This window comes from Mesoplodon bidens (genome assembly GCF_964165515.1).
Source record: "Mesoplodon bidens genome assembly, contig: HAP1_SCAFFOLD_378, whole genome shotgun sequence".
NCBI lineage: Eukaryota > Metazoa > Chordata > Mammalia > Artiodactyla > Ziphiidae > Mesoplodon > Mesoplodon bidens.
This window is the reverse complement of record NW_027672497.1, coordinates 53,638-197,816: the sequence shown is the minus strand read 5'-3', so window position 1 is coordinate 197,816 and position 144,179 is coordinate 53,638. Positions and strand designations below refer to the sequence as shown.

At 46.8% G+C, this 144,179-nt stretch overlaps 1 protein-coding gene across 1 annotated transcript; it reads left to right on the top strand.

Moving 5' to 3' along the window:
• Positions 1–33,030: 33,030 nt before the first annotated feature.
• LOC308610112 (forkhead-associated domain-containing protein 1-like) lies at positions 33,031–135,355 on the top strand (the record flags this gene model as incomplete). The annotated part of the gene is given in 19 exon segments (XM_081259364.1): positions 33,031–34,050; positions 53,761–53,967; positions 70,057–70,327; positions 79,482–79,591; positions 82,684–82,920; positions 95,088–95,211; positions 98,873–99,003; positions 101,241–101,330; positions 102,357–102,461; positions 106,208–106,315; positions 109,064–109,147; positions 110,178–110,315; positions 110,319–110,330; positions 111,185–111,380; positions 122,653–122,732; positions 125,694–125,789; positions 126,214–126,434; positions 126,972–127,134; positions 135,239–135,355. Coding segments are annotated over 19 exon segments (2,583 nt in total). The 5' UTR covers positions 33,031–33,957.
• Between the last annotated feature and the right edge of the window lie 8,824 nt (positions 135,356–144,179).

The following is a 144,179-nucleotide window of genomic DNA, read 5'->3' as shown; positions in this document are numbered from 1 at the left end:
TACACCCACCCCCACCCCCGGCCGGTGATGGACACAGGGTCATCTACGGGGAACTCTTTAACAGCACAGTGATCATTATGGAATTATTTGTGTGTTAGAAACAATGTGACTAGCAAAGCAGTTGAACTGTTTCTTTGGCTAGAGCAAAAGTGAGGAGTGATGTTAGGCTGGGGTGATTGGAGGAAAAGCCCCAAGTGGATGCTAGATTGAGCAGGGGGGCAGGAGCAACACAGGCGGAGCTGGGGTGTGAGCAGTTCAGCCCTGCCCGCCACCCCCCCACCCCCCACCCCCCATGAAGGGGGTTGGAGTCTTGTCTTTGAAATGTCCTTAGATGCTTGTTGCCTGGGAAGGAAGGCGTGGAGACGTGCCAGGTGGGTGACTGGTGTCACTGAGGGCCTTCTTCCTAGACAGGAACTAGGAGCAGCCCCTCGATGGCAGTGAAATGCTTTTCCCCCCACGGGTGTGGAAAGAGGACAGACGGACTTGTAGCAATCTGGTTGAGTTCTTTGAAATTGCCCTTGACCCTTGTGTGTGCACCAGGAAGCCTTTCCTTTCCCTTTGCCAGGCTCCTCTTGCCTTGGTCTCCCCAGCTTCCCAGCCTCCCACCATTCTTTCCCTACCCTTTTTCTTCACCCTCACCCCTGCTGACCCAAGTGAACATTGGTGCTATGTCTGTGTAGATGGCAGTTGGGGGCTATTTGGTCTCTTGATGACATCAGCCTTTTTTGTTGACTAGCAGCTGTTTCCATAGTCATTTGTAGCTCCGCTCTGATTGGTTGGATCTTACTGTGAGGTCACTCACCCCCCCTTTAAAAGTAAGCCACCTTGGAGAGTTAAGCAGTTAGGGAGTGATCTCACATGCCTATAGACGGATGGTGTAGATGCCTCACCTTGACCCTTGAAGGATGGATTGTGAGTGGGCTACGCGCCTCATTTTGTGCTTTCTTTGCTGGTTGTGTTCAGCTGTCCTTCCTTTGGGACGTCTTTCTGAGGGTTTTGTGCTTGCGGCGTGTGAGGCCCCTGGTCTCCAAAGGGGGGTGGTCTGTTGGTAGCAGATTGCCTTGGGCGTGGGGGTCCTGCCTGCTCCTGGTGACCTTTGTTCCCTCCTTTCCGGGTTGTCTCCCCTCCCCTAGGGGAGTGTTATGATGGAAGCAAACCTGACCCCTTCGAAGCCCCAGAAGACAGTGATCTTCCTGAGGACATGGACACGGAGCCCCCCAGAGAGTCCCCCGCCGACCAGGCGGCCCCGGACGCGTCACGCAGCCCCACCCTCCGGCTGAACAGAAAGCGCAAGGTGTCTGGCAATAGGAACCACACTGAGACCACTGTGCTCCCGGAGGACTCTCTGCTGAAAGCCAAGCGGAGACGGGTCTCCAAAGGTGAGCTCGGTTTGGCTTCGGGCCCGCAGGGCACCCTACGGAAGTCCTGGAGCGGAGCAGTGGAAAGTTCCAGTCCCACCCTGGATCCCTGGGGGGAGCCACTCACACCTCCCCACCCCCCACCCCCATCCCACCCCCCACCCCCCCAAAGCCAGTTGCCGGGGCTGGAGCCCAAAGGTGGCCAAAGGCAAATAGGCCCCCTCCCGAGACTTGGTGACAAGTTCCAGCCAACACAGTGACCACACCCCTCCCCTCCCCCACCCCTGTTAGTGATGTGTAAGACAGTTTGTTCGGCCCACCCCCCCGCCCTGGGGGGCTTCTTCTTTAATTTGTAGTTATTTGTCCATTAGCTGACTGGCCTGAGAGGGAAATGACAAACAGTTCCTCTAACCACTTAGAAGAGCCACATTATAGTGAGCTGACCAACCTGAGGTGTGCATTGAATTAACAGGGCTCCATCCCAGAAAGCAGCGCCGCTTGCTGCACCTTAGAGAACGTCGGGAGCAGAGAGCAAACCTGGCCGGCAGGGCAGGAAGGAAGTGACCCAGGCGGTTCAGCCTGCGGTCACCCCCCAGGGCAATAGCATCTCCGAAGAGAAACCTGGCAGGAAAAGGGCAGAGGCCAAAAGCAACAGCAGCTGGTTGGAGGAGTCCCTTAAATGCAGTGACAATGAACAAGGTACGCACGGGGCGGGGGGCGCTCCTGGAGGTTGGATCACCCGCCCTCTGTGGGAAACGGCCCTGGAGGGGACCTGAGCGCCATCCAAGTTGACAAGAGTAGCGTGTGGCGAGCGGGGAGTTTTCTTCCTGAGGTCCTTTCAGCCTGCACACTTCCTTATGGAATGGACAGTGAGGTGGGAGCTTGACTTCCTGGGCTGCTCCTCATCACCCAGCCCGGCTGGGCAGGAAGGGAAGTCTTGGGTGACCCCGGGCGCTTGTCAGTGCCCTCATTCCAGCCTCAGGCTGTCCGCAGTCGCCCTGTCCCGAGCACCCAGGCCCCCCACGGGTGGGGACGGGAGCGCACGAAGGGCTGGCTTCTGCCCTCTCTTGCGGCCCTTTGAAGCGACTTGCCATTTGGCGTTTCGTGGGTTAGCCTATTTGCCGGTTGAATGTGGGATAATTAAAATATTAGTGCTTTGAAAACATAATTGGTATATCTTTAAAAACTGAAGCTGCTCCAACGATCAGTGCTAACAATGGGCTTTTCTCTCCTCACCGGCTACAACTGTGTAACGCCCGCTGCTTCTCCCCCTGACAGATGTGCTGTGCATGGACGAAGAAATGGATCGGCAGCCTTCGCCCCTGCCGCAGAAATACACCGACAACAGCGAGAAACCATCCGCGAAGCAACCGTGCAAAACCAAGCCTTTGATCCCTCAGGAGCCCAGGCGGGGCTTGCCGCTGCCAGGGGACTCCTAGGTGGACAATGCGGATGGCAAGGTACCTCTTGGCCCTGGTTCTCCCCCGCCCCCCGGGCCCATGCAGGCACATCCCGCCTGCCTACTTCTCTGCTTCTGGGGACAAAGCTTTCCTTTTCCTGAACCCCTCCCCCCAAAACGTCCCTGCCCCTTCCTAGGGGACGTGTCTCCTGGGTGGCGGTGAAGTTTCCAGCGAGTAAAAATGCAACCCCTTCCTCGCGCCCCGCCTCCCCCAGACAGAGAGGAGGAAAAGTGCTTTCCTCCACTCAGGTTTGTAACTCAGGGAGGAGGCGAACCAGGCGGGTGGTGGAAGGACAGCCTGAAATGTGTGCGCTGCCTGGTTTCGTGATAGGTGACCGTCCGGAGATTTTGAAAGCGGCCTGAGCCCAGTTCCGACTATGATCTTTCGCCGGCCAAGCAGGACCAGAAGCCCTTGGACTGTTTGCAGCAATTGTTACCAGCTTCCCAGGCCTCGCAGCTGACATGCTCAAGCTCCCCTCCAGAGACCACCCAGTCCCGCCCGATGCCACCGGAAGCGCGGAGACTTATTGTCAATAAGAACGCGGGCGAGACCCTCCTACAGCAGGCCTCCCGGCTTGGCTACGAGGTGAGCATCCTTGTGGGTGCCCTGGATCAGGATCCGCTGGCTTCTGCTCCTTGGGTGGGGGACACACTGGCTGTGGATGGGGGGCGTGTCTCAGAGCCCAGCCCCCTCCACGTGGCGGGCTGGGCTGGGTGTTCCAGCAGGGTGTTTGCGTTGGCTCCCGCTCACACTGCAGGCTCTTTGGTGGCTTGTTCAGTCGTGGTGTGAAAAGAAAGGCAGGCCTCTCTGATGTTCCGTTCCCGTTCAGGCAGGTAGGCTGCTTCGGCCAGTCTGGCTCACTTATCTCTGATATAAAATCTGACCTAACCCAGGGCTTGGCGACCAGGGGAATTTTAATGAGCCCTTTTGGAATCTGAATAGCAAGAAAGAGAGTAGGAGAGTAGTTATTAGCTCTACTAACTTGTGCTGTTTGGGGCAGAGTGATGCCCCTGTGGGGTAGCGGGTGGGTAGTGTCTGTGCAGAGTAGGGATGGGAGTGGGGCAGACCTGAGCAGTCTCTTTCTGAGAGGGCACGGGAGCCGAGGGCTGATGGGCGGGGAGCAGGGGTTGAACCTTGCACAAAACTCCCTGTCCACACTGCTGTATCCCAACCCAGCACGGCTGATGACAGTGATGGCCTCTATTGCTAGAGCAACATAGAAAGATAGCTGATATCTGCCTAAGCCCGTGTGATCTGTAGTAACTCCTTTCACCCTGTTAACATCTTCACTTGGTAGTAACGCGTACTAGCCCACTCTCGGATGAGGAAACTGAGCCTCAGAGGGGTTAGCTGATACCCGTACAGGTAGCAATCCAGCAGTGCTCCACAGCCCACCACGCTCCTCAGCAAGACTGGCTCACACTGGAATTGCCCTTTTGACAGTTCAAAACCTCTGTAAGACAGATGACTCTCTCTGCCCTGTGCAGTTCCCCCACCATACTTGTCAGTAGCAATTGTGATGTAATAGCCCACAGGGCAAAGGCATTTTTCTGTGCTGGCATCAGCCCTCTGGGAGTTGAATGGTGACAGTAAAACGCGGTTCAGCAGGCGAGCGTGGAGGTGTGGCTGAGCACTGGGGTGGCAGGACCCAGGCTGGCCCGGAGCCCTGGCGCCCACACCCTCAGCCAGCTCTGTGCCCCTGTCCCCCGTCTCCCGTCGTGTCCCCCCACCCCGGTCCATAGTGCCGTGAGCCCTTGGAAGTGTGCCTGCCTTGGCCCTAAGGCATGACTGTGGGTGGGAAGTTGGAAGCACTAGGGCTATGCTTAGTTTGGGGTGTTTTGTTGTTGTTGTTGTGGGTTGAATGTGCTGTTGTTTATATCTACACGTCTCTTGGAGACCTCTCCATTAGCTAGAGAGCACTTTCTGGTAGTTAGCGCAGTTACTTGCAGGTGAAGTCCAAGGAGCACCCAGTTGGTTTCCCAAGAGCTGAGAGCGGGCGCCTAGGAGGACAGAGCAGATGTTGCACATAGTGTTGAGCTAGAGACCCCCGTGGTTGAGAAAATAGTCTCCTTGCTTCCAGCAAACGCTGGAGTTGGGGGGGAGACTCCCAACCCCAACTTTTGGGTTAGGGTTGAGAAAGTAGACTCCCGCTTCCAGCAAATGCTGGAGATGGGGGGGCGGGGTGCTGCTGCACCCGCCGTGGAGGGCGGGGCTCCGAGCCCCACCTGTGAACTTGGCATCATTTCCAGCAGTCTCCCTTTGGGACCAGAGACGTCAAAAGACCCTCGTTGGTCCTCTAAGACAGTTTCCATTTTGGTTTGGTGGCTCTGAGGCCTGGACCAAGGGGCACTTGATCCATCCTTTTTTAGGCTACCTGGCCTTTGATTGCACAGGAAGCCTTGGGAATGTTTACGGTCGGATTTGTTTTTTTCTTCAAATGTAAATTTCAATATGTAGATTCCACAGATCACCAGTGTTGTTGCTGAACATTGTGACAAGTAGACGAACGCTTTCAACTTTGAATCCAACTTTCTGGGATTTCTCTGGGCAGAATTTTAAATGTTGGGATGAAGGCCCAGTTGGGAGATGTGGCAGCTTCAACCTTTTCAAATTGAAGGACAGTTTGCTTAAGCAGATAAGGGTGTGGTTTGGGAGGGTTTTCCTGAAGTTTTGTCTTCAGCATTCTTGGTTATTTTCTTCTGCTTAGCCAAAGATACCATGTGCAGTATAAAGGCTGTCTGAGCTTTATGTCATGATAATCTGGTTCTGGAAGTTTAGAAACACACTCTGGCTTCAGATCCGCGTTAAATAGATCACTTGTGTGGCCAAAGACCTCAAACCTTTCCCTCCTGGGAAAAAGGCTTCTATTTCTTAGGCTGAAACGCCAGTGTGCAACCACATGCTTGTGCCTTTAGCGGTGATAGTTAAATTTTCTATGAATTGAATAAGTCATGTTTTTAAAAAAGTTAATGAGGCATTTAATTAACTCACAACGTCGGGCTTATGGCCTTTATGGTTACATTTTGCGGGTAATGGCATTCGGTTTATAGCCGCTGAACAGAGAGCTGTCCAACAAAAGCAGTTTGACTTTGCTCTGGAATGGCTGGGCTGCCCTTCAGACACTCCCGTTTATTTCTAGCGGAGAAAATAAACCAAGGAATGTGTTGCATCGACAGACTCGCCCCGCCTCTTCACCTTTCAGTTAGAGAAAGTGCTGGTGGCGACGGTTGCCATCCATTTAGAGGCCATCACCCTCTTAGCTAGGAGAGTGTAGTTAGCCCACTTGACCCCCAACAGAGAAGGCCTGTGGGATGCTCGTCACAGCTGGATTGCATCCCTCTAACTGGGGCCCTCTTGGGCCTTTTGAATCTTCCCAGCTGACCAGGTACCAAAGACCTGAGTTATAGGTCTAGTACTTCATGTTGAACTTGGGGTTTAATATCTCTGGGCCTCAGTTTCCAAGTGTTGAATGAGGATAGTACTACCTTCCTTTCCTGCTATCTCCTGGGTTCCTGTGGGTGACAGAAGATGTCCTCATCTGGGGAAATGAGAAGCACTGTGTAAATAGTGGTATCAACGTGGTTGAGTTAGGACAGCCCGTGGCAAAAAGTCTGACCTGGCCGTGGGGCTACTGCTGCCTTTGCTGCCATCTTCCAGGAGAAGAGAGTTGACTTACCCATCAGCTTGGACGGCCTTTCATTTCTAGGTACCCTTGAATCTGCCCTAGTAGTGATGAAGGTTTCCAGGTGAAGGCCATGATTGTCACAGCAAATAAACCCTGGGTTGAGTAAATTGATGTGTGCACAGCAGTTGGTGGCGTTCAGACCTGATCCCAGAGCCACGTGACAGGGCCTCTCCCTGGCTGGGGCACACAACTCATTAGCTTGCAGCCGTCCACTCAAGTCTGGCTAGTGAGGGCCTGCTAAAAGAGCAGCAGCTTCATGCGGTATCCTGGATACCAGGGCTCGGGGCAGGTGGCCTGGGAGCCCAGAGGATTGTGGGCTTTCTGGCAGGTTGGGATGTAAACGGAGAAACGCATTCGTGGGCGTGCCTTTTCTCTTCCTCCTCTTGTTTTGGAAGGGAGCTGCTGCAGTGACCTGAAGTAACAGGGCACCGATGGCCAGGTTTACCAGCATGCCCCATTGGGTTCACGTGGTAAGGAAATGGAACATTCTAGTTCGCTCCCAAGTGAGTGGTCACCTTTGATTGGCGTATCCTCCAAAGGGCATAAAAGGTTTTACAGAACCCATCTCGCACTTATGGGCGGCTAGAATGACCCCCGTTTTAGGTTTAACAGATGAGTTACCTGAGAGATGTCACAAGGAGGCCTGTTCTGACCCCATCCCATCCCCCCTTACCCTGCAGACCATGTGTTGGGCCACATGCATGTTCTGCCTACTCCCAGCTCTCAGAACCTGACGGCTCTCTGCTGGGCACGACTTACCCAGTATAAACAGTGTAACGTGTTTTCTGGTGGCATATGCTTTCGATGTGTCTGAAAACTTTCTTAAGGTAATAAAACATTGAATAAGTTCCTGCTCTGCTTACTGGGAGTGGTTCATATTAATATTTTAACAAGACAAAAAATAAGGTTAGTAACAGTGATGCTAATGCACAGTGTTGACACAGAACATCTCCGGGGTGGGGGGTGGGGCGGTGAACGTTTTATTTGATTCTTGAAATGTGGAGGTTGCAGCCTGTGGTGTATCAGGTTCCTGTCATTAACTTGAGTAAATATGAAAATTTTAGACTGATTCTGCCCCGAGAGGGTGGAGTGAGGCAAAATAGAGGGTGGGGTTATTGGAGGCATTTTGTGTCATTCCTCGAGGATGGAGGGAGAGAGCTTCTCTTTAACTCTTCTTAACATACAGACAAGAGCATCTGAGGCCCAGGTTCTGATTGGGGATCTTAACAGGGGGCGCGAGGATGTAGCTGACCTGGGTGTCCCTGCTTCTCTAAGCTGGGGAATGTTCTCTGGCTGATTTAAGCTCTCTTTTTTTTTTGGGGGGTTTTTTTGTTTGTTTGTTTGTTTGTTTTTGTTTTGTTTTGTTTTTTTGCCTTTTTTTTTTTTGCACCCTTTAGGTGCAAGGTTAGGTTGTTTATTCGAGATGTTTCCTGTTTCTTAAGGTGGGATTGTATTGCTATAAACTTCCCTCTTAGAACTGCTTTTGCTGCATCCCATAGGTTTTGGGTCATCGTGTCTCCATTGTCATTTGTTTCTAGGTATTTTTTAATTTCCTCTTTGATTTCTTCGGTTATCACTTCGTTATTAAGTAGTGTATTGTTTAGCCTCCATGTGTTTGTATTTTTTACAGCTCTTTTCCTGTAATTGATATCTAGTCTCATAGCATTGTGGTCAGAAAAGATACTTGATACAATTTCAATTTTCTTAAATTTACCAAGGCTTGATTTGTGACCGAAGATATGATCTATCCTGGAGAATGTTCCATGAGCACTTGAGAAAAATGTGTATTCTGTTGTTTTTGGATGGAATGTCCTATAAATATCAATTAAGTCCATCTTGTTTAATGTATCATTTAAAGCTTGTGTTTCCTTATTTATTTTCATTTTGGATGATCTGTCCATTTGTGAAAGTGGGGTGTTAAAGTCCCCTACTATGATTGTGTTACTGTCGATTTCTCCTTTTATGGCTGTTAGTATTTGCCTTATGTATTGAGGTGCTCCTATGTTGGGTGCCTAAATATTTACAATTGTTATATCTTCTTCTTGGATCGATCCCTTGATCATTATGTAGTGTCCTTCTTTGTCTCTTCTAGTAGTCTTTATTTTAAAGTCTATTTTGTCTGATATGAGACTTGCTACTCCAGCTTTCTTTTGGTTTCCATTTGCATGGAATATCTGTTTCCATCCCCTTACTTTCAGTCTGTATGTGTCTCTAGGTCTGAAGTGGGTCTCTTGTAGACAGCATATATATGGGTCTTGTTTTTGTATCCATTCAGCCAATCTGTGTCTTTTGGTGGGAGCATTTAGTCCATTTACATTTAAGGTAATTATCGATATGTATGTTCCTATTCCCATTTCCTTAATTGTTTTGGGTTCGTTATTGTAGGTCTTTTCCTTCTGTTGTGTTTCTTGCCTAGAGAAGTTCCTTTAGCATTTGTTGTAAAGCTGGTTTGGTGGTGGTGAACTCTCTCAGCTTTTGCTTGTCTGTAAACGTTTTAATTTCTCCATCAAATCTGAATGAGATCCTTGCTGGGTAGAGTAATCTTGGTTGCAGGTTTTTCTCCTTCATCACTTTAATTATGTCCTGCCACTCCCTTCTGGCTTGTAGGGTTTCTGCTGAGAGATCAGCTGTTATCCTGACGGGGATTCCCTTGTGTGTTATTTGTTGTTTTTGCCTTGCTGCTTTTAATATGATTTCTTTGTGTTTAATTTTTGACAGTTTGATTAATATGTGTCTTGGCGTATTTCTCCTTGGATTTATTCTGTATGGGACTGTCTGTGCCTCCTGGACTTGATTAACTATTTCCTTTCCCATATTAGGGAAGTTTTCAACTATAATCTCTTCAAATATTTTCTCAGTCCCTTTCTTTTTCTCTTCTTCTTCTGGAACCCCTATAATTCGAATGTTGGTGCGTTTAATGTTGTCCCAGAGGTCTCTGAGACTGTCCTCTGTTCTTTTCATTCTTTTTTCTTTATTTTGCTCTGCAGCAGTTATTTCCACTATTTTATCTTCCACCTCACTTATCCGTTCTTCTGCCTCAGTTATTCTGCTATTGATCCCATCTAGAGTATTTTTTATTTCATGTATTGTGTTTTTAATCGATGCTTGATTCATCTTTAGTTCTTCTAGGTCCTTGTTAACTGTTTCTTGCATTTTGTCTATTCTATTTCCAAGATTTTGGATCTGGGAAATAGAATCTTGGATCATCTTTACCATCATTATTCTGAATTCTTTTTCAGGTAGACTGCCTATTACCTTTTCATTTGTTAGGTCTGGTGGGTTTTTATCTTGCTCCTTCTCCTGCTGTGTGTTTTTCTGTCTTCTCATTTTGCTTATGTTACTGTGTTTGGGGTCTCCTTTTTGCAGGCTGCAGGTTCGTAGTTCCCGTTGTTTTTGGTGTCTGTCCCCAGTGGCTAAGGTTGGTTTAGTGGGTTGTGTAGGCTTCCTGGTGGAGGGGACTAGTGCCTGTGTTCTGGTGGATGAGGCTGGATCTTGTCTTTCTGGTGGGCAGGTCCACGTCTGGTGGTGTGTTTTGGGGTGTCTGCGGACTTTTTATGATTTTAGGCCACCTCTCTGCTAATGGGTGGCGTTGTGTTCCTGTCTTGCTAGCTGTTTGGCATAGGGTGTCCAGCACTGTAGCTTGCTGGTCGTTGAGTGAAGCTGGGTGCTGGTGTTGAGATGGAGATCTCTGGAAGATTTTCGCCGTTTGATATTATGTGGAGCTGGGAGGTCTCTTGTGGACCAGTGTCCTGAAGTTGGCTCTCCCACCTCAGAGGCCCAGCACTGACTCCTGGCTCCTCAATTTGGGATGATGTGTTGTCTATTCATGTATTCCACAGATGCAGGGTACATCAAGTTGATTGTGGAGCTTTAATCCGCTGCTTCTGAGGCTGCTGGGAGAGGTTTCCCTTTCTCTTCTTTGTTCTCACAGCTCCTGGGTCTCAGCTTTGGATTTGGCCCCGCCTCTGCGTGTAGGTCGCCGGAGGGCGTCTGTTCTTCGCTTAGACAGGACAGGGTTAAAGGAGCAGCCTCTTTGGGGACTCTGGCTCACTCAGGCCGGGCGGGAGAGAGGGGCACAGAGTGCGGGGCGAGCCTGCAGCGGCAGAGTTCGGCGTGACGTTGCACCAGCCCGAGGCGCGCCGTGCGTTCTCCTAGGGAAGCCGTCTCTGGATCCCGGGACCCCGGCAGTGGCGGGCTGCACAGGCTCCCGGAAGGGCGGCGTGGACAGTGTCCTGCGCTCGCACACAGGCTTCTTGGTGGCGGCAGCAGCAGCCCCAGCGTCCCACGCCCGTCACTGGGCTCCGCGCTTTCAGTCGTGACTCGCGCCCGTCTGTGGAGCCCCTTTAAGCAGCGCTCTTAATCCCCTCTCCTCGCGCACCAGGAAACCAAGAGGGAAGAAAAAGTCTCTTGCCTCTTCGGCAGCTCCAGAGTTTTCCCGGACTCCCTGCCGGCTAGCTGTGGCACATTAGCCCCCTTCAGGCTGAGTTCTCGCCGCCAGCCCCAGTCCTCTCTCTGCGCTCTGACCGAAGCCCGAGCCTCAGCTTCCAGCGCCGCCTGCCCTGGCGGGCGAGCAGACAAGCCTCTCGGGCTGGTGAGTGCCGCTCGGCACCGATCCTCTGTGCGGGAATCTCTCCGCTTTGCCCTACCCAGGTATGTGGGGAGTTTCTTGCCTTTTGGGAGGTCTGGGGTCTTCTGCCAGCATTCAGTAGGTGTTCTGTAGGAGTTGTTCCACGTGTAGCTGTATTTCTGGTGTATCCGTGGGGAGGAAGGTGATCTCCGCGTCTTACTCTTCCGCCATCTTCCTCCGGGTCCAAAAGATAGGTTTTTTAAACGTGGTATTGAGATAAGTGGATAGCATTACATCTCCAGCATCTAGTCTAGTAGGTGTTCAATAATTCTGTGATGAATGACTGAAGAAACATATGGTAAGTCCAGAGCCCAGACTTCTGGTTCCACTGGTGCTGCCTTGTGTGACCTTGGACAGAGAATTACATTTCCACTGAGTCTCAGATACCACGTAGGAAGAGGGTCTCCAACAAGATGGTCACTAAGTGTTCATCCACTTTAGACTTCTAATCCCTCAGGCAGGGAGGGCCCGTGCCTTCCTCCTGGGTACTTGGGCGGTGCCGCCAGTTGTTTTGTTTTTAATCTCAGAGGTTTTCAGGTAGTGCCAACAAATGCTAGGGCTAAGAGAGGCTCATGGCAAGCATTAAAAGCCACTTTATTTTTTAAGGAGGCTTACTATGGTTATTTGTAGTCGTTCAGATCAGGTCCCCTATTCAGTCTGGTGGCCTTTCCATGCAGTCAGTTGGGCTTCCAGCAGCCAGCTGGCTGGTTGGGGTCTTAGGGAGATGCAGCTGCAAACACTATCTGCATTGTCTCTGGAAAGGGTCTGAAGTGATGCCCACCCACCAGGTTCCAGAGCTAGGAGAAGGTTGGGCCAAATTTTGTGAGGGTATGGTTTCTGCTGCACAGAAAAGAGATTCCTTTAATAAAAAGGAGGGAGGCTATTTTCCACTTAACCTTCATTCGTTCATTCAACAAACATGCCCACTATGCACCACTCGTTGCCAGGTGCCATGCTAGGCACAAGGAGGGAGATAGTGAGCAAAAGCCGCATGGTGCCCATTTTTCTGGAGCTTGTCTTCTCAACATCAGCGGTACTGATTTTTTGAGCCAGGTAACTCTTTGTTTGGGAGACTGCCCTATGCATCGTGGGGTGTTTAGCAGCATCCTTGTCCTCCACCCACTAGACGCCAGCAGCAATTATGACAACCACAAATGTGTCCAGGCATTGCTAAATGTCCTGGAGGGGGTAGGGTGGCCAGAGTCACCCCCGGTTGAGAACCACTGGCCTAAAGGGAAGACAGACGAGACGGTGGCCAAAGAACGGCACAAGTGATGCATCATTTCAAAGGCAGTCGTGCGCTGAAGGGGTAGGAGCACAGTCATAAAGAAAGCAGTTCACAGAGTCAGACTGGATTTAAAACCAACTCTCTTGGCATGGACATATATACACACACATGCTACCAAAGGTAAAATAGATAGCTAGTGGGAAGCAGCTGCATCGCACAGGGAGAGCAGGTCGTTGCTGTGTGTCTACCTAGAGGGGTGAGATAGGGAGGGTGGGAGGGAGACGCAAGAGGCAGGGGATATGGGGATATATGGATACGTATAGCTGATTCACTTTTTTTTTTTTTTTTTTTGCAGTATGCGGGCCTCTCACTGTTGTGGCCTCTCCCGCTGCAGAGCACAGGCTCTGGACGCGCAGGCTCAGCAGCCATGGCTCACGGGCCCAGCCGCTCCGCAGCATGTGGGATCCTCCCGGACCGGGGCACGAACCCGTGTCCCCTGCATCGGCAGGCGGACTCTCAACCACTGCGCCACCAGGGAAGCCCTGATTCACTTTTTGATACAGCAGAAACTAACACACCATTGTAAAGCAATTATACTCCAATAAAGATGTTAAAAAAATTAACTCTCTCAAATTATTCTTTAGTAACTTTCCAGTTCTTCCATTATTGTTCGGGTTATTCTTCTGGATGTAGAAAATCATAATGGAATGCCAAGAGACTTTTTTCTTTTTTTTTATTTCAGCCTCAAAATGGCCTTTCCAGCCCAGGGTCCATCATGGCCACTGAGAAGTTATGGAAAACAGATGTGGCTGAGGCTTTAGATCTTAATGAAAAGCTGGTAGGTATACCCAGCATCAGTCCCCTCCTGTCCAAACCTGCGTGCCCTGCAGATAGTTTACACATCAACCTCACATACATGTTTAGTTGTTACAGTAGCTCCACGAGACCCATCTCCTATCCCAGCATGGGCTGGAAATTGCAGAGCCCAATTCCTTGGAAGACTGGGTAGTAAGAATGAATGTTTATATCTGTTGTCATTCCCCGCCCCCCACCAGTTCTCAAAATGGCATAGTGTAAATGGATGCGGGGGAAAATGAAAGTCATACTAAAAGCCCCAAATGCACTCATTTGCAAAGCATGTGTTTCTTCTCTGCAACTGCAGAAAATGAATGAAACAGAATTAGATGTTTGCCTCCTCAAAGTGGCCACCAGCGGTCTTGGGCCAGGCCTCTTACCTGTGAAACGCTTTCTCGTAGTACTTGGATATGAGCAAAACCCTCGAGACTATGATGAACATCAAAGGTATGTCAGGTCACGTGTCCATGAAACACCTCTCCCCAAAAGAGAGGGAGAGAGTGCACCAGCTTCGACAAAGAGACCTGTACCTGGTGTTTGATAAGATCACCCTACTCAAGAACCAGCTGCAGAGAAAAGAAGAGCTTTTGAGACGATACGAGAAGGACATTGAACAGCTCAAGTATGGCCCATGTCTCCGGCAAAAGGCCAAGGCCTCCATTCTCCCGGCTAAACCTCGGTGCAGCTGCAGACCCATAGGGACCAGGACAAGAGGACAGAGGCCTGGGTGTGGAGGGGGGAGGCGGGATGGTGACTCAGGGCCTGATGGACCCAAGTCTCTGGGCAAGAAAGCAGCAGTTAAAGTACCCTACTGTTAAGGAATAAGGTGCACCTTTTATAAATGTGTCTGGTGTTTCACCATGTGTGTGCTTTTCATAATTCCATCCTATTTTCAGTGGTATCCGTTCCCCCACCCTCTCTGGGAAATTGGGAGGGGCTGGTAGCATAACCGTTGCCCCCTTCATGCTGCACGTCCACAGCCAATGGGCTATTTATTCTGCCCTCTAGTCCCCACATCTTCAGCCTTCCCCCCACTTGTAAGGAAACCGCGAAGCCAGGCATATATGGAAGTGTTCTGAGGATCTCCCAGGTCGGGAGCATTGGTGGTGAGTGAGAAAGCTGAGGAGAAAAGAGACTTTGTCTCTCCCGTGTGCTCAGGCAGAGCAAAGTGTCGGTTCAGATGTACCAGTCACAGGTGGCAAAGCTGAAGGACGACATCTCCAAAGAGGCCGAAGAAAAGGCGCTGCTGAAGGAGGCCCTGGCGCACATGGAAGAGCGGCTGCACCAGGAGAAGAGGGTCACCAGGGCGATCAGGCAGCAGAAGGTGAGAGGTCCCTGCTCGGAGCAGAGCCTCTGAGGCTGCCCCTCAGCTCCCTTTAGAAACAGCCAACTGAGGTCCCAGTGGGATCCAGGCAGCACAGAATGCCTTCGCTCATTGCAAAGGAAGGTGGCAGAATAGCTTTAGCGTTAGGCAGACATAGGTTTAGACTCTTGTTCTGCCACTTACTGTGTGACTTCAGGCAGCTTTTTTTTTTTTTAACATCTTTATTGGAGTATAATTGCTTTACAGTGTGGTGTTCGTTTCTGCTGTATAACAAAGTGAATCAGCTATATGCATACGTATATCCTCACATCCCTCCCTCTTGTGTCTCCCTCCCACCCTCCTTATCCCACCCTTCTAGATGGTCGCAAAGCATTGAGCTGATCTCCCTGTTCCATGCGGCTGCTTCCCACTAGCTATCTGTTTTACATTTGGTAGTGTATATATGTCCATGCCACTCTCTCACTTCGTCCCAGCTTACCCTTCCCCCTCCCCATGTCCTCAAGTCCATTCTCTACATCTGTGTCTTTATTCCTGGCATGCCCCTAGGTTCATCAGAACATTTTTTTTTTTAGATTCCATATATATGTGTCAGCTTAACCTCTCTGAGACTCATAGTCTAGCTTGCCTCTATGTTTTTTTTTTTTTTTTAATTTATTTATTTATTTATTTTGGGCTGTGTTGGGTCTTCATTTCTGTGCAAGGGCTTTCTCTAGTTGTGGCAAGCGGGGGCCACTCTTCATCGCAGTGTGTGGGCCTCTCACTATCGCGGCCTCTCTTGTTGCAGAGCACAGGCTCCAGATGCGCAGGCTCAGTAGCTGTGGCTCATGGGCTTAGTTGCTCCACGGCATGTGGGATCCTCCCAGACCAGGGCTCGAACCCGTGTCCCCTGCATTAGCAGGCAGATTCTCAACCACTGCGCCACCAGGGAAGCCCCGCCTCTATGTTTTTAAACTTTCTTTTTTTTTTAAGTTAATTTTTATTTTATATTGGAGTATAGTTGATTTACAGTGTTGTGTTAGTTTCAGGTGTACAGCAAAGTGATTCAGTTATACATACACATATATCTATTCTTTTTCAGATTCTTTTCCCATATAAGTTATTACAGAATATTGAGTAGAGTTCCCTGTGCTATATAGTAGGTCCTTGTTGATTACATATTTTATATATAATAGTGTGTATATGTTAATCCCAAACTCCTCTAATTTATCCCTCCCCACCACATTTCCACTTTGGTAACCATAACTTTCTTTTCAAAGCCTGTGAGTCTGTTTCTGTTTTATAAATAAGCACATTTGTATCATGTTTTTTAGATTGCACATATAAGTGATATCATATGATACTTGTCTTTGTCTGACTTACTTCACATAGTATGATAGTCTCTGGGTCCATCCATGTTGCTGCAAATGGCATTACTTCATTCTTTTTTACGGCTGAGTAGTATTCCACTGTATATTTGTACCACATCTTCTTTATCCACTCCTCCATCAACATTTAGGCTGCTTCCATGTCCTGGCTGTTGTGAACAGTGCTTTCTGAGACTCATAGTCTAGCTCGTCTGTATTTTTTTAACTTTTGATAATTCGTGTATTTTATCTTGTTCTTTCTATCCAGATAACTCTTTTTTCTACCAGTTGTATTGAGACATAATTGACACACAGCACTGTACTGAGCTTAAGGGTGTCCAGCATCATGATCTGACTTCCCTGCCTCCTGCAATGATGACCACAATCAGTTGAGTGAACAGCCCGAGTGTTTTTAAAGGCAGCGATTCTGATTTTCATTGCTCTGCCAGGTGCCAGGGATACACCGAGGAAGAAGCTCTCTGAGAATAAAGATTTGGGTTTGCTCTTCTGAGTAGCCAGAATAGTACTCCAGTCTTTCTGACTTGGGGCTGTGTATTTGTACACGCATCCTTGCATGTATGTGTGTACATGTGAGTATGTGCTGTGGGTTGGCATGTGTGTGTATTTGTATGTGTGTGTTTGTTGCCTGCATGAGCTCTAAGGAGGCCAAGGTCATAGAAGGGTGCCCTTCTCCTCAACCAGGAGGTGATGGTCAGATAGTTCCTTGCAGAAGCCTGCCCTCCATCCTGCGAACCTTCCAGGCAATAAGTTTCCAGACAGCAGGCTTTCTGGCTTAGAGCCCCAGAAATGAAAAGTGGCTGTCCTGCTCTGAGGGAGCCTGGGTGCGGTGTTTCCAGTGCTCACTGCTGTGAATTAAACATCACAGGCCTTAATCTCTGTGTGACATGGGGCTGCCTCAGGCAGAGGACAGTTTCCTTTCACACCAAGCAATGCCAGGGAGAGCTGGGCCAGTGACAGAGTTGTGACTTTCCCTTTGATGTGCCCTCTGGAGAGCTTACCCCTCCCCGAAGTGCCCACCCCCGCCCCCAGGGCTTGGCAGACTAGGTCCCAAAGCAGAGACACCAGACCACAGAATGGGACAGAGAAGGGCCCAAAAAAAAGCCATTGTCATGTACTGAAAACCTGAGGATTTACATAATGAGGTTTCACATGCTTTATTCCTGGGCTGCCTCATTCACACACAACGCAAGGGACGTGCCAGCCTGTTTGGCGCTGGACATCCCTCAGCCGAGAAGGGTCTGAAATGGCCAAGTTGAACCTGTGTCAGGGTCCCCAGAAGAGCTACAGCTAGTAGCTTTCAAATTCGTGGAATTCACAACTGGGGGAAAGACTTACCAAGGGGCAGGCACCTGCTCCACACCACACATGCTTCATCTCTCCCATCAACCCGCAAGGGATTCTGGCAAGTGTCGGCCCCTTAGAGAGAGGGGAAAGCTGATTTGACAGAGGGTACCGTTCCCTGGCTACTAAGTGGCAGAAACAGGATTTCCTCCCCACCTGCTGCCCTCCCCCGCCCAGGTTCACTTTTCCACACCCCTTCCTTCTGTGTCTCCCTTACCAGGGTGGCCCCCTTGGATACCTCGCACCATTGCTCCTGGGGGTTTCACTCCAGGACTCAGGTTTGCATTTCAGGCTTGTTGTTAATATGTTGTCAGAAATCCCTGTTTGTCAGGAAGAAAACAATAATACATTTTAAGTTTTGCTGGATCCTAAAGGGCACTTGTGTACATCTGTCTTGGTATCCGTTCCTTCCAGGGAGTATATCTTCGTTGTCTTTAAGCAGAAATTAACAGAAAGTAGAATTCCTCTTTTCTAAGTTTTACACTTAGTATTTTCACAAGGAGCCTTAGTTTTTTAGCCTCCTGTATAAAACTTTGAAACTCTTCACCCGTTCACAGAGGTTGCACGGTTGAAGCACTGAGATGAAATTACACATCTTATGCTTCAGAATTGCCCCCCCCCAAAAATGGAGTTTGTAGTTTTAATGTTTGACCATCTCTTCACCAAGCAGACCTTTCAAGAATCAAAAGTCCTATTTCCACATTAATATCTCTGGCTGTGAGAATGAGACTTGGTATAAGATGCTGGGCCTTCACAGCGAACTGGGCCTGTGGCTCTGTCCATGTGGCAGAGGGACGGGAACCGCGGCCCAGGCCGTGCTCACTCGAATCCACATCCCACATCACTCGAGAAGCCGGCAGTGTCTCTCAGAGTTCAGAGGCCAGATTTGGAGTCAAACAAATAGGGGTCAAGCCCCACCGCTGCCCCGAATGACCCTGAGTAAGTGGCTTGACCTCTGTATCGCAGGTTCCTCTACAAAAGCAACCAAAACTGTTAGCAAGGGGCCTCCTCCGTGGGGCAGTGTGAGGGTTAAATGGCAAAATGCCTGCAGTTCCTGACACATCGCAAGCCCCGTTTCTAAGGGGGAAGAATAGGCAGCTCATGGATGGGTGGGGATTCCTCTATTTCTTTCAGGGAGCTTCCTGCCAGCTGACGCCTTCCCCGGTCCTCCCAAAGCCGCCAGCTCTTATGGGACACGCTCTTCTCTTTGGTGAATACGACTAGGGCCACGGCCAAGAAAGGACCCAGATACCTTTTGTGAATGGGCTAAGGCTGGGATTTTCAAGAGGAAATTTTTAAATGCACAGAAGTTGCCACTTGGGAAGCACGCAAGCCCTTTCTTAGGGCTTGAAGTGTAAGAAAGGCTGAAGGGCACAGGCTGCTGCTGGCAGGAGAAGCCGCTCAGCTCTCCTGCCAATCAAATCTCCAGCCAATGAAGTCCTGTCTAGGGGGCATGACCACCGCTTTGTCTTGTGGTCTCAGCCAGGAAAACCCCCTAACCTTCCCTCTGCTTAATTAGCTCACATCCCTCTTCTTTAAGATGAGAATAAAAATGGCACCTAGCTCGTAGCCTTCCCAATGGGAGCTTGTATACAAAACCCTTAGTACATAGGACCACAAAGCATACACGCTCTCCTACCATCGTCATTATCCTCACTATTCTATTTAACTCACTGTCTTCCAAGATTTCCTTGGGCCCAGGTATTGTCAAGATTCTGGCTTCCTCCTTGCACTTGTGTGTTTTGTTTGTTTGTTTGTTTGTTTTTGCGGTACGCAGGCCTCTCACTGTTGTGGCCTCTCCCGCTGCGGAGCACAGGCTCCGGACGCGCAGGCTCAGCGGCCATGGCTCACGGGCCCAGCCGCTCTGTGGTATGTGGCATCTTCCCGGACCGGGGCATGAACCCGGGTCCCCTGCATCGGCAGGTGGACTCTCAACCACTGCGCCACCAGGGAAGACCGAACTGTATACTTTCAAATGGTTAAGATGGTAAATGTTATGTTATGTATATTTTACCATAATTAAAAATTAAAAATGTTAATTATTTGGGGAAAAAATGCCGTTGGGGACTTTATAATGGATGGCTCAGTCTGTTAGCACTGGACTTACCATTCAATCTCAATATCGTTAAAAACAGGATGACCAGATATTATGTGCTCACTGTGTGATGCAGGATGGATCACACAGTACCGCCTGTGAAGGCGACTGGACAACAAAAAGACTTTGATCTCCTCAGACCTCTAGATCTAACTATTTGTTTACAGGAAACATGGGGAAAAGAGGAACAAGTTAACTGAAACCAAGAAGAAGTGATCAGCCAAATCCAGTATGTGAATGTTCTACAGGACAAAAGACCCAGTTTCTACAACAAATCAGTGGCTGGGGGATAAAAAAGGTCAGGGGCGGGGTGTTGCTGTTACAGAATTAAAGACATTTCAGAGACATAACAACCAAGTGTAATGTGTGGACATTGTCTGGATCCTGATTCTAACAAACCAACAGTAAAAAAGATATCTCTGAGAGAATCAAGGAAATGTGAGCATGGACTGAATAATAGATGATATTCAGGAATGATAATAAGTATTTTTAGCTGTGATCATGTCAAGGCGGGGATAATGTAAAGGAAAAAAAGTCCTTTCAGTTAGGATGTCTTTATGGGTGAAATGACACAACTTGCTTTAAATTAACCTAGAAAAAAACTCAAAAAGGAAGAAAAAAGAATGAGAGAACACTGGGAAAATGTTGAAGCTGGATGATGAATACATGGAGTTAATCGCAGGCTTCTCTAGTTTTGTGTGTGTTTCCAAAATCCCAGAATAAAAAACAATTTTTATGTAGGCAATCTCAAAGGAACATACAGACACACACACAAACAGAGTGAGCTACAACCAAAGCATAAGCAAATGAGGAAGCCATTTGCCTTTAGTAAGTGCAGGAAAAGGGAGATTAAGCCTTGGGCCTTGAAAAATGAGCTCACCAAGTCTAAGATGCCTGTATTAAGCTGGCACCCTCAAAGATGCTCCACACCCTGGCAAGAGGAGGGCTTAAAAACTTTTTTTTTCTGGACTTTCAGAAAGGGGAGCCTATGAAAACCTGTAGTTTTCAATGTGGCTCTGGAGGGGAAAACTAATAATGGCCACAATACTGATGATGATGATGATCACCCTGAAGGTTTGTAACCACGTGGGTCTGGGGCTCAAGTTTATACTCCATGTATTCAGTGGGAAAACTCCCAAGTTGAGGAAATAAATGTCAGTGTTCAGAGGTTATTAGCATCCCTGGCATCCAGCTGAAACAAACAAAAAAGACTTCCGAGAGCAAAGCAGCCAGGAATCAGACCCCTCAGGATTCCCACAGATTAAGTTCAATGAAGAATGAGATCACAGTCAAATTACTAAACATCCAAGCAATAAGTCAGTATGAGCCAGAGTAAGCAGACACAACAAACAAGACATTGAGACACCACCCCACTGCCACTCCCACCCAAAGATTTCAGATGTTAGAATTATCAGATAACAGATTCTAAAATCACTATGTGTTCAATATTTGTTTAAAGAAGGCTTTTAAAATGAGCAAGGAATGAGACTATCAAAAATGGCCAGGCATTTGTCCTCAGGAGTTTGTGGGAGCACAGGAGAGCTATTTGACCCCTGTACATTTGGCTCTTCCATTCTGGTGGGAAAAACAGATTTCTTTACAGAATCAAATTATGCTGGCAATAAAAATTCAAGTGCTTCCAGGAGCCCGAGAGGAAATATGATCAGTGCATTGGGCAGGCAGAACATAGGCTGTATCTAAAGAGGGAGCCTCTTCTCAGCCCCAGCAGATTGTTGATCTATATACAAGAAGAGAGTCCAGGTATTGCCAGATATTCCCATTTTCCCAAAAAAAGGCATAAATCCAGATGTCAATGATCTGTACATGTTGGCTACTGTGGTAGACATCTGGTTTTTGTCACCTAATAGCAATTGACCTCTCTTCTAAAATATTATGGTGTTATGATCCCCCTTTGGGGACAACACCTTTCTCCTAGTCTCAGTCCAGTTTCTCAGAGATGGTGTTGATTCCACCTCTGGCTGCAGGGCTGGGCATGTGGCTCAAGCTCAGCCAATCAGAGCAGTCTCCTGGGCCACAATAATTGGCTCAGGAATGGGCTTTTGACCCACCCAGAGAAAATGAGAAGCAGTGAGGCCATTGGGGGAAGCTTAAGAAAAAGATTCTTATCCTTCCCTATGGAATTCAAAGCTGAGAAGATGTAAGGGCTGGAGCTTCGGCTGCCTTTTTGTGACCATTATAGAGAGATTCTGTCTAAGGTTGGATCCACATGGTTCAAAGAATCCCTGAGAGCTGGAGAGAGGTCAAGGCCTCATGATATCATCTGAGCCTGAACCCAGAGGTTCCCTCTAGACTTTTCATTTTTGGTAACCAGTGAATTTGCATTCATGCTGAGGACAATTTGAATAGGTTTCTCTGTCACTCCACAGAAAGAGGCCTCTCCCTTCAGCAATTAATTAAAAGTCTTTTAACACGCTGGGAAAGCCAGACAAACATATCTGAGGGCTGACCATGGACCTTCAGTCTGCGGTCTCAGCACCTGGCCCCCCCTCTCCTTCTGTACTCTTGTCCCTAGCTTCTCTGATGACTCATGTTCTGGCCTCCATTCCCACTGCTCCTGCCTTGGACCATCCTCTTCTCTCCCTGCTCTGCCTCCGGAAATCCTACTCATCCTTCAGAACTCAAGTCAAATGGGTCCTTTTTTCTTAGCGCTTTTCCTGACAACCCCACCCTAAGCCCTACCCGAGGCAGAAGAAGATACCTCTCCCTCCATCCCCAGGCCCCTCTGACCCCCCCACCGATGAACACTCAGCCCTTCTGCTGAGGATCCTAATTACCCATCCACGTTCCTGTCTCCCCTGCTTCTTGACCGTGATCCAAATTCAGACCCAGATTAGAAGGGATGATATTTGAGGCTTAAGTTTCAAAAAACAATCAGTTCTTAGGAGAAGTCAGAAAACATGGTGAAAGATGAGAATTTGGGTCAGGGATTCGAAAGAAAAGAACAGTTGTTCCGGGGAAAAGAGAGGGTCTATGTGGAGTGCAGTGAGGAAGGAGGAAACACTGGACATATTTAGACCAAACGAAATGATTCAGAGGAAACCTGAGAAGAAATGTCTAGAGAGGCATGAGGTTGATCTGACTGGAAAGGAATATAAAAATTGTGTGACGGGAATGACCCAAAACAACAACGACAAAATGCCCAAAATAGGTGCACTGTTCACATGAGAAAAGAATACGGACAGCAGCAAGACGCTGAGAAACCTCCAGAAAACAAGAGAGAAGGTGACAAAGGATGAGGTCATTTCAAACCAGATAAACTGGGAGGCTTTCTATGAATTGAAAGGGGTTTTTCAAAAGCTAGGGCTCATGTTGGCTTGCCCCTGATGGAAACTCAGGGCACCGAGGCCTCCTGGAATTTTCTGTTCAACAGACAGACACAGGGAGGGTCCCAGGAGGCCAGGCAGTGGCTAGATGTACCAAAAGAACTACCATGGGTCAAAGGACAAAACAAGCAAGGTGTCAGTTTATGAGCCACCCCAGGGAAGCACTGTCTCGCTTTTTACTTCTAAGGACCATGGGACCTTGTCCACAGTTCCCATGCCACCTACCCTGGGACCAAGTCTTTCTTCATGTGATAAAATACCTAAGCCGGAGAGTATCCAATCACAGCGGTCTTTAACCTTTGTTGGGGACATACCTGGTTGAGGCTCTGAGCCCTCTTCCCAGAAAAATACACACAGCCTCAGACACAACAAAGTTTCCTTCCCGTTTAAGCAGCTTATACCCGCCCTGGGGCCCATCTCTTGAACAATATTTCCTAAACTCATTCACTTAATCAAAAAAACATTCATTGCGTGCCAGCTACCTGGTACCTGCCAGGAACTGCTGCCAGGTACTGCTCCGGGCACCAAGGATACAGGGATCCTCGCCTCATGGAGTGGACCTTCCAGTTTGTATCTGAGCCCTCAAATGATCAGAATGTCTGGCGAAGCGGCCCGGGAATTCAGTGATTCTGACATGGGGCCAGAATTAGGACCTGTCGTCCCAAAGAGCCCCAGCTCAAACACCCCTTCTGTAAGGAGAGAGGGGAGGAGTGTATTGAAAGCATGTGCTCTAACTGGGAAGCTCATAGCCTGCTGAGGGAGTGTAGAGGGTGCCTGCACTTTGGAAAAATGTTTGGCAGAATCTCATAAAGCCGGATGTATGTGTGACCCAGAAATTCTACTCCTAGATATATACCCAAGAGATATGTGCACATGTGCATACCAAAAGGCATACACAACGGCCCCCAAATATCCCTGGTGTTCACACCTCTGTGTCCCCTCCCCTTGAGAGTAGGCAGGACTGTACCTTATTTCTAATCAGTAGATGCTGCAAAGGTGATGGGCATGTCATTTCTGTGATTATGTTACAGAAGATTGTAACTTCCATCTTGCCTGGAGACTCTCTCTATGGACTCTCCCTGGCTTTGATGAAGCAAGCCACCTTATGGAGAGGCCCACATGGCAAGAAACAGTGCAAGATCTCTGGCTAACAGCCAGCAAGGCGGTGAGGCCCTCAGACTAACAACCCTCAGGGAACTGTATCCTGCCAACCACCACATGAACTGGAAAGAGGATCCTTCCCCAGCTGAGCCTCAGATGAGACCCCAGCCCTGGCCACCTCCCTCATTGCAGCCTGGGAGAGACCCTGAGCAGAGAACCCAGCTAAGCAGTGCCCGGATTCGTGACCCACAGAAACTGTGACATAAGTGTGTGTTTTTGGGATCCGTTAAGTTTGCCGTAATTTGTTCTGCAGGAATAGATAACAGAGTGTAATGCAATGCAGCAGTGAGAATGAATGAACCACAGCTACATCAGACAACGTGGTCGAACCTCACATAGTTGAGTGAAAGAAACCAGGCAGCAAATGGAATCTGTAAGATTCCATTTCCATGAAGTTCAAAACCAAGCAGAATTAATCTATGATTGGAAGTCAGACAAGCGGGAGGGGGTAACAAGAATGAGCACAGGGAGTCTTCTCGGAGGGGCGGGGGTGGGTGGTGATGTTCTGCTTCTTGTTCTGGGTTCTGGTTAGGGTGGGTGCATACACTTTGTGAAAATTCTTCAAGTGTACACTTATCAGTTGTGCTCTTTTCGAGATGTATATTATGTTTTGAAAACAAAACTTTACAAAAAAGAAAATATGCTGGAGTCCAACAGCTAGGGTTCGAATCTTGGACCTATCACTTACAAGATTTGTAACTGGGCAAGTTACTTGACTTTTCTGAGCCCGCTTCTGTGAAATGGGTTGGGCCAAGAATTAAATAAAACAGTGCATGGCATAGCGGCTGGTACCTAACAAGCCTCAGTAAATATTAGCTAGTTTGGTTAACCTCATTCATAGTGGTTCATTGTTAATCCCCCCAAAAAAAGTAGTGGAGGTTGATTTGCCTGGATGCCTGGAAGTCGAATATATGGAGTTGTCTTGCACATGCCACGCCACAGAGACCAGCTGGATTCTCAGAATCCCTCTAGCAGCGATCAGGGGAGCTCAGCCTGCCTCTGACACCCACACCCAGAAATGTCCCTGGGCAACAAGCAAGATGATATGCGAGTGTTCTGAGGTCAAGTTTGCTCTGGGTTGGGACTGAGACGATGCAAATCAAAGCTCTCCCCAGGATGGCTGTGATCGGGTTGAGATGGTGCTGTCCTCCCACATCATCAAGAAAGCAACAAAAACAAGCAAACAGACAGACAGCAACGCGGACATTCACAGAAGGAGTCTGTGGTACCGGGCACAGTTTACTACTTCACACATTTAACCCATTTTGTCTTTACAGTCAATGCTGTTATTACCTCCATTTTACAGGTGAGAGAAGTGAGGTACAGACAGAATAAAACAAACAAACAAACGAAACCAGGCCGATCAGAGGTGGGATCAGCACCCTTCATCTGCAGTTTTCAAACAGAACATACAGACTGACCTCCCTGGCAAAGCTTTTTTTCTGGTTTTTTTTTTTTTTTTTTTTTTTTTAGAGACAGTGGTTTTTTGTTTTTGTTTTAATTTTTTTTAATTAATTAATTAATTTATTTTTGGCTGTGTTGGGTCTTCGTTTCTGTGCGAGGCCTTTCTCCAGTTGTGGCAAGCAGTGGTCACTGTTCATCGCGGTGCACAGGCCTCTCACTATCGCGGACTCTTGTTGCAGAGCACAAGCTCCAGACGCACAGGCTCAGTAGTTGTGGCTCACGGGCGTAGTTGCTCCGCGGCATGTGGGATCCTCCCAGACAAGGGCTCGAACCCACGTTCCCTGCATTGGCAGGCAGACTCCCAACCACTGCGCCACCAGGGAAGCCCCCTGGCAGATCTATGATTTGCAAGAGATGAATGTCCCAACCAGCCTTGTCTGTATCTGAGAAAACACCTGGGTGACTTCTCATTTTCTGACAGGGGAAAGGGGTGAGCACGGCCGCAGAAGGCCTCAGTGACCAGCTGTGATTTTGTGGTTTGAATTTATTTTTGTGAACCTGTGTGTGTGTGTGTGTGTGTGTGTGTATAAAAACCTGCATTTCCTTAGCCCATAGCGTCAGGTTAGTAATGGACTGTGGAGCCTCCAGTGGCCCTTTGCTCTCCCATCTGACACCTACTCAACAGCTTAGCTACTTCCTGATCTTCGAGCGCTCTCTCTCTCTTTTACACTCCCTTTCTCCTGTTCCAGCTCTTTCCCTGGCTCTCTCTTACCCCTTAAAGGCTGGGCAAGCTCCCTACCTGTTCCAGGCAGGAGGCCAGCATTCATTTCTTGTTGGAATGCAGGGGACAACAAGCAGATCTGGGGAGGGGGCACAGTGGATGGGCTCTCCCGGTCAAGGACAGCCCAGGGAAGGTAACTGCGGCCCAATGAGATTTTATGGGGCAGAGGTCCTGCAGGAAAGAAGCCCAGTGGGTGGCAGGAGAGGTCCCTGGCAAGCCCCAGCTACCCCCTCCTGGCCTCAGCTCCCTCCCCCTCTTGCTGCAGGCACTGCCCAAACTTCAGGACAGCCAGAAGCCCAGATTGTTCAGGGCTGAGGGAAAGCAGGTGGTGAGCATGGGTGTCTCGTGGCTGTGACACCTGTCACCTGTGGTCCCCGGGGAAAATACCGTCCCATCACAGTCATCTAGATTCAAATCCTGTTCTGGCTGTGTCACCTTGGTCACACACCTCCATGGCTCTTGAGCCCTATTTTCCTGTTCCAGTGGGAGTGACGTGATAGAAATAACACCCGTCACAACACTTTTGGGCGCTTCTCTGCAGAGCTCCGAGGTCCAGGTGTTTCACACACACCTACTGCCCCAGGTTATGCTGAGGATTAAATGAGATGATCCACAGGAAGGACTGGGACAGAGCCCTGCGGGTGGAAAGCCCGGAGTTAACATCACTCGCTCCAGTATTAGGAGGACAGCTGGGAATGACAAAGCTGGGACCTGGACCCAGGCCTTTCAGACACCAGCATCCTGATGTTGATGGAGATACAGTACAGCCTTGGTAGCCACCCAGAGCTCAAGAAGATTGATTGATTACAGGCATCACCAAGGAGCCCATATAAGCTAGAAATCTTTTTTTTTTTGGCCATGCCTTGTGGCTTGCGCGATCTTAATTTCCCCACCAGGGATTGAACCCGGGCCAGGGCAGTGAAAGCACCAAGTCCGAACCAGTGGACCGCCAGGGAATTCCCCAGGTGCAGTATTTTGAACACCCCATCATCGCAAAGTACAACTCTCACTCAGCCCAGGACATGCTATGATAAAGCCATGAGTTATTGGGGTATTTTAGTTTCTGTTTTTGAAATTTAAGTGGATGACATGGAACTGGGTTTTAAGACTTTCACACACCCTTTGAGATGACTGTGGCATCCTGTGGGGAGCGGCAGGGTCCAATCAAGATTTGGCAATTTCTGCTCCAGTGAGCCTGAATGTCAGCTTTGTTCTCCGTTTAGTATTTCCTCATCGAGAGATGGACTAATGGCAACATAGGCTCTCCCAAGCCTATCGGGGGGCCAAGGGCGGCACCGGCTCCAGGCTGGCCTGGATGGGCTCTGTAGGGTCTGGCTGGCAATGAGCAGGGTTGCATTCTGTGCTCATGTTGATGACACTGAAGACAAGCATGGAGATGGGCATGGGGCTGGCGAGGGCCAAGGCTACAGAAGCCTAGGTCCTGGGGTAAGGACAGTTCAGCTCAGCAGCTCAAGAGTAGGAGGCAAGGCTGTGGGCGGGTGGCAAGGGCTGCCCCTGTTCATTCACTCATTCGTTCATTCAGGCACTGTTCTATGTACTGGTGATACAGCAGTGAACAAAAGAGAAAAAAAAAACCCTGCCCTCATGGAGCTTAAGTTGGGGGGCAGGGGGGAGTTGGGAGTGGGGAGACTGACAACAAATAAGAGAAGGAAACTAAATAAATAGCATGTTAGAGGAGTGGTAAGATGAAGGGAAGAGCAATAGAGTGAGGTGTTTGTTTTGTTATTCATGTTTTTTTTGGGGGGTGTCTTTTGTTTTGTTTTGTTTTTTTGGGTGGCATCATGGGGCTTGCAGGATCGACCAGGGATCGAACCGGGCAGTGAAAGCACCGAGTCCTAAACATTGGACCGCCAGGGAATTCCAAGACCCTTTTAAATAGGGTGACATTTGAGTAAAAATCTGAAGGAGCTGAAGGAGATCCCTGGGGGAAGTGCCTGGTAGGGAGAAGAAACAGTAACTGCAAAGGCCCTGAGGCAGAAATGTGCCTGGAGAGTTGAGCCTGACCCTCTCTGTTCCTCTGAAGTTACCACTCAGGGCCCCGGCCTCTGTGGTCACTCCTCATACATTCCTAAGGTCTTTCTGGTCGAATGGAACTAACCCAGGCAGAACCTTCCAGGCTGACTGAGGGCCTGGAAGAGATTTCTAGGGACAAGTGCTGGGAGGGCTCTGCGATTCAACTGCAGGGTTGAAAAAGTCCTGAGGTTTTGCCAAGCTTTTAACAAATGCACAAGGAATTTGAAAGAATGCAACACATTCATTCCTGGACCATGCTCCAGAGCTGCCTAATCAGAATCTCTGAGGTCTGTGCCAGGGAATGTGCATTTCTAAGAGCCTCTAGGCATGTGGGAGCATCTTTACCATATATTCCATCCCATATCGATTTCCATGATTTTTCTCTCTTATATCTTCTTCTAATTGACTAGAGTGGAGTCTGCCATCTTTCATCTTTCTCAGATGAATATTTTGAGTTTGTCTTGGGGCACCTTGTCCGTCATTTCCTGCCAGGGAAATGAGGCATTCTGTAGGTAGTCAGCAGGTCTGTTCTGCTCCCAGACAGAAGGGGCTGATTTGAAAAAGGTGACATGGGGTGAGGGGAGATAGTTGGCATTTGCATGTCTTCTCCACACGCTCCATCCCCCAGCCCCGTGCCCATGGGGAGTGCGGGGGGGTTTCTTAAGGATCTGATCCAGGTCAACACTGGGGCCACCGTCTGACCTTATAGGGACTCAGGTGATGTTTGTAGAAGTAAAGAACACATGAATGAATAAACGCGAGTTTTGACAGGGAAGGACAGGAACAGTAAGGCTGTGGGCTTGTTAATACCCTTTCCCTAGCACGGGGGAGAATCTTCCATTCTTTCAGAAGTGTTCCTTCCACCCCATCCATCTCCCATCTCCACCCCCACCCCCAGAAGTGATGGTCCCCCCAGCTTACTCTGTTTTCTCCTCCACAACAGAGAGAACTAGAGATTCGGGTGGGACGGGGGGTACTAACCTCCAAGCTTCTCGTGGTTCAGCTCCATTACCCTCCCACGCCTGACCACCCCCTCCTCAACGCACCGAGCCTAGAGCTAAGGTCAGTAGGGAGGATTCTCGAGTCTGCTCCTTCCCCGCTGTAAGACTTGGAGCTACTTCTGTGAACACTGAGCCTGTTTCTCCATCCTTGAAACGGGGCTGGGGACCTCTAGGGGGCAGGTCGGAGAGGGCTCGCAGCGCTGCAGCGGGCTGTAATTGGCCGGGTGCTGCCAGCGCACCTCCCCCTCATCCTCGGGCACCGCGCACGCCACGCCCCTCCCCAGCTCGGCCGTCAGAATGGCGTTGCCGTGGCGACGTTTGTAAAAAGGCCGGGCGGGCGCGCGGGCTGCGGGCCTTCGCCTGGAGACTCCGCGGGAGGGCGGCAGAGCGGAGGTCAGGGCTCTCGGCGGAGGACGAGGCGTGGGCTTCTTCCTCTGGCCAGGTGAGAGCGGCGCGCGAGGAGGCGGCGGGCGGAAACCTGGGCCGGAGGAGGCCAGCCCTGCGAGGTCAAGGGCGTTGGGGTAGGCAGGGGACCCGGCGCCAGCCGAGTCCGAACTCTCTGATCCAGGCTCGGGTCGCCAGGAGCACCCCAGAAAAGGTGCCCCAACACCAGCCGTTCCTTCCTAAATGCAGCCCCTACCTCGCCCCCCAAGGGAGGCGGCACGGGAGCTTTAAGCCTCTCCTGGGCACTAGCTCTTGGATGTCCTGTGAGTATAGCTGGGATTAAGAGAGGAACCCGTTTCCCCTGATTTATGGACAACACCCACCCAATGGTCAGAGACACACACACACACACACCCGCCCCTTACCTGAACTCCCCTTCTTTAAGGAACTTTGAGGCCACTGTAAACCTCAAAAGAAAGTTTGCTCCTATAGCCCAATTCTGAGCCATCCAAAGTGGTCGGGGGAACGCAGATGACTGAAGCCCTTTTGCTCTTTCCTGTGGCTGGTGCTCCATGGCGCTGAGTAAGAACGAATTCACAGAGCTCCACACATTCAAATTACTTTGACAGTGTTTTCACGCAAGGAAGTGATGCACAGGGCAAAATGAAGGTGGAGAAATATTGTCCAATCCAAAAGCTAAAGAGATAGAATTTAGGTTTTCCAAGGAGTCATCTAAGCTAGATACTGACAGGAAAAATGAAAGGTAGTTACTATCAAAGCTTCCTAGCCAGCTGGCTGTACTGACTTGCTTTGAGGTGTCCTTTGTATTTTCATTCACTCAGCAAGTGTTTCCCAAGCACCTACTATGTGTCAGGTTCTGCCCCCCCGCCGCCCCCTGCCCTGGAGAAGGGGTAATGCACAGAACTGGCAGGAACTGCAAAGGGTCTGACATTTGACCCTGTTTGAAAGTTAGTAAGTTAGCCTGCCCAGCTTATAGTTCCTAGCAGAAGACAAGAGACTCCTGGGCCAGAAACAAAGAACTTGATTACTCACAGCACAGCCGACATAACAGGCAGCCAGAGCTGCATATGCACATTGGTTCCTGTTGCCCTGAAAGTCCCTCGGGGTGGTGCAGAGCAGCCAGTGTGGATGCTGTGCGCACAGTGGGTCTGTGTCCCAGGTAAGGAACTCCAAACTCAGGAAACTGCAATCTTTGAAAGGGGCTGCTAGCAAACCTGCCCAACTTTTGCCCCAGAAGGAGCCGTTATCTTTATTAGAAACATTACCTCTATCCTCCCAGGCTGTTTGCCATACAAGCAGCCTCGGAAAGTGAGTGCAGGACAAAATCTTTCAATGCCTTTGCTCTGAAGATGGGTACAAACACAAAATACCCATGAAGAATCGCTTCTGAACAAAATGAACACAGTCCTGGTTTTCCAGGAACATATATGTTAGTGAAAGAGAAACCAACAGCAAGCATAACTAAAGAAAGGAACAAGAACATGTCAGAGAATGATAAGTACAAGGAAGGAAACACAGCAGGGGAAAACTAGCAGGGGAATAACATGACTGAGGGTGCCTTTAGCCAGAGTGGTCAGTCAGGTGGTTGCCCCGAGGGGGGACGTCTGAGCAGAGAGAAGACCCCAGCCTTGGGGACATCTGGGGTGAGAGCTAAAAAACAAATATGCACATGATCCAAGTTTAAGTTTTAGATTAGTGGCGTTTCCTGTGGTTTTCCTGCAGAAGAGACATTTCTTGGAAGTTTCCATTTTAGCTTAATTAGACTTGAATGTGTTGCGTGCTAACATGGTCCTCTGCAATTGAAGATTAATAACTGAAGGCAGCAGAGCATGGTTCTTTGGGAAGAGGAAATGTCTTTTCCCCTGTATACATGACAGCGAACTTAATCAAATGTATTTCTCATTATCTGAAAGCATCAATATTTGTGGGACATCCACAGGCCTCAAAGTTTACAAATATAAACTATCCTGCTTATTTTTATTTCTCTTACCCCCAGGTAGGGTCTCGTCTTCCTTTCAGAGGATAGAATGCTGGTTTCAAGGACTTTCTTTTACTACATGTGCCAAGTGTCAGCAGACAGTGCAATTCCCCCACCCCTACTCTGCCCCACCAGCAGCAATGGAGGTTTATACAGTGGTTACATGCAAAGGCTCAGAGTTGTCACACACTTACTATTGTGTGACCTTAACTTCTCTGAGTCTCAGTTTCCTCATTTGTAAAGTGGGACAATACTGACACCTGCCTCGCAGGGTGGTTCTGAGGATGAAAAGAGGCCATGTGTGTAAAAGGATAGCCCAGTGCCTGGCACTTAGTAGGGATTCAGTGATGGAATGATGATGGAGATGTTGATGGAAAGCAGAGCCAGACCGGAGACCCTCTACGGTCAGACCTAGATGATTTTTGTTTTTATCCACAGTCTAACAACTTCACACTTCAGTGACCTTTCAGTTGAAAAGAGACTTTGGGGACTTTCCTGGTGGCTCAGCGGTTAAGAATCCGCCTGCCAATGCAGGGGACACGGGTTCGAGCCCTGGTCCAGGAAGATCCCACATGCCTCGGAGCAACTAAGCCAGTGCACCACAACTACTGAGCCTGCACTCTAGAGCCTGCGAGCCACAACTAGGGCCCGTGTGCCGCAACTACTGAGCCCACGTGCTCCAATTACTGAAGCCTGCACACCTAGAGCCCATGCTCCACAACAGGAGAAGCCACCACAATGAGAAGCCTGCGCACTGTGAGGAAGAGTAGCCTCCGCTCGCCGCAACTAGAGAAAGCCCACATGCAGCAACGGAGACCCAACACAGCCAAAAAAAAAAAAAGGAAAAAAAAGAAAAGAGGCTATCTTTGACATGGCACTGAGATGGATCAGATTTCAAATATCATGTGAATTATCATCAACATCTTGGAACCAGCTGAAGTCACTGAAATTTTTATGTTTTAAAACACATGTATATATGGGCTTCCCTGGTGGCACAGTGGTTGAGAGTCCGCCTGCCAATGCAGGGGACACAGGTTCGTGCCCCGGTCTGGGAGGATCCCACATGCCGCGGAGTGGCTGGGCCCGTGAGCCATGGCCTCTGAGCCTGTGCATCCGGAGCCTGTGCTCCGCAATGGGATAGGCCACAACAGTGAGAGGCCCGCGTACCGCAAAAAAAAAAAATAATAATAATAATAAATAAATAAAAATAAAAAAAATAAAAAACATGTATAGGGCTTCCCTGGTGACGCAGTGGTTGAGAATCTGCCTTCTAATACAGGGGACATGGGTTCGAGCCCTGGTCTGGGAAGATCCCATGTGCCGCGGAGCAACTAGGCCCGTGAGCCACAACTACTGAGCCTGCGCATCTGGAGCCTGTGCTCCACAACATGAGAGGCCGCGATAGTGAGAGGCCCGTGCACCGTGATGAAGAGTGGCCCCCGCTTGCCACAACTAGAGAAAGCCCTCGCACAGAAACGAAGACCCAACACAGCCAAAAATAAATAAATAAAATTTAAAAACATGTATAGGGTTTACTTTGAAATGCATTAAAATATAAAATGTATAGATGGGTAGATATGTGATAAAGCAAATAGAACAAAATGTTGATTGTAGAATCTGGGTGATTGTTCTATAGAAGTTCACCATCCACTTCTTTCAACTTTTCTGTGTGTTTGACATTTTCCTAATAAAATGCCAGCAAAAGATACGTACAGAGTCTTGACCGTACAGCCAAGCTATAATCTTGATATTTTGTCTTTGGAAATCATTTTTTTTTCAACCTAAATATATGAAGGAATGCGGTGACTTAAAAAGAAAGTATCTTCTAATGCCCATTTCCTTGATGACTGACTCTTCCACACTTTAAGAAGCTCTGTAGAAGTTGGAGTTTCTTGAGTCAAAGTTCAGAAGCCCAAGATTAATAACAGTCACAATCACAGTAGGACAAATGGGTGTTTAGTGTAGCATTCACCATTCTAGATGCTTCACATTTAATCCTCACAAAACTCTTTGGGATACAGAGTATCATTAGCCCCATTTTACAGATGAGGAAACAGAGGCATAGAGAGAGAATAAGTAACTCACTCAGAGTCACAGAGCTAGTAAGTGGTGGGTTAGTAACACTGAGTATTTGATTCTGTCAGATAACTAACCCCAAACTAAGCTTAATGGGAGGTGGAGAGCGGTTATCAGTGGAATTCAGATTTGTTTGGGTTTTTTTTTTTTTGCTATTGCTTGTTTGTGCTCTGAGTTACATAAAGGATGTCCTCTTGTGATCAGAAGCAAGCTCATCTATGCCGGCTATCACTGTTAAAAGGACAGTCTTAAAAATGTGCAGAATTATCATTGTGATCATTGTTAAATCCAGCTATCCACTCCTACCTCTGCTGACTTCTCCTGTGGACATTATGGTGTATTCCATTCATTCTAAATATGACATTGAATAATTAGAGGACTGTATTTTTCTAACAAAATTGTTTTCTGAAAACCTTTTATAGGGAAAGCAGAGAATATGAAAGCCTATCTAAAGAGTGCAGAAGGCTATTTTGTCCTGAATAAAAGCACTACGATTGGAAGGCATGAAAATTCAGACCTTGTTTTAGAGGTAAGACCTCTTCCTAGCCAGTCCCCGATCCTCCCTACCCCTCACACCACCAAAAGTCCTTACTGTTCTGTGGACTCCAGTCTCTTGTAAAGCACAGCCTCTGGCTAACAGTCCCAGCCTTCCTAGGTGTGCCACCAAGAACCAATCCCGGCATGTGCTGGGTCTCCCTGGCACATGTGGTAAGAATGAGCACAGTGCAAAGTGCGATGGGCCCTGTGTCCTTTGCTGACTGTGTGTGCAGTGTCCCACCCTGATGGCGCGGTTTGGAAGGTGGGCGTAGAGCTGATGCTTGACCTTCACCTGCTCCGCGTCTGGCAGCCACGGCCACCTGAAGGGCCCAGCTTGAGCAATGGCCTCTCGCCCTTTCCAGAGCTTCTGTAGACTATGGGCCCCTCAGAGCCCTCGCCCGCCCCCGTACCTCCAAGTAGTAAATCAGGGTAAGCCCTGCGCATGGCCTCAGCGCTCTCTCACTTCATTTCATTCCATTCTCTGAATTAGCTGTGGCTTGGTCCACAGTCCCAGCTCATTGACAGCCAAGGAAGTTGGAAGAAATTGTAAGTAAGGAATTATAAAAACAGTGGCTTTGAGCCTTTTAACATTTTGAAAGGGATTAAAATATTGAAGCAGAAAGAGAAATGCAATGGAATCCCTTTAGGACTGTGAAAGGCAGACCACTCTCAGACTTCACTCAACAGATTTTTTTTAACTTTATTTTGAAATAATTATAGATGCACAAATAGTAGAGGGAATGGCACAAAGCATGTGTGGAGTCCTGTGCCATTTTACCACGTGTGGATTTGGGTGTGGCCCTCAGGATATAGGAGTATTCCATTATCAGAGATGTCCCTTGTGATGCTCCTTTTATAGTCACAATTCCTCCTCCCACCATCGTCCCCACGCTCCGAAAACCACTAATCTGTTCTCCGTCTCTATAATTTTCATCATGTATGTATGACCTTTGTGATTGATTTTTTTTTTTAGTCAGTGTAGTGCCCTTGACATCCATTTAGGTTATTAGCTTGTTCTTTTATTGCTGAGTAATAGTCCACGGTATGGACGTATCACCTGTGTTTAACCATTCACTTTTTTTTTTTTTTGCTGTACGCGGGCCTCTCACTGCTGTGGCCTCTCCCGTTGCGGAGCACAGGCTCCGGACACACAGGCTCCGCGGCCATGGCTCGTGGGCCCAGCCGCTGCGCGGCATGTGGGATCTTCCGGGATAGGGGCACGAACCCGTGTCCCCTGCATCGGCAGGCGGACTCTCAACCACTGCGCCACCAGGGAAGCCCCTAACCATTCACTTTTTGAAGGACATTTTGTTTCCATTTGGGGCTATTACAAATAAATGTACTATAAACATTTGTGTACAGGTTTTTGTGTGAGCATAAGTTTTTATTTCTCTGTGATAAATGCTCAGGAGTATGATTGCATGGATTAACATATGTGTTTATATATATTCGGTTTGTAAAGAAACTGCCAGTCTTATCCAGCGTTGCTGTACCATTTTTCATTTCCACCAGCAATGTATGAGACACATCCTCACCAGCAATTAGCATAAACACTGTTTTTCATTTTAGCTGTTTTAGTAAGTGTGTAGTGGTATCTCATCATAGTCTTAACTTGCATTTTCCAAATCGATAGTGATGTTAAATGTCTTTTCATGTATGTGTTTGCCTTCTGCATATCCTCTTCAGTGAAATATCTCTTCATATCTTTTAAGTGTCTCTAATCGAATTGTTTAGTTTTTTACCATTGAGTTTTGAGAATTCTTTATGTATTTTAGATATGAGTCCCTTGTCAGATAGATGGTTTGCAAATATTTTCTCCCATCCGTAGCTTGTCTTCTCATTCTCTTAGCAGAGTATTTCACAGAGCAAAAGCTTTAACTCTTGATGAAGTCCAGGTAGTTATTTTTTCTTTTATAGATCATGCTTTTAGTGTCATGTCTAAGAACAGGCCACAACGTCCCTGACCCTGAGGATTTTCTCTTATGTTTTCTTCTAAGTGTTTTATAGTTTTATTTTTAAATCTTTGAACCATTTTGGGTTCACTGTCGTTTATGATGTGAGATTTAGGTCAAAGTTCATTTTTCTTGCATGTGGATATTTAGTTGTTCCAGAACCATTTGTTGAAAAGACTATCCTTTCTCCATTGAATTGCTTTTGCAAGTTTGTCAAAAATAATCTGGCCATACTTTCTATGGGGGCTACTTCTTAGTTCCCTATTATGTTTCATGGATCTATTTGTCATAATGGATCTACCATTATGAGATAGCCTTGATTACTGTCGCTATGTAAGTCTTAAATCAGGTAGTGTGATTCCTCCCACTTTTCTTTAAAGAAATTTTTTAACCTCTTCTAGTTGCTTTGCCTTTCCATTTACATTTTAGTGTAAGCCTGTCTGTATACACAAAATATCATGCTGTAATTTTGATTGGAATTGTGTTTTATCCTATATATCAATGTGAGAATAATTGATATACTCCTACATTGTCTTCCAATTCATGAACATGGTATATTTCTCCATTTATTCAGTGTCTCTCATGAGTGTTTTGTAGTTTTCAGCATACGAGTCCTGAACATGTTTTGTTAGATTTACACTTAAGTATGTCTCTCTTTTTTTTTTGAGTGATTGTAAATGGTATTATATTTTTAATTTTGGTGTCCACATGTTCATTGACAGTATATAGAAATACAGTTGATTTTTGTATGCTTCTTGGGATCTTGCAACCTTAACTGCACTTTCTTATATAAGGGCTTTTGTAGATTTCTTGGGATTTTATACATAAACAATCATGTCATCTGCAAATAAGAACAATTTTATTTCTTCTTTCAGAAAAGGAGATCTGAATGCTTTTAATCTTCTTTTCCTTGCTTTATTTCCCTGGTTAAGACTTCCAGGACTCTGCTGAACAAGAGCAGTGTATAAATCCTTATATTCGCTTGTTCCTGACCTTAGGGGAAAGCAGTTACTCTTTCACCGTTAAGTAGGAGGTTAGCTGTAGGGTTTTTATACATGTTCTTACCAAGTGAGAAATTTCCCCCTTTATTCCTAGTTTTCTGAGAATGTTTATTGTAAACGCAACAGATTTAAAGATAACTCCATGAACCTCCCCGTGAGATTCTCCTCCATGATATGGTCTCCCTTCAAGGACACAGAACATCTGTTCAGTGTGCAAAGTGGGAGGAAAAAGAAGAAGAAGAAGAACTGTAGTTTCTTCTTTATCCTAACAAGGCATAGATTTGGGGTCGTTTTATTTCCTGTCTGGCTAAAGTAGAGACAGAGATCTCTGTTTTGAACCGGACTATGATATTAGAAAACTGTAGTAATTTTTAAAAGCACAGGCTTTGGAGATAGACAGAGCTGGGTTTGAATCTCATTAGGCTACTTTGTGGCTGAGTGACTTCAACCAAATTACTTAATCACTCTGAGCTCCTTTTCCCTGTCTGTAAACCTCTTACCTCACAGGGTTATTCTGAGGATTAAGTGAGAAGTGCATATAAAGAGCCTGGCATGTGGTGCTCAGTGAATGTCACAATGATCATTATTATGGTCTCCTAAAACAGAGACTGAGAAGAATCCTCAGAGGTGCACAGGGTTGAGATGAGGATCCACTGACATTAATAAGCCATTTGGAAAAGGGAACTAATGAGGACAGTTATTAACTAGACAGAAATTGAGTTGCATTCATTGTATATAAATAATTGACTGCTTACTGCTCCTCGGACTTAGCTAAAGAAATACGTCACTAGGCTTCCCTGGTGGCGAAGTGGTTGAGAGTCCGCCTGCCGATACAAGGGACACGGGTTCGTGCCTCGGTCTGGGAATATCCCACATGCCGCGGAGCAGCTGGGCCCATGAGCCATGGCCGCTGAGCCAGCGTGTCCGGAGCCTGAGCTCCGCAGCGGGAGAGGCCACAACAGTGAGAGGCCCATGTACCGCAAAAAAAAAAAAAAAAAAAAAAAATTTCAGGGATTTATATTACTAAAAATCATCCTTGCAATTACCAGAGGTTACATCTAGCAAATAAAAAAGATTGTTTTATTTGCCTGGATCAATCCTAAAGAATAGGCAGTCATGCTTCTAAAGATTTCTACTCATCAGCAAGGTTGACATATTGTTTTGACTATTGGTATCGTAGTATTTCAACATCATTTACTCTTTCCGATAATGGAAGGTAGTTACATGCTTCTTGTTTTTAAAAATTGTGAGAAAGGAAAATATAAGGAAGAAAATAAAAGTCACTTGTAATCATTTGGCTCAGGGAAAAATCAATATTGATATTTGCCGGGTTTTACCCTCCAGACTTTTTTCTATATCCTGTAAGGAGTTTGGTTCCCTAAGGCAGTAGGAAGCCTGTTTATAGCCAGGCTAGTGAGAACTGTTTATAGTCAACAGTGATAACTGTTGCTATCACTCATTCATTGCACAGTATTTACCCAGAGCCTCAGCAGCAAGCCAAGTCTAGGGGTACAGTGATGGCAGAACTGGACATGGTCCCTGCCATCAGGAAGCTGCCAGGAGAGAGAGAAATAAGTCAAATGATCCCACAAAGGTGTGACTAATTCCATTCCAACATTGGGGCTGTAAAGGAAAGGAATATGGTAGACAAGGAGGACTTAACTAGACAAAAGGAGAAGGGAATGGCATGTGCAAAGGCCCTGGGGTGGAAGAGCATATTGTGAACCCAAGGGACTGAGAGAAAACCAGGGCGTCCAGAAGTCAGAGTGGGAAGGAGGAGGGCTAAGGGACAAGTTGGCCTCCTTCATGTCACCATAAGGGTTTTGATCTTTATCTGAAAAGCAGTAGGAAGAAGGCTTGAAGGATTGTAAACAAGGGGGAGACCTGCCAGTGAACATCCTGGCTGCTGTGTGCAGACGAGCCATCAGGAGCTCTATTCACAATCTCCCCTCTCCCAGTTTACACGGCTCAAAAGCCTCAGCCTTGCTCATTTCACAGCTAAACCTTGCAAGTTATAATTTATATGATTTGATGTGCCTTGTAAACTGTATTTTTTAGAGTTGGATATGGCTGTTATTTAAACTCTGCTGAGAAAGGGACTCAGTTCTTCCAGAATGAAGAAACACCAAAGCCAGTGGTTGTTGGATTTTCTGCATGTTTAAGAGTGGTTGTTCAACATGAACTCCTAGGCATTCTGACCCAGTGGGTTTGGGGTAAGGCCCAGGAATCTTCACATTTGTATGCTCCCCAGGTTCAGGTGGGGGGAATGGAGTCCCTGGAGTTGGTTCCAGGACCACACTTTGAGAACCCCACCATCAGTGCTCCCTCCCTCTCCCTTCTTGATCAGCAGAGCTCCTGCTTGTGTGTGTGTGTGTGTGTGTGTGTGTGTGTGTGTGTGTGTATTCTTTCAATAAACTTTGTTTTGAGGAAAAGAGAAGCGAAGGGTAAACAATGAAGGGCTGACTGACCCTACCCCCTCCCCAGGGACTCCCCCAGTCCCACCCTGGGGAAGTCCCAGGATCCCTAGAAGACTGAGCTCTAGGACAGCCCAAGTCAGTGCAGGGCTGCAGCTAGGAAGGTGGAGATGGAAGAGAAAAAGAAAGAACAGACATGACAGGGGGATGAAATGCTGGTGTCCACACCTCACCCTCGGTGGTCAGTGTCCTGCCAGGCATCTCCTTTCTCATGGGTTTAGCCATCTCTCCAGCCTGTGTCAGCCCTTCTCGCGTGGGATCTGAGGGTCATGAAGCCAGACTGATCTCATACACATACCCCAGATCCCATCCAGCCGGATGACTCTCGTCCCTTTTCCTGGCCCCTGTCAGTTCTGGGCTGCCTCTCAGGAAAGAACCAAAGCCTACACCATAATCTTGTTTATTATTATTAAACAAGGCTGCTGGGATTCTCCTATTATTTGCATAATTTCACGGACATGCAGGTATGTCTGCTCTGTCAAAGGACACACACAGCTGTAGCTCTGATGGGCATGGCCAAATTTCCCACCAGAGGTTTCTGGATGTGGTGTCCTGCCAGCAGTGGACGCCCGTCTCCCACTCCCTCCCCAGCCTAGGGTGCTGACCCCCCATTGGATCTTCACTGATCTACGGGGTGAAGTATGGTACCTGTGTCATTTTAATTCACATTTCTGTTATTCTAAGCGAACACCTGCATTTTGAGACATAAGGTGACAGGTGGACTCTCTGTGGGGAAATCCACGGAATGAAACAGGCCTGGGAGGGTGCACTTGCTGGCTCCCCATCTGCATCGCGCTTGTCCTCCTGCCTGGGTCGTGCTCCCATCCTCCCCCCTCACCCCCACCTCACCCCTGGCTTCTCCCCAAGTGCTCCTTGCTCTGGTGGTTCACCTGTTAGCTCTCACCAGTCCTCAGGGAATGTTTTGTCCCCTGTTTGGGAACTGGCAGCTGATTTCATTGGTCAGTACCCAGCACAGCAATTGATGGGACTAGTTTCTCACCAGCAGATGGAGGGCTTCCAAGAGGAAAAAGTTCAGAGGAAAGGGCTAGATCGTGATCTCATTTTTCTTTTTTTTTTTTATTGTGGTAAGATATGCATAACATAAAATTTACCATCTTAACCACTTTTATTAAGTGTGCAGTTCAGTGGCATTAAATATATTCATACTGTTGTGCAGCCATCACCCCCATCCATCTCCAGAACTCTTTGAATCTTGCAGAACTGAAACTGCACCCATGAAACAACAACTCCCCTTGTCCCCCCATCCCAGCCCCCAGCAACCACCGTTCTGCTTTCTGTCTCTATGACCTTGGCTACTCTGGGTATCTCATATAAGTAGAATCATAACAGTATTTGTCTTTTCATGACTGGCTTCTTTCACTGAGTATAATATCCTTTCACTGAGTATAATGTCCATGTTCATCCATGCTGTAGCATGTGTCCGAATTTCCTTCCTTTTTTAAGGCTGAATAATATTCCATTGTGTGGATTCACCACATTTTGTTTATTCATTCATCTACTGATGGACACTTGGGTTGTTTCCACCTTTTGGCTGTTGCAAACAATGCTATGAACATGGGTGTATAAATACCTCTTCAAGGCCCTGCTTTCAGTTCTTTGGGATATATACCCAAAAGTAGACTTGCTGGATCATATGATAATTTTATTTTTAATTGTTTCAGGAACTGCCATGCTGTTTTCCATAGTGGCTGCACCAAGTTACATTCTCACAACAGGGCACAAGGGTTCCACTTTCCCTGCGTCCTCACCAACACTTGTTATTTCCCTTTTTTTTTTATAGTAGCCATTCTGATGGATGTGAGATGAAAGAAAGATCATAATCTTTTGAATAGCATACATAATGCAAACAGCTACAGCATACATTTATGGACTACTTACTGCATCTCACATGGCTTTATACATCATCTATGTATGTTCTGTATATATATTTATAGAATTATATCCACAAAACAAATCCTGTGCGGGTGAGAACTACTATTATCATTATTATCCTCATTTGATGACATGGACATGGGACTCAGAAAGGTTAAGGAACTGGCCCAAATCACACAGCTAGTCGGGGGAGGTGGGGCTGAGTTTCAGACTGAGCTGACTCAAGCTTCTAAAAACAGAAGCTTCACTTTTTGAGTGTAAATTTAGCTTTGGGAACATCTAATATCTAAATTGGAAATTCTCAGTTAACTGAGATAACAAGATAATTGAGTAAGCTAGGGAAATTCCACCCTGTGGAATCGAGAATGGGGGTTGTCAGTGAAATGTGAGATCAATCTTCTAGTGATCCTCATTCATGCAACAGACTGAGGTGGTGCCATCTAGGGGGGGATTTGGGTAAAGAGGAAACGTTGACCTGGTGCTTTCCCAGGAAGAGGAGCATTGGGGCTGTTAAGTGGGGGCCCAGCAAGAAACACCACTTATCTCTCCAATCCAGCCAGAGTAAGTTCTCTGCTTATAAGGACTGGTGGAGTTCAATTAGTCCCACCTGGATAACCCAGGATAGCCTCCCACTTTTTAAAAAATTTTTTAAAACTTTTTGGCTGGGTTTGGTCTTTGTTGCTGAGCACAGGCTTTCTCTAGTTGCAGCGAGCGAGGGTTACTCTTTGTTGCGGTGCACGGGCTTCTCATTGCAGTAGCTTCTCTTGTTGTGGAGCACGGGCTCTAGGCACGCGGATTCAGTAGTTGTGGCACGTGGGCTCAGTAGTTGTGGCTCGTGGGCTCTGGAGCGCAGGCTCGGTAGTTGTGGCACACGGGCTTCATTGCTCTATGGCATGTGGGATCTTCCCGGACCAGGGCTCGAACCCGTGTCCCCTGCATTGGCAGGCGGATTCTTAACCACTGCAACACCAGGGAAGTCCTTAGTCTCCCTCTTTTAAGAGCACTGATTAGTAACCTTGACATCGGCACAGTCCCTTTGGCCACGTCATGGAGCATATTCCCAGGTTCTGGGGATCAGGGCATGGGCATCTTTGGGAGACCATTCTGCCCACCACATTAATACTACCACCTGACTGGACCGTTGCTTTGGGACTGGTCTGAGAGCTTTCTGGAAGTATCAGTAGGATCAATGCCACAGGCCATGGAGAAAGATGGCTGGATGAGCTGGCAGGTGATAATCCCGTTACCAAGAGGGCAGGAAGCAGGACTGGTTGAGTGAGCACCTCAACATCCGGAAGCAGCCAGGCCTGGAAATGAACCAGGGGTTGGAAATACACACCTGCGAATCCAGGGGGTGGTACAGTGGCCCCAGCCCATGGACAGAGTGTGGAAGAAACGGACATCTGTGGGGAGAGGAGCCCGGCGTGGAGACCTGGAAGCAGTCAGAGAGGTGAGGGAGCCAGAGAGCTGCTGCCAGGCTGAGGGTATTCATCACAGAGACAGCTTGCTTTGTGCCAGGTACTGTTCTGGGCACTCTCGAGTGTATTAACTCATTTCATCCTTAGGAGGTTAATGTTGTTTGCCCCACTTTACAGATGAGGGCGTTGAGGCACAGATAGGCTGAGTATCCTGCCTGAGGTCACAGAGGGAGGCTGGGGCACTGGGCACCACGCTCGGGCAGTCTGATTTCAGGACCAGCCTCTCCTGAGGCCTTGCCGGTCCACAGGGCTCTCCCGGGGAGACCGGGGAGGAAGGATCCAGCTGACGGGGAAGCAGAGAAGCTTCTTCTTTCCTTCCAATCCCAGACCCGTCGTCTCACCAGCGCCTGGCCGTTTCCTCATATCCTTATTCTTTTGAAAACCCCATTTTTTTTTTTACTATTTCTGCACTACATCCCTTTCTGGAGGCAGTGGGGGGATGGGGCTGGGGGATGGGATAGCCTAGAACCAAAAGGTTAAAAGAAATAGATAAAACACACACACACACACACACACACACACAAGTTAATTTCAAAAATGTTATCCCACTCCTTAGAACATGTCACCAAGCAGTACCTTTTGTCAATCCTACGAAGCCCAGCTTATCAAACTCATTTTTGCTGCTCAGGGAGCAACCAAAGAGAAACAAAGAACCGTGCCCCAGGCTGCACAGCTGGAAGGTAGCAGAGGTGGGACTTGAACTCAAGGCTTTCTAACTCGAGAGCCCATCCTCTTGCTCATAATAGAGAACATTTCCCATTTGCCCTATGTTCTCTTCTAAGTGCTTTAGTATGTATTATATCATTTATATGTCACCAGTAGCTTATAAGACTGTCCTTTTGTTACCTTACAGATGAGGAAGCTGAGGTATCACTTGCCCAAGGTCACCCTTCTAGGAAGTAGGAGAGCTGGACTCGAGCCCAGTCTAATAACCACCACGTTGCCCTGCTCCCCCAACCCCTGAACCATCAGGCCACGTGCCTCTCTCTGACAACTGTATCTCATGTCACAGGGAGGCCGAGAGCCCGAGGAGGCCCCCGAGGGCAATGGCAGTGGGTTGAGGACCCAGCGGGAGAGGACCCTCTTGAAGCCATTTGACAATAAAGGAAAGGAAGGGGGAAGGGGCGGCGTTTCCAGGCCGAGGGGGTGGTGAGCACGTTCACAGGTTAGACGGAAGTTACACTGTCAAGGTGAGGATGCAGAAGAGGAGATGGTTGAGGAGAGGGACCAGACCAGGGTGGGATGAAGGCAGGACCACCCGGAGGCCCTTGGCAGCTAAGAGAAGCCTTGAAGGTCCCATCTAGGAGCTTCTCCAAGCCTGGGAAGTCCAGGTCCTGGCAGGGAGCTGAAGGCACATTCACAGGGGTGTGGAGTGATGGAGGGGAGTTTCCTGAAGGGACTCCATAGGGAGTGGGCAGGGCTCAGAGAAACCACAAAGGATAGTGCAGGGCCCAGAGCTAGTATGAGTGAGGACTGTTCCCACCCCCAGAGCTGAGGGGTGAGGGGCAGGGGCATTTCCTGGGACCCGGAGACCCTGAGGGCTGGGTAGAGTCCTCTGAGGGAAGCTGTGTGGCCCCAGAGAATGGAAGCCAGGGGAGTAAGTACCCCAAGCTCTCTCCCTGCTCTGATCTCTAACCCCCCCATTGGCCAAACCCAACCAGAAACCAGACACAAGGAGCCCATCAGCCCATGGATGTAGCCGCACAGGTGGGCCTGCTGGGCAGAGGGCGCCGTGTAAAGGGATGGAGGAGGGTTGGGAGAAGCAGACGGAGGATGCAGGCAGGTGCAGGAGGTGAAGACCTTGGAGGCTGTTGTCAAAGTAGAATGAAAAGCCTGAGAGCAGGGACCTGCTGGCTGGGGGGCCCAAAGGGCACTGGGCCAGCCTCAGGACAGAAGTGTGAGGGTGGCAGGAGGGTTTGGGGGCCGGGATGGACTTGAAGGAGCTGGTGAGCTTGAGCAGGGCCCAGGCTGGGTGAGCATAGGGCATTACCCATAGGGAGCAAACAGGGAGCAAAGGCTACGTGACTCAAGGAGAGGACGAGACAGAGGATAAGGAAGGCCGGGAGTGGGAGGTTATGGTCTGAGATGGGGCTTCCCAGTGCCAGGTGATGCAAGGTTGAAACCTAGCTCCAAAGGACGGTTCCAGGTACACGTCGAACCTCAGCGACAATGTCAGTGAACCTCAGGGCAATGTCATAACTAAGTCAGCTTCCTGAGGAGGCTTCCTTAAAGCACAGGGGTCATCAGAGCAGATGGTCATTGTTAATAGAAGTTGAAACGTCTCAATATTTTATGGACTCACTATATACTTTTTAAAGACATTTTCAATGCAGGAGCCTTAAAAAATGCACTTGTTTTGTATATTAGGTCCTGCCTGTCTCCTCTCTCATTATTAAATCACTCTCTACTCTGAAAATCACAGGGTACAAATCAAGGGTACAAGTTTTGGAATTAGACTTGGGTTCAAACCCCGACATTGCCCTGGGCCAGCATCCTGATGTTGAGTGAGTCCCTTCATCTTAGCCATTTTTTAAATCGTGGTAAAATACCTATAAAGTTTACCGTCTTAACCACTTTTAAGTGTACAGATCAGTAGTTGTAAGTTATTCACATTGTTGTGCAACCAGCCTCAGAATTTTTCATCTTGCAAAACTGAAACTGTACCCATTAAACAACAATTCCCCGTTTCCCCTTCCCCAGCTCCTGGCAACCCCCGTTCTATTTTGTTTCTATGAGCTTGACTACTTTATGTACCTCACATAGTGGAATCATACAAAATTTGCTTTTTTGTGACACTTATTTCACATCATGTCCTCACGGTTCATCCATGTTGTAGCATGTGTCAGAATTTCCTTCCTCCTACACTGAATAATATTCCACTGTATGGATGGACCACATTTTGCTTATCCAATCATCAGTCAGTGGGCACTTGGGTGGCTTCCACCTTTTGGCAATTGTGAATAATGCTACTATAAACACGAGTGTACAAATATCTCTTTAAGTTCCTGCTTTCAATTCTTTGGGGTATATACCCAGAAGTGGACTTGCTGGATCATATGATAATTTTATTCTAAATTGTTTGAGAAGCTGCTCTACTGTTTTCCATATCAGCTGCACCATTTTACATTCTCAGCGGTACATAAGTGTTCCCCTACTCTACATCCTTGCCAACACTTGTTATTTTCTGTTGCTGTTTGTTTGTTTTTGATAGTAGCCATCCTAATGGGTATGAGGTGGTATCTCACTGTGGTTTTGATTTGAATTTCCCTAATGACTAGTAATGTTGAGCATCTTTTTATATGCTTGTTGGACATTTATATATCTTCTTTGGAGAAATGTCTATTCCAGTTCTTTGCCCATATTTGATCAGGTTATTTGGGGGTTCTTTTTTGTTGTTGTTGTTGAGTTATAGTTCTCTATATATTCTTCATATTGACCCTTTTTCAGATTTGTGATTTGCAACTATTTTCTCCCATTCTCTAGATGGCCTTTCACCCTGTTTATTGTGTCCTTTGATTCACAGAAGTTTTAATTTTTGATATAGTTGAATTTATCTATTTTTACTTTTGCTGCCTATGCTTTTGGTATCATATCCCAAAATGCGTTGCCAAATCCAATGTCATAAAGCTTTCCTCCTGTGCTTTCCTCTAAAAGTTTTATAGTTTTAGACTCTGTTTAAGTCTTTGATCCACTTTGAGTTAATTTTTATACATGGTGTAAGGTAAGAGTTCAACTTAATTCTTTTGCAGTCTTTCCCAGCATCATTTGTTGAAAATACTGTTCTCTCCCCATTGAATAATCTTGGCACCCTTGTCAAAAGTCATTTGACCAGGGCCTCCCTGGTGGCGCAGTGGTTGAGAGTCCGCCTGCCGATGCAGGGGATACGGGTTCGTGCCCCGGTCTGGGAGGATCCCATATGCCGCGGAGCGGCTGGGCCTGTGAGCCATGGCCTCTGGGCCTGCGCGTCTGGAGCCTGTGCTCCGCAACGGGAGAGGCCACAACAGTGAGAGGCCCGCATACCGCAAAAAGAAAAAAAAAAAAAAAAAAAAAAAAAAAAAAAAAAAGTCATTTGACCATATATGCAAACTTTTATTTCTGTGCTCTCTATTCTATTCTATTGACCTATGTGCTGACCTTATGTCAGTATCACACTGTTTTGATTGCTGTACCTTTGTATGCAGTAAGTTTTGAAATCAGGAAGTGTGAGACCTCCAACTTTGCTTTTCTTTCTCAAGAGTATTTTGGCTATTTGGGGTCCACTGAGATTCCATATGAATTTTAGGATGGATTTTTCTATTTCTGCAAAAATTGCTGTTGGGATTTTGAATCTGTAGATCCTGCTGTGTAGTAATGACATCTTAACAATATTAAGTCTTCCAACCCACGAATACAGGGTGTCTTTCCATTTATTTGTGTCTTTAATTTCTTTCAGAAGCACTTTGTAGTTTTCAGTGTACACATCTTTTACCACCTTGGTTAAATTTATCCCAAAATATGTTATTCTTTTTGATGCTATTGTAAATGAAATTATTTTCTTAACTTCCTTTTCAGATTGTTCATTGTGAGCATATAGAAACACAACTGATGTTTGTGTGTTGATTTTGTGTCCTACGATTTTGCTAGTGAATGGTATTTTTTAGTTCTAAGAGGGTTGTGGTTTTTCATGGACTCTTTAGGATTTTGTACATGTAAGATCATGTTGCCTGTGAACAGAGATAATTTGACTCCTTCCTTTCGAATTTGGATGTCTTTATTTCTTTTTCTTGTATAATTGCTCTGGCTAGGACTTCCAGTACTTTGTTGAATAGAAGTGGCAAAAGCAGGTATCCTTATCTTATTCTTGAAATTAGAGGAAAAGCTTTCAGTCTTTCACCTTTGAGTATGCTGCTACCTGTGGGCCTTTCATGTTTGACCTTTATTATGTTGAGGTAATTTCCCTCTATTCCCTGTTTGTTGAGTGCTTTTATCATGAAAGAGCGTTGCATTTTGTCAAATGCTTTTTGTACGTCCATCGAGATGATCATTGTTTTCCTTCTTTCTGTTAATGTGATGTATTACGTGGATTAATTTTCATATGTTGAACCATCAGGTCTGCATTCCAAGAACAAATCCCACTTGGTCATAGTGTATGATCCTTTTACTGTGCTGTTGCATTCGGTTTCCTCCTGTTTGGTTGAGGACTGTGGTGTCGGTGTTCACAAGAGATACTGGTCTGTGGTTGTCCTGTCGTGTCCTTGTCTGGGTTTGGGATCAAGGTAATGCTGTCCTCTCACTTCAGCCTTTGAGTCTCAGCTTCTTCCTCTCTAAGGTGGAGATAACACTAAAGTCCCTGTTTAGGGCCGTCATGCAGATTAAATGGTAAAAATGCACACAAAATGCTTCAGCAGGGCCCAGTTCACAGGAAGCCCTCAAAATATGTTAGAGGAGGATAAGGATAATAATAAAAATAATAATGAATAAATAACAGTTCATCTCATAGTGGGACAGCTCAGTAGGCTGGGGCTTATAGACTCAGTCTGTATTAGCAGCAGGGCGTCTGTCCAGGAGCAGCATTTAGCAATTTTCCAGGTAAAGGGAGCGAGTGATATTATAGGGCCGAACTAGGAAGCTGTCTCCTGGCCTAACATGTGGTAGAGGCTCACCCAACTTTGTGGAGTCATTGAAAACTTCCTGCTTGCTTTGATGTCTTAATAATGGCCTGACAGTTTTTGAGGAACTGAACGCAGTGAAGCCTGGCAAGAGACAAACAAAATGTCACAGACAGAATTTCTCTCATTCATGGGTTATCAAGGGTTCAAAGGACACAAAGATCAATGGCAATGGTGATGAAGATGATGTGGGTGACATTTTCCAAAGAGCTAATGTGTTTTCATTTTTTTTAATACTTTATTTTTTTGAACAGTTTTAGGTTTACAGGAATTTTAGCAGAGAATACAGAGAGTTCCCATATATCCACCCCTCCAATACACACAGTTTCCCCTATTATTAACCTCATGCATTAGTGCAGTACATTCGTTACAACTGATGAACCAATATTGATATGCTATTATTAACTAAGTCCATAGTTTACATTAGGGTTCACTCTTTGCGTTGTACGTCCTTTCGTTTTGACAAATGTATAGTGACAAGTATCCACCATTACAGTATCATAAAAAATATTTTCACTGCCCTGAAATCCCCTGTGCCCCTCGTCTTCATCCTGAGCCCCAGAGCCCCTGTGCCCCTGGCAAGCACTGATCTTTTACTCTCCTTATAGTTTTACTTTTTCCAGAATTTCATACAGTTGGAATCATACGGTATGTAACCTTTTCAGACTAGGTTCTTTCACTAAGCAATATGCATTTAAGATTCCTCCATGTCTTTTTTGTTATTTGATAACTCGTTTATTTTTATCACTAGTATTTCATTGTATGGATGTACCACAATTTGTCTATCCATTTACCTTTTAAAGGACATCTTGGTTGCTTCCAGTTTTGGGCAGTTATGAATAAAGATGCTGTAAGCATGTATCCAAAATAAATGAGTCTTCATGGATATAGAGAACAGACTGTGGTTGCCAAGGGGGAGGGGGTTGAGGGAGAGATGGAGTGGGGGGTTGAGGTTAGCAGATGTGAGCTGTTACCTCCAGGATGGAGAAACAACAAGGTCCTACTGTAGAGCACAGGGAACTATATTCAATATCCTGTGATAAACCATAATGGAAAAGAATATTTTAAAAAGAATGTATATATATGTATAACTGAATCACTTTGCTGTACAGCAGAAATTAATACAACATTGTAAATCGACGACATTTCAATAAAATAAATAAATAAACAATATAAATGAGTCTTAAAAATCAACAATAAGAAACCAAACAACCCAACTTAAAAATGGGCAAAAGAGCTCAACAGACACCTCACCAAAGAAAATCTACAGATGTCAAATAAGCATATGAAAAGATGTTAAACATCATATATCATTAAGGAATTTCAAATAAACATGAAATATCTCTTCATTTATTTAGACTACTTTGATTTCTTTCATCAACATTTTGTAGTTTTCTTCATATACCTCTTCATATACCTAAGTATTTTGTTAGATTTATTCCTAAGTACTTCATTTTTTTTTTGGTGCTAATGTAAATGGTGTTGTGTTTTTAATTTCATATTCCACTTGTTCATTGTTGGTATATAGGAAAGCAATTGACTTTTGTATATTAATCATGTATTCTGCCACCTGGGTACAATTGCTCATTAGTTCCAGGAGGGCTTTTTGTCGGTTCTTTGGGATTTTCTGCATAGACAATCATGCCATCTGCAAAATGGGCAAAAGATCTGAACAAACACCTCACCAAAGAAGATTTCTTTTTCCTTCCCAATCTATCTTTTATTCTCTTTTCTTGCCTTGTTGCATTAGCTAGGACATACAGTACAATGTTGAAAATGAGTGGTGAAAGGGGACATCTTCACCTTATTCCTGATCTTAATTGGAAAGTTTCTAGGTTCTCACCATTAAATATGACGTTAGCTTTAGGGTTTTTATAGATGTACTTTATCAGGTTGAGGAAGTTCCCCTCCATCCCTAATTTGCCAAGAGTTGTTGTGGTGGTTTGGTGGTTTGTTAGTTTATCATGGATGGTGTTTAATTTTGTCAAATGCTCTTTTTGCATCTACTGTTATGATAATGCGATTTCTCTTCTCTGCGCTGTTGATGTGATGGATTACATTAATTGATTTCCAAATGTTGAACCAGCCTTGCATACCTGGAATAAATCCCACTTGACTGTGGTGTAGAAGTCTTTTTATACATCACTGGATTCAATTTGCTAATATTTTGTTGAGGATTTTGCATCTATGTTCATGGGAGGTATTGGTCTGCAATTTTCCTGTTTTGCAATATCTTTATCTGGTTTTGCTATTAGAATAAGCTTGGCCTCACAGAATGAGCTGGGAAGTGTTCTCTCTTCTTCTATTTTCTGGAAGAGATTATTTAGAACTGATATCATTCTTTCCTTAATGTTTGATAGAATTGACCAGTGAACCCATCCAGGCCTGGTGCTTTCCATTTTGGAAGGTTATTCATTATTGATTCAAATTCTTTACTAGATATGAGTCTATTCAGAGTATTTATTTCTCCTTGTGTGAGTTTCAGTAGATTGTGTCTTTCAAGGAAATGGTCCACTTCATTAACTTATAAAATCTGTGGGCATAGAATTATTCATAATATTCCTTTATTATCCCTTCAGTGTCCATGAGATCAGTAGTGATGCCATCGCTTTCATTTCTGATTTGAGTAATTTGTATCTTCTCTCTTTTTTTCTTGGTTATCCTGCTAGAGGTTTGTCAATTTTATTGATCTTTACAAAAAAAAAAAAAAAACCAAACAGCTCTTTATTTTGCTGACTTTTCTCTATTGTTTTCCTGCTTTTTATTTCATTCATTGCTTCTTTTCTTGTGCTTGTGGTAGGCTTATATTGCTCTTCTTTCTCTAGTTTCATAAGGTGGAAGCTTAGATCTTTTCAAATGTATGCCTTCAATGCCATAAACTTCCCTCCAAGCACTGCTTTCACTGCATCTTGCAAATTTTCATAGGTTGTATTTTCATTTTCATTTAGCTCAAGATAAATTTTTATTTCCCATGAGACTCCCTCCTTGACCCATCTGTTATTTAGAGGTGTGTTGTTTAATCTCCAAATATTTGGGGATTTTCCAGCTGTCTTTCTGGTATTGGTTTCTAGCCTAATTCCATTGTGTTCTGAAAACGTACTTTGCATAATTTCTATCCTTTTACATTTGTTGAGGTATATTTTGTGGCCTGGAATGTGGTCTGCTTCATGAATGTTCCATGGGAGCTTGAGAAGGATGTGTGTTTTGTTGCTGTGGGATGAAGCTGTGTGGTTGCCAGTTAGATCCAGATGATGGTAGTGCTGTTCAGTTGAACTTCATTCTTCCTAATTTTCTGCCTGGTGGGTCTGCCCGTCACTGACAGAGGGCTGTTGAGGTCTCCAGCTACCATGATGGATTCATCTGCTTCTCCTTGCAGTTCTATCAGTTTTTGCCTTCCATACTTTGATGCTCTATTGTTGGGTACATACAATGAAGGACTGTTATGTCTGCTTGGAGAATCGACCCCTTTATCACTATGTATCGCCTCTCTTTATCCCTGATAACTTTCCTTCCTCTGAAGTTGGCTCTGCCTGAAATTAATAGAGCTACTCCTGCTTTCTTCTTGTGTTTCAGTATTTTAAGTGCCAAAGTGTTTGGTAGGAATTTGAAAAGTGGGTAAAGGCACAGTCATTTGAATCAGGCAAACCTGGGAACAAGCCAAGCGAGTCAAAGTGGCTGGCTGTGGGCACACTTAATCGTTCTATGCCTCAGTTTCCTCATCTAAGAAATGAGTAACTATCGGACCTACTGTACAGCACAGGGAACTATATTCAATATCTTGCAGTAACCTGTGATGGAAAAGAATCTGAAAAAGAATAGATATTATATATATGTATAACTGAATCACTTTGCTGTACACCTGAAACTAACACAACATTGTAAATCAACTAGACTTCAATAAAAAATAAATTTTTTTGAAATGAGGAAGTATCCCTTTGAATTATTGTGAAGATGAAACGGGATAATGCAGTAAAGCACAAATTTCCTGGCAGTTGTGTAATTACACATAATGTGTCATTAATATATTCTACTAATATATGCAGTTATATTATTATCTATTCATATACTATAAGCTATTATTAATATAAGCTATAGGTTATAATTATATTGTGGGACATTAGTATAGATTTCTAAGTCCAAGTACTCTCTATGAAAGTTGGGTGAGGCACTCTGAGAAGAGTGACTTAGAAAATAGTTGCAAAGTCTCAGGCTGGAGTGGATGGCTCATAGGCAGTGTCCTGAGAAGACAGAGGACTTCGCACGTGCCCTGCAGACCATAGTCCAGGGCGCCGGGGCCAGGGGGGGATGTGATATTTCCTCCTTGGTGCCGAGTTTTGCTCATTCTTCTTATTAAAGTGGTTACACAGGAGGTTTCTGACGCCACTGACAAATCACTGTCTGGGGTCTCTCTCTTTTCGAGGAAATGTGGTCACACCAGGGCCCCTATTGAAAAATAGATCATCTTTGGTTAGATAAATTCTGATTAGCTTTTAAGAAGCAACAGTAAGAATTAAGCACATGGGAAAAACCTTCATTGTACACCAAGGCTTTTAAAAGGTAGTTATAAAACTATGTTTTGTGGTGTGAGCTCAATTGTGTTTAAACTTTTTAAAAAGATTGTAAGCATAGAGAAAAGACTGGAAGGATGTGAACCACCGTGTTCTCGGTGCCTGCCTCTGGGGGATGGGAGTCTAAGTGATTTTATGTCTTCTTTGTGTTTTTCTCTAGTTCTCATTTTCTGCATTATTACAAAAAACATGTTATTTTAAAAATGAATAGAACAAACAACAATTATTACAAAACCTCCCCTTAACTTTAACACTTGCAGTAAATGGACAGTTGTCACTTGCCAACTGACCTTTCTGGTTTGTGTTGGGCCATTTCTGCTGTCTTGCCACTCGGGACAACCAAAAGGATACTGGCATGGGATCAGAGAACTATCAAGTGGCCATTCCTGGCCAATTCCCCCCGAGTTCCCTCTTGCCTCTGTGTTGCCTGACGCCCTACCCCAAAACTGGGCATCTATTCTGGGTCTGCTGTCAGGGTCTGGTGACCCTCCACTCACTAGCTGTGTGGCCTTAGGCAAGTCACTTAACCTCTCTGACCCTCAGCATCCTCCTCTTAAAATGAGGATTGCAGTGACTGTCCAGCCAGATGAAGTGGTTAGCACATTGGGGCCCCCAGTGTCAGTGGCACTAGTTATTCCTTGTTATTCCTGTTATTGCTGGCTCTGACTGTCCCCCTTCTGCATTTCAGTCTGCAGACGTCGACAACCATCACGCACTCATTGAATATAATGAGGCCGAAAGCAGCTTTGTTCTCCACGACTTCAATTCCTGCAACGGCACGTTCGTCAATGAGTGCCACATTCAGAACGTGGCTGTGAAGCTCCTACCCGGAGACATCCTGAGGTTTGGGTCCAGAGGGCTGACCTACGAACTGGTCATCGAAAACCCAGCCTCGGTGAGTCCAGGCCCCTGCGGGGGTGGGGTGGGGTGGGGTGCAGAGGTGCCGTGTTGTGTCACCTTCTGTGCAGCCTAGGGCTCGGGTACGGCCACAGGTGGAGTTCGTCTGGAGCGCGTCACTCTTCCTTTCGCGATTCTGCGAAGTTCAGCCCCATCGCGTGGGTGCCCGGGGAGAGCGAGTCCTCGCGCCCTCTCCTGGGCATTTCTTGGAATTACATGCAAGGGTTGCCTAGCGACCAGCCCGGAGCGAGAGCGTTTTCCTGAAAAGTGAAGCTTGGCGAGGGGAGGTGGAAAGCAAGTGTGTGCTTTTGAAGATGCAGAGATGGATGCTTCCTTTTTAGGCAGATCAGTGCTCTGCAACTTCCTAGCTTTGTGACCTCGGCCAGGCTTCTCTGTATGCGTGGGTCTGGGTCTTCTCAGCGGTGCAGGGCGTTGAGAGAGTATCTATGTATAAAAAGTCAAAGTCTCTGGCCAGAGTAGACGCTCAAGGCCTGCCAGCTGTTATCACACCGGATCAGAAATGTTCCCGGGATCAGGACCTAAAGTATGGCCCCAGGTTAAGCGGAACGTAACCCAAAATTCGCCCAGCAAAGCTCAGTGACAAGAAGTATCTAGTTCAGTAGGGAGGCAGGATGGGGGCTGGTTAGCAACACAGTCCTGGGTCAGAACGCCAGCTCTGCCACTGGCCTACTCGGTGCGCTCTTGCACAAACCATTGGACCCCTCGGAACCTCGGTTTCCTCATCTACAAAATGGGGCCAACGACAGCAATGACCTTGCAGGCTTATCTCGAGGGCTAAATGAGATGGTTATCATTGTAAAGCTCCCAGAATAATGCCCATTCGTGCTGAGCACACTATTAATACCTGTCGTGTGTGTCCCAGAGAGACGGCGTGTTAACCTCACTCCCCAGCACCAAGAACCCTGCATGGACTGAGACCTCCGAGGCTTAAAGTCCTTTCTGGGACGAGGCTGGGTATAAATAAATAAAGTTTAGAGAATCTAGACAGAATCCTGGGGTGTGGGTCCACTAGGCAGCCTTAAATACTCACTCAGAGAAGATGAGCACCGTCCCTCAGGCTGCAGGGCCCGTGACACTGCATCCACCACGTTTGGCTTTGAAAACCTGGGACAGTTTTCTCCTGCTGCTTCTCAGCCCCCTTTTCCTCCTTGGACCAACATTAAAGTGTGCTCACTTGTGGGATGCACTGGGATCCACTGGCCGCCCTGAGGAGGGGCTCCTGACATAGAAGGTGTTGACCTGATCAGGGGTTCTCAACATGGGTTCTAAGGATCCCCCTCGTCCGAAGCACGTGGGGAGCAGACCAACAGTGCAGATCTGGGCTTCACCCCAGGCCTGAGGACTCATACTTAGGATTCCCAGATGAAATACAGGACACCCAGTTAAATCTGAATTTCAGATAAGCAACAAATAATTTTTATGTACAGGTGTGGCTCAACTATTGCAAGGAACCATTTATGCTAAAAAATTATTTGGTGTTTATCTGAAATTCAGATTTAACGGACACCCTATAGTTTATTATATATTGATTTATTCACTTCTTTATTTATGCGAAATCTGGCAACCATACACATCCTCCCTGGGAGTAGGGCCTGGGAATATGCATTCTCACAAGCTCCCTGATGATTCTGATGCACCGCCAATAGGAGGGAAACCGAAATTTAGAATCATTTGTATGGAACACTTACAGAATTTTTTAGGGATCAAAGAAAAGGGGATTTCACACTCCCAAGCCTGAAAATCCAAGTTCATGAAGTTTGATTCAATGTGCCCCAACATGTCTGATTCCAAGAATTTTTCAGGAATGTTCAGTCAAATTACAGGTTCCCAGGCCCCCTCCCTGGGAAATTCTGACGTTGTGGCTTGCCCGTGGGGAGAAGAAGAGGGGGAGCAGCAAACAATATCTGCATTTTTTTCTTCTTTTTTCCTACAAAGATATTTATTGAACTATTATTGATAGGGGCATAAAATTTGAAACCTAAATTTCCATCCAAAGGGGGCATTGTTTAATAAATTATATTGTTTAATATATTCTAAGGAGTTTAATATGTTATAAGGAGTTCGTTATATATGGAATACTCTTCTGCCTTTTTAAAACACAGCTTTATTAAGATATAATTGACATGCAATAAACAGCACATGTTTAAAGTCTGTAAGTGGATGGGCTTTGACATATGGGTACACCTGTGAAACCATAGCCACAATCAAGACAGTGAACAGCTCCTTCATCCTCCAAAGTTTCCTCCCCATCACAGCATGTGTTTGTTTGCTTGCTTGCTCTTAACAGCTTCACTGAAGTACAATTTACATAACAGAAACTTCACCCATTTGAAGTGTCCAATTCAATCAATTTGAATATATTGATGGAGTTGTGCAGCCATCACCACAACCTGCTCTCAGAACATTTTCCTCCATTTCTATCACCCCAAACCTCGGAGAAACCTTGGAGGTATTTCATTTTGGGGTTTGTTTTTAACTTTTAATTTTCAAAATTATGGTAAAATACACATAAAATTTACCATCTTAACCATGTTTCAGTGTACAGTTCACAGTGGCATTAAATCTATTCACACTGTTGTGCAGCCATCACCCCCATCCATCTTCAGAACTTTGTTCATCTTCCCAAACTGAAACTCTATGCCCATCACATCAAACCCCCTGCTTCCTTCCTCCCCTCCCACCATGCTTTCTGTGTCTGTGAATTGGACTATTCTAGGTTCCTCATATAAATGGTATCTTACATTGTTTGTCCTTTTGTGACCATCTTATTTCACTTAGTATGATATCCTCATGGTTCATTCCAGTTGAATATTTCATTGTATGGATTCACCACATTTTGTTTACCTGTTCATCCATCCATGGCCACTTGGGTTGCTTCCACCTTTTGGCCATTTTGAGTAAGTTTGTTATGCACACGGGTGTACATCTATGGAATGGGGACTTTATTTTACAAGGTGCTTCTTATATAATTGTGGGAAAAAGTGATGACGACCTCTAACCTTGAGTAGATAAGACGGAAGAAGATGCTTTGTAAGAAGAGAAACCAGGAGAGCAGCAGGAGGAATCACTGACGTGAACAGCACTGTGCTAAGCAATTCACCTGCTCTCCCTTATTTCACGCTCATAGCAACCTATGAGATGGGTTCTTCCATGATCCCCATTTTACAGAAAAGGAATCTGAAACTCAGAGAGGTTAAGTAATTTCCCCAGGGCCACACAGCTAGTCAGTGCAAATTAAACACTATCCCCACTTGCGGAAAAAGGAGGGGAGAAAACCATTTAGTCTGATGCTAGCTGGAGCAGTAGCCTTGACTGGTTTTCACACCGAGGAAAGCATACTCTCACGGTCACTCGAATATACACGGATTTTTTCAATTCTTATTCCTACACGCACTTGCACCTTGCTTCATTCCTCGGTTGACTGCAGGCAGCTGCACAAGTGTTCCCCTGGCCTGTGCCCAGGGCACTTTGCAGGACTCTCCACAGCCCCATCTTCTCAAAAGTGCTCTCTGCCGGGGCGTCGCCAGCTTGAGAAGCTTCCATCCATGACGCTCATATTCATGGAGGGGTCCTTTGCAGCGTCTGTGTGAGGGCGGCCTGTGGACTGACTGACACCTTCCTACAAATTCCACTTCCTGATGACCCCAAGCTGCTGGCTATTTAAAAGAAGAGAAAGGAAGAGGGGAAAAGGGAGAGGTATTGAAGAGCATCTCTCATCAAATATTTTGAAGCCCAGTTTTTCTAAAAAATTCGTGGCCGTCTTGCTTCCGGCCTATTCTTGTTTCCAATTGATTTTGGGGTCCGTGGTGAGGGCGCTGTGTTTCCTCCTTGGATGGAGTTTCCACGGAGGACTGCCCTGATATCATACAGATTCAGTATGATGAGAACTGTTCTTCTCCCGACAAAGAGTTCCCAAATGAAAGCATTTATTTCAGGCTTTGTGGTGACCCTAACCAGTAGAGGAGGGTGTGACGGCATTTTATTGGGGGAGGCGGGGGAGGTGCGGGCGGTTAGGAATCCAGATGTGTTTGCAGATGTCTCAGTGGTTAGAGCACGTGCCCTGAGGTCAGGCTGACTCCAGCGCCGTCCCAGCCCTGCTCTTGACCGGCTTTTATACTGGACGTGCCCAAATCATCTACCTCTCAGGGCCTCGGTCCCCACTCCTGTAACAATAGTTCCTACCACCTTGAGTGACTGTGGAATTAAGTGGGCAAAGTGCGTAAATTGCTTAGTCCAGCGTCTGGCACCTAATAAGCACATGATAACCCTCAGCTTTAGAGTCAAGCAAACCAGCATGGAGCAGCCAAGATGCCTCCTTTGTAAGTGTCCTTATGGACAGGGAAACCTCCCAAGACCTGCCCCCGCTAGCAGATAAATACATTTGCAGATAAATTACCCATAGAATAACATACAAGATGGAAAAATATAAAGAAAAACTCTTGTTTGACAAAGTGCATTGGCAGCCAGGTTGTGCCCAGGACCATCCTTTTTTTTTTTTTTGTGGTCGCGGGCCTCTCACTGTTGTGGCCTCTCCCGTTGCAGAGCACAGGCTCCGGACGTGCAGGCTCAGCGGCCATGGCTCACAGGCCCAGCCGCTCCGCGGCATGTGGGATCTTCCCGGACCGGGGCCCAAACCCGTGTCCCCTGCATCGGCAGGTGGACTCTCAACCACTGCACTACCAGGGAAGCCCCCAGGACCATACTGTGTAAATTATAGCTCTCTCATCAAAGTATTACCTAGGGCTGCCATGTTGCACAACTCCAGGGTCACCATTCACAACGTAGTCCATGTGGATGGCGCCCACTGAAGTTGTGCAGGACATAACCCGCAGGGCCATCTGCAATGCCCTGAAGCAACCGTTGATTAATCCCATAGAGTCTTGGCACCAGGCGTGGGAAATTGAAGTCCCAGAGTCAGGTGTGCTGCCGTGTTGTGTGTTTTGTTGGTTGTTGCCTTTACTCGTGCTTTCTGAGCTCTGGGAAAGGAGGTGTGGAAACAAGTTGTGCTAGTCACAGTGGCGCCGTTCTTACAAGGCAGCTGAGTAAGGAAACCCACGTCACCCATATGTATCAATCATGTCTCTCTCTGTTCTGAAATACGGCAAAACAGATGGAAATGGCCACAATGAAAAAGGAAGCCAGGGGCCACAAATGACGTGCCAAGTTGTTCCATGAGGGGTTGACAGCTCCTTGTCGGCAGCCCCCATCCCCATGACAGCCTGTGTCTGGCCTTCCCTGTAGCCTGCTCTGCCCTGTTCCCAGTCCAGCCAGGCTCTCCCACTTGGCTCCTGGATACTGTCTTCTGTCCCTGCAATGTCATGACGTTCTGTCTTGTGAGAAGCGCGCCCTCTGTCGGCCAATATTCCTTGCTGCTTTAATGGGGAAGCTCTGCAGAACACAATCCAGAAAGCAAGGGCTTTGGAGTTGGATGGACCCAAGTTGAAATGCCAGCTTCAACTGAATTTACCTTTCTGAGCTTCAATTTCCAATTTCTGCCAAGGAGCTACTCATTAATCCCAGGTCCCCTTTCCCCCTTCAGTTGTTTTTATAGAGGTCCCTGGGACCACCCCTATCATGGCATAAACTGAGGCTCAGAGAGTTTCAGCGACTTCCCCAAGGTTAGGCATCAGTCCTATAGATCCAGAGCCAGGATTAAAAGCCAGCTCTCCTGAGTCTTTTGGAGGCTTTTCCTACTAGCACGAAGCATCGTGGGGCCGTGAGAGCCCAGGCAGGTCCTTCACTGCCCAGCGGTTAAGGAAGGTCTTGCAATTCGCAGTCCAACCTGTAATTTCACACGCTGACAGGGGATGATTCATTATGTGGGTAAAAACGAAAGCCACTGATAATAGAAGAAAATGCATTTTCAGTTACCTGGCTTCCTTGCTTGTTTGGCTCCACTAACTTATTTTTAGGCTGCACTAACGCCGGATCTTACTTCCTCAACCGGGGATCAAACCTGCACCACCTGCATTGGAAGCGTGGAGTCTTAACCACTGGACGGCCAGGGAAGTCCTTGGCTCCACTAACTGTTTTTTCTTTAATTATGTTATTTATTTTGTTTATTTATTTTTGGCTGCGTTGGGTCTTCGTTGATGCACGCGGGCTTTCTCTAGTTGCGGCGAGCGGGGGCTACCCTTCGTTGCAGTGCGCGGGTTTCTCATTGCGGTCGCTTCTCTTGTTGCGGAGCATGGGCTCTAGGTGCGTGGGCTTCAGTAGTTGTGTCACGCGGGCTCAGTAGTTGTGGCTCGCGGGCTCTAGAGCACAGGCTCAGTAGTTGTGGCCCATGGGCTTAGTTGCTCCGCGGCATGTGGGATCTTCCTGGACCAGGGCTCGAATCCCTGTCCCCTGCATTGGCAGGCGGATTCTTAACCACTGCACCCCCAGGGAAGTCCACCCACTAACTCTCTACCAGGGATATTGCTGCCGTTCCTGGACAAATTCAGTTGCGCCCTTTCTTCTCCTTTTTTGACGATGGTGATCACACCTGGTGGCTAATGTTTTATGCTCATTTATTATGGACCAGGACGTGTTCACAGCATTTCAGGTGCACTATCTCACCCACTTCTCACAGACTAAGAAATGGCTGTTGGTATCCCTGTGTCTTACAGACAAGGCACAGAAATGACACACTCGTCAGGGTCCCAGAGACGGAGCAGAGCCGGGAGCCGGACCAGAGTCTGTGTGACGCCGGATCCCAAGGTCTTAACCTGAGGTCGGCACGTTATGGCCCAGGGCCAAGTGCGGTCCATCGCCTGTTTCTGTAAAGTTTCCTGGGAACACAGCCATCCCATTCATTTCAGTATTGCCTGTGTTGTCAGCTACAATGGCAGAGTAAGCTGGGCAGATCCTATGGCCCACAGGGCTGGAAATGCTTACTGTCTGGCTCTACAGAAAACGTTGACCAGCCTCTGCCTGTAACACTATGCAGTCCTGCCTCTTTCATTTGACTTGGTTTCTAAAAGAAGAACTTAAAATAGAGGGGGGAGCTGGGGAGAAAGAACTCACTCAGATTGAGCCTTACTGTGTGCCAGGAAATGTGCTGGTTAATTGCTTAAGTTTACTGAGGAATAAGAAAAAACAGACAAGCTGGAAAACTAAATTTTGAACAGGCTTTTCAATACCTCTTTAAAAAAGAGCTGGAAATATGTGGTTCTAAATATACATACACATATATATGCATTTGCAAATATAGTAATAATATAATTACATTAACATGGATCTGATAAATGTACTAGACATTAACATATTATATATACAACAGATGCATATTATAAATTTTACCTGTTTCTTCAACTGGAAAGTTTTCTTTTAAAACTGTGGACTGTTGGGAATTCCCTGGTGGTCCAGTGGTTAGGACTCAGTGCTCTCAGTGCTCTCACTGCTGAGGGCCTGGATTCAATTCCCGGTCAGGTAACTAAGATCCCACAAGTGCACGGCGAGGCCAAAAAACGAAATAAATGAAACTATGGAATGTCTTCCCTGAGTCACTTTTGAAGCAGAAATTTGGGGTTTGTAGTCTGAAGCCTGCTGTAGCTAGAGAACTATTTATCTATCAAAGTTTCTCTAAGCAGCGTTTTACTACTTGTCTTATGACTGATTCCTTGATCTTAAATCATTCTTCTCTGGAGATGCTGCTTTACTTTTATAAGTTGAAAGGTAAACTTGGTGCATGATGACAGTCTGGTGGGTTTTATTTGAGCATGTCATAACCTTTAAAACAACTTTCACTCTGAGTACATAGTGATGCTTATGCTAAAGTCTCAGTAAGCATACTGTCCAGGAAATTTGATTGTTTGCAAGTGTCAGAAAACCAACTAAAACTAGCCTAAGCAAAAAAAAAAAAAAAAAAAGCTCATGGAACTGAAAAGGCCAAAAGCTGCAGCTTAGGCCCAGCTGGATCCAGGCGCCCAAATCATGGTCAGGAATCTGACTCTTTCTTCCCTGTTAGCTTCCCAATCTCAGACAGACTCTTGCCTCACCTGTAGGAAAGTGGCCACCAGCAGCCCCAGCACCCTACAAAGTAGCAGTTCCAGGGAAAGAGCCAGCATCTTCATTGACAGTGGCTTGGATCACGTGGCTTCCCCTGAACCAATCACTGAGGCCAGGGGCAAGGAATGCTCTGATTGGCCAGGCCTGGGTTATGGTCTCACCCCTGGGGTGGAAGAGTCAGAATTCTATGGACTCAGGATTGTCAGGGAAAGGGTGTCTTCCCTGCAAAAAAATTAAGGTGCCCATCCAGAAGATGGAAGAAATGGATGCGGGGGAGGCAAAAACAAAGAAGATGTCCATGACATTAGGAAGCATTCCTATTGCCTAAGTGGAGCCTTGCTAATGGGATTTGCCACTAGGGATCTGGGAGGAGGAAAATGACAAATAATCCACTTTTCCATTGGAAAAGTCCCAGGCCAGTCTCCAAGGAAGCAGAGTTGCTCATTTCTCTCCTGTGGTGAACTGGTGTGATGAGAAGCTCAGAGTCTGGGCCTTAGTTGTCCATCCCCAAGAAGGGTGGTGTTTCCACGTTCCTGGGACCTCTGAATAGGGCCCGTTGTTGAGGAGGATGTGGCTTTACTGTACCGGGGGTTGAGAAGCCGGCAACTGAGTGAATGACCAGAGAGTATGGTGCCCTTCAGAACAAAGCCTCTTTCTGGTCAAGCTTTGTCATCTCCTACCTGACCTTGTAGGATTTCCTCTACCCTGTGCTCTTACAGGTCCCGTGGGGACTTACTTATGTGATGAGAACTCCTGAGGCTGGGTGTTTTATATCAAAGGCGATTTCCCGAGACCAGTGAAGTGGAGGGCACAGGGCAGCAGACAGCCTCAGGCTCGGCCTCTGCAGCAGAAACTCACACAAAAGGACCCCTGAGGCTGTGTTGTCACCAGATGTCTACAGGCGATGCAGATGACATCGGGGGAGGTGGAGACGGGATCGCGGGCTGAACCCTTAGCATCCTGCTGAGACAGAACCCAGACTCGGTCAGGAACCAGGCCGCGTCCTGCTTCCTCTGGCAGACCACACCCTTTGTTACCAAATCAGAACCACGTTGCTCCTTCTCTGAACTTAGTTGATGATCATTCATTCATTCATTCATTCCGTCTCTCTATCTGGCAAGACCGAATTGAAGCAGGCCAAGTCTAGGGGTAGCAAAAGCTATTTGCAAAAATCCGGCTGTTTTCTCATTAGATTCTATTTCCCATTTTATGGACTGACCAGGAAGCTGATTAGAACTTGAAAGGAAAGGAAAAACCGTAAGATTGAAGATTTACAAGAAAATGGGAAAATTAGATGGGCCAGATCTCCTTTAACACAGCTGGGAAAACCCCAAACGAATGGCTTTTCTGAACAGCTCAAAGGGACTTAATTCTTTTAAGTTCCAAAACCTAAAAATAATGTATAACTTGGCGGTTCTGTGTTCTAAATGTATAACCCTGATTTCTCACACTGAAGCCCCGTACATGATTTACCCTTTTCTTGGGGACATAGAATTATTACCCGTCTCTGAGTTACGGTGACACCCCGGTAGCTGTTGAGATAAAGGCCATTTGTCCTGGCACCAAGTAGCACCCTCTCCTGGCTTCTGAGATCTACTGGCCATGTTTTCTAGTCTCCATTCTGTCTTTCCAGGTCCATGGCTCCTCCATGCTGCGGTCAGTGTCCCTGCTCGCCACCATCACCCCTACCCCCCAGGCCCTTCCAGACCATGGGAATTAAGCTCCACATCTATGTATGTTAAATTCTTCTGTAAGGAAGCCGGTCTCTTCTCCCTCCTTTATGTATTTACTCACTAATGTATCTATGTCAGTATGGATCCATGTATACTGATTTTACACTTTGAATTATAATCCAATACTCATTAACTTGTTCATCGCTCAAATTCTTCCAGCCTTGGCCACTGGGAGCTCTTTCAGATTGCTTGCTGTGTCCTTGAGCATCTCCCCACCTTTTCGTTTTGGGCACTTGCTTACTCTCTGCTGTTACAAGATGCACCAGGCTTAGCATGTGTTTTCCCCATCCCAGCCCCAGAATCAAAGTGCTTTTTATTTACACTCCATTTGCCAACTGTTCAGCTCAGTCAGCGAACACCTACCATGAGTAGCAGGCACTCTGCTGGGTGCCAGCACAGCCAGCAATTGGCTGGTAAATATTTAATGACCAGCTCTCTGGGAAAAGTAAAGTACATGGATGCATAGCATAAGGTTTACTGATATAAAGAATGTGTAGCACAGTCTTTCCATGTAACAAGATATACAGTACTCTTTCTTGTAAATTCTATATAGCCAGCTGAGTCTCACAGAATGCTTTCATTGACTTTAGGTGAACTCTTGTATCCATAGCCAATTTCTCATTGCAGTTGACGAATGAGAGAGTTCCCAACCTGAGCACTGGTGGGTATTTTTGGATTTTTGGATTTATGAATAATACAAGTGAAAAAAGAAAGACGTTAGAACTTCACATGTTCATCAGTGACATGAGTGACTTTGTTGCTGCATCAGATAATAATTTTTAAATACTGGAAGAACGTTTCCCCAATTTTTTGCTCTATTCATAACATAACGGCTAAGACACAACATGCTTTTGTATAATCTGCATTGTTAACATTTTCTCCATTACCGTCTTAAGTCTAGGCAATCAACAAAACAAACAAACAAACAAAATCAAGCTCTACATGAACCACCATTATTAAACCTATTTATAAAACTTTTTAAAAACCAAGCCCTCATTTATAACATTTCCTGATTTCTATGGTGTAATACGCCCTCCACGGTCAATTTCCAGCTCCCAGTGACACATCCCTGAATACAGAGAAGGAAAGAGAGGTGTGGTAACGCATTACTATGTAACATTTCCAACAGAAACATATAGTAGAGTGAAATAACCTCAAGAGCATAGGTAATAATAAAATAGAGTAAAATAATTAGGAAGGGGTGACTTTTAAGTTTGTATACCAATTGTTTCTGATATAATTTAATTGTAAATTTATGTAAGTTAATTCTTATTAATGGCTGTGTTTCTCAACCAGTTGGCAAAATTCCTGGACATTTAACAATCAGTTCTCGTGGGCGGGTACCAGCTGGCCCCAGCACTCCTCTGGTACAGCAGTGAACATACCACAGGTCTTCCCGGATGGAGTCTGGGGTCCTCTGAGCTGCTTCCAGGGCGTGGCATGTACCAGAAAGAATAACACTTCCATAAGACAGTTGTCAGTGTTCCTAGAAAATCCCATTTCTAAGTAGCCCATGCGATGTCTTGTGTTTTTTCACACCATCTAATGTTCATTTCCTTTTTTTAACTTGGAAAATATCCTATCATTCACTAACCAATCGTCTAAGATCCGTTTGTGAGTATGGAAAACAGGTAATAAATCATGACTTCGAGTAACCTAGAAGTCCTAAGAGCACAGGTATTGGAGTCAAATTGTGTCACCACTTCCTGGCCGTGAGACGTTGGGCAAGTCATTTAACCTCTCTGAGCTTCAGTTTCTTAATCCACACAATGAGGGGTAAAATGCCTCCTGCAAGATTATTCTGGAGATCAGATGAGACCACATGCATTAAGTGCCCAGCACAGTCTGTGGCACATCTGTGGCTTCTCTACACAGTGGCTCATAGTCGTTGTATTGTCCACAATTACTTACAAATGGCAGAGCACATAACAAGCTCTCCAAGGGCAAGGTCTAAGTTTCCACCTTCTCTGCAGGCTCCAGGGCTTCCTGGCAGAATTCATGTGTACTGTAGGCACTCGATGTGCAAACTACTTCGAAGTTTTTTTAGGGTGTCCCATTCAACTTACACTCTTTTCAGGGTTAGAAGCAGATATTGGGGAAATAACACAAAGAACAAATAGATAATCTGAAAAAAAATGGATAGTGATTTCTTGAGTAAATCATTGACCTGTGTTTATTAAAGCTAATATAAATTCAGCCGTGGATGTGGTCATGGTTAATCCAGGTGGTTGACATCTCCTTTTTTTTTTTTTTTCGGTACACGGGCCTCTCACTGTTGTGGCCTCTCCTGTTGCGGAGCACAGGCTCCAGACACGCAGGTTCAGCGGCCATGTCTCACGGGCCTAGCCGCTCTGTGGCATGTGGGATCTTCCCGGACCAGGGCACGAACCCGTGTTCCCTACATCGGCAGGCGGACTCTCAACCACTGCACCACCAGGGAAGCCCCAACCTGCTATTTTAAAGGTAGTATGCAAAAGAAATCAGGAGTATCACATATGCTACCTCAAAAACAAAACTAAAAACCCAACCATGGCAACATACCATATGGTCAGAGAACAGACACAAAGAAAGAGAAAAGGCATTAGCGTGTATTTTTGAACTAAAGTTTCTAAAAACAGACTTGAAGACTTCCCTGGTGACACAGTGGATAAGAATCCACCTGCCAGTGCAGGGGACACAGGTTCGAGCCCTGGTCTGGGAAGATCCCATATGTCGTGGAGGAACTAAGCCCATGCGCCACAACTACTGAGCCTGCGCTCTAGAGCCCACGTGCCACAACTGCTGAGCCCATGTGCCCCAGCTACTGCAGCCCATGCGCCTAGAGCCCACACTCCGAAACAAGAGAAGCCACCACAAGGAGAAGCCTGCGCACCACAACAAGAGTAGCCCCCCGCTCGCGGCAACTAAAGAAAGCCTGCACGTAGCAACGAAAACCCAACACAGACAAAAATAAATAGAATTAAATCTAAAATAAATAAATAATAAAAACAAACTTGTTGATAACTGACCTTGACCCCATGCTTCCTGTACAGCCCAGAGCTAGCTTTTAATGTGAGTCTTCTTCTTATGTTTGCTTTTCTCCCTGCCTGTATCGTTGTAGTTGCCAGCAGCAATTTCTGAGAAAACCTTGACCTTCCCTTTGATAAAGCAAGCCGGGAAACTAGAGAAAACCAACTTTAACCATCCAACTAAAGCTACCCTCAACCAACATGCTTCAGAGAAAAAAAAAAAAACTTTATTTTTAAATTTTTAAACCCGAAGAGCTTGGAGTCTCTGCTGCGTTTATACATCTTTGGCTCCTTCCCACTAGGGGCCCTATCGTTCGGGCTCTGTGTGTTGCAAGCAACAGAAACCAGCTCTAGCCAGCCTCAGAGATGGAGCACTTCAGGGTAGCACTCCAGCCAGTGCTCAAAACCAGCTTCCTTATTTTCCCCACCATGTTCACAGCAGCATAGTTCTAATAGCCATGAGGTAGAAACCACCCAAGTGCCCATGACGCTTAATGGATTAAAAAAATACACTCTAAACTGTATGGTGGAATATTATTTAGCCTTAAAAATGAAGGAAGGGCTTCCCTGGTGGCGCAGTGGTTGAGAGTCCGCCTGCCGATGCAGGGGACACGGGTTCATGCCCCAGTCCGGGAGGATCCCGCATGCCGCGGAGCGGCCGGGCCCGTGAGCCATGGCCGCTGAGCCTGCGCGTCCGGAGCCTGTGCTCCACAACGAGAGAGGCCACAGCAGTGAGAGGCCTGCCTACCACACACACACAAAAATAATAAAATAAAAGAAGGAAATTCTGACATGTTACAACATGGATGAACCTTGAGGGCACTATGCTAAGTGAAATACGCCAGTCACAAAAAGACAGGTACCATGTGATTTCACTTATTTGAGGTACTTGGTACTTAGAGTAGTCCAATTCATAGAGACAGAATGTTGGTCACCACGGGCTGGGTGGCGGAGGCAATGGGGAGTTGTTGTCTAATGGTTAATAGAGTTTACGTTTTGCAAGACGAAAAAGTTCTGGAGATCCATCTCACAGAAATGTGACTATACATAACACCACTGAACTGTATACTTTAAAATGGCTAAGATGATAAATTTTATGTTGCAGGTTATTTACCACAATTTGAAAAATAAATAAAACGCTTCTCTCTCTCCATGTCTGGGCTCCACTCCCTCATGCTGGCTGCATTCTGAAGTCCCACCAGGTCACTCCAGATCCTGGTGTCCAGCCAAGTCTTCTTGGGTCTCCTTGGCTCTGATTGCATCACTTGCCCCACCACTGAACCAATCAGTATGTCCAGGGAGTGTGATTGGTTGATTGCTTAGCCCCACCCACAGCAATGGGCCGACAGATTGGGAGGGAGATTCTTGGAATTTCCAGAAGAGCCAGGTGGGTTGCGGCCTGTCCACTACGGCAGTGAACCACTTGAGGCATGAGATATGAGCACTCCCTTTAGCACCCTGGCAGTTAGTGGGCAGTGAGGCACATCTACCTGAGCATCCCAGCACAAAAGGGAATTCCTCCACACTACCCGTGGTCTCTCGATTTGTTTTCTATCAGGCGGGGGTAAAACATATTCAAATTTCCCCCTTCCCACCTTCAGCCCTTTCATTCGATAAATCTTTATTAAATCGATGAGGAAAGGTTGTAGGAATGATTGAGGCAAGACAGCCCCAGAGGAGAGGACGGGAAGGGATAGGATGGATGGAGAATTGAGTGCAAGGCAGAAGCAGGACACCTCAGCTTCTGAAAGGAGAGAAAGGAAGAAAGCTTAGGTGGAGACTGAGGTGCCCACAGTGGAGAGAAATTCGAATCTTCACATAAGGTAACAGAGTTCTGGAACACTGCCAAGTCCGTTCCTGAAACAGGTTTCAACGGGGCCAGTGTCATCATAAATGCTGGGCCAGGTGTTGCCAGGCAATTGGAGTTTGATTTTCCCAAACAGTGTTCTCCCTGACTCCAAAAAAGTCTTCAGGGGAATTCACCAGATTCTTGACTTGGCTGGGAAAGACTGTAGCTAAAAGACTGGTTTGGGAACCTGAGTGAGTGGAGAACCTTCCTCTTGAATACAATCCAGCTGGAGCTATAGGAAGTTCTGTCTGCCAGTGCTCCTATTTCGGAAGCATTCTGTCCTGTTTCTCATTCTGTGTCTGCAGTCTGCAGAAAGAGAAACGTGACCGCCACAGGCGGCAAACCTTTGAACTTAGCTTCTTCCTTGAAAAGTGTGTTTTTTTCTGCCAAGCGACTGGGGGTGGGGTTGGGGCAGAGAAGGGAGAGAGAGACAGAGAAGGAAAGAGCTTTCCAGAACCCCAGTCCCACCACCCTCTCCACCACCACCTGAGCTTGGTGAAGTCCTTAACCTCTCCAAGCCTCATTTGTAAGCTAGGAATAAGGAGAGCTCCTCCCCTTCAGGGCTATCACGAGAAATCGGTGAGTAATTACAATAAATGGTAGCATTCACGATGTCACGGTTTAACCACTAGGCTCGGGGAGGGACGGCCACAACAGCATTAACCAAGAAAAAGCCAGGTGTCAGCACCTCTCAGCATTTGCTTCTCCCGGTGTAGATGGATTTTGATGTGCTCTCTAATGAAAGTAGATAGAGACATCTTCCGCCGGGTCAGATGAAAAAAGGTTCCCTCGATAGATATTTATGGAGCGTCTGCCAAGAATCAGATGTGGCAGATGTTGAGGGTCACAGGCTAATGAGCCAGCTGGGTTTCGAGCCAGTTGGGGTGCCTGCCACCCCAGAGCTCTCGGCTTCGGGGGAAGAGGTGGAATGGGAGTGCCAGGGAGACACACAGTGTGGATGTGTGTGTCCTGGAGAGCTGGGCTTGAATCTCGGAGATGTGTTCATTCATTCTTTCAACCAATATTTAAGGACCTACTGTGTATGTGCCAAGGGTTTATTCTAGGAGCTGAGGATACGGTGCTGAGCAAGGTAGACAAAAAGCTGTCAGCCTCTCAGAGCTCAGAGGTGGCGTTGTACCAGCTCAGACGCTCACTGCCAAATCTGTGGTCCTGGGAAAGTCACTAGGTCTTGCTCAGCCTCGGGCTCATCACAGAGCATCAGGGGTATTAAATGAGGTAATGCATGTGAATCTCTTGAGTGGGTGCCTGGCACGAAGGCTGCACCCAATAAATGGTGGTGCGATAGTGTGCAAGGTGACCCATGGTGGGGACCGCCATCCCAAATTTGGGGAGAGTGTGGGAGGGATTCTTGGGAGAAGTGACTTATACGCCGAAATCTAGGGCAGCAATTATGTCGCCGGGACAGAAAGGTGAAGACCACCCCAGCTGCTCGTAACCTCCCCTGACCCTCTTGTCTGCCCCTGCAGGTCTCCTTCCCATGGGTGAGGGGCCCAGCACCTTGGCCAAGGCCACAGCCACCTTGGGCCACCCAGGAACTGAACCAGTCACCCTCACCAACACAGACCCCCTTCTACCCGGGCATCTGGACAGCGCCAGTGCAGAGGAGCTGGTCGCAGGGGTCCCCCGAGCCCCCCATGGTCCCACCAGCCTCCCACAGGCGGCCCGTGAGTGCCAGCGAGAAGATGTTCTCCTTCAAGGTGGACAGAGCCGCCCACAGCGTTCCCATCATCAGGCAAGGTACTCATGGGCGCTTCCTTGGCGGCTTAGGGGAGGGGCTTTTGCTAGGAGGATGGGTCTCAGTTTCTGCTTTCCCCTTTTTTTTTAAATTTTTATTGAGGTGCAGTTGATTTACAGTGTTGTGTTAGTTTCAGGTATGCAGCACACTGAATCTGTTCAACATATACATGTATCCACTCTTTTTTAGATTCTTTTCCCATATAGACCATTACAGAGTATTGAGGAGAGTTCCCTGTGCTATCCAGTAGGTCCTTCTTAGTTATCTCTTTTATGTATAGTATTGTGTATGTCAATCCCTCTCTTCCAATTTATCCCTCCCCCCTCTTATTCCCGGTAACCATAAGTTTATTTTCTACATCTGTAACTCTATCTCTGTTTTGTAGATAAGTTCATTTGTACCTTTTTTTTAGATTCCACATATAAGCAATATGGTATGATATTTGTCTTTCTCTGGCTTTTGCTTATGTTCTCTGGTTCTGAAGTAGAACATAATCAAATGTGAAAAAATTGGGATAAGCAGAAAGTTAGAAAACAGTAAAAGATAAGCTGTCACCCTTATCACCAGAATTCTCCCTGTTGACTTTTTGGTACAAACTCCTCCAAGACTGTGCTCTGCCCATCTGCACACGTCAGTACCTCTGTGGTGAGTGTGTGTGTGTGTTTGTACATATATATGAATATATATGAATTTGTATCAGAATCTAAATTTATATACTTCAACTCAGATGTACAGACATATTGGTAACTGAAATCCCTCTTGCCTTAGGAGGTTTTTAAATATTTTATTACCATTTTACAGGTAAGAGGAGACTGAGGCTTATGGAGAAAATTATTTCTCCGGAGGTTATGTATTCAATCTAATCTAAAATAACACTTTTCGGTCAAATTTAAGGCTGGTTATCTCAGTGACTGTCACTCACAGCCTGGTCACTTTGGGGACACACAGCCATCCGGGTTTCCTTCTCCCCCCTCCCCCCCAGAAGGCCTCATGGCACTTGGGGAGGAGACTTCCTGTCTGTCACCATCCTCTTGGCCTTGCCAGGCTTACTGGCAGAGTAGCTGGGTCGACTTAGTCCCTGGCATGATTCCCAGGTTTCTTCTGTGGCCACTGGTGTGAAGGTTCCATTCTCTGTTTTCTGTGTCCCAGCCCCAGACCCCTCTGAGTCCCCAGGTCTCTCGATGCCTCCACACCCTTCCCTGGTCTCACTCAGGACCACTCACCTAGTCACTTCCCTCAGCCATTCAAATAATAGTTATTATTCTGAAATAAACAGACTAAGGAGCAAATGAAAGGTATCTCTGCAGTTTACATCATCATCATCATCGTCTAAGGAACGCTCATGTACCAACCGCCCAAGTTAAGAAATTACTCAGCCATTTACCCCCAGCATTTTTTTTAAATTTAATTTTATTTATTTCTTTATTTATGGCTGTGTTGGGTCTTCACTTCTGTGCGAGGGCTTTCTCCAGCTGCGGCGAGCAGGGGCCACTCTTCATCGCGGTGCGCGGGCCTCTAACCATCGCGGCCTCTCTTGTTGCGGAGCACAAGTTCCAGCCGCGCAGGCTCAGTAGTTGTGGCTCACGGGTCCAGCTGCTCCGTGGCATGTGGGATCTTCCCAGACCAGGGTTCGAACCTGTGTCCCCTGCATTGGCAGGCAGACTCTCAAACACTGCGCCACCAGGGAAGCCCCCCCCCAGCATTTTAATGTGAAAACTTTCAAGCATACAGCAAAGCAAAAAGAATTTTATAGAGACAGCTCTCCTCCTAATTCTACCGCTAACACTTTGCTGTACTCTTTATTACATTTCTGTCTACCCATCCTTCTTGTCCTGCATTAATCCATCTTATTTTTTGGATGCATTTCAAAATAAATAGCACACATCTGTAGTCCTCCCCCTAAATGTTTTAGCACATATACCATTAACTAGAACTCAACATTTTTTGTCTCCTTCATGTAAAATGAACACAGAATGTGTATTAGTTATCATGATTGCATAACGAATTCTCCCCAAACGTAGCAGCCTAAAGCAAAATCAAACATGTGTTATCATCTATACGGTTTCTGTGGGGTCAGGAATTTGGCAGCAGCTTAGCAGGACGGCTGTGGCTCAGGGTCCCTCGTAAGGCTGCAGTCATCTGAAGGCTTGACCTGGGCCAGAGGATCCACTTCGAACACGGCTGCTCACATGGGTGTCAGCAGGAGGCCCCGGTTCCTCACCACATGGGCCTCCCCAGAGAGTGGCTCAAGCGTTCTCATGACACGGCAGCTGCTCCTCCTGAGCAAGTGATCCTGGAGGACAAGATGGAAATGGCAACATCTCTTGTGACTAAGCCTCAGAAGTCATGCTCTGTCATTGTTGCAATATCCTGATGGTTACCCAGGGCGTCACCCTCCAGTGTGGGAGAAGACTACACACGGGCCTGAAGACCAGGAGGCGGGGATTATCAGCAGTCATCTTGGAGGCCGGCTACCACAGCCTGCCCTCGGGTCCTCAATGAATCACACTCCTCCTCCTCTCTCCCGAGGCCCCCCAAAATCTCACCCCAGTAACAGCATCGGCTCAAATTCCAGAATCTCGTCTAAATCAAGTCCAGGTACAGATGGGGCTCATGGGTGTAGTACGTTACGTTCAGCTCATCAAGTACTACTTCCAGAAATCTGAAGACCTCTGAACAAAGGGTCTGTCCCTCACACACCCAGCACATATTGGTGGGACAGACATAGCATCACTGCTACATACACTCCTCTTGTTCCAAAAGAAGAAAAACAGGAAACACACAGGAGTCCCTGGCCCAAAGCAGTTCTGAAGTCCAGCTGGTAAAATATCGGCAGTTCCTTGACTGGGCTTCAGTCCAACTCTTGCCCAGAAATGACTTTCCAGGGCTCTTGGCTCTGCCCCTGGTCCGTGAGTTCTGCCTTCTGAGTCGTCCTCCCTTTCCTATGAAAGGTGTCCCCTGGATGTGGCTGCATAGTTTTATAGCCTGCTTCCTGCCTGTAGAAGCTTGGGGGTCCAGACGCTTCTTTGACTTTTGTGGGTCTCTGTCAGTCTGAGTTGGCAGTGCTTCTTATTGGGGTTCATCCTATCAGGCAAAAACCATGCCCACAGACTTTTTTGTCACAAGCCCTTCCACCATGGGCTTCTGCAAAGACTGACAAAGGACAGAAGCTTCTTAGAAGCCCAGTTCTTTGACCGAAGGGTTCTCTTGGACACTGCCCTGGATCTGTATTCTTAACAAAGGATTTTACAACCACACCCTCAGCTTCTTCTCTGGACTGTGTTTTCTTGAGAGTGCCCTTGATTTGATTTTTGCCCAGAACCTGTTTCTTATATTTCATTTGCCACCTGGAGAGGCAGGGAATTTTCAAGCCCAGAGCATTGCCCTGATTTAACAGCCCTTCCTTTAACTGTCTCTCCCCCTCACATTTCACTATAAGTAGCAAGAAGTAACCAGGCAGCACCTTCCAAGACTCTGTCTGGGACTCTCTTTAGCTTGACCACTCAGCCTCATCACAAACATTTTCTACCTTCCTCATGACCACAGGCAACGTGTTAGGAAACCTTCTGCCACCACCTGACAAGGATCTCTTAACCCCAGTAACATTTTCCTCACTTTTCTGAAACCCTTCCCTCACTGCCTCCTCAAAGGCCATCGGGCTTCTACTAAGACTATTCAGGCTTTCTCAAAGACTCTTGGCCAAAGTCCTCCAGCTTCTGGCCACTGTTCCATCACAAACCACTCCACATTTTAGGGTTTTTGTTAAATTTTCCACCACTCCTGGTGCCCAAACCTGTATTTGCTACTTATTGTTGCATAACAAATTACTGCAGGATGTAATGGCCTAAAACAAAAGTAAACATTTATTATCTCCTAGTTTCTCTGAGTCAGGAAGTTGGGAATGGCTTCGCTGGGGGATTCTTGCTCAGGCTTGTCCATGAGGTGGCAGTAATGGTGGTGGCTGGGCTGTGGTCCTCTGGGGGCTTGTCTGGGGCTGGAGGACCCACCTCTAGGATGGTTCACTCACATGGCTTTTGGTAAGAGGCCTCAGTTCTTCACTAAGTGCACCTCTCCATACGTTGCTTGAGCATCCTCAAGCTGCCAGCTCCTCCAGACAAGTGGTCCTAGAGAGTGAGGCAGAAGCTGCAATGTCTTTTAGGATCTAACCTCAGGAATCAAACTGTGTCATTTCTGCAATATCCTTGGTTACATAGAGAAGCTTTGTTACGGACTGAATTGCATTCCCCCAAAATGCATATGCTGAGGCCTCAATCCCAATATTGCAGAATGTGACCATATTTGGAGATAGTGTATTGAAATAGATGAGTAAGTTAAAGTGAGATGATTGGGTGGGCCCTAATCCAAGGGCTGGTGTCCTTGTAAGAAGAGAGAGAGAGACGCCAGGGATGCACGTGCACAGAGAAAAGGGCATGTGAGGACACAGCAGGAAGGTGGCCGTCTGCAAGCCAAGGAGAGAGGCCTAACCCTGCCCACACCTTGATCTTGGACTTCCAGCCTCCAGAACTGTGAGAAAATGAATTTCTTTTGTTAAGACCTCCTGTGGTGTTTTGTTATGGCAGCCCCAGCTAACTAATATAAAGTCCATCCAGTATTGGAGAGGATGATGCAAGGGTCTGAATACCAGGAGACAAGAATCAGTGGGGCCATCTTGGAGACTGGCTACCACACCCTGAAAGGTGTTAGACCTTGAATGTGCTCACTGAGTTGTGCCAGTCGTGCACAACTATGTAACCCAAATTCCTATCAAGATATAGAACATTACCATCACCCCAGAAAGTTCCCTCATGTCCCTCCCCAGTCAATTCCCAGCCCCAGGCCCCAGAGGCACCCACTCTTCTGAATTCTTTTCCCGCCATGGATTAGATATTCCTGTTCTAGAATCTCAAGTACACAGAACCATGTAGTACATGTTCCTTTGTGGAAGGCTTTTTTCACTCAGCATAGTATTTCTGAGATTCATTCATTTTGTTGTATGCATCATGTTCTGTCTTATGAACATATATACAGGGTTTTTGGGGTTTTTTTTTAATGTGTCCTTTGGACACATGGCACATGGGCTGTTTCTTTTCTTTTTTTCACTCTGCCATTTAAATTTTTCCACTGTAATCACCGGTTTCTCCAGTGCCATGCTGAACTTGGGGCTTCTCTGAAGGACTTGGATTCCCCCTGGAGAAATGAAGGATGAGTCGTATGGCTTAGAGTCCCTCACATCTACCTGGGCTCTATCTCCTCAGCCTCTCAGCCAGGTCTCATGTTTCCAAACGTTTGCCCTCGTTCCCCTGACACTCTTGCCATCCTCAGAAAAGGACTTTCATCTTCCCGTGTCATGGGGAGTTCCTTTCTGTCTGGGCCTCTCTACTCTACGCTTTAGAGAAAACTCTGTGCTCCAGTCCTCCATGCTGTCTCTTGACAGAAAACACCTCTTTTTAAGGGTTCCGAGAAAGCTCTTTCCTCTCTTAGCAAAGCTGGGCTCTTCCAATTAAATTGGCTTACTGTTAGACTGTCACCTTGCTTTAGACTTGAAAAATTCTATTTGAAAACCCAAAGCCAAGGATTTATTTACTGCAGATCAGGTCAGGGTTTCTCAATCTTGGCACAGTGACAGGTGGGTCGCATAACTCCTTGTTGAAGGATCTGTCCTGTCCACTGTCGAATGTTTAGCAGCATCCCTGACTCCTACCCACCAGAGATACCAGTAGCAACACCACCACCACCAACCGCCCTAACTGTGGTACTCAAAAATGTCTCCAGACATTGTCAAAAATCAAAACATCATTTTGCCTGGGGGAAAAATCACCCTGTTCTAGTTAATACTCATCCTTCCTTTACCACAAGGCAATAAAACGTCAGCTCCAAGGCCAAATCTTAATGGCAAGAGCTCATGGGAGGTGGGGAAGAATACTGAGAAAAGAAAATATGTGGAGTGACTTATTAAAATAGCATCTTGATTCATATATATATATATATATTTTTCCCAATAATGGGATCATATGAACCTAACATAGGTTAGGTTTTTTTTTCTTTTTTTGGCCGTGCCGTTCAGCTTGCAGGATCTTTGTTCCCCAGCCAGGGATGGAACCTGTGCCCCCTGCAGTGGAAGCACAGAATCCTAATCACTGGACTGCCAAGGAATTCCCTACCTGATTTTTAAAATTCAATAATATGTCATAAACATCTTCCCACTTCAATACATTGACTACATAGTGGTTAAAAGCATAGGCTCTGAATCCAACAAACTTAGGTTCACCCCTTGACTCTACCACTTACCAGCTGTGTGTCCTTGAGCAGGTGACTTGACGTCTCTGTGCCTCATATCTCTCACGTATAAAATGGAGATGGGAATAATAATGCCTATCTCACTGGGTTGTTATGAAGACGAAATCGTATCCTGCCTGTAAGTGCTGAGCACAGCGCCTGGTGCATAGCGAACATTCAGTAAATATTAAAATATTTAATATTTTAATATTTAAATTTTAAATTTTACAATCTTAATAATTTATATATTTTAAAATTTTAATATTTAAATTTTAAATATTAAAATTTAAAAATTAAGTTATTACCTAACCATGATTGTTATTTAACTTTTATTTACAACTTACAATGTCTTAAAGACACAGTTAAGGTGCACACATACTGCCCCTCCTGCAGACTGGTGATTATTGGAGCGCACCAGGACAGCTGGGGGTTGTTAAAATATTAAAGTAACTCCCCTGGCTTTTGGCCAACAGCTCATGCCCGAAAATTCTTAAAGTGCCTGCGTCCCCATATCCGCCGTCCCACCGCCCCAGCCCTCCCGACTCTCCCTGGGGCTTCTCCCCACTGGGACCTCCGAAGGATCCAGCATCTAGAGTTAAGCCGGTTTGGTCATACATGGCCCTTAGGTTCTTTTTGATAAATAACAGTAGCCGGTAAAGAAGTTTGCGGCAGGTGAGGGGTAACTGCTCCCGCACCTCCCTGCCTGGGTGTAAGGAAAGCAAGTCTCAGAGCAAATTCTAGCCCCACAAAGACTTTGAGTAAACACACCTTCCCCAGTAAAGGGACCCCATCGATCAGCCTGTTCTGTAAGTTTGATGAAGTCCCCCCTCCGGCCATCATCTTGCAGGGAAGCGTCCCTCAAGACAGCCACGACAGGGTCGCAGAGGCAGCCGGAGTCACCCCTAGAGATGGCATCAGACGCCAGAACTCTAAGCTGAGACTGGACAGGGGCCCAGTTAGGGTCAGACCCCGAGGCCCTCCCTGGGGACACAGGCCAGTCAGTACCTTCCTCCAGTGAGAGCCGATTTCTTGAGGAATATGAAAACAGATGAAATCTTCCTCCTGAAAACTCAGTTTCCAAATTGAGATGCGCAATCAGTGTCAAATAAACCCCAGATTTCAAAGGCTTCATGCCTCGAAGAAAAAGAATATAAAATATCTCCATATTTTTTGTCGATTACATGTTGAAATGATGCTTTTTAATGTATTGGGTTAAATAAAATTGATCATTAAAAAATTCCTCTCTTCTTTTTACCTTTTTCACGTGACTACTAGAAAATTGAAAATTGCATTCTGTAGCTCCCATTATTTCTCTATCAGGCACTGCTGCTGTAGTCAGTTAGGACTTTGCTGCTCAGGATCCAAGAGAGTCAGATGGGGGCAGTGAGCTTCAAATAAAAGTTTTCTAATCATGGACCTAGTTGGGGAGGTGGAGGGAGAGAAAATGGGCAGCTGCTGAAGTTCCAGGCCCTTCTGTTCCTCGCGCCCCAGGGAACACTGTGGCCAGGGCTGCTCATTCAACACGCAAGGCTGTGCATTCTCTGGGCACCACAGGCCATCAGCTATGTCCACTAGAGGTTCTGGGGTCCACAAAGAGGTTTGAGACCTGGCTGGGGGGCAGGAATCTTTGACTCTAAAATGCATAAATAAGAAATACAGAAGCAAAATGAATAAATGATGAATGTCCACAAACATGACAGTGAGTGCTTCATTCATCATTAATGTTAATACTCATTAAAGTTTCATCACCACTGAAAACAATTTGTTCAGTTTCTCACTTCACAAAAAGATAAGAATGTGCAGTGACTGTCCAGAAACCATACTCACTTGGAAATTTAAAATACGCTGCTTGGGCCCAAGTGATCTCACACGTAGAATTATAGAAATCTTTACAAACGTTTCTACACCAATAAAAAGAAATGTATTCAGTGTTGATGTGAGTGAATTGCGAGATGTCTGATGTGATACAGAATGGGGTCCCCAAACACAATGCCATAATCCCTGAAAGTCATATAAAAAGGCCTTGTAATACTGGGGTAAATAAGAAAAAATATAGGAAAGCTTAAATGGCCATCAAGTGGATCCTAGTTAAACACGTTTGGCACACTTGTACAATGGACCCCAATGCTACCCTGGAAAAGAACCAAGTACAGCCTCAAATACTGACATGGGAAGATGTTTTTGATATTGTTAGCTGAAAAGTAAGCTGGATAAGAATCTCTATCATGTAAATGCATTTTTGTTTCTTGAAAAGATATGGCTGCAATAAAACAAACATAGCTAATGTTTAGGGCTAAATGCTCTACTTGAGGGGTCAGCAAACTTCTCCTGTAAAGAGCCAGAGAGTAAATACTGTAGTACTTGTGGGTCACATGGTCTCTGCTGCAACTACTCAGCTCTGCCTTTGTAGCTGGGAAGCAGCCATAAATAATATGTAAATGAATCACTGTAGCTGTGTTGCAATAAAACTTTATTTACAAACATAGGCAGAAGGCCAGATTTGGCCGCAGGGCCATAGTTTGCCAAGCCCTGCTCTATATCATTATTCTATTTAATCTCCAGATAGCCCTTTATAACAGAGACTATCAGGGATCCTGAATTATGTATGTGGAAACGAAGGCTTAGAGAGAGCAAATGACTTGCCCAAGGTCCTCAGCTCTTATGCAGCATAGAAAAAAGTCTGGAAAGAGACACACCACAGTGCATCAGTGCAGTTAATGCTGGGGAAGAGAAATGAGGCAGCTCTTACCCTTTCCAGTCCTCCTGTAATGCTTTCAGTGCATAAGTCTCATGAATGTGAAGGTTAATCTGAAAATATTTTTTAAGACTTTGGGGAAACTCACTGTCTCCTCTGCCTTCTCTGTTGACCTTGTGTGTTAGTGTGGACCAACGCTGCGGAACTGTCGGAACAATCAGTGGCCGAGGAAAGTCCTGGGACAGGGCCCTACAGAGAAATTTTTGTGGACCAGGACCTGTCCCAGCACGATAAGGTGAGGGGTCTTGGGGAAGCACAGAGCTACAGCAGCAAGAGGGACCATGGAGAGATTGCCACTGCCTCTTGTTCTCTGTGTCTCAAGGACTGTCCCTTTTTCCTACTTCCAAGAAACCACCTCTTCCTCCCAAGACATTCAGCCAGGTTTGGCCACTGCTCACTTTATCCCAAATAACATCTACAACTACAAGGTACTGAGCACCTACTCTGTGCTGGGCCATGTCCTGTACACTTGACATTTATTAGCTCGTTAATCTTCACCATCTTCAAAAAAGATTGCATCACCCTCACTTTGCAGATGAGGAAACTGAATCTCAGAGAGGTTCAGTAATGTGTTCAAGGCTGCCCAGTGCAAGGAGCAGTGTTAGGATTCAAAGCGAGGTCTGGTTAGCTTCTCAGCGGGTACTTCTAACTCCCACACAGTAATCACTTGGTCAACCTTCAGTGATGGAACAGTGATGCAAAAACACGTTCCTTGCAGGAGGACGTGAGCCCTGAAGTCAGGGAGGCGTGGGCCGAGAGACTCATTAAAGAACCAGAGAGGTTTAAAGCAGGGATGCGAGCAGAACAGGTGGATTCAAGCCATCCTGGGAAGGGCCCAGGTCAATTTCTCCCCACTTAGACACAACTCGAAAGTTACTCTAAAAGAAGGAGTCTATAATATCTCGCTTTCCTTAAGGGCCAGGGCCTGCTCCTGCAGCAATTCTCAGAGTTTGTGAGGAGCAGACCTACCTGGGGTTCTTGTCAGACACGGAAATCCAAACCTTCAGGAGGCAGGGGGTTCCAACCCAGGCATCCTGGGACCAGACTCTGAAAAATGTTGCAGAAAGGCGAGAAGCCACACTCAGATTCTGTATTTATCGCTGTGTAACAAGCCATCCCAAAACTTAGCGGCTTCAAACAGCAATTCATTATTCCCCAGAATCTATGGGTTGACCTGGAAGGTTCCTTTGCTCGTGTCCCCTGGCCTCACTCATGCGGCCTCAGTAAGCTGCTGGCTTGGCCAGGCTGGTGGTCGGTCTCCATTGGCCTCCTTCCCACATCTAGGGCCTCAGCCAGGACGCCTGGACTGGTGCGCCCCTTTGTGCATGTGCCTTTTCATCACAGCACGGTGGTCTCGGGGTTCCCAGGGGGCCAGAGCAGAAGCTGCACAGCCTGTAAGAACTTGCCTGGAGATCATGCAGCATCACTTCCACTCCATTCCGTTGGTTAAAGCTAGTCACGGGGCCAGCCCAGACTAGAGGGTGGGGAAATAGACTGGATGGCAAAACTGCAAAGTATTTGTAGCCATTTTTCAACCTGCCTCAATTTTAACTTGGAAATATAGTGCAACCACTATAATTTTTTCTATTTATAGAAAATTTTTATAAGCCATTTATCATTTTTTCTATTTATAATAGAAATAATTCTTTCTCTTGATAAGTCGTTTATACCCTGACTTGCCAGGACTCCTTCAAGTGACAATAAACAAATTAGCTTGAGGGGGAGCATTGATTAGCTCATCTTATTGGAAAATTTAAAGGGCCACTAGCTTCAGGTATGGCTAGATCCAGGAGCTTGAATAATGTCATCAGAACACCTCCCCACTACCAACTTCTCCCCTCTGTTTCCCTCAGTGTCTGGCTTTCTTCATAAGGCTGGCTTTGTGTGTTAGAAAAGACAAACTCAGGCAAACATGCCTACATGATCCAAAAGAAGGCAAGATCCTCTCCCTCTGTAATCGATGTGTGAAATGTCTGATTGACCAGCTTGGGCCACATGCACATGGGGAGGTGGGACAGGAAGGAGCAGGGCACATGACTGACAGTCCTACCCAGACCAAATGGAAGGAGGAACACTCCCTCCAAGAAGGGCAAGGGGACCCTCAGCAGGAAAGCAGAACCCACAGCTGTCCACTGCCCTCTGCAAACTTCTTATATTCCAGCACTGGCACGGGGCCTGGCACTTAGTTGCTGCCCGATGAATGTTTGTTGCATGAAAAATGAATAAGCACCTGGCTGATCATAACAGGGTGAAACAGGGGAAACTGCCCAGGAGTAGGGAATATGTCTGATGCTCTCTCTTGAAGTTTTGCCACCAACTTTCACAAGGACCCAAAGGAAGGCCCCTGGCAGCAGCTGGCTGTGTCAGACAGGCTTTCTCATGAGCGAGACCCTGTCCTTCCCCAGGTCACGGAGCTAGCAGGTCGTGAGGCTGACTGCACGGCTCTCCTGGGAATGAGCTGGCCCAGAAATTGCCCGTTTACCTCCTCCTGCGACTGCTTTGGAAAAGGCCTCTGGGGAATTTCTTCTTCTTCTTCTTCTTCTTCTTCTTCAGTTTTTCTGACATTTTATTGATAACGTCTGGTGAGAAGTTTGGGGGAATTTTTTTTTCCTTTTTTGGAAAACCTAACCAATTCTTTGGCTGCAGAGCTTTATCACTGGAGAGATGGAGGACAGGGTTAATTATACCTGTGGGTACAGTCTACCAGCAATTTTGTTTTTCCAGCCAAAAGTTTACATGAGCCCATGCAAATAAATCAGTATTCCTGTCTCATTTACTTTCCAGATTGAGTTACCTGGAAAAATTTCATACATGAATAGCCAAAAGAGGCTGGAAATATTAGAAGAGAGGAAAGGGAAAACAAATAGTTCAGAATGTTTTAAGTTAAAACAAATAACCCTCATTATAGGCAGAATGTGGTCAAACAGAATGTTGTTTTCCTAACTACCTTTTTAGGTCCCCAGTGTGCTAGGCTGAATATTATAAATGAAAACACTCTAAGTAAACTTTCTAGCAACAAAAGTTCCCAAGTGGGATGGTTGTTCTTAATATGAAAGTCTAATTCTCGGGGAAAGGAAAGTTTCCGTACCTGTGAGGTATAGACATCCATTACAGGGGTCTATATACAATTACCTCATTTTAAGCCAATTCTTGTCTCTATGAGATTTTCCAAGTGACAGAGATAGCCTTGAAAGTCTGCTTTTTCCCTCCCTGCCTGCCCTCACCTTCCCAAAGAATGATACCATATTTTTCCTGTCTTTCTTTAAATGGGCTCAGCCTTACACCCAGACCCACACCTAGTAAATTTCCCATCTGGCCTCCACCCAGGATGAAATAATTCTGCTGCTGGGAAAAGAAGTCAGCCGTCTCTCCGATTTTGAACTTGAATCTAAATACAAAGACACCGTGATAGCAAGCCTGCAGAACCAAGTGGCCAACCTGAGGCAGAAGCTGTTGGAAACAGCCGCCTCCAGGCAGAAGGAGAGGGTGAGCCCACCCAAGTTTCAGGTTCTGCATGAAGAGGACGATGCCCAACAGAGAGAGATCCAGAGCTTGAAAAACCAGGTAGGCTCAGAGACAAGTGGGTCGGGGCCTTGCGGTCACAACACAGGGTGACAGCTCTCAGGTAGAGCCTGGGGGGAGCCAACCGGGTAGTTAGAAATGGGCAGTGAGCACAGCATGGTGAGGAGTACAGGGAGTGCAGGGTTGGCAAGTTTCTAGCCTTGTAAGAACAATATTAGATTTGATTAAGTGCCTACCATGTTCAGGCCCCGGTGCAGGTGCTTTTGGTGCATTAGCTTATTTATTTATTTATTTATTTATTTATTTTATTTATTTTATTTATTTATTTATGGCTGCATTGGGTCTTCGTTGCTGTGCACGGGCTTTCTCTAGTTGCAGTGAGCAGGGTCTACTCTTCACTGTGGTGCATGGGCTTCTCATTGCATTGGCTTCTCTTGCTGCAGACCATGGGCTCTAGGCACGTGGGCTTCAGTAGTTGCAGCATGAGGGCTTCAGTAGCTGTGGCTCGCGGACTCTAGAGTGCAGGCTCAGTAGTTGTGGCCCACGGGCATAGTTTCTCCACAGCATGTGGGATCTTCCTGGACCAGGGCTCGAACTCCTGTCCCCCGCATTGGCAGGGGGATTCTTAACCACTGCACCATGAGGGAAGTCCCCTCATTAGCTAGTTAAACCTCAGTCTTCTGACACTTGCCATTCTACAGATGAGGAGACTGAGGCACGCTCAGAGATGCCCAGGAGCTTGTTACAGCTTGCACAGCAAGTGAGAGGCAGTGATGTGACTTGGGCTCAGCTCTGCCACCTTGTACACCTCATGCTTTCACACCCGCTTTGCATTTCCACCCAACTCCTGTCGCTTCAGTGACCACTTCTCACACCCACCCGGACCCAGCCAGAAAGAGCTGGAGGTGGGGAGGAGGAACCCCACAGTGTTCCAAACACTGAGGCCTTTATCACACCCTGAAGGCAGCTGCTGGTTCATTTATAGGGAATGTCACCAAAAAATCTCCACCCAGAATGTCTGGATTTACCAGTCAACTTCCTTCCTCCTGAAACTAAATCCAAAAGAAAAAAATTTTTTTTTAAGTTTTAAAGAACTACTTTAAAATTGGCCACTGATCTTGTACATAAATTATATTGCAACAAAGTTGATAAAAAAGCAATTGGTCATTGATGAATTTTGGCCTCAGTGCATAATTCTGCTTAAAACCGTAGTCAGGTTTGGTTCAACATGACGGAGTAGAAGGACATGCTCTCACTCCCTCTTTCGAGAACACTGGAATCACAACTAACTGCTGAACAATCTTCGACAGGAAGACACTGGAACTCACCAAAAAAGATACCCCACATGCAAAGACAAAGGAGAAGGCGCACTGAGACAGTAGGAGGGGCACAATCCCAATAAAATCAAATCCCATCACTGCTGAGTGGGTGACTCACAAACTGGAGAACGCTTATACCACAGAAGTCCACCCACTGGAGTGAAGGTTCTGAGCCCCTCGTCGGGCTTCCCAACCTGGGGGTCCAGCAATGGGAGGAGGAATTCCTAGAGACTCAGACTTTGAAGGCTAGTGGGATTTGATTGCAGGACTTTGGCAGGACTGGGGGAAAGAGAGATTCCACTCTTGGAGGGCACACACAAAGTAGTGTGTGCATTGGGACCCAGGGGAAGGAGCAGTGACCCCCATAGGAGACTGAACCAGATCTACCTGCTAGTGTTGGTGGGTGTCCTGCAGAGGCAGGGGACAGCTGTGGCTCACCAAGGGACAAGGACACTGGCAGCAGAAGTTCTGGGAAGTATTCCTTGGCATGAGCCCTCCCAGAGTCTGCCATTAGCTCCACCAAAGAGCCTGGGTAGGCTCCAGTGTTGGGTCACTTCAGGCCAAACAACTAACAGGGAGGGAACCCAGACCCACCCATCAGCAGACAAGCAGATTAAAGTTTTACTGAGCTCTGCCTACCAATGCCACAGCCAGCTCTACCCACCACCAGTCCCTCCCATCAGGAAACTTCCACAAGCCTCTTAGATAGCCTCATCCACCAGAGGGCAGAGAGCAGCAGTAAGAAGAACTACAAGCGTGCAGCCTGTGGAACAAAAACCGTATTCACAGAAAGACAGACAAGATGAAAAGGCAGAGGGCTATGTAGCAGATGAAGGAACAAGATAAAACCCCAGAAAAACAACTAAATGTAATGGAGATAGGCAACCTTCCAGAAAAAGAATTCAGAATAATGATAGTGAAGATGATCCTGGACCTCAGAAAAAGAATGGAGGCAAAGATCGAGAAGATGCAAGAAACGTTTAACAGAGATCTAGAAGAATTCAAGAACAAACAAACAGAGATGGACAATACAATAACAACAACAACAAAAAAACAACACACTAGAAGGAATCAATAGAATAACTGAGGCAAAAGAACGGATAAGTGACCTGGAAGACAGAATGGTGGAATTCACTGCTGCGGAACAGAATAAAGAAAAAAGAATGAAAAGAAATGAAGACAGCTTAAGAGAACTCTGGGACAACATTAAACACAACAACGTTCACATTATACGGGTCCCAGAAGGAGAAGAGAGAGAGAAAGGACCCGAGAAGATATTGAAGAGATTATAGTCAAAAACTTCCCTAATATCAGGAAGGAAATAGCCACCCAAGTCCAGGAAGCAGATAGAGTCCCATACAGGAGAAACCCAAGGAGAAACACACCGAGACACATAGTAATCAACTTGGCAAGAATTAAAGAAAAATTATTGACAGCAGCAAGGGAAAAATGACAAATAACATACAAGGGAACTCCCAGAATGTTAACAGCTGATTTCTCAGCAGAAACTCTACAAGCCAGAAGGGAGTGGCATGATATACTTAAAGTGATGAAAGGGAAGAACCTACAACCAAGATTACTCTACCCAGCAAGGTTCTCATTGAGATTCAATGGAGAAATCAAAAGCTTGACAGACAAGCAAAAGCAAAGAGAATTCAGCACCACCAAAGCAGCTCTACAACAAATGTTAAAGGAACTTCTCTAAGTGGGAAACACAAGAGAAGAAAAGGACCTACAAAAACAAACCCAAAACAATTAAGAAAATGGTCATAGGAACACACATATCGATAATTACCTTAAACGCGAATGGATTAAGTGCTCCAACCAAAAGACACAGGGTTGCTGAATGGATACAAAAACAAGACCCATCTATATGCTGTCTACAGGAGACCCACTTCAGACCTAGGGACACATACAGACTGAAAGTGAGGGGATGGAAAAAGATATTCCATGCAAATGGAAATCAAAGGAAAGCTGGAGTAGCAATACTCATATCAGGTAAAATACACTTTAAAATAAAGAATGTTACAAGAGACAAGGAAGGACACTACGTAATGATCAAGGGATCAATCCAAGAAGAAGATATAACAATTATAAATATATATGCACCCAGCATAGGAGCACCTCAATACATAAGGCAATCGCTAACAGCTCTAAAAGAGGAAATCAACAGTAACACAATAATAGTGGGGGACTTGAACACCTCACTTACACCAATGGAGAGATCATCCAAAGAGAAAATTAATAAGGAAACACAAGCTTTAAATGACACAATAGACCAGATAGATTTAATTGATATTTGTAGGACATTCCATCCAAAAACAGCAGATTGCACTTTCTTCTCAAGTGCGCACGGAACATTTTCCAGGATAGATCACATCTTGGGTCACAAATCAAGCCTCAGGAAATTTAAGAAAATTAAAATCATATCAAGCATCTTTTCTGACCACAATGCTATGAGATTAGAAATGAATTACAGGGAAAAACCTGTAAAAAACACAAACACATGGAGGCTAAACAGTACGTTACTAAATAACCAAGAGATCACTGAAGAAATCAAAGAGGAAATCAAAAAATACCTAGAGACAAATGACAATGAAAACACGACGATCCAAAACCTATGGGATGCAGCAAAAGCATCCCATAGTTCTAAGAGGGAAGTTTATAGCTATACAAGCCCACCTCAAGAAACAAGAAAAATCTCAAATAAACAATCTAACGTTACACCTAAAGGAACTAGAGAAAGAAGAACAAAGAAACCCCAAAGTTAGCAGAAGGAAAGAAATCATAAAGACCAGAGTAGAAATAAATGAAATAGAAACAAAGAAAACAATAGCAAAGATCAATAAAACTAAAAGCTGGTTCTTTGAGAAGTTAAACAAAATTGAGAAACCATTAGCCAGACTCATCAAGAAAAAGAGGGAGAGGACTCAAATCAATAAAATTAGAAAGGAAAAAGAAGTTACAACAGACACCGCAGAAATACAAAGCATCCTAAGAGACAACTACAAACAACACTATGCCAATAAAATGGACAACCTGGAAGACATGAACAAATTCTTAGAAAGTTATAACCTTTCAAGACTGAAGCAGAAAGAAATAGAAAATATGAACAGACCAATCACAACTAATGAAGTTGAAACTATGATTAAAAATCTTCCAACAAACAGAAGTCCAGGACCAGAAGGCTTCACAGGTGAATTCTATCAAACATTTAGAGACGAGCTAACACCCATCCTTCTCAAACTCTTCCAAAAAATTGCAGAGGAAGGAACACTCCCAAACTCATTCTCTGAAGCCACCATCACCCTGATACCAAAACCAGACAAAGACACTACAAAAACAGAAAATTACAGACCAATATCACTGATGAATATAGATGCAAAAATCCTCGACAAAATACTAGCAAACAGAATCCAGCAACACATGAAAAGGATCATACACCATGATCAAGTGGGATTTACCCCAGAGAGGCAAGGATTCTTCAATATAAGCAAATCAATCAATGTGATACATCATATTAACAAATTGAAAAAGAAAAACCATATGATCATCTCAATGGATGCAGAAAAAGCTTTTGACAAAATTCAACTCTGATTTATGATAAAAACTCTCCAGAAAGTGGGCATAGAGGGAACCTACTTCACCATAGTAAAGGCCATATATGACAAAGCCACAGCAAACATCATTCTCAATGGTGAAAAACTGAAAACATTTCCTCTAAGATCAGGAACAAGACAAGGATGTCCACTCTCACTACTATTCTTCAACATAGTTTTGGAAGTCCTAGCCACAGCAATCAGTGAAGAAAAAGCAATAAAAGGAATCCAAATTGAAAAAGAAGAAGTAAAACTGTCACTGTTTGCAGATGACAGGATACTCTACAGAGAGAATCCTAAAGATGCCACGAGAAAACTACTAGAGCTAATCAATGAACTTGGTAAAGTTGCAGGACACAAAATGAATGCACAGAAATCTCTTGCATTCCTATACACTAATGATGAAAAATCTGAAAGAGAAATTAAGGAAACACTCCCATGTACCACTGCAACAAAATAATAAAATACCTAGGAATAAACCTACCTAGGGAGACAAAGACCTGTATGCAGAAAACTGTAAGACACTGATGAAAGAAATTAAAGATGATAGCAACAGATGAAGAGATATACCATGTTCTTGGATTGGAAGAATCAATATTGTGAAAATGACTCTACTACCCAAAGCAATCTACAGATTCAATGCAATCCCTATCAAATTACCAATGGCATTTTTTAGAGAACTAGAACCGAAAAGCTTAAAATTTGTGTGGAGACACAAAAGACCCCGAATAGCCAAAGCAGTCTTGAGGGAAAAAAATGGAGGTGGAGGAATCAGACTCCCTAACTTCAGCCTATACTACAAAGCCACAGTAATCAAGACAATATGGTACTGGCACAAAAACAGAAATATAGGTCAATGGAACAGGATAGAAAGCCCAGAGATAAACCCACGCACCTATGCTCAACTTACCTATGACAAAGGAGGCAAAGATATACCATGGAGAAAAGACAGTCTCTTCAATAAGTGGTGCTGGGAAAACTGGACAGCTACATGTAAAAGAATGAAATTAGAACACTCCCTAACGCCATACACAAAAATAATCTCAAAATGGATTAGAGACCTAAATGTAAGACCAGACACTCTAAAATTCTTAGAGGAAAACATAGGAAGAACACTCTTTGACATAAATCACAGCTAGATATTTTTTGATCCACTTCCTAGAGTAATGGAAATAAATACAAAAATAAACAAATGGGACCTAATGAAACTTCAAAGCTTTTGCACAGCAAAGGAAACCATAAACAAGATGAAAAGACAACCCTCAGAATGGGGGAAAATATTTGCAAAGAAACAACTGACAAATGATTAATTTCCAAAATATATAAAGAGCTCATGCAGCTAAATATTAAAAAACAAACAACCCAATCCAAAAATGGGCAGAAAACCTAAATAGACATTTCTCCAAAGAAGATATACCGCTAGCCAAGAAGCACATGAAAAGCTGCTCAACATCATTAATTATTAGAGAAATGCAAATCAAAACTACAATGAGGTATCAGCTCACACCAGTTAGAATGGGCATCATCAGAAAATCTACAAACAACAAATGCTGGAGAAGGTGTGGAGAAAAGGGGACCCTCTTGCACTGTTGGTGGGAATATAAATTGATACAGCCACTATGGAGAACAGTATGGAGGTTCCTTAAAAAACTAAAAATAGAATTACCATAGGACCCAGCAATCCCACTACTGGGCATATACCCAGAGAAAACCATAATTCAAAAAGCCACATGCACCCCAATGTTCATTGCAGTACTATTTACAATAGCCAGATCATGGAAGCAACCTAAATGCCCATCGACGGACGAATGGTTAAAGAGGAAGTGGTACATATATACAATGGAATATTACTCAGCCATGAAAAGGAACAAAATTGGGTCATTTGTAGAGACGTGGATGCATCTAGAGACTGCCATACAGAGTGAAGTAAGTCAGAAAGAGAAGAACAAATATCATATATTAACGCATATATGTGGAACCTAGAAAAATGGTAAAGATGAACCAGTTTGCAGAGCAGAAATGGAGACACACATGTAGAGAACAAACGTATGGACACCAAGGGGGGAAAGCGGCAGGGGGTGGGGGTGGTGGTATGATGAATTGAGAGATTGGGATTTACATGTATACACTGATGTGTATAAAATGGGTGACTAATAAGAAAAATATAAATAAATAAATAAACATTTTAAAAAAAGAGATAGAAAAAAAAAAACCGTAGTCAGTGCTTGGGGGCCTTTGTTCTCTTGTGCTCTGTTTACTGTCTTTCCCTCTGTAACCGATTCTAGGTACACAGTTTCAGTCCTAGAAATGGTGCTCTAGAAAGGGCACAGATTGTGTATGGTGAACCTAGGAGATTCTAGCAGGATACTGTAGGCTCCATGAAGGCAAAGGTTGGGCCCAGTAACCTTCTAGAACTCTGTTAGGACTGTGGCTGTTTGTTTGTTCTTTATTCATCCATCCATCCATCCGTCCATTAATCCAAAGAAATATTTTGGGGGGCCTATCCCGTGCCATGCCCTCTTCCAGGCTCTGAGAATTCAGCAGAGAACAAGACAGACATGATCCTTCCCCCTGTTATGCTCTAGTGAGGGAGACAGAATAAACAAGTCAACAAATACATGCTCTAATATTTAAAGGAACTAATGACTCTCCTTCAAACCTGGTTTTGAAAAAACAATGAAAGTAACAGGTCCTGTAGGGATTATTAGTGCAAACAGCTACCTTGACATGTAGCTGACACATTAATGAGCACCTTTTTCTTGAACTGAACCCAATTTTGCTGAAATATTCCTTTCAGTTATTCTCCCATTTCAGAGCTTTCCTGAGAAAATGACATGTCTTTTTCAGGTACATGGATGAGGCTGAATTATTCCCACATACCTTTTTTTTTTTTTTGGCCGTACCACGCGGCTTGCAGGATCTTAGTTCCCTGACCAGAGATCAAACCCAGGCCTCCAGCAGTGGAAGCACAGAGTCCTAACCACTGGACTGCCAGGGAATTCCCCACATACCTTTTTTTAAATAATTGAAATATATTTGACATAGAATATTATATAATTTCCACGTATCTTTGAATATCAGCCGGTCCCAATTTGAGTATTATTTAAAGTGGCTGCCGATATCTGGGGGAAAAATGTTTTTTTACAAAGATATTATCTAGAAATAATTACACTGATGCATCATGCTGTTGCCGCCCCTACCCCTGGAGCTTCACTTATAACTGAAGAAGAATATTTTATAGCAAGGCATATATGAACCAGAGGCTCCATCGGTTTGAACTCAAATCGAGTTTCATCCACTGACATTTTAGTTTCTTAACTATTCTACTGCCTGCAGGGCATTCCACCAGAAGTGTAAGCCACATGGCAGGTTGATTTATGGTTCTGATTACTTTATGTGTTTTCCCTGGTCCCCGAAGGTGTGTGCATAATGATTTGCTCTCGCAGATCTTCGATCTGCTACAATATCACTAGAAAATTCTTACCTCCATGTGCTCTTATACGCCTGTGGTAATTAGAAGCCAAATTATCATCCTGAAACAATCACTCCTCCTAGCACTCTTAACTTTCTTATGATTCAGTGCCCATTTTGTTACACAGCTTAACAGACATTAAACATCTTGGAATTTATGCCATTACAAACAATATGGATATTTACTTTGATAGTAAAAGTATCAAAGAGGTTTGAAGACTCGTTGGAGTTTTCCAGCAATCCGAAATCCTAAAACTCTGACACTCAGATTGAAATATTTTAAATCTGTCAAAACCACTGGAGTCTTAGAGGGGAACGTATGTTTTCCCTTCTGGAAGTTTGTCTCTGTGTGTTCTATCTCTGGTATCATGCAAATAAAAGCATCAAGCTGAGAAGAGCTTACAAACACTTTCAGTGTTCCAAGGACCTTTTATGGAAAAGTTGTATTTCCCCCCAACAGAGAAAAGTAAGATGTGAAAGAATTGTTTCACTCAAAGTTTCCAAAGCACAAACATGCAAAAGTATAGCCTTGGGGAGAGTGGGGGTCAGAGTGGCCTGTGTCCCTGCAACTTCTATCATAGACCCCCGCCCAATAATGTCTCAGGTGCCCCAGGGAAAAGGTAAGTGTAACTGCCCCAAATGTCCTAGACTCTGAACCATGATGGTGCATGAAACGAGTCAGAAAACTTGTGAGACCTTGACACTTCTGTTAATTCTACCAGAGTAATAATGACAAGATTTCCAAGGACACAAACCAAGACCAAAGGCTGTGCGCGCCATCTGGTGGCCATATCAGCACGCCCGAACTCCATTACCTGGGCATGCCCACCACCTCCCCCCAATCTTTTTTTTTTTTTTTTTTTTTTTTTTAGTGTGATGCCTGCAACCTGGTCTGATGGTAAACAGGGAAATTCCTGTATTTCTTCTTTTGGAGGGATTATTTTTATTTAAGATAGTGAGTCTCTATTTACTCTTATAACAGTTATATTTAATTTAATGCACGTTTTTAAGTTTAAAAAGGGAGCTGCTTCTACGAAAAATGCTAAGAAATTATAGTGGGACTAGCCAAGAGACATGGGAAAAATGGTGAAAGTGGTATATGAATGACTGAAGTTTAGGAACTCTCTTCGGGTGGGGTTGCCAGATAAAGTAAGGACACCCAGTTAAATTTGAATTTTAGAATTTCGTTTTAGTGTGTGTCCCAAATATTGCATGGGACACATTTGCACTGAAATATTATTCATTATCTGAAATCCTAATTTAAGTGAACATCCATTTTTCCTCCCCTAAATCTGGCAAACTTACCTTAGGAGAACAATGAAATTGCACCCATAACTTCCCTGGTGGCACAGTGGTTAGGAATCCGCCTGCCAGTGCAGGGGACACGGGCTCGAGCCCTGGTCTGGGAAGATCCCACATGCCGCGGAACATCTAAGCCCGTGTGCCACAACTATTGAGCCGTCGTGCCACAACTACTGAAGTCCGTGCGCCTAGAGCCCATGCTCTGCAACAAGAGAAGGCGCTGCAATAAACCTGTGCACCGCAACAAAGACCCAACACGGCCAAAAATAAATAAATAAAATAAATAAATTTATTTTAAAGAAAAGAAAAGAAATTGCACCCTTCTCCTTGTCACTTCCATTTTGATCTATCAAAACAAGCTAGTGGGGCTTCCCTGTAGCGCAGTGGTTGAGAGTCCACCTGCCAATGCAGGGGACGCAGGTTCGTGCCCCAGTCCAGGAAGATCCCCCATGCCGTGGAGCGGCTGGGCCCGTGGGCCATGGCCACTGAGCCTGCATGTCCGGAGCCTGTGCTCTGCAACGGGAGAGGCCACAACAGTGAGAGGCCCGCGTACAGCAAAAAAAAAAAAAAAATACTAAAACAAAACAAGCTAGCTCTTGTCCTGTCTACGGATTGTGTGGCATTTATGCCCCAATAAACGTGTCCCTGTGTTAGTACTGAGGCCTCACATCTGAAAAATCACAGGGCAAAGGCCCACAGTGCACCTTGAGGTGGGAAAGTCCTGGCCACTCAGAACAAGCAGTCTGGCCACATCAGACCGAGAGGGAGGGGGTTCCAGGCCCAGCTCTCTTTCCTGGCCTCTCGGGTACCTGCTCTGTGGAGGCCGAGGCCTGGCAGCTACTTTCGGGCCCTTACCAACGTTGCCTTTGATGGAGAGCCTTCCACACCCCACGTGTAGACCTAGACCCCTGGAGGGGGGCCCGCCCTTGAGGGGGCTCTGAGCCATGGACTTAGAGGGTGCTCACAGCAGCCATAGATAGAGCCGACCTGTGGTCCTCCCACCCACGATTCCTGTATTTCCTCTTTTTTTTCTTTTTTTTTTTTGTGGTACACATGCCTCTGACTGTTGTGGCCTCTCCCAGTGCAGAGCACAGGCTCCAGACGCACAGGCTCAGCGGCCATGGCCCACAGACACAGCTGCTCCGCGGCATGTGGGATCTTCCCGGACTGGGGCACGAACCCGCGTCACCTGCATCGGAAGGCGGACTCTCAACCACTGCACCACCAGGGAAGCCCCTGTATTTCCTCTTAATAACAACCACACTGGCGTTTAAGTGAGCCTGGCAAGGCTTACAAATGCACACATAAAGATTACCAACTACCTTCCCCAGAGACGGACGAGGGAAGCTGAAGCTAAAACACCCCGTGAGGGCTTCCCTGGTGGCGCAGTGGTTGAGAGTCCGCATGCCGATGCAGGGGACACAGGTTCGTGCCCCGGTCCGGGAAGATCCCACATGCCGCGGAGCGGCTGGGCCCGTGAGCCATGGCCGCTGAGCCTGCGCGTCCGGAGCCTGTGCTCCGCAATGGGAGAGGCCACAACTGTGAGAGGCCCGCGTACCGCAAAAAAAAAAACACAAAAATCCCCCGAAACAAAACAAAAAAAACACCCCGTGGGTAGTCAGAGGAGAGGACCGTCACAGCTCATCCCCCTGTGCCGTGTGCCAGGCATGATCTGAGCACTTGTACACATGTTAACTTATTAAAATACTTCTCACAATCCTATCAGGTTGGGACTACCATCACCCCACGTACAGACTGAACAAAAGGAAACAGAATATGGTGTCCTCCTTGTGTTCACAAAGCCCGTTAACTGGCAGAGACAGGACTTGAAGGCCACAGTCCGGCTCCCGAGTCCATGCCATGCTTTACAGCCTCCAACTTCTCACGCTCATTCCTAGAGCCACCTGGGAAGGAGGAACCAGGCAACTAAAGACTGGGTTTGAATCAGACACCACGTCTGACCAGCCACATAATCCCGAGCAGGGGGCCTCGCCTCTTTGAGTCTCAACCTGGCTCCGTTGCAAAATGGGCACATTAATGGGAACGTCAGCCTTCAGCAACGCTGTGACGAGTATCAGTGTAGCATGTGTGAACGGGCTTTGTAAACTCTGGAGTGTTCTGTGAGGTATAAACTACCCTCTATTCTCATTAGAGGGAATTCATTTCATAACCTGCTCCCGGCTCTTGAACTTTGCTGTGCATCCAGTCAGTGCTGGATGATCTGGAACCAACAGCTGGTCTATTTATGGCTGAAAACCCACAGGTCATAGGAAGACAGCAGCACCGGAGCCCCTGGGTGGCCACAAAGATAAGGTTCGTGTCTCGAGGACCGATGACATGGTGGTCACTGAAGGAACAGGCCCCTCCTGCCCCTTCCACTAGTTACAACTGAAAACCTTGGTTTCCCCAACACCCCGATCCAATGTCAACCCGACTCTTTGCCCAACGTTGGAGAAGTACCGGCGTGTCCTGCAGGCCTGGCTGGCCCCCTCTGACTGTGTGTTGCCTCCTTCCACAGATCAGTGCCCTACAGCAAGGCTACAACCAGGTGCTGTGCCAGACCCTGTCTGAGAGAAAATTAGAAATCACCTCCCTGAAGCACGAGGTTGAGAACTTAAGGAGGGACGCCGCCATCACGTCAGGTGAGGCCCTTCTGCATTCAGGCCCCAGAGCTTCTGCCCTCCCCCTGCAGACATCACCAGTCAACCAGCACACCTGTGCCCTTGACCTGGGTGCAGCCTCAGGGATCACCCGTGTCGGTGCATTAGAGTTCTCCCTCAGTGGAGGTTTCTTGCCACCCAGTTCCGAGGGCAGGGCCAGGTAAATATTTGAGAGAATGGTATCTCTTGGCTACAAGGTCTCCTGAGCACTGGCCCCACCAGGGAGAACACAGGTCGCCTTGTGGCTTGGGTGGTTCCACAAAGCAGCCTGAGTGCAAACTAGAGCGTGGACAAAATGGGGTCACTCCTTTAAGGCACCCATGGTCTCACCCATTTCAGCCGAGTGCACTTGGGCCCAAGGGAAACCATTTTCTAATTTGATCAGAGGTGGTTCCCTGATAAAGGGCTTGGGTTGGGAGAGGGGCAGCCAACGCACAGCTGTGACTGAGCTTTGATTCCCTGGATTCCTTCATTGCTTCCACATGTTTCTTGAGCTCCTACTAGGTGTCAGGCCCCGTTCCAGGCTCCGGGGAGGGAGAGCCAAGCAAGACAGTCAGATTCCTGTACTCACAGATTTGGGAGGGGGTGACAGACAATAAAAGTAAACGGATGAATAAACAAGCCCACTTCAGAGAGCAATGGTGCTGTGGAGAAAATAAACTGTGTGTCGTGGTGGCCAGCGCTTCAAGGGGGGAGGCCAAGGGGGACCAGCTTAGTGGGTGTGCAACCATGGAACTCAGGTGGGACTTGAACCCGTGGGCTGGGACTCGAACTCAGTCAGAACCCACTATCTTTTAATCGAGATCACGCATGTGGTCTCGGGACTTAACTAAAGCTCAGGTTCATTATGTCTCATCGCAGAAAGAATTCAGTGAAAGACAAAGTAAGAAGTGGATTTCTTTAGAGAGAAACACACTCCACAGACAGAGTGTGGGCCATCTCAGAAGGCTAGAGGCCCCCAAATATGGGGCGGTTAGTTTTTATGGGCTGGGTAATTTTATAGGCTAATGAGTGGGAGGATTGGGACAACTCTAATATTTTGGGGAAGGGGCGGGGATTTCCAGGCATTGGGCCACCACCCACTTTTTTTTTTTCTTTTTCTGTACGCAGGCCTCTCGCTGTTGTGGCCTCTCCCGTTGCGGAGCACAGGCTCTGGACACGCAGGCTCAACGGCCATTGCTCACGGGCCCAGCTGTTCCACAGCATGTGGGATCTTCCCGGACCAGGGCACGAACCCATGTCCCCTGGATCGGCAGGCAGACTCTCAACCACCGCGCCACCAGGGAAGCCCCACCACCCACTTTTTGACCTTTATGGTCAGCCTCGGAAGAGTCCTGGTGCTGGTGCGTGTGTCATTTTGCTCATGTATTACAATGAGTCTGTAATGAGGCTCCAGTTCCCCTGGAAGTCGAATCATACACCCCCTTGGACCTAGCCGATACTAACCAGTTTATGCTGCATCCTCCACGGCTATGTCCTTCTTTTAGAGAGGACCTGTTTCAGGTGGGCAAGGACAAGCCAAGGGCAAGCGAGGCTGCGTGGAGTGAACAGGGGATTGTGAGGCTGGGCAGGGTCGGGGGGTCTGCGTTTTTATTCCAAGGGTGTTGGGAATCCAGTGGAGTTTTTTAAGCAGAAACTGACATGTCTAGAGACCTGAAGAGGAGGGACCACTCACAGACGAGGGGAGGGAGAGAAGCAGGTGACAGGGAGGAGGCAGTGAGCCTCGGAGGGGCACATCACTCTGAAAGCAGCCAGCGCATAGCAGGAAACATGCCCACAGCTGTAGAAGGCAGGCATAGCATTGAGTCGCACGTGGATCCCCATCTCTGTATGAATCTGTGCTTTTCTTCTGCCTCACTCTGCAACTTAATCACACCCAGCCCCACCCCCTGCTACCCCCAGGTCTCTGCTTATGCTCCTCCCTCACTTGGGATGTCCTCAGATATTTTCTGAGCACCTCCCCCAGGCTAGGTGCTGTTCTGGGCACCAGGAATGGAAGGATGAACTCGCTGGTCCTCACCTTCCTCCCGTATGTCGCCCAGTGAAACCTCATCCAAGCATCAAGCCTGTCTCAGATCCCACCTTCTCCGATCAGGGAGTCGGACAGACCTGGGTTGGGATAACGCTTGAGATGGGCTGGACCCACTCAAAGTGTGGCAAGCCCCAGAGGGATTTCCAAGTAACTGAACTGTGTCCTGGAGGCAGAGCTCATTTTTAAAATGAAATTCTGGAGCATTTTGTGCTTTATTTCATAGACATTCTTGATTGATACCTACCACTAAAACTAGGCCTGATGTTCTTTCAAGAAAACAACTGTAGGAGATAACCCAATACCACTGCATTTATGCACCCTTCTTCCCACTTTTATTCAAAATGATACTACAATGCAAGAGGGAAGAGATATGGGGATATATGTATATGCATAACTGATTCACTTGGTTATAAAGCAGAAACTAACATACCATTGTAAAGCAATTATACTCCAATAAAGATGTTTAAAAAAATGGTGCTACAGTAATGGAGTAGTTATCTATTGCTGCATAACAAGTTACCCCAAAATGTAATGGATAAAACCCCAACCAATATTTATTATCTGCCCCAGTTTCTGTAGTTCAGGAATTTGAGCGGGGGGTGACTTAGTTCTCATGAGTTGCAGTCAAGATGTCAGCTGGGGCATCAGTCATGTCATCTAAAGCCTCGGGGGGAGCCGGAGGATCCCCCTTCCGAATGGCTGCTCATGTGGCTATTGGCTGGAGGCCTTAGTCCCTCAGCACACATGCTTCTCTCTAGGGCTGCTTGAGTGTCCTCATGACACAGCAGTTGGCTTCCCCCGGAGTGAGTGATTCGAGAGAGAGCAAAGAGGAGGCCACAGTGTATTTTATGACCCAGCCTGGGAGGAAACATTCCATCATTTCCACAGTATCATATTGGTTACCCATGGCAGCCCTATTCAGGGTGGGAGGGGCTACACAGGGCATGAATTCTAGGTGGTAGGGATCATTGGGGCCATTTTGGAAGCTGGCTGCCGAGAAAAATAATAGGCGCCCTGTAACAAACATAATTTAGCCACTTTGAGTTCTTGGGACATACCGCATCATTTGACCCTTACAATAACTCTGTGTGGGACAGACAGTGGGAGGTGAAATAACTTGTCCAAGACCACCAAGCTAATAAGTGGTAGAGAGGGGTCCAAACTCAGAGGAGTGTGAAAACCACCACCCCATCAATAGCGTCCAGCAGTGCCCTCTGCCACACGCCCGTCTCCTGGCCTCTGGAGAAGAATTCCTGGACCTTCCCTGTGCTGGGCCTTTGTTCCCCAGGCCCATGGTGTGGCCTCTCCTCCCAGCTTTGCCTGGCCTGTGCCCACAAGGGGCCCCCAAAGGCTTCTCCTCTCGCTGGTGCTGACTGCCCCTCATTCTCACTGAAGCCTCAAACCCTGTTCCGTGGACTTTGCTCTCATTCCCATTCCTGCTCTGGGACCCTTGGAAAAAGCCTCCCCAGTTCTAGGAGGGCACCGGTGGTGGGCCAGACTTGGAAGGTCTTGTCCAAACGTTGGCTGACAGCCATGGTGTTGCCAATAATCCTTCCTGCCTCTTTGACCTCCATAAGTCTTTTGTTTTGGTTTGGTTTGGTTCTTTTACAGAGATGGTGTCATCTTTGCAAAGAGACGTGTTAGTAAAGGATGGTCAAGTTCAACAACTAAAACAGGAGGTGAATCAACTGAAAAGTGAGAACAAAGAAAAGGATCACCAGCTCGAAGCCCTCAGCTCCAGAGTGAGTGTCGGGTCATCAGCAAATTGTAGCTGCAAAAAGCAGACACAGTGGAGTCACATGACACACGGTGGTGAGATGAGGCCAGTGCCCAAGGACACAGGGAGGGTAGCTGCTGGGCAGGTGGCCAACTTCTCTGAAGCCTTTCAAAGGACAGTGTGTATGTGGCTCAGAAGAAGCATAATATATTTTCAAATCCAGCAAACATTTTCTAACCCCTATTATAAATGAGTTTGTTTAATCCCAGCAACAAACCCACCTATGAGCATATACTGCCAGTACAAAGTTTAACATTAAACAGAATACGATCTCTCTGTGAGCAAGGATGACCACACGGCTGCATCATGGTCCCAGCACCACTGGTTCTCATAATTGTCTTCAAAGCAGAATATCTGAAGATCCAGATGCAAACACGCAGACTCTCATTTCTTCCTTAGACTTTAGTGTGTAGAATGTCTCTATGGAAGATGAACGTGGTAGGCAAGCAAAGAGCTTTTTCCATGTAACTGACTATTTGCAACTCTTGCCTTCAATGCTAACTTTAGAATCCTGACTCTATAGGATAAGATTTCTCAGTATTTGCATGATGTGCCTGTTTCTGTGAGTCAAGGTAAAACCTGAAAGCTTTCATCTCAGGTGGCAACTCAGAGATTCCCAGAGGCTACCCGATAGCTAGGTCTGCATGGGGGTGGGGTGAGAACAGATCTTGAGGTTCCAAGGAAAAGGCACAATAAGTAATACCTGGTACGTAGTACCATATCCAGTTTGGAGCTGGTGAAAGGCACTGCATGAGCTTTGGGATCAGACAGACCAGGGTCCCATCCCAGAGCTTTCTTTTATTGTAACTTATTTGGCCTCCATTTCCCCATCTGTGAAATGGGGATGACAAAATCGTTTTCTGAGAAGTGGGAGGCTGGTTTTAGTTGTGCTGTTCTGCCTCTGCCCTGGGTTGGCTGCCTGGCCAAGCCCTCTGCATTCGTTTCTCCCAAGCAGAGTGTCTTCCCAGGCATGTGCTATAGCTGTTTTATGTGGGGTGTGTGTGTGTGTGTGTGTTTTGGGGACGGGAAGGGGATGCAGAGGTGGTGCTAAGTAGAAGGAATCTGCAAAGACAGCACCTGCTTGGCTCTTCTACCTCCTGAAATGCATTTGGATGATTTATGTCCCCGTTTCCCCTTCCTCGTTGACCTCGGAATGAGGTCCCTTCTCCTCTAGACTGTGCTGGCCAATAGAAGAAGGGCTCGTCACCACCAAGGGTTCTGCTCTTGTGAACATTTGATATGCCTTTTTTTTTAATGACATACATCATGTGTGTTAATTTTAGAAAAATAAGTAGATGACATTGAGAAGAAAAAATAAAAAGAGAGGAGAGGAAATGCAACCTTGAGAAATCAGTGTTAATATTTTCATGTATGTTCTTCCAGTCTTATTTGTATATATTGCCTAGAAATCAATCAATCAATCATTTTATAGTGAATTTATACTATGCACATTTTTAAAAATTTTAAATACTTACTATTTTCCCATGCTAATAAATCAACGCTCTTATCATTCGTCTTAAAAGCTACATACTTTCTCCTGGATGTACCCAGTGTTATAAAGTGGTCTGCTGTTCTAAACAACACTTGGGTTGTTTCCTCTTTTTTTTTTTTTCTTCCACTGTTACGGACAATTCTGTGAAGAGCATCCTTGAAACTACAGATTTACTTATTTCTCCAGTCATTGTCCTTAAGGTACATTCCTAAAGTGGGAATTGCTGGGTCAAAAGAAGGCACATCCATTCTTATGCCGTTAATTCCTGTTGCCGAGCCGCCTTCGGGCAAGACAGCTCCGTTTACCCCTCCACACCAGTCGGCGCAGTTGTGTCTTTGAGACTCAACCTGCACAAAAGCCGTAAGATGGACCCGAGCTCACTGGCTCGGGCCCCTCCACCCTCACCGGTCACAGCGTGAAAACATCCCAATTCCTGCACCCTAAGTACCCAGACTCTGCAAAGCTGGATTTCCCCTGCAGTGAAGTTTGCTAACTTTGAAGAGGAATTTGGATGCTCTATTCCTCAGAACTCATGAGAGGGGTGAACTGGGAACGACTGCAGGATCCCGTGCTCCCATCACACAAATGGTCTTACCTCTCAGAATTCAGAGGTGTGATTGGGTTATACAGCAGGAAACACTCCTGGGCGTGAACACAGGTACTTGGGACCCCCAGCCAAGCCCCTGTGGCCTTGTCCTTTTTCTCCACAGTGCTCAGTGCTGAAAGAAGAGTTACAGAAGGAAGATGCCCAGAAGGAGAAGTGGGAAGCCCAAGAGAAAGAGTTAAAACTCTGCAAAACCGTGCGTTGAACCTCCTGACCCCTAGGTGTCCACTGAAAGCCTAGATTGTGACCTTGAGTGTTTTGGAGGGGTTCCTTGGCTCATTAGCTAGCACAAGCTCTGGGGCTTTCTGGGTGTTTGTCTGTTAATGTAGTCTCCTAATTCTTTGATTTTCTAGCCTCAAAGAGATGGGTGAAAAGTCCATGGAAAACACACTCTCCCCAGATTTTCTGGGCAGTTGGCTCAAGGCCCCTCATCAGGATTCCCCTGGGGAAAGGGACGGGAGGTGGCCACCGTATGCTGCTAGAAATTCAACGTGGTCCCTACCCCTGGACTTTGATGCCCAGACTTTCATGATCCACTGTCACAAGTTTTATCACGGCCCTGATCACTGTTATTAACACAACTCTTCTTGAATTATTTTTGCTTAAATACATTCAATTTTACAACAATTCATAAAAACAAAATAAAAAGCAAATGTATCACTGGCCTTGTATGGAAGGTGAACATAAAAATCAATACAGTGAAATGATGACAACTCAATATAAATGTTCACCCCCTGTACCGGCCCGAACCCTCGTGCACATCACCAGGCATACGTTTTCCATCCATTGGGAAGGACCGTGCCTGGGACGGGGAAAGGAGACGTGTGTTCTTCTCTCTGTCAGGAGCACACTTCTCTGCCTCAAATGAGATAAAAGAAAAATGTCATTGTTCTTTGCTTCCAAACTGTGCCCATTGTGTCTTCCAAACAGCCCTTATTTAGATTGAACTCAAAAATGTGCCCCAAGGAAAGAGACTCTAATGAGTGGATAGGTATCTTATACTGTTTAATCCAGGATCCATGCTGATCTTCAAAAGAAACTCAAATTTTCCCTCACCCAGCCCTTTCTCTGCATCCGTTGAAAGAAAGTCTCCTTTGCCTCAAAGATGTGGAATTGTCCCCCAAGGGAAGGAATGAAGCGAATCCCAGACTAGGTTTCTGCCTTAATGAACCGGATGAAATGAGTTCTGAAGTTGACTTCCCTGTTGTTGGAACTCTTTCAGCAAATCCATGACATGGAAAAAGAAATGAGGAAGCTGAGGGTGGAGCTGAAAAGGAGCAGTACCGAGCAGAGCCTGATCTCTATGACGCTGCAGGAAAAGAGCAAGGTATGGCAGGGACAGGTCGGCCTGGGAACCACTCTGGGGCCAGCACTCCACCTGCATCATCTCTGTTCATCCTCACAATGACCCCATGCGGTCTATACTGGTATTAACCCCACTTTACAGTCGGGAAAACTGACACAGAGGTGAAGGAAGTTTTCCAAGTTCACTTGCATAAAGTAGTTGTGGCAGAACTTGAATCCAGGTCTGCCTGACTCCAAAGCTCCTGTGAGTAACCACTACCCTAGACTGCCTTCAAATCTTAATTGTGAAATTATCTAAGAAAGAATTGATCCATTAAACCAAGTTTGCCAATGATGTTTTTCCAACTTAAATTCTCATATTGATTTTTTTTTGTCTTTTTGTTCCATCATTGAGAATGTTTTTAAAACTCTCAACATGTTTGTCATTTGTGTGTTTCTTCTTTTAATATGAACGATGTTTGCTTTATATGTTTTGAGGCTGTGTTACTAGGTGCATATAAATTTAGAATCCTAACACTTCCTGTAGAGCAAAACTTTAGATCATCATGAAATGTCCCTTTTCATCTCTAGTAGTGTTTCTCCCTTAACGTCTCCTTTGTCATTTAGCTTCCTCACTGGCTTTCTGTTGGTTAGAGTTTTCATACCATATCTTTTTCATATGTTCTCTGTCAAGTTTTGTGTTAAGGTTTAGACATATGCCTTCAAATAGCGTATCATTTTTACAAAATCCAGTTTGACAATCTTTGACTTTTAGTCCATTTATATTATGTAATTACTCGTGTACTGGGGTTTAAATCTACCTTCTTGCTCAATACCAGTTGTACCATCTGTGCTATGTTCCTTTTTCTCTCCTTTCTTGCCTCCTTCTGAGTGGATGGTTTTCTCTTATTCCACTTTCCCCCTCTATTAGCTTGGAAATATTTCACTTTTTTACTATTCTTTTAGTAATAGTAAGACAATAGCATTCATCCTTGACTCACCAAAATCACACATTAATTAAGTTTTTCACTCTTCTACTATTCTCTTAGTAGTCATCCTGAAGACTACAATATGCATTCTTTTTTTTTTTTTTTTTTTTTTTTGCGGTACGTGGGCCTCTCACTGTTGTGGCCTCTCCCGTTGTGGAGCACAGGCTCCGGACGCACAGGCTCAGTGGCCATGTCCCACGGGCCCAGCCGTTCCGTGGCATGTGGGATCCTCCCAGACCGGAACACGAACCCATGTCCCCTGCATCGGCAGGCGGACTCTCAACCACTGCACCACCAGGGAAGCCCTGCATTCTTAACTTACCAAGAGGCAATAGTAGTTGATAATTATGCCCTTCTCCTTGACAGTGCAATGAGTTTCAAACACCTTAACCTCACTTACCCCCTCCAGATTTATAAGCCATTGCTGTCATTTTCTAAACTCCTCTTGATAGTTAATACCCCCAAGACATTAGTAGTGTTTTGCTATAGTCAGTATCATATCCACACATTACCCTTACTGTTGCTTGTCTTTTCTGCATCTCTGATCACCCACCTGGGTTCATTTTTCTTGTGTCTGAAGAATACCCTTTAATGTTTTCCCTCATGGTGGCTCTGCTGATGACAAATTCTCAAATGTGCCTGTTTGTCTGTCTGGAGATGTATATTTAACCTCCATTCTTAAAACACATTTGACTGCGTATTGAATTCTACAATGGCAATTCTTTTCTTTCAGCACATTAGATACAGCATTAGATGTGTCACTATTGTCTTGTGGCTCCTATTATTTCTATTTAGAAGTCATCTGTAAGCCTAACTGTTGTACCTTTGCATAATCTGTCTTTTTCTCCAGTTGCTTTTAAGATTGTCTTTTCCCTTGATTTCCAGCAGTTTTATTATGGTTTATCTAGGGGTGGATTCAGTTTTATTTACCTCGTTCAGAGTTCGTAGGGTCTTCTTGAATCCCTAGCTTGGTGTTTTGCCTTAGTTCAGGCACTTGGGCTCTGTACCACACAGGCAGTGGGGAGCTCCTAAGGCTTCTGAACAAGTGACTGATGCAATGACATTTGTGGACAGTAATCAGGGTGAAAATGATCGTTACAATTTCTCACATACTAGGCGTTCCCTTGAACATTTCATCTCTTCATCTTCACAACAGCGCTGTGATCTAGAAATCATCCTCTCCATTTTACAGATGAGAAAGTCAAGGCTACTAGTTACTAGTAAAGTAACTAGCCCAATGGCACAGTCGGTTTTGTCTGACTCCAGGTTCGTCTGACTTCAGTGACGCTGGCGTAGCAAACAGCCACATGCTACTGTTTACACTGAAATTAATGAAAATTAACTAAAATTTTTAGTTCAGTTCCTCCGTCACACCAGCCCCATTTCGAGTGCTCGATCCCCAGATGTGGCTGGTGGCTGCCGTATTAGACAACACAGCCTCGCTCAGAGTACCTGTACCGCTGGAGAAATTTCTGTTGGACAGAGCTGCCTTACAGCTGGGTAACTCTCAGAGTACCGTTAAGATTGCACTGGAAGAATCTAAACTCGAGGCGAGGAGGCCAGTTGTCACAGTCCAGCTTGCATGTTAGAGGGACTGGAGGACAGGCGTGAGACCACCAAGTGTGAGGGAGGGAGCAGGGCGGCCGCTGAAGGTGACTCTGAGGCTTGGGGACGGGAACGGGGGCTGTTCATGCAGAACACAGACAGGGGCAGAGTCCAAGGCTGGACTTGGCTTTTGCAGCACATGAAAAAGGCTGCTGACATAGAAGTCCGAGCATGTTTAGACCTGGGAGAAAACTAAGGCCCAGAGAGCTTAGATGACTTTTCCAAGGTAACGGAGCTGGGTAGAGGCTCTTCCACTGGACCACACTACTCAGAAGAAAGCTCTTAAGGGCTTTTCTGGGTCTTTTATTACATCCCTGTGATCCCCCTCTTCAGATCCCTAAAAAAACAGCCTGTGAATTTGTTTCAGCACAAAAACTTTCCATTTATTTATGAGAGTTTCCCTCATTTCCTGTTAGTGCCAGGGCCCAGGGCTCAGCAGGTGCATCCAAGAATTGAGCAGCTGCAAGGCCTACACTGGCCAGCCAAGGGTAGCGTGGAGCACGCCCAAGCTTACCGTGCGTTGACTGTTACCCAAGCAAGGGGGGAAAAGTAGGCAAGCTTCTCCACTTTAAATACCTTCCTTGGCAGGCTGCAGTTCTTAATAGACATTGCTTTAGCAAGCCTCCAGAGAGGTTACCACCAGTGAGTGTGCTCAAAGTGGTAACGACAAACAGTTATGATAATAAACCCAATCATAACATTTCCAAGTACCCATCACGAGTTATTAGAACGAGACTGTACGGCGGACATTCCTGTCCACCTTTCCTAGGTTACAACAGTACTTAACACACTCACAGAGCCCTTAAGCACTATTCCAAACATTGAATCCCCACAATAACTCTATGCAGTGATACTAGTATCATCATCCCCATTTGACAGATGAGGACACTGAGTCACGGAGCAGTGAAATAACTTTCCGAGTGTCGTACGGCTTGTTTGGAACCGAGCTGGGATGGGAGTGTGCGGTAGAACATAGTTGAGTCCCGGGTGCAGAGCTCGGCCCTTTCCCGTAGGGGGCAACTCCCTGTGAGTTTGCCTCCACCCTGTGCATGCCTGTGACCCCTGCTGCTGGGCTGCAGCTGTCCCTACCCCTCAGGGACTCCCCCACTGCCATTAGCAGCCCCCCCAGAAGAGTTTCCCCAGAGGGCATGATGATCACATTAGCAGCAAGCCCACGCTTTCATCATCCTTTCAGGTGGAAGAGAAGCTTCGGGAGGATTCCAGAAGGAAATTGCTTCAGCTGCAAGAAATGAGGAACAGAGAAAACCTCATTAAAGCCAATTTGGAAAGGGCAGTAGGTCAGGTAGGCGTGCTGCAGAGCCCCTTCACGGGCCCGTGCTCTCCACGGAATCCCGCACCCAAGCGGCCGGCAGGGATGAATGAGGAGGAAGACGGCCTGGCTTAGTTCACCCGCTTATCTCAGGGGCAGGGCTTTGTGCGGCTTCGGCGTCCCCGTGGATTTCACTAAAGAGGCTTTTCCTTCTGGGAAGCTGCCCACTCCAGTGTTTGCTGCTGCCTGAGACCCTGACCAAGCAGCCAGTCCCAGCTCAAGGCCCACCCCAGGGAACCAGCTGTGCGGTTCCCTCTTGGGAAGGGTTTGAGCTCTTGACCCCGGTGGTGTTTCTAGCACTTTCTCCTTCACATTTTTTGTCCTGACATTTACAGCGATCTTTCTTCCTCTGGGACCCCAAACAGATGCTACAGTCAGTGTCCCCAGGGAAATGCCACATTTCTGTTTGTTGGTTTGTTTGTTTGTTTGTTTTGTTTGGCTGAACCGCGTGGCCTGCAGGATTTTAGTTCCCCAACCAGGGATGGAACCCGTGCCCCCTGCAGTGGCTGCGTGGAATCTTAACCACTGGAGCGCCAGGGAAGTCCTGCCACTTTTCTTAATAAAGTAAAACCCAGAATACCACAGCTTATGCCAGGTGGAGGTGGGCAGGGTGGGGAGAGGGCCATTTCCCAGGGCTCTGACCCACGATGGCCCAGTGGCCCTTCCTCTGACACGTGGCACAGACATGAGGGCCAGAACATGCAAACGAGCCTTCACCAAAGGCTAAGGGAGAGCAAAGGAGAACCCAAGACGGGGCACTGGCCCTCCAGAACACAGCCCACCGAGGGCAGCCCATCTTGGACCCCCTCCACGAGGCATCCTCTCCTGGCAGCCACGGCTCCAGGGGGACCAAGAACGTTTTGCATGTATGTGTTTGTGCTTTTCTTTTTCTGGGAGAGTGAGTCCACCTCGTCACTCATTGGGTGCTCAGAAGGATCTGTAAACCACCAAAAAAGGTTAAGAACCACAATCCTCAAAGGAGCCCTCCGTCCCACCCAGCCCAGTTCCCAAAGCCCTTGCGTTTGGTAGCATCCAAGCCTGAACCATCAGTGTGACCGGAATTTGTCCCACGCGCTAAACTTCAGAGGCACCCACAAGTTAAAGGACGATGCTGACCCTCAGGTAGGTTTTAAAGCCTCTTCAACCAACTTCCACACCATCACCCCCGGTGTCCTTTCTCCTGCAGGGTGCCGACCCCTTAGCAAGGCAGAGAGCCCGCCAGCCTGGGCTTCCCTCCGTGCACCTGGGCTACCCCTCACCTTGCTGGCACTCTGCACTCACGGCGCACACCCGCCTTGAGGGCATGATCTGCGCCACTTGCCGAGCGCCTGGTCATGGCTCTGGTCAGGGGTCATCCAGGAAGACCCTCAAAGACACTGAGATTCCTCCAGGTCTAGACTCGAGAGAGAAAGGACGAACGAGGCTTCTCTGCGCTGCCTGGGCCTTCCTGCTTCACCCCCTTGTCTCCACAGCCCACTCCCGGCCTAAAGTCCTGCCCTTCCCCAGGCCAGTGACCACAGGACTCAGCCCATCGTCCAGCAGGACCTGTCCCTCCCCACCCCCACCCCCCACCAAGCAGTCCTGTAGGGCGCCTCTGGTGATAACGCGGGCCATTGCCCACAGGGCCCTCTCTACATAACCTCTTCCTCAGGCGAGCTAGGACCCTCCCTTGGCCATGAAACCAGCAGACGACCCAGAGTCCCTCCAATCACCCGGCTGGCTTCTGGCAGGATGACTGCAGAGGTGTCCTTAGGAGAGTCACAATTCCTCTACTTGGCTTCCCAGAGCTCCCTGGTGTGCAGCAGACTCCTGTGTCTTAGGACCTGTTGACGTTCTCATTGATTCCGTGGCCCTTGTGGTCCTTCAGGGCTCTGTTTTAGAGCCTTTCATGACCACATTTTGCCAGTGAGCCAAAAACCCAGGCCAAGGGCCATCACGTTGGGAAATTTCCAGAGAATCTTGGGCTTCTTTGCCGTTCAAGTCTCATGAGCCTGGGGCATCTTGAACTCGTCATTCTAGAAGCCCTGATTTAATTTAACTGCATTGTTTCATCATCCATAATATGAAGACACCAGCATCAGGGAGGCACTCAGTAAAAACTGGCTGAACTGAAGGAGAGGACTTTGAACATCTGACTTGACAGGTGTTTCTGTTCTAAGCATTCGATGAACGTTTATTGAGTGCCTGCTGTGTGCCAGGCACTGCACCAGGCTCCGGGGACCTGGAGAGGAATACAGGAGACGTCGTCTTCAGGACACAAGGTCTAAGGCACAAAACGGCAGCAGGCAGCTCCACCTTCTCTCCCCAGGAGCCCTTGCTGATGACACGAGTTACCCGGGCTGGCAGCCTCAATGTTTATCTCACAGCCTGGTGCCAACGTAGCAATTACGGAAGAGCGCTCCTGGCCCTGGACTTCCCACTGGATAATTGGCAGCAAGTGGCTCTTCCGAGAGCCCGAGACGTGTGTGTGCTGACCGTGTGCGTCGGCTAGGTTAAGCGGGCACACCTGAAAAGTCATTAAAACCTGCTGTCCCCCTCTCTTGTGTGGGCACTGCCCCTTCCGGTGAGAGGTGAAGGTGTTAATTACCCATAATGACCACTAAAGGTGTGCAGAGCCTTCTCACCGATTTCTCCCAGACCCAGCAATGGAGGTGCCTCCCCTAGCCTTGCAGCTGCAGCTGCGCCACTCACCTCATCCCCTTCCCTTTCTTTGTGCTGCAGCTGGAGCTTTTCAGAGGTCAGGTCCTCAAGGCCACTTGCGGACGCGTGAAACCATTCCAGGACAAACCTGTCTCCAATCAGACGGCTCGTCTCTCTTCCCCACTTTCTCCTTCAGGGACCCGGGGCTCCAGACACTGGGAGCATATGTTCCTGTTTTTTGTTGGTGGCACATATTTTTCACACTGTTGCTACACCATGAAATTTGTTTTGATTTTCTGGGATTTCCTGGCTTTTAAAGTAAAAGCCAGTTAAACTCCCTTGCAGTGTTTCTGTGAAAATCAAATTAAACCACCCAGGACTGTGTCTGGTCGGCAGACCCGCACGGTGAACCTCCGTTAGCCCCGCGAGGAAAGGGGCGGCCTCAGCATGGACGGTGCGTCCTCGCTCGCTCGTTCCTCCTGAAGTGGCAGATGGCAGTGAGGGTGGGCCTCTGGCTGTAACGATGCCTTATTATCCTTCCGTTTATCCTCTCCAATCCTGGGTGTCAGCGCGCGGGTCACAAGATCACACCACGGGCTTCTCTCGGACGACCTCCTTTTTAGGAGCCCACAGCATCAGGCTCAGCGTGATGAATCCCTCCCAGAATGCAGAAGAATCTAGAACACACTTGTGGCCACATGACAGGCCTTTGGCTCTTAAAAAACCATCTCTGATCCTGGGAAACATGCCCCGGTGACAGAGCCAATATCCACCCTCCAGAGCCATCCCCAAAACACGCCAGGACCTCCCTCCTCTGAGCTTAAGCTGAAGCCCTCCAGGTCCCCTCCCCCCAGAGCCACCCTGCATTTTAATTAATTAATTAATTAATTTTTGCTGGGTTGGGTCTTCGTTTCTGTGCGAGGGCTTTCTCCAGTTGCGGCGAGCAGGGGCCACCCTTCATCGCGGTGCGCGGGCCTCACTATCGCGGCCTCTCTTGTTGCGGAGCACAGGCTCCAGACGCGCAGGCTCAGTAGTTGTGGCTCACAGGCCCAGTTGCTCCGCGGCATGTGGGATCTTCCCCGACCAGGGCTTGAACCCGCATCCCCTGCATCGGCAGGCAGACTCCCAACCACCGCGCCACCAGGGAAGCCCCACCCTGCATTTTAAATCTTTTTTTTTTTCTTTTTCTCACCAGTTACTAGAGAAGAGCAGCAGGGTCACAGAGGACAATATCAACGTTTGGCAGAAAAAGCAGACCCTGCAGAAGGAGACCCAGCTCAGCAGCTGCAAAGAGGAGGAAATCACCCAGAACATCAAGAAGCTGAAGACATCCTGAGACCGTTGCCAGGTGCCCCCTTCTCCATTCCTCAAATGTCCCCTGTGTCTCATTTTTGTGCTCCTTGTTCAGGAAATTGTCCAGCTCTGCTTTTAGTCCACCTTTTCTCTTGTTGGAGAAATCTGTTTGAGATCAGAAAACAAAGGACCTCCAGAAATGCCTCCCAGGTGAACTTGGTGTGGCCAAGGAGAAGCTGCCCGACACACTCCAAGTACTGCCTTTGGGAGGCCCCAGACCCCGGGGGAAAAAAAAAACAGCCCCGTGTTATTTCCAGAGAAACCAAAGAAACATTCTGCTCTTTATTTGCAGTTTTCTTTTCTGTCCCAGCAGTGGAAGGCTGCTCTTACCCTTATTGGACCAGAGGGTCTGGCAGAGCCCCCACTTCATGGCTCCCATGCAGGGATCCAGCTTATCACATCAGGCAGCTGCTTCTGCTTTCTCTGGAAATATGCAGCTGCTATCTGGGGAGTCTGGGCAAATGTTGGCTTGTCAGCACTCTTTCAAATCAGGAAACCGCACTTTATGACCAGCTTGTGTGTTGATCTCAGCAGGAATTCTGTAACCAAATTTGCTTCCCCTTTCAGCCAAATCGTCCTTGGCAATTTGGCTTTGGAATTGCCTATACCTAAACAAAGGGTCTCTTTGACCATCCAGAGTCCCAATTAGAGTGCACGTGAAATAAAAGCTGCCTCCTTCCTTCCGCCCCCCAAAAAAGGGAAGTAGAACTGGGCCGTCACAGGGCGGCCAACATACGGCCCTGCCTGCTTCACGGGCCCGTCAAGAACACTGCTCTGTGCGGGTCACAGCCATCAGGTGGTATTTCTGGCGATGGTGCCCGGGCTCCTCACGACCTCATCTCTTTCCAGGCATGCATGACAATGTCTTGCTGTAGCAATGACCTGAAGAAGGAGGTCGACCTCCTGCAGCACCTGCAGGTCAGCCCACCTGTCTCAGGGCTCCAGAAGGTGGCGCTGGACATCTTGCGCCTGTCACTGTCCTGGCTGGAGGAAACGGAGCATCTCCTCCACGAGGTGGGGATCCAGTTCTCCAGCTCCAACAAAGGTGATTGAAACTCTTTTCTCACATAGTTACATGACTGAAATATTGCGTTGAATCTGATCACGATGGGACATCTGTTGAGGGAGGCTTCTTAGGTATGTGGCCAAGTGTTCCCTTCTCCAGACTTCACTTTGCTTCACCACTTGAGAAGCAGTGTTCCTGGAAAAAAGTACACAAGTGCGACGTGATTACTGGAGAAAAAGGAGACGTGACAGAGTCAACAGGAAAAATCGCAATTATGCTCAATCTTCTCTCTCAGAAGTAACCCTATATATACATAGAGAGAGCAGAGACGTTTTTCAGAGCAGTTTTATGTTCATGGCGAAATTGAGAGGATGATACAGAGATTTCCCAGGTACCCCCTGTCCCCACTCATACACAGCCTCCCCCATTTATCAGCATCAGCACCAGAGAGGTACAGTTGTCAGGACTGATGAACCTACATTGACACATCCTAATCACCCCAAGTCCATGGTTTATATTAGGGTTCACTCTTTTTCATTTTAATTTTATTGGAGTGTAGTTGATTTACAGTGCTGTGTAGGGGTCACTCTTGGTGTTGTACATCCTATGGGTTTGGGCTTGGACAAATGTGTGATGACATGTATCCACCATTATAATATCATACAGAATCGTTTCACTGCCCTGGCCTTTCTCGCCTTCTGAGATGGCCCACGCTCTGTCTGTGGAGTGTGTTTCTCTCTAAATAAGTCCACGTCTTACCTATCACTTTGTCTCTCACTGAATTCTTTCTGCGATGAGACATCAACAACCTGAGCTTCATTAAGTCCTGAGACCAGCAGGTCCACCAATAATGAGGCCCACCCCGGGGAGGACCCAGAGGCCCTGTAAATCACGATGCTCCACCGGGAAGATGGTCCAGTCCTGAAGGTGCCTTTGATCCCAAATCTACTGCCCTAAGCAGAAGCCAGGGAGCATGGTGGGGGATGTGGTTCAGATCAGGCCATCTCTGAGCAGATTGGTGGATTCTGTGCACAAAGCCCTGGTATTAGGTCAACTCGATTTATGAGTTTCACTTCTCAGGTCACTCTGTAACTACACAGTAACAGAAAGTACAGAGAATTCATTAAAAGCCACCTGTGGAGTCCATAGAGGGGAAGTGGGGTGGGTGAAGTTACAGATCAGGGACGTGGTAATAAAGCAAAATGATGATAACCCATAAACCCAAATATCTAGAAACTGATATTCTAGAAATTGAGGAAAGTAAAGCTACAAGTTTAACAAAATAAAAAGAAGCAAAGGAGAAGCCAACTTCAAAGCCAGCCTATGCAATTCCTCGAGGGCAGCGCACATTTGTCTGATTGAAGCCTGGCCCTGCTGTTCTTCAGTGCCCTCCTATTAGTGCCTTAAGTAATCAACATCTCCAGTAATCCCTCTGCAGTGTTCAGGAATTCAACTCGTCATGGGGAAACCTGTGGTTTGAGGACTTATGTTTTTAAGAAACCTTCTTTTCTTTTCAAAACTGGACATTTTTATTTCAAATAAAAGAACCTATCCCCCCCCCAAAAAAAAGAATAGTTTCACTGCCCTGAAAATCCTCTGTGCTCCCTCCCAGCCCCCGCGCAGCCCCTGGCAACCACAGATCTTTTTACCATCGCCCTAGTTTTTGCCTTTTCCAGGATATCATGTAGTTGGAATCATACAACTTTTCAGATTAGTTTCTTTTATTTAGTAATATGCATTTTCGTTTCCTCCAAGTCTTTGCATGGCTTGATAGCTCTTTTTTTCTTTTTAAGTGCCCAATAATATTCCATTTTCCATTCACCTACTGAAGGACATCCTGGTGGCTTCCAACTTTTGGCAGTTATGAATAAAGCTGCCATAAACGTCCACGTGCAGAGTTTTGTGTGGACATGTTTTCAACTCCTTTGAGTAAATACCAAGGGCGCGGTTGCTGAATCGTGTGGTTAGAGTACATTTAGGTGTTTTTTTTAATTTTAATTTATTTTATTTTATTTATTTTTGGCTGCGTTGGGTCTTCATTGCTGCGCACGGGCTTTCTCTAGTTGCCGCAAGCGGGGGCTACTCTTCCTTGTGGTGCACGGGCTTCTCATTGCAGTGGCTTCTCTTGTTGCGTTGCATGGTCTCTAGGTGCGCAGGCTTCAGTAGTTTGGCACGCAGGCTCAGTAGTTGGGGCTCACAGGCTCTAGAGCACAGGCTCAGTAGTTGTGGCACACAGGCTTAGTTGCTCTGCGGCATGCGGGATCTTCCCAGACCAGGGCTTGAACCTGTGTCCCTTGCATTGGCAGGCGGATTCTTAACCACTACGCCACCAGGGAAGTCCGTAGAGTACGTTTAGTTTTTAAGAAAACCACAAAACTCTTTTCCAAAGTGGCTGTTTTGCGTTCCCGCCAACAATGAATGAGAGTTCCTGTTGCTTCACATCCTCGCTAGCGTTTGGTATCGTCACTACTATCATATTTTGTGTGGAACTTCCAGGGCATTTTCCCATGGAAAGAGCTGTGTGATTCTAGGCAAGTTACTTCCCCTCTCTGTGCCTGTTTCTTTACCTGTAAAATGGGGATAATAGGGAATACTCACCCCGTAGGATTTTTGTGAGGATTAAAATGCATTGATATATGTAAAGTATTCAGAATAGTACCTGGCATAAAATAGGCACTACCTATCCACGTGTATTGATTTTTTAACTTTACAAAAGAATAATGTCATATTATACCCAATTTCCTTTAGTTTCATTCCTAACAGTACATCTGGAGCATCCTTCAATGTCAATATACACAGATCTACATCATCGCTGTCACTGATGGCAAGGAACCCCATTCTGAAGGATATACCGTAATTTATTTAGCCAGTCCTCTATCATGGGCATTTAAGTTGCTTCCAGTTTTTCACACTTAATAGATGAGGCTGACATAAATATTATTCACACATACCTGTTCATCTTATCTTTATCATCCTAGATGTGGAAGGATATGAACCACTTTCATTCAACAAAGATTTATCGCAGGCCTCCTAGATACCAGGCACAGTGCAGGATGGAAATATAATGGGGTCAGAAACAGGTAGAATCCAGGTTATGGGGTATATGGATGTTGGCTGTAAAATTCCTCCCTGTTCGCTGTACATTTGAAATCTTTCATTATAAAATATTGGGGAACTAACAGGCACTCTCCCTGCGCTTGTAGATCTTAGGGTCTCAGGGAGGAATAGGGTGGGGCCTTAACTGAAAAATCACTCACATGTAAAACTTTAATCATGACAGTTGCTTTGAAGAAGTGCAGGGCTCTGACCTGGTCAGGGACGGCAGGGCAACTGCAGGGTGCATAGGAGTTATTTGCCAAAGAGGGGAGGGGAGGGCATTCTGGGTGGAGGGAGCAGCGTGGTGGGATCGAAGGAAGCATGGAGAACTCAAGGGGCTTAAAGAAATGGAGGCGGAGGGCAGGGACTGGTGAAGGAGGTCCACAGGGGCTGTATCATGGTGTGGCCAGGGGCTTGCAGAGCGCTGGTAAGAAGCTCTGCTTTAACCTGAGAGCAGAGAGAAGCCCACGAAAGGTTTTAAGGAAGAAACTGATGGAACAGGCTTGCATTTGGAGACAGTCATCTTGGCCACGAGTGGAAAATGTACAGGAAGGTGGCCAGCACAGAACCCCGGGAGAGCAGTTAGGAGGCTGTCACAAGACACGATGGTGGCCCTCACTGTGGCAATGGAGGGGACGGAGCAAGAGAGAAGATTCCAGGGGCATTTAAGAGATGAATCAACAGGCCTCAGTGATGGAGTTAGATATGGCTAGAAGGGAAGTGATGGAGAGAAAGGGGGCTACAGGTCTCCAGGTTTCTGGCTTGTGTTAAAAGTACAGATGTGGTTCCTTCACTAAAATCCAGAGTAAGGAATGCCACAGGAGGACCAGGTTTGAGAGGGAAGATGAGTGTGAGGTGCCTGTAGACATCCAAAGTGAGGTGCCAAGGACGCAGCTGTCACCCTGGTTATCCAACCATATCAGTGATGTGGCGCCGGAACCCAGAAGAACATGTGCCACATAGCGGGTGCTTAGTCAGATGGGATGGATGGACGGGTGGATGGATGGATGGTGATTAAAGCCATACGTGTGAATGGTATCACTAGGAAGAAAGTATTGAATGAGAAGGGAGAGCCCAGGGCCACACCTGGGAAACTCCAACATTTATCGTTGATCCTTCTTGCCAAAGCGCTCTCCAGGGAGGCTGCACAACCTTGACATTCTTGCAATAATGAATGAGAATAGAGGAGTGATTTTCAACTCCGGTGATTAAACAACCCCAGCCAGGATATGTCTAAGGCAATCCAGAAGGTGGTGCGAATTCCTTTTAAATGTGTTTAAAAAGAAAGGCAAGGCTTCCCTGGTGGCACAGTGGTTGGGAGTCTGCCTGCTAATACGGGGGACACGGGTTCGAGCCCTGGTCTGGGAGGATCCCACATGCCGCGGAGCAGCTAGGCCCGTGAGCCACAACTACTGAGCCTGCGCGTCTGGAGCCTGTGCTCCACAACAAGAGACGCTGCGATAGTGAGAGGCCCGCGCACCGCGATGAAGAGTGGCCCCCGCTTGCTGCAACTAGCTGATGCCCTCTCACAGAAACGAAGACCCAAGACAGCCCAAAAAATAAATAAATAAACAAATGTGGGGTTTAAGGAAAAAAAGAGAGGCAAAATCAAGATTAACTTTTCTGTAAGTGCCTGCCCCTCACAGAGAGCATAGAGAAGAGGGGCGTTGCATTTCTCCCGGCAACCCAGACCCTCCCCACCCACTGTATTACTGTTGTTGTAATCATGGCAGAGCCTGAGTGTGCGTGAAACCAAGAGAGATGTGGCCCACAGTTCTAGCTGTTCTTCAAAATCAGAACTAAAACAAGGAAAGGTCATGATCTCTATCCTAGTAATAGCGGGGCCAAGCAATGTGTGCACTGTCCCCTCCCCAGGCTTTAGGAGTCACTGAAGCCTCTGTCTCTAAATCTAGTCTTACATTACCGTAAAGAAACATGGGTTGCAAAATTAAGCCATCAGGGGCTTCCCTGGTGGCGCAGTGGTTGAGAGTCCGCCTGCTGATGCAGGGGACACGGGTTCGTGCCCCGGTCCGGGAAGATCCCACATGCCGCGGAGCGGCTGGGCCCGTGAGCCATGGCTGCTGAGCCTGCGCGTCCGGAGCCTGTGCTCCACAACAGGAGAGGCCACAACAGTGAGAGGCCCACGTACCGCTAAAAAAAAAAAAAAAAAAGAAGAAGCTGGCTCAAAAACTTTTTGTGTGTTAGACCACCATGATAAGTGATTCAAGGTACTTCCCATTACTGAGGCCAGCAGGGGATCCCCCAGTCACTCATCACCATACACAAGCAGTCCTAAGAGCCTTGTGTGTTCACAGTTCCTAAGAGGAGGGTAGGAACCATGGTTTGTTTAATTCCTCCTCGGTACTTGTCACTGTGTTAGTTGTTTTACATGTACTGTGTACTTTCATCTTCCAACAGCCCAATGAGCCAGGTACTATTGTCGTCTTTATTTTGCAAGTAAGGAAACTGAGTATCAATAACATTAAGGAACTTGCTCAAAGTCACACAGCGGGTACATGGTAGGGTCAAGACTCAAACTGAGGTTGTTGTGATCCTAGCACTTGTGCTTTTTCTGTGACCCCACATGCCCTCCGAAGATCCAGAGGGGTACCAGGTACATGCCCAGTTCCTAGAGGACAGGTTCTGTCGTTAACTTGAACAGAGACAAACCTGAGAGTTTCATTCCCTGGAGTGAAGGGTGTCTGATGCGCACCGCGGGCCTCGCCCCAGCAAAGCCCCATTTGCATTAGAGCGAATAATTCTGAGTTCAGGCTTTGGAGACCAGCTGCTAAGGTGTGACTCTCAAGTGTGCGCTTACTCATTGTGTGAGCAAGTCTCGACTTCTGTGTGCCTCTGTTTACTTGGTTATAAAATGGGGTTAAGATCTCACCAGGTAGTTGTGAGGATTAAACGACTTGGTACCCAAATCATGGGGTCACACATAAGCCTTAGTAAATGGTAGCTGCCATCCGCATCAGCCTTGAATACTTGGTGATTGAATGTGAACTAAATGTGGATGGCAAGCAGATGGGTATGCGCACAGGCAGGGCAGCTTGATTTACTCACGCCGAGGTGCCTTTACCTGTGACCCCTGCCGCATCTCTATTTGACAGCTAGTCAGATTTTCTTAGCCGTGAGCACTCAGTTCTCTTTCCAGGCCTTCTTCCTCAGCTCCTGACAATGGGCTGCATTTCCTAGCTGCCGAGTGGTAAAGCTGGGACTCCATCCAGGTCCCTGTGACCTCAAAGCCCCTGCTCTGAACCACCATACTACCTGCCTTTTAAAATATTGTCCTAAGGGATAAAACACACGTAACGAGCTAGGTCTGTAAAATCCTGGAATAAATCCCTCAGGGAAATCCAGGTTGAGTAACTATTGTTGGATCATGTCATGAGCAGCCCAGGAGATTGGGGTCACTACTAAAGATCTGATTGGTTAAGATATCACCTAACACCTGTCAGAATGGCCGTCACCAAAAAGAACACAAATAACAAGTGTTGGCGAGGATATGGAGAAAAGGGAACCCTTGTACACTGTTGGTGGAAATGTAAATTGGTGTGGCCACTACGGAAAACAGTTTGAAGGTTTCTCAAAACACTAGAAATAGAACTATCATATGATCCAGCAATTCCACTCCTGGGTATTTATTCCCCTAAAATGAAAACCACTAATTCAAAAAGATACATGCACCCCAATGTTCATAGCAGCATTATATACGATAGCCAAGACATGAAAGCAACCTAAATGCCCATCAACAGATGAGTGGATAAAGAAGATGCAGTAGGGAATTCCCTGGCGGTCCAGTGGATAGGAGTTGACGCTTTCACTGCTACGGCCCAGGTTCAGTCCCTGGTTGGGGAACTAAGATCCCACAAGCTACATGGTGTGGCCACCCCCCAAAAATAGATGTGATATATCTATATCTATATCTATATCTATATCTATATCTATATCTATATCTATATCTATATATGCAGTGGAATACTACACAGCCATAAAAAAGAATGCAATTTTGCCATTTGCAGCAACATGGATGGACTTGGAGGGTACTATGCTTAGTGAAATAAGTCAGGCAGAGAAAGACAAATACTGTATGATATGACTTTTACGTGGAATCTAAAAAATAAAACTAGTGAATATAAGAAAAAAAGAAATAGACTCACAGATATAGAAAACAAACTAGTGGTTACCAGTGGGGAGCGGGAAAGGGGGAGGGACAAGTTAGAGGTAGGGAAATAAGAGGAACAAACTACTGTGCTCACTTCAGCAGCACATATATAAAATTGGAACAATACAGAGAAGATTAACATGGCCCCTGTGCAAGGATGACACGGAAATTCATGAAGCGTTCCATCCTTTTGTGACCAGAATGGGAAGGAAATTCAAAAAAGAGGGGATATATGAATACATAGAGCTGATTCACGTTGCTGTACAGTTGAAACTAACACAACATCGTAAAGCAGCTATACTCCAATTTAAAAAAAAGAGGTACAAACTACTATGTATAAAATAAATAAGCTACAATGATATATTTTACAGCACAGGGAATATAGCCAATATATATTTTTTTAATTTCAGTTTTTCCTAATTTTTTTTAATTCTTTTCTTTTTTTTTTAAACCCCACATTTGTTTATTTATTTATTTTTTTGGCTCTCTTGGGTCTTCGTTTCTGTGCGAGGGCTTTCTCTAGTTGTGGCAAGCGGGGACCACTCCTCATTGTGGTGCACTGGCCTCTCACTGTCGCGGCCTCTCTCGTTGCGGAACACAGGCTCCAGAAGCGCAGGCTCAGTAGTTGCGGCTCACGGTCCTAGTCGCTCCGCGGCATTTGGGATCCTCCCAGACCAGGGCCCGAACCCGTGTCCCCTGCATTAGCAGGCAGACTCTCAACCACTGCGCCACCAGGGAAGCCCATAGCCAATATTTTATAATAACTATAAATGGAATATAACCTTTAAAAATTGTGAATCACTATGTTGTACACCTGAAACATACAATATTTTACATTGACTATATCTCAATTAAAAAATAAAAAAGCTGTGACCTAAAAAAAAAAAAATCTGATTGCTGAAGGATTACTGTGTGGTCCCACTGGAAGACAGGAAACATCTAAGGAGGACCTTAAAAGTCAGCTCCCCTCTCCTCCTGCCTGGTTTCTCAGCTTCTTTTGATAAGGGAAAGAAAGGACTTTTTACATTGATCTTTGCAAGCTCAGTTGATTGTGTCTATTTCTGCAAGACTTTGTTGCAAATAAAAGGATTCCCTGCATACATAGAAAATCGCTCTTTCTCAGATATCCAAGATACGCAGTATTTTTATGTGAAAAAAAAGAAAGTTGTAATACAATATGCACAGTGTTCTCCCCTTTTTTTTTCTTTCTTTTTTTTTTTCAAATGCCAATATCCAACCACAGGAGAAATCTGGAGGAAAAGACATAAAAGTGTTGAGAGTATTATCCCAGCATGATGAGACTGCGTGAGCCTTGACTTTCCCGCAGTCGTTCAACAACTATTTATTGCAGCCCTACTGTGTGCCGGCCACCGAGGATACAGCGGGGGGACACTTTCCACTTTATGGGTTTCTGCCCTGTTTGGATTTGTGTAACAGGCATATGTAACTTTTGTAACCAGAACTATAATCAAGAATTGCTTCTTCTCCCAGAGAAGAAAATCCCTCTTTCCAACAGCCCAAGTCCGCATCACCCATCTCTGCCATCTCGGGATCCGCCCAGCGCCCCTCTCCTCATGCACCCTTCACATCAGCCAGCCCAGCCCTTCACTCTCCAGCCTCTAGTCTCTCTGAAAAGAGAATGACAGACCTAGGTCTGAATTCTGATCCTACTGCTTACCAGCTCCATAGCTTAACCTTGCTGGGCGTCTGTGTCTCACCTATAAATGCAAACACATTTCCTTGCTGGGCTGTTTGTAATGATCAGAAAATATCACATGGTAAACTTCTGGCATGGTGCCTGGCACACGGCAAGTGGTTAATACTGAATAGCTATTATTATAATATTATTATTCTCACTCTTCCAAGCTGGAAATTCTCAGCAAGTGGCATTGTCAGAGGTCAAGGGCCCAGGCACGAGCCGGTTCAGCTCCCCTCCTGTCTCTCTCCGCACCCACCTTTCCTCCTTTCCCTCCATCTTCCCTCACTACGTTCTCTTTCCAAATGCAGCTCTTCCCTCCCTGAGTCTCCCCTTCTCTCTCCCTCCCAGACCACCTTGTGCACAAGCTCCTGAATCACGACCTCCTTCTTCAGCGTCTAAAGCCTCCCACTCCATCTTTCTCCTTCGTCATCAAACATGCGCTTCAAGCTGGTGCATCTTCACTGGGACCACTGCTTCTTTAGCTCCTTTTCTACTGCTTGTACTCCTGTCCCACTAAGACCTTGAAATGCATTACACCCTGTGTGCTCACCACCAACTTCCCACATTGTCTTTGCCTCTTTGGCAACTGACGTGGCCCCCCTGCACTGAAGCCCCAGCTTCCTCCCACCACCATGTTCTCTCTGGCCTACCCAACCCTCTCGGTTTGCTTTCTTGAAACCCTCTCATCTTTGATAATTACAGCTTGGGTGGGTGATGCTCCTGGCAGCCAGTAGGTGGAGGCCAGGGATGCTGCTAAATGTCCTACGGTGCCCAGGACGGCTCCCACAACGAGGACTGTCCAGCCCAACACGTCGAGATGCTGCAGTTGAGAAATGCTGCTGGCTCCTTCGTCTCTAATACATCCCGGTTATTTTTCTGAAAAAAAAAAATCACCCTTCATTAAGCCAGCTCACTGCTCCATCAGAAGCTGAAATAGCAGTGACTCAGACCCTGGAGTCACACCACTGTGATCCCAATCCCTGGCTCAGCCATTTGCCAGCTATGTGGCGTCAGGCAGCCACAGGTCTCAGAGCCCGACCGCCTCGTGTGTAAAAGGAGGCGATGGTGGGACAATACAGTGGGGTGATGCGTTGATTGCTTGGCAGAGGGCCGGGCACACAGGTCACACTCGTGACATTTCAGTGATGTTTAAATCAAGTTTATACTCTTTAGGCTACTGTTCTAGGCTGGCCACAAACTGAGCTCAGCTTTCCATCCCGACTCTTCCCTCTACTCCTCCCCTCCCCCATCATCTGCTCTAACCCAATTAAGCTCTTCCAGAACATGCACTGCATTTCCCCACCTCTCATCCTACCTCCTGCCGTCACCCCCCATATTAGTTTCCTATGGCTGTTCTAACAAATTACCACAAACTTAGGGGCTTAACACAACTCATATTTATTCTTTTACAGTTCTGGAGGCCAAAGGTCCAAAATCAGTTTCGCTAAGGTAAAGGCAAGGGGCTGGCTCCTTCTGGAGGCTCTAGGAAAGAATCCGTTTCCTTGCCTTTTCTAGTCTCTAGACTGGAAAAGGCGAGGAAATAAAAATTCCCCGCTTTCCTTGGCTCACGGCAGAGGAGCACCTTCAACTCTCTGCTTCTGTCACAACACCGTCTCTGTCTGTCTGTAGTCAGACTCCCTGTGTCTGCTGCTTGTAAGAACCCATGCGCCTATGTTGGGTCCCCCCAGCTAATCCAGGATAAGCCCGCATCTCAAGATCCTTACCTTCATCACATCTGCAAAGGTCCTTCTGCCCTGTCAGGTAATGTTCATAGGCTCTACGGATTAGGACCCAGACATCTTTGGGGGGGAGGCATCATTCAGCCAACCACCTCTTCCATTCTGACACGCCATCCCCTCCAACTCTGCACACCCACACATGCCCACGCCCAGTGGGGCCTCAGCCAGGCAGTGATCACACCAGGTGAATGATGGCGCCTCCCCTGGGACTATTTCATAGACGGATGCTGTGCAAGGACCAACCTTGGGGAACTTCCCAGGATAAATACCCTGTTTAGAGGGAATAGGGCTTTCAAGAAACCAAGCTTGCTGCTGGATGGAGCCCTGGGCTAGGACACAGAAGCCTGGGTTCAAGTCCATCCTCACACCTGTGGCCGAAGGTTCCCCCTCAGTGCCCCCGCCCTGGGAGGCTGCAGCCTCATATGAGCTGTGTGGCCTTGGACAAGTCATTTCACCTCTCTGGGCCTCGATGCCTCACCTGCCAAGGGAGGATGGTGAGCTAATTAGTACTGGCCTGTGGTAAGTGTCCAGTAAATAGCAGCTGTGACTTTTACATGCAGTAACTTCTTCCTGAGCCTTTCTTTTGAGTGTAAATTATTTCTTTTATAGATCACAAGGACCACATGGATGGATCATTTCTAGACTTAAAGACCCTCGGGATGGAAAAAAATGTTCGGAAAATATTGGAGGTAAAACCTGACTTGCCAACTTTTTCAAGAGTAGAGATCGGAATGGTAACCAAAGAAACTTTGTCTCTGCATTGACTGACACGTGGGGAGGGTGGGCGTGAGGACAGACACTAGCCGTGTGCCCTGGCACCACTGTATACATCATTGGTTCGAGGCCAGGTCCTCCCTGATGGGCTGGCACCTGTATGGACTGGTCGGTACCTGGCCGTAACAGCGATCCAATGTTTGAATAGAAAGGCGGCTTCCCATCATGTACAGCATGATATAGCATTGCACTGATGCTGGCCAGGTCAATCTCTGGGCCCTCCTTTTCACATCACATGTTGTATTCTGCAGAAAATATCCAACAAGCTAATGTACAACAGTATGTCATGAGCTTGCCTAACATTTGCTTTTTGCTATAAACTGAAAAACATGAACACATAAAGGGCAGCAGAAGGGAGCCATGATGATTAAGAAGACACAAGTTCTAGAATCAGAGACCTGTGTCCTAATCCCAGCTCTGCAAGCTCTGTGACCTTGGGCAGCCTCCTAACCTTTCTGGGACTTCAATTTCCCAGCTGTAAAATGATGATGGAAAAATTAAAGGAGATCATTATGTAAAGTGCTTATCCCAGTGCCTAGCTCATAGCGAGCACTTTAATAGATGATAGTTATTATTGTCAAACAGTATTTAAAGAGTATTATCCAAGAAAACCTTCCTTTCTTAGGGAGCATAGTTTGTGTTTTCCAGGATTTTCAGAGGTAATTTGATTGCTAGGTTGAAGGTGCCCTGTATCCTAAATGGATGTTTGACCGGGTGTTTGACTGACACATGACAATGGACAGCTCAGGCCAGCGTGCCTTGCTGCAGCAGCTGGTCTAAACCAGCTTTTGGAAAACATAATAAAGCCATCCTCTCTGTACCAGCATTTTCTCCTACAATTTTTCTAGACATTTGCTCACACGTCTAGAGATGTGAGTCTTCAGAAACTTGTTGGTCTTCCTGATAAAATCGAACCTTCCTTCTCTGAGGTTGGGAGTAGAGGGACCGTCTCCAGGTGGGGAGCTCAGCTGGATCTCACGTCCTGATGGTCCTGCTTCCAAGACCTTCTCCTTGGCAACAAGCCCTCATCCCACCACTGACACCACAGAGCAGGAAACCTCCTAACTCTCAATCCTCCAAGGTTGGCAGTAATTAAATGAAAGAGCAGGAGGAAGAATAGCTGACATCTGTGAACTGCTTACTGTGTGCCAGGCGTTGAGCTCAGCCGGCTCCATGCCTTATGTCATTTAACCATCGTAGCAGCCTTGTGTCATAGTTACTATTATTGTCCCCATTTAACAGATAAGAAAAATTAAGGCTTCAGGAGGTCAAGTACCTCACCCAAGGTCACAGAATAATGATTGAAGACACACCAGGGGTGTGTCCCTGGTGGTCTGTCTGCGAGCCTGCAGAGACCGGGTGGGGACTGTGTGCTTGGATCCTGTAGCCCAGGCTCTTCCTTAGTGACCCTCCCCTCAGGAAAAGAGGGGGCGTCTGGAGCGGTACAGAGGATGCAGCTCAGGGTAGCTGAAGACACTGAGCAGCATCTCAGGTTCTTTTTGCAGCAGATCTGCCCGGTTTATTGTCATCTTCAGATACCCTCTTTTATTCTCATCTCCATAGATACATAGACAAATATGTCCACTCTTATCTATCACAGTCACTTTGGGGGCCATTATAGTTTTTTAGTTGTTTTGTTTTTAATCTCAGAGGTTTTCAGGGTAGTGCCAACAAATGCTAGGGCTAAGAGGTGCTCATGGCAAGCATTAAAAGCCAATTTATTTTTTAAGGAGGCTTATTATGGTTATTTGTAGTCGTTCAGATCGGGTAACCTATTCAGACTGGTGGCCATTCCATGCAGTCATTTGGGCTTCCAGCAGCCAGCTGGCTGGTTGGGGTCTTAGGGAGATGCAGCTGCAAACACTATCTGCATTGTCTCTGGAAAGGGTCTGAAGGGATGCCCACCCACCAGGTTCCAGAGCTAGGAGAAGGTTGGGCCAAATTTTGTGAGGGTATGGTTTCTGCTGCACAGAAATGAGATTCCTTTAATAAAAAGGAGGGAGGCTATTTTCCACTTAACCTTCATTCGTTCATTCAACAAACATGACCACTATGCACCACTCGGTGCCAGGTGCCATGCTGGGCACAAGGAGGGAGATAGTGAGCAAAAGCCACATGGTCCCCATTTTTCTGGAGCTTGTCTTCTCAACATCAGCGGTACTGATTTTTTGAGCCAGGTAACTCTTTGTTTGGGAGACTGCCCTATGCATCGTGGGGTGTTTAGCAGCATCCTTGTCCTCTACCCACTAGACGCCAACAGCAATTATGACACCCACAAATGTGTCCAGGCATTGCTAAATGTCCTGGAGTGGGTAGGGTGGACAGAGTCACCCCCAGTTGAGAACCACTGGCCTAAAGGGAAGACAGACGAGACGGTGGCCAAAGAATGGCACAAGTGATGCATCATTTCAAAGGCAGTCGTGCTCTGAAGGGGTAGGAACACAGTCATAAAGAAAGCAGTTCACAGAGTCAGACTGGATTTAAAACCAACTCTCTTGGCATGGACATATATACACACACACGCTACCAAAGGTAAAATAGATAGCTAGTGGGAAGCAGCTGCATCGCACAGGGAGAGCAGGTTGGTGCTGTGTGTCTACCTAGAGGGGTGGGATAGGGAGGGTGGGAGGGAGATGCAAGAGACAGGGGATATGGGGATATATGGATACGTATAGCTGATTCACTTTTTGATACAGCAGACACTAACACACCATTGTAAAGCAATTATACTCCAATAAAGATGTTAAAAAAATTAACTCTCTCAAATTATTCTTTAGTATCTTTCCAGTTCTTCCATTATTCTTTGGGTTATTCTTCTGGATGTAGAAAATCATAACGGAATGCCAAGAGAGTTTTTCTTCTTTTTTTTATTTCAGCCTCAAAATGGCCTTTCCAGCCCAGGGTCCATCATGGTCTCTGAGAAGTTAAGGAAAATGGATGTGGCTGACGCTTTAGATCTTAGTGAAAAGCTGGTAGGTATACCCAGCATCAGTCCCCTCCTGTCCAAACGTGCGTGCCCTGCAGATAGTTTAAACATCAACTCCACATACATGTTTAGTTGTTACAGTAGCTCCACGAGACCCATCTCCTATCCCAGCATGGGCTAGAAATTGCAGAGCCCAATTCCTTGGAAGACTGGGTAGTAAGAATGAATGTTTATGTCTGTTGTCATTCCCCCTCCCCACTTCCCCCCAATTCTCAAAAAGGCATAGTGTAAATGGATGCGGGGGAAAATGAAAGTCGTACTAAAAGCCCCAAATGCACTCATTTGCAAAGCATGTGTTTCTTCTCTGCAACTGCAGAAAATGAATGAAACAGAATTAGATGTTTGCCTCCTCAAAGTGGCCTCCAGCGGTCTTGGGCCAGGCCTCTTACCTGAGAAATGCTTTCTCGTAGTACATGGACATGAGCAAAACCCTCGGGACTTTGATGAACATCAAAGGTATGTCAGGTCACGTGTCCATGAAACACCTCTCCCGAAAAGAGAGGGAGAGAGTCTACCAGCTTCGACTAACAGACCTGTACCTGGTGTTTGATAAGATCACCCTACTCAAGAACCAGCTGCAGAGAAAAGAAGAGCTTTTGAGACGATACGAGAAGGACATTGAACAGCTCATGTGTGGCCCATGTCTCCGGCAAAAGGCCCAGGCCTCCATTCTCCAGGCTAAACCTCGGTGCAGCTGCAGACCCGTAGGGACCAGGACAAGAGGACAGAGGCCTGGGTGTGGAGGGGGGCAGGCGGGATGGTGACTCAGGGCCTGATGGACCCAAGTCTCTGGGCAAGAAAGCAGCAGTTAAAGTACCCTACTGTTAAGGAATAAGGTGCACCTTTTATAAATGTGTCTGATGTTTCACCATGTGTGTGCTTTTCGTAATTCCATCCTATTTTCAGTGGTATCCGTTCCCCCACCCTCTCTGGGAAATTGGGAGGGGCTGGTAGCATAACCGTTGCCCCCTTCATGCTGCACGTCCACAGCCAATGGGCTATTTATTCTGCCCTCTAGTCCCCACATCTTCAGCCTTCCCCCCACTTGTAAGGAAACCGCGAAGCCAGGCATATATGGAAGTGTTCTGAGGATCTCCCAGGTCAGGAGCATTGGTGGTGAGTGAGAAAGCTGAGGAGAAAAGAGACTTTGTCTCTCCTGTGTGCTCAGGCAGAGCAAAGTGTCGGTTCAGATGTACCAGTCACAGGTGGCAAAGCTGAAGGACATCTCCAGAGAGGCCGAAGAAAAGGCGCTGCTGAAGGAGGCCCTGGCGCACATGGAAGAGTGGCTGCACCAGGAGAAGAGGGTCACCAGGGCGATCAGGCAGCAGAAGGTGAGAGGTCCCTGCTCGGAGCAGAGCCTCTGAGGCTGCCCCTCAGCTCCCTTTAGAAACAGCCAACTGAGGCCCCAGTGGGATCCAGGCAGCAAAGAATGCATTCACTCATTGCAAAGGAAGGTGGCAGAATAGCTTTAGCTTTAGGCAGACTTAGGTTTAGACTCTTGTTCTGCCATTTACTGTGTGACTTCAGGCAGCTTTTTTTTTTTACCATCTTTATTGGAGTATAATTGCTTTACAGTGTTGTGTTCATTTCTGCTGTGTAACAATGTGAATCAGCTATATGCATACGTATATCCTCCGATCCCTCCCTCTTGCGTCTCCCTCCCACCCTCCTTATCCCACCCCTCTAGGTGGTCGCAAAGCACTGAGCTGATCTCCCTGTGCTATGCAGCTGCTTCCCACTAGCTATCTGTTTTACATTTGGTAGTGTATATATGTCCATGCCACTCTCTCACTTCGTCCCAGCTTACCCTTCCCCCTCCCCATGTCCTCAAGTCCATTCTCTACATCTGTGTCTTTATTCCTGGCTGCCCCTAGGTTCATCAGAACATTCTATTTTTTTTTTTTTTTAGATTCCATATATATGTGTTAGCTTAACCTCTCTGAGACTCATAGTCTAGCTTGCCTCTATTTTTTTTAACTTTCTTTTTTTTAATTTAATTTTTATTTTATATTGGAGTATAGTTGATTTACAGAGTTGTGTTAGTTTCACATGTACAGCAAAGTGATTCAGTTATACATGTACATATATCTATTCTTTTTCAGATTCTTTTCCCATAATAGTTATTTCAGAATATTGAGTAGAGTTCCCTGTGTTATACAGTAGGTCCTTCTTGATTACATGTTTTATATATAATAGTGTGTATATGTTAAACCCAAAATCCTAATTTATCCTTCCCCACCACATTTCCACTTTGGTAACCATAAGTTTGTTTTCAAAGTCTGTGAGTCTCTTTCTGTTTTGTAAATAAGCTCATTTGTATCATTTTTTTTAGATTCCACATATAAGTGATATCATATGATATTTGTCTTTGTCTGACCTACTTCACATACTATGATAGTCTCTAGGTCCATCCATGTTGCTGCAAATGGCATTACTTCACTCTTTTTTATGGCTGAGTAGTATTCCACTGTATATTTGTACCACATCTTCTTTATCCACTCCTCCATCGACATTTAGGCTGCTTCCATGTCCTGGCTGTTGTGAACAGTGCTTTCTGAGACTCATAGTCTAGCTCGTCTGTATTTTTTAACTTTTGATAATTTGTGTATTTTATCTTGTTTTTTCTATCCAGATAACTATTTTTTCTACCAGTTTTATTGAGACATAATTGACACACAGCACTGTACTGAGCTTAAGGGTGTCCAGCATCATGATCTGACTTCCCTGCCTCCTGAAATGATGACCACAATCAGTTGAGTGAACAGCCCGAGTGTTTTTAAAGGCGGCGCTTCTGATTTTCATTGTTCTGCCAGGTGCCAGGGATACACCGAGGAATAAGCTTTCTGAGAATAAAGATTTGGGTTTGCTCTTCTGAGTAGCCAGAATAGTACTCCAGTCTTTCTGACTTGGGGCTGTGTATTTGTACACGCATGCTTGCGTGTATCTGTGTACATGTGAGTATGTGCTGTGTGTTTGCATGTGTGTGTATTTGCATGTGTGTGTTTGTTGCCTGCATGAGCTCTAAGGAGGCCAAGGTCATAGAAGGGTGCCCTTCTCCTCAACCAGGAGGTGATGGTCAGATAGTTCCTTGCAGAAGCCTGCCCTCCATCCTGCGAACCTTCCAGGCAACAGGTTTCCAGACAGCAGGCTCTCTGACTTAGAGCCCCAGAAATGAAAAGTGGCTGTCCTGCTCTGAGGGAGCCTGGATGCGGTGTTTCCAGTGCTCACTGCTGTGAATTAAACATCACAGGCCTTAGTCTGCATGTGTCATGGGGCTGCCTCAGGCAGAGGACAGTTTCCTTTCACACCAAGCAATGCCAGGGAGAGGTGGGCCAGTGACAGAGTTGTGACTTTCCCTTTGATGTGCCCTCTGGAGAGCTCACCCCTCCCCGAAATGCCCCCCCCGCCCACAGGGCTTGGCAGACTAGGCCCCAAAGCAGAGACACCAGACCACAGAATGGGAGAGAGAAGGGCCCAAAAAAAGCCATTGTCATGTACTGAAAACCTGAGGATTTACATAATCAGGCTTCACATGTATTATTCATGGGCTGCCTCATTCATACACAATGCAAGGGACGTGCCAGCCTGTTTGTCAGGAAGAAAACAATACTACATTTTAAAGTTTTGCTGGATCCTAAAGGGCACTTGTATACATCTGTCTTGGCATCCATTCCTTCAAGGGAGTATATCTTCGTTGTCTTTAAGCAGAAATGAACAGAAAGCAGAATTCCTCTTTTCTAAGTTTTACACTTAGTATTTTCACAAGGAGCCTTAGTTCTTTAGCCTCCTGTATAAAACTTTGAAACTCTTCACCCGTTCACAGAGGTGGCAAGGTTGAAGCACTGAGATGAAATTACACATCTTAAGCTTCAGAATTGCCCCCCCCCAAAAAAATGGAGTTTGTAGTTTTAATGTTTGATCATCTCTTCACCAAGCAGATCTTTCAAGAATCAAAAGTCCTATTTCCACACTAATATCTCTGGCTGTGAAAATGAGACTTGGTATAAGATGCTGGGCCTTCACAGCGAACTGGGCCTGTGGCTCTGTCCATGTGGCAGAGGGACGGGAAACGCGGCCCAGGCCGTGCTCACTCGAATCCACATCCCACATCCCTCGAGAAGCCGGCAGTGTCTCTCAGAGTTCAGAGGCCAGATTTGGAGTCAAACAAATAGGGGTCAATCCCCACCGCTGCCCCGAATGACCCTGAGTAAGTGGCTTGACCTCTGTATCGCAGGTTCCTCAACAAAAGCAACCAAAACTCTTAGCAAGGGGCCTACTCCATGGGGCAGTGGGAGGGTTAAATGGCAAAATGCCTACAGTGCCTGGCATATCACAAGCCCTGTTTCTAAGGGGGAAGAATAGGCAGCTCATGCATGGGTGGGGATTCCTCTATTTTTTTCAGGGAGCTTCCTGCCAGCTGACGCCTTCCCCGGTCCTCCCAAAGCCGCCAGCTCTTATGGGACGCGCTCTTCTCTTTGGTGAATACGACTAGGGCCACGGCCAAGAAAGGACCCAGATACCTTTTGTGAAAGGGCTAAGGCTGGGATTTTCAAGAGGAAATTTTTAAATGCACAGAAGTTGCCACTTGGGAAGCACGCAAGCCCTTTCTTAGGGCTTGAAGTATAAGAAAGGCTGAAGGGCACCAGCTGCTTCTGGCAGGAGAAGCCGCTCAGCTCTCCTGCCAATCAGATCTCCAACCAATCAAGTCCTGGCTAGGGGGCGTGACCACCGCTTTGCCTTGTGGTCTCAGCCAGGAAAACCCCCTAACCTTCCCTCTGCTTAATTAGCTCAGATCCCTCTTCTTTAAGATGAGAATAAAAATGGCACCTAGCTCGTAGCCTTCCCAATGGGAGCTTGTATACAAAAGCCTTAGCACATAGGACCACAAAGCATTCACCCTCTCCTACCATCGTCATTATCCTCACTATTCTCTTTAACTCACTATCTTCCAAGATTTCCTTGGGCCCAGGTATTCTCAAGATTCTGGCTTCCTCCGTGCCACTTGTGTGTTTTGTTTGTTTGTTTGTTTGTTTTTGCGGTACGCAGGGCTCTCACTGTTGTGGCCTCTCCTGTTGCGGAGCACAGGCTCCGGACGCGCAGGCTCAGCGGCCATGGCTCACGGGCCCAGTCGCTCTGTGGCATGTGGCATCCTCCTGGACCGGGACACGAACCCTGCATTGGCAGGCGGACCCTCAACCTCTGCGCCACCAGGGAAGCCCCACAATTGGTAGATGTTGTGTAGGAGGAGCGTGGGATGGGAGGGGCTTGGGGTGGTGCTCTTCCGCCCACAATGATGAAGTAGAACCATGTGGCCAGGCCTATGCAGCATACGGATAGAAGAAGGCTAAAGAAAAAGACCCTCCCGCACCCCCTTCATCACATCCCAGTGAGTTCAGTAAAGTTCAGGAAAAGCAGGTGCACAGGGGCCAGGCTCTGCCCTCAGTGCCCAGCTGCCCACTGATGGAACTTAATCCAGGAAGGAATTTTGCAGCAATGTTCAAACTGGGGTTCCCTGGAGCCTTTGGGTGCCATGGAAGGGTGTGACTCTCAAAGCACACACACCTTTCTCCCGCCAGAGAAGCTCTCCATTATCTTATACTCCAAGTTCCTCATGGGATTTTGCTTGGATAAACGGTTCTGCAAACAAAAAGGGAGGGGGGGGATGGGGTGGGAGAGAAGAAGGCTGTTGGTTTAAAACTAACCCCTGCTCTATAATATCTGGGCATTTGGATAGTGATTGTCTCAACAGAGTTTGTGATAAATACCGAGTGGCCGCAGGCTCGAGGCCTTCTCCACGGAAAATGCGTGGAGGGCAATTGTCAGTTCAATACAGGCCCATCAGCCTTCACGGACAGTCCTCTGAGGGTAGAGTCAGCATCCTTCTGGGAGAAGGGAAGAGTCTCGTAAGCACCTATGCCCTGTCCCAAAAGACAGCCTTATTTCCTCTCTGAGTTTTGTGACTACCCGGTAGGGTTGCCAGATTGAGGGGAAAACAAACAAACCAAAAACACGATGCCCAGTTAAATTTTAATATCAGATAAACAACAAAAGCTATTCGGTATAAATGTCCTAAATATTACACGGGGCATATTCACACTCACAAATTTGTTGGCTTCATTCTGAAATTCAGATTTAACTGGGCATCCTGTATTTTATCTGGCAACCCCTCCAACATTTACTGAGCACCAACTAGACACCAAGCAGGGAGGTTCTGAACCGGGTGTCGCAAGATGGCAGCCCACAGATATATTCCATTTGGCTCATGGGAGTTTTTTTAAAGTTACATTTCAAAATAGGGCAGTTTCCTGGAATATTCTGGATTTCCAGCTTCTCTGGGAAACTTGGAAGATCTGGCGACCCTAGGCCCACAGACCCACAAGTCACCATCACAAGCCTCCATCTTCCAGGCCCCTTAGAAAGGCGCTGGGCTCGTGTGTTTGCTGCTGTCCACCACCACCCCAGCTCACTTCACCCACTTCTTTTACTTTCCTGGCCGCTGTAGGAATCAGGTTGGCGACCCCAGTGGATGCTCAGGGCTCTAGGAGAACGTCTCCTTCCTGACACCACTGCACATTCACCTGCGGAGTGTCGGTCTGCAAGGGAGACCCCAGTTCCCTCTCACTTTTGTGTCTCCAGTGCCTAGGGGATGCTCTTTCTTTGATGAGCTGCCCCTGAGGTGCAGGGTCTTGAGCAGATCAGGGTCAGCAATAGTCATCAAACCCCAGGGGAGCGGCAAGCTCCAGGTTTTCAGTGATGCTGGCTTCCCAACAGGCCCCTGTAGTCCCTGCCAGGGAGGTTAGCCACTGGGGCTTTCAACATTTCCACTGGGTGGAAAGCCACTGGACATCTACAGCCTCTTCCACTGATCTAGGAGGCTCTGCTTCCAGCTAAAGCAGATCTGTCCTCCAAGAAGAATGCAGTATCCTTCATAGCCTTCTTGGTTGACCACCTCCTTGTCTGCTGGAATCTGGAACAGAGATTCCCTAAAAGGTGCAGCAAGACAGGGTAGAGTTACCCCAAAGCCACACCCCCTTCTGCAGACCTCTATCCTCACCTCCTCACCTAGGAAGGCTCAACATTCCATCCAAATGGGTAGCATCTGAAAGTTGAGAAAAATCCATTTTTCTCTGATGCAAAAGGCAAAGAAGAACATAAGCTAAATGTTGTCAATATTCTTTCTGTGTTAAAGAGACGAATGTTTGGAGAGCTGATGAAGAACTCAAAGATGCAGAACTCACATTTCCAGGTGAGCCAGAAGAGAGAAGAGAGAAAACCCTAGGACGTCAGCAGGAAGCCCAGTGGACAGTTATCCCACATCTATTATGTATTGAGCCTTTGGCATGTGCCGGGCACAGAGCCAAACACTTGACGTGCAGTATCTCTTTTAAGCTTCACAACAACCCTATGGGGTGGGTGTTGTTATTATACCCAATTTACAGATGAGGTGTCTGAGGCTCAGAGACTTTCTTTGTCCAGAGCCACACAGCTCAGTAGGAGAGCTGGGAATCAGTGCAGATCTGACACCCAGGTGAGTGCTAGCTTTTCCTCCTTTAGGTTATAAACCTCCAGGTAATAAACCTGATACATTTCCAGTGGAATTTGTCTTAAATTTCAAGGAAGCATCCTCTAGAATTCTCTTCAAAGTTGAGGATTAAGACTATGAAATCTTGAACATGTTGAAACATTGCCATTGACAAATCAGCCCTGGAACTGGAATTAAGCCAGTCCACGTTCCCACTTTGCAGACAGTAGAGGCGAGCTCTCAGGAAGCTAGAAAGCCAAACACATTTTGGTTGAATATGAGAGAGGAGACATTCAAGTTTGATAAAAGGCCACAGTCATGCTGAGGCAACCAAATTATCATGGGAAGAAACGAAGATATTCTAGGTGAGGGATATATTTGGAAAATAGAAGCTTCTCAACCAGCATCCTTGTGCTAAGACCAGAAGGTGGTTACTCCCCAGAGCAGGATGTTAAGAGGATAGAGAGCATCCTGAGGGCCCCACTTGATCTGAGACGTTTGCCACCCTGCAAAGTGGAAACGACTGGAAGTTTGTTACTTATTCACTCACATATATGACTGGGAGGAGGCAGAAACTGCCCTACATCTAGGTTTTGTCTGAGGACCACCTGCGGATGTGAAATGGCAGAGGAGATATTGGGATGGGCCCCGGATGTTGTGGGAACATTGTGCTTCTCTGAGATGTGAGACACCCTGGAACTTCACGCTGCCTCTGGCTTTAACAGAAGCAGGGCAGATGGTGCTTCGGCTAAGAGCAAAGAGCCAGCTTCCCATTCTCCCTGCCCTCCAGCCTGAGCTTAGAAGTTTGGTGTCTACGATCTCCTCAGTACAGAAAGGTTTCCTCCAGGTTCCTTGCCAAGTGTAACTTGGGCGACTCCTTCCCCAAGAGTGGGCCTTGGGCTTCCCTGGTGTCGCAGTGGTTGAGAGTCCGCCTGACGATGCAGGGGACACGGGTTCATGCCCCGGTCTGGGAAGATCCCACATGCCGCGGAGCGGCTGGGCCTGTGAGCCATGGCCGCTGAGCCTGCGTGTCCGGAGCCTGTGCTCCGCAACGGGAGAGGCCACAACACTGAGAGGCCTGTGTACTGAAAAAAATTAAAAACAGGGGGAGGGGGCTTTTTTAAGGATATAGGGGTGAGTGCCTCATAAAAACTGGGAGCTGAAAGAGAGCCTGGCCTCGAAATAGAACTGGTAAGCCATCAGATCTCAGGCATCATCTCTTTTAAACACACACAAGCATGTGCACACGCACACACAGGCCGTATCTCCTCTCTGTGTCTCTGTGTGGCTCCCCTGATCTCTGCTCTCTCCAGTCATGTGACAGGAAGGAATGACCTCATGGTCCCCCAGTTCAAAGGACCAGCCCAGGAAGCAAGTAGCATCTTAGAGCCCATAAGCCCAAATCCTGGGAGTGACCATCTTAAAAGCCCAGCCCGTGCCAAGTGCCCGATCAGCTATGACCAGGGACAGAGTCACACACATGGCTGCCTGGATCCAGGAGCAGTGCTCAGAAAAGGGTTAGACAGACCCCCTAGAGTATGCTGCATTTTACCCTCCTAAGACATCAGAGACATAAGGCATTCAGTTCAGTAACAGCTTTTCGAGAGAAAGTCCACCCCAATGAAATTGCCTATCATCAGAAACTCCTGGTTCAAAAAAAGGTGCAAATGTAAGAAGAAAACATTATATGTGTATCTGGAAGAGTGTACACCAAAATGTGAATAAGGTTACCTGTGGGTAGTGTGATAATGGTGGATCATTTTACCTTTGTTTTGCTCACGTCTATGTGTGTATATAAATATTTTTTACAACAAAGATTTTATCTTGAGTAAAAAAAAATGTCATTTGAGAAATATTTGGGGATCTCCCTACAATTATAGAGTCTGGGCATTTGTTGCTCTTGCTTGTTGTAGGTTGGAGCCAGAAAAGGCACCCCAAAGATGGACCAAGGAAGGGAGATGCTGAAGAGAGAAATGTCCAGCAAATCCAGCCAGAGCCTTCTGTTTTCTAAACCTGGTGGAAGGAACTAGAAACGTCGCCCCGCTGGGCCTCGCATGATCCTCCGTGAGTCAGTGTAACTCTTCTGCGTCAAACTACTAAGATGATTTTTTAGGACATTAAAGGTTGCTACCCTAGTGTGTTGCTTCCTAGACTGGTATTTTGCACAATACTGTATTTTGGAGTGTGTGAGGAGAGGGGTTCTTTTCACAGATATTATGAATGTAAACATACGCAGGCGTATGAAGAATAAGTTTGAAATTCAGACTCCTAGGCCTGGTAGATGCAATTATGTGTTTGGGTAGTGACAAACCCAAATGTCACACCTCCAAGGAGCTCTGAGAAGCCCGCAGTTGAGAAAACCCAGGGCGTGTACTGGGGCCACAGGACAGAATGGTAACCTCAGGGCTGTTGGGGCCATGGTATAGTGCATTTATATCTGAATTGATTCTAATAAATGTGAACAGCAACCAGTTTTATCGCTTCCATAACAGTGAGTCATGTTTATATGGCGCTCTGCGGTGTTCAAAACACTTCTCGTCTAATCCTCTCTCAAGCCCTGGGAGGTAAATAGCATTATGTTCCCCATTTTACAAATGAGGAAGCTGAGGCCGAGAGAGGTTAAATGGCCTGTCTAAAGTCACACAGCTAGTAAATTCAAGAATTGGGTCTGGAACCCAGGTTTCTAACTCCATCTCACGCTGCCCATTCTGCCGCACCAAGACAGCCCAGTAGGTCAAGTTCCAGGCCATCAGGACAGACCAAGTACCCAGTCATCAAAGAACACACACTGCCCAGGTGGACACACCCCTTTCCCGTGGTGTTTGAAGAGACCCTCATTTTTGCCTTCTCTCCAGCCATCTGTTCTCTCCCTGCCTTTCTTGTACAGCCAGAGACCACCAAACAAAACAGGAGGAAGAACCAGAAGCCATGAATATCATTTATTTTTTATTTTTAAAAAGCCACAATAAAAGTATTTTGATATTTTAAAACCAAATGCATTCTTTATACTGATTAAAACTAGAAGGAAATGGGAAAAATGATTTGCATGGTCTTCCACTAAAGGTACTTCTTACACAGTGAGAAGGGTGAGCATCACCTGACCTTAAAAATAATCTTGAAAATCCCAGCAGTTTTCCATAAAGAACATATTACTTATACTGTACCATATCCCCCAAATCCAAAACAGCCATCTCCAGCACCAGAAAAGATCACTTGGTCAGGCAGTAGTTAAGTAGCTGGCTCATGTTTGGAAGCCAAATTGTGTGGGAAAAAAACTACTTTGGTTGAATACAAATATTTGAATTTGCATAAGTTAAATGTAATGCCTATGTGACTCCACTGTATTTGAGGTCTTTCAAAGGACGTGTTAATCTTTACCGTATCAACATTGCAACCCACAATGGCAATGTCCTTTCTTCACTCCTTGAACTAGATGGTTCTTTAGGTGTCTCCTCAGCCACACACCCCTTTCTCTGAGAATGCACATTCCCCAACCAGGTTTACCCTACCTACTGCTGCTCTCTTGGCCACACCTGACTGGCTGATCAGTAGATATTCTACCCAAGCCAGACCAATCAGGTTTCTCTTCTAACCCAAGCTGGGCCAATCAGCACCTGTGCCCTTGATATTTGGAAGTGGGACATGGAGTTACCACACAGGTCATTAATGGCCTGGAGCTGAAAGTCTTGATGCAGTTCCCAGCTGGGGTGGCCATTTCTCCCACTGTGTTTGGAGAAACAAAGCCAGTCTTAGAAAGACATGGCCAGGATAGATAAGCAACAGGTAGAGACAGGAAACCAAGACCCAGGGAATTCCCTGGCAGTCCACCCTGCCCTTTCACTGCCAAGGGCCCGGACTCAATCCCTGATCAGGGAGCTAGGATCCCATAAGCCAAACCGTGTGGCAAAAAAAAAAAAAAAAGAAGAAGAAACCAAGACGACCCCCAGAGAGACAGTGCAGCAGACACTACAAGCCCCTTAGTCATTGCCTCCCTCTACTGTATAAGCAGCACGCAAAATGCCCTCATTTCCCAGCCTCCCTTGCAGCTAGACCTGGCTGTGTTGTTCAGTTCTGGCCAGTGACATGCAGGTGAAGGCCCTGGGCAGGGCTTCCCTTCTGGAATTAAAGGCAAGGCTTTGCTAGGAGAAAGTTTTTCTCTTTGTCCCTTTGCATTGTCTCCTTTTCCTCTCCTGGAGCTCGGACTTGGAGCTGGAACAGCCATGTTGGGGATCACCAGGTAACAAGCAACAGACCAAAGCCCACCTCAAAGGACAGTGGAGTGGAAAGACATGAAAAGCCTGGTTGGGAGCCTAGTGGCATCACTGTGCTCTGCACTGTACCTCAACTGCCTACCTCTGTACATCCTGTTGTATAAATAAATCAATCCTATCAGTTTCAGCCACTGTAGTCAGATGTACCTGTTTGTGCTGTGGAGCCAACCACTCAAAAGTTAGTGACTTAAAATGGCAACTATTAGTTCTCATGATTCCAGGCGTCAAGCTGGCCCCTTGTACTGGTCTGGTTGGTTTGGCTGGGGCTAGTTTAGGGTGGCTTCGTGTACATGCCTGCCTGGTCATTGCCAGGCAAGCTGGGTTAGGACAGTGGTTCTCAACTGGGGGCGATTTTGCCACCCAGGGGTCATTTGGCAATGTCTGGACACACTTTGGTTGTTAAACTGGGGTGGGGGTGATCCTATCCTCTAGGGGTAGAGGCCAAGGATGCTGCTAAACATCCTGCAGTGCACAGAACAGCTGCCCACAACCAAGACTTATTTGATCCAATATGTCAATAGTACCGAGAATGAGAAACCCTGGTCTAGAAAGGCCTCAGCTGGGACGTCTGATTCTGCCCGGTGTGGTCCCTCATCACCCAGCAGGCCAGACCAGGCCACGTGTGGTGGGTACAGGTTTCCAAGAGCAACAGGAGAGAGAAAGCCCCAAAGCACACTTTTCAAGTCTCCACCTGCCATGTGTCTGCCAACATCTCATCAGACAAAGCAAGCCACATGGCTAGAGTTCATTTGGGAGGGGCTCCAAATTTTTACCATCTACCCACATCCAGGTTTCTGTTATTTAAAGCTGAAGGCAGCGCGCGCCCAGAGCGTTAACGGGCGGGGGCGGGGGTGTGGAGTTGGGAGGTCAACTGGGCCTCCTGGTAGCCTCCCTGAGTTCAACCAATCCAGTGAGGAGAAGCCGTGGGCGGGGCGAGCTCCTCTGCCAGAGCGGCGTGAAAAATTTCCCAAGGCAGAGCGAAAACCTTTCCTGAGCGACTGAGCGTGCCCGCTGGTGAAAGGTCCAGCCCAACTTTCACCACATCCCAGACTCCAGAGAGACTTTTCTGAAACCCAGAGAATTGACCATGTCCTCAAACAGCTTAAAAATCTTCCATGGCTCCCCCATGCCTCCTCAGGAAAAAAAGATCACACTTCAGTGGGGTTTTTATGCTTCATCCTCAACCAATTTCTTCAGCCACGTCTCCCACTACTTTTTCAAGAACTCTTTTGCTCCACGGATGTTGAAAACTTGCAGCTTCTCATACATACCATGTTCTCTGTGCACACAGGTTCACCTACCTGCGATTCTCTGCCCAGGCCCTCTCTACCAGGATAATTGCATCTGTGCTTTCTAGGTCTATGAAGACAGTCATGCTTCATCCCTCTGGCATAGCTCTTCTTTTTTTTTTGCATCTTTGTTGGAGTGTAGTTGCTTTCCAATGGTGTGTTGGTTTCTGCTTTGTGGCAGGGTGAATCAGTTATGCATGTGCATGTGTTCCCATGTCTCTTCCCTCTTGCGTCCCTCCCGCCCTCCCTGTCCCAACCCTCTAGGTGGTCACGGGGCACCAAGCTGATCTCCCTGTGCTATGCGGCTGCTTCCCACTAGCTATCTATTTTATGTTTGCTGGTTTATATGTGTCCATGGCATAGCTCTTCTTATTCTGTGTTGTGAATATACTCTATGTGCTCACATGTCTTATCTTCACTAGAATGTGAGCTACTTGAGGGCAGGGGTCTTGGCATATTTTATACCTGGATGGAACTCTAAGACCTAGCAGGGTGCCTGGCACAGGATAGACACTCAATAATTGCTTATTGAATAAATGAATGGATTATGAGCTCCATGAAGAAAAAAAAAAAAAAAGCTGAAGGCATTCCAACTGATGCAGAAAGTTGCCCTGATTCCTGATGACTTTCTGGTTCCTGGTTTCTTTCCTTGGAAAGGCCCATTCCAATGCCTGCCCTTGGGTTCCACTAGGACTTTTTGTATCACTCAAGATTCTCTGGTTGCAACCAACAGAAATCTCCTGTGGCTAACTTAAACAGAAAAGGAGTTTACTGAAAGGAAATGCGGAAGGTTAGAGAATCAACGGGCAAGCAAAGCGGAGGAGTCTGGACAGGCAGGAGCCATCTTTTCTTCCCCGTAGATGTCCCCTTTTTTGCTTCAGCCGGTTTGAGTTTCTGTTATTTGCAACCAAAATGGCATTTACTAAGACGCTCTGCACAGCCCCAACTGGTAGCTCTGAGAAGCTACCAGCGACCTTTCTTTCCCCTGACGTTGTACCAAGGGACAGCAAGGTACCTGCAGTCCCCCCACCAGAACTCCCAATTTTCTGATCCCCCAAGAAGCTAAGCCAAACAACTTCCTTCCACCCTTGGCAATGGGGGCCCATTTGGATTCGTGGCTTTGCAGATAAGGTGCCCTTCTCCAGCAACTTGGCAGAGCCAGCAGTGCCTGCTGTTGTGGAAACTGGGGTCATGAAGTGTCTACGGAAGAAAAGAGCTTCCCCTGGATCCGTGTTGCAAAGTGTGTTCCTGGTAAGTGGAGTGGTTTCCAATTTTTTAGCGTCTTAGGAATGAAAGCATTACACTAACGATGAGAGGAAACCCAAAATCTGCTAATGCATTTATTTTTTATTATTATTATTATTTTTAAAATTTATGGCTGCATTGGGTCTTCGTTGCTGCGCCCGGGCTTTCTCTAGTTGTGTCGAGCAGGGGCTACTCTTTGTTGCGTTGCGCGGGCTTCTCATTCCATGGCCTTCTCTTGTTGCGGAGCACAGGCTCTAGGCATGGAGGCTTCAGTAGTTGTGGCTCGCAGGCTCAAGAACGCAGGCTCAGTAGTTGTGGCGCACGGGCTTAGTTGCTCCGCGGCATGTGGGATCTTCCTGGACCAGGGCTCGAGCCTGTGTCCCCTGCATTGGCAGGCGGTTTCTTAACCACTGCACCACCAGGGAAGCCCCTCATTTACTCTTAATGCTTCCCCCTGTTGAGGAAAAACAGGAGGAAAAAAGAAAGGGCAGGGCTTCCTTGGATGCCAGCAGCCACCAGAGCTGGAAGAGGCAAGGGATGGACTCCTCCCTAGAGCATCCAAGGGAGTTTGGTCCTTCTGAAAAACCTTGATTGCAGCCCAGCTGATGCTGATTTGGGGCTTCCAGCCCCCAGACCCATGAGAGAATACGTTTGTTGTTTTAGGCCACTAAGCTTGTGGGAATTCATCACTGTGTTTAGCAAACCAACACGGGGCTCAATCTTCAACTCATTAGAGACCAGCCCCCCACTTTGATCTGAACACTTCTGGACTCTTCCTATACGGCAGGAGTGCTGTGGGAATTGCACAAAGGACCTTAGTTGTTTTGTATGTGTGGAAACAATCAAGTAGAAAATTATTCACGTTGTTCAGAGAATAGCTCATGGATGTTTAGTACGTAAACTATGGAGCATGGATGCACCTCCGTCTCAAAGGAAGGCAGGGAGAATGTTAGCTGGGAATGGTAGCAATAGGCTGGAGCCCTGAATAGTGCCTAGGAAGACAAGGAAGTTATCTGCAAGAGTAAATTAAAACCAAAGCAGGAGGTCACTTTCACCTCAAAATTCCCGAAGGCACACTCATCCTGCTTGTTCACTGGTTCAGACTTCTCAGAGCTCTCTCTCTTTTCACTACAGAAAAAAGCTAAAAAGGTAAAAACCAGAAGAAAGACCCTGGCCCTTCCTTTCCTCTCCGCCGTGTTTTTGTTCTTAGACTAAATATAAGAAAGGCAGAGACAGGGGAGAAAAATCAAAAGCCACCCACCTCACCTGTTCTTGGGCCCTAACTGGCCCCAGGGCTATGAAAGAGCAAAGAAAATTCCCCCAGCACTCCCACCCCACCCAAAAGGAGGAATCTCAGCAGCCATATTGGTGCCATGTGACCTCCACCCTCTCAAGTCACAGCTGATAGTTATGTGTTCACCTGACCCAGGAGAACCAATCAGAAGCTGGGCTGGGCTAGGCTCATCTCTCCCAGGTCCTGGGTTGGGCAATGTGGTATCAGGGATTAAGGGGCCACAGGTGAGTGAAGTAGGGGACGTACCTCAGCACAGAGAGAAGGTGACTGCTGAAAGAGGCCGACATGAGGATGAGACCTCAGACATAGCTGTGTCCTGATGACTTTCTGGTCTTTGGTCCTGATGCCTTGGAAAGCCCAGCTGTACTTCTGCCCCTGGGTTCCACAAGAAATGCTGTGTCCTCCCAATAAATTCCCCTTTTAAGGTTGGATCCTAAATGTAGTCCATGTCCTTGAAGGCGGGCCCTGCCTTTGCATCATATCAGGCAGTGCTGGGCCCACAGTGGATACTCCACCTGGTCTCAATTTTGATTTTCACTTTTCTCAGACCAGTTACAGTTCTGAAAAGGGGAGCCACAAGCAGATGATTGAGATAAAAGATCGTGTTGGAGCACAACTGTGACTGCAGTGCAGAGCGCTGCCTGGTGTGTGTGTGCAGCTAAGTCAGCTGCATCCACCCACAGATAAGTATGGAGCTCCACAGATATGTGCCAGGGTACTGTTCTGGGTTCTGGGGATAAAGCATGAAGCCCCTCTCTCCATGGGAAGGGTCCTTGCTTGAACAGTGTTTCCCAAAGTGGGTCCCGTGGCCTTGGGTGACAATGACCATGGTCATTTTGGACTGGCTACTTGCCCTGGATCTAATCAACTTGAAAGCCACCAGGGAGCCACGTGCACAGAGAAAGCTGGTCTGCAAGAGGAGACTCATGAAGCAGAGGTTCACGGAGAAAACAGTCCTTCATAGAAAGAGATAGTTCTGGGCTCTCCTTAGCCTGGCCTCACTCACTGTCCTATAGGATGCCCCAGGCTACTTTCAATAAAGTCCTATCTTATGCTTAAACGAGTTGAAGTGGGTTTCTGTTGCTTGATGCCAAATGTTCTGAGACGCCTTGGCTCTGGATGAACACGTGTGAGATGGGAAATCTAAACTAAACCCACAACTGTGGAGCAAAACTGAAAATGGGACACAGCTTTATCCCTGGAAATGGATGGATCAATCAAACCACAGGCCATAAATGGGCAGTACACGAAGAGCCCTTCTGAGGATTACTGGTCTCATTTGTTGCCTTAAGGGCCCTGGCCAGGCCCACTTAGCTCCTAGGACAAATTGTGCTGAGTATTTAAGTGTGGAGGTACAAAAGGACAGCCCCTGTTCTGTATGCAAGCACAGAGGGCGAGAGATGGGCTTTCAACTGGGGAGGACTTTGTTTTAATCCAAGCACTGCTGCTTCCTAGAAGGATGATCGTGAGCAAATAATTGGATCCCTCTGAGCCTTCCTCTCTACACCAGCAAAATGGAGTTTCCTAATTTTTTTTTGTGTGTGTGTGGTATGCAGGCCTCTCACTGTTGTGGTCTCTCCTGTTGTGGAGCGCTGGCTCCAGATGCGCAGGTCCAGCAGCCATGGCTCATGGGACCAGCCGCTCCGTGGCATGTGGGATCCTCCCGGACTGGGGCACCTGTATTTCCTCTTAATAACAACCACACTGGCGTTTAAGTGAGCCTGGCTAGGCTTACAAATGCACACATAAAGATTACCAACTACCTTCCACAGAGATGGAAGAGGGAAGCTGAAGCTAAAACACCCTGTGAGGGCTTCCCTGGTGGCGCAGTGGTTGAGAGTCCGCCTGCCGATGCAGGGGACACGGGTTCGTGCCCTGGTCCAAAAAGATCCCACATGCCACAGATTGGCTGGGTCTGTGGGCCATGGCCACTGAGCCTGTGCGTCCGGAGCCTGTGCTCCGCAATGGGAGAGGCCACAACAGTGAGAGGCCCGCGAACCGCAAAAAAAAAAAAAACAAAAAAAAAACCCCAAACCAAAACAAAAAAAACACCCCGTGGGTAGTCAGAGGAGAGGACGGTCACAGCTCATCCCCCTGAGCCGTGTGCCAGGCATGATCTGAGCACTTGTACACATGCTTACTTATTAAAATACTTCTAACAATCCTATCAGGTTGGGACTACCATCACCCTGCGTACAGACTGAACAAAAGGAAACAGAATATGGTGTCCTCCTTGTGTTCACAAAGCCCGTTAACTGGCAGAGACAGGACTTGAAGGCCACAGTCCGGCTCCCGAGTCCATGCCATGCTTTACAGCCTCCAACTTCTCACGCTCATTCCTAGAGCCACCTGGGAAGGAGGAACCAGGCAACTAAAGACTGGGTTTGAATCAGACTCCACGTCTGACCAGCCACGTGATCCCGAGCAGGGGGCCTCGCCTCTCTGAGTCTCAACCTGGCTCCCTTAATGGGAACGTCAGCCTTCAGCAACGCTGTGACGAGTAACAGTGTAGCATGTGTGAACGGGCTCTGTAAACTCTGGAGTGTTCTGTGAGGTATAAACTACCCTCTATTCTCATTAGAGGGAATTCATTTCATAACCTGCTCCCGGCTCTTGAACTTTGCTGTGCATCCAGTCAGTGCTGGATGATCTGGAACCAACAGCTGGTCTATTTATGGCTGAAAAACCCACAGGTCATAGGAAGACAGCAGCACCGGAGCCCCTGGGTAGCCACAAAGATAAGGTCCATGTCTCG